General features: G+C 48.0%; 2 protein-coding genes, 1 long non-coding RNA gene and 1 pseudogene across 3 annotated transcripts; 1 reads left to right on the top strand and 3 right to left on the bottom strand.

Annotated features, from left to right (window-relative positions):
* Positions 1-29,256: 29,256 nt before the first annotated feature.
* Positions 29,257-40,031, bottom strand: LOC135900997 (uncharacterized). Its single transcript, XM_065430625.1, has 3 exons — positions 39,806-40,031; positions 30,358-30,641; positions 29,257-29,711 (listed from the first exon to the last, which is right to left on the bottom strand). The coding sequence occupies exons 1-3, from the start codon at positions 40,029-40,031 to the stop codon at positions 29,346-29,348; spliced, it is 876 nt and encodes a 291-aa protein (XP_065286697.1). The 3' UTR covers positions 29,257-29,345.
* A 1,673-nt stretch (positions 40,032-41,704) lies between these two features.
* On the bottom strand, positions 41,705-47,367 carry LOC135900996 (uncharacterized). Its single transcript, XM_065430624.2, has 2 exons — positions 46,848-47,367; positions 41,705-42,770 (listed from the first exon to the last, which is right to left on the bottom strand). The coding sequence occupies exons 1-2, from the start codon at positions 47,245-47,247 to the stop codon at positions 41,830-41,832; spliced, it is 1,341 nt and encodes a 446-aa protein (XP_065286696.1). The 5' UTR covers positions 47,248-47,367; the 3' UTR covers positions 41,705-41,829.
* Positions 47,368-66,948: 19,581 nt separating this feature from the next.
* Positions 66,949-137,948, top strand: LOC135900939 (uncharacterized). The gene is made up of 2 exons (XR_011512079.1): positions 66,949-67,387; positions 131,349-137,948. It is a non-coding gene; the product is annotated as an uncharacterized lncRNA (long non-coding RNA).
* Positions 130,174-131,243, bottom strand: LOC139055992 (piggyBac transposable element-derived protein 3-like; annotated as a pseudogene).
* Positions 137,949-144,179: the final 6,231 nt, after the last annotated feature.

Raw genomic sequence — 144,179 nt, 5'->3', positions numbered from 1 at the left:
CCAGCTGCTCGCGTTGCGGCGGAGAGCATGATACCACCGACTGTGAGGCGTCCTCATTTAAATATCCCAACTGTACTGGCTCTCACGAAGCGACTTCGAAGGAATGCCCGAAGATGAAACAAGAGGTTCGTATTCTTCGAAAAATGGCAAGAGACCAAGCTTCACGTAAAGAGGCTGCTCAATCTGTTCGCCAAAGTGACCAACGCTCGCGACAGAAGCATCACAAAACCATTTCAGAACTACCTAACGTGGCACAGGTACCACGACCACCTCTGCCTATGGGTGCATCGAGGATGGTAACGGCGTCTACTGATAATTCAAAGTCGACGAGAGCACGCGGCAATCATTCAGCTCCACCGGCTGATACTGACACGGAATGGCCTTTGCTGCCCTCTAGGCCCACGGCCATGCCAGCGGGCCCTAGTGGTCCTCCGTGCCATAAAGCCAAGAATTATAGGGCCGATGAAACCGGTGACACTACGGGCAAGCAAGGAGATGAGCACAATGAGAAGGAGAGTGTACAAAAAATGCTGAAGCAACTGGTAGAGTCAATGCGCATGATTCTCAGTGGTTTCGAGAATCGGGCCGCTAAAAGTGCCCTACAAGTGCTCGCCGGGCTGCAGCCGCTTATCGCAGCTCTTTATATACTATGAAGCTTTTGTTCGGTGCTTGTGCTGTTCACGCAGGGGAGGCCCACAGACCAGCTTCGTCTTAGCGCCTTTATTTTTAAGTTCACTTGAATTGGTGACTACAGACTTGATACGAAACCTGATAGTGGCTTCATGGATGACATTTGTGAATATTTATTATGAAAGTGTTGAACTTGCTTTCACCTTTGCGCATCCCTCTTGCTATACCATCATCATCCTCATCACACCTTTATGTCCCCGTTCCCCCTCCCCCTGTGCAGTGTAGCAGGCTAGAGTGCCTTAGTTTAGGCCGACCTCTCTGCCTTCTTTCAATTTGTAATAAGGCGATTTATTAAGAGGCACTGGGCACAGTCTGGTAGCGCTGGCAGTCGACAAACGCTGATCACGCGCACAGCCGCAACAAGAGCGCCTTCTTCGTCTTCCTCTTCACCACAATTGCCCCCGGGAGAGAAGAGGAGCCATCCTGGCGACTTACGGCGTAGGTAGGATGAGGGGGTCATAGTACGGCTTAAGTCGGTTGACATGAACCGTGTCACACCCGCGATGCCTATGGTCGGGTGAAGGTGTCACAGGTTCTACAACATAGGTGACAGCGGAGGTACGGTCTATGACGCGGTAGGGGCCATCATAGCGTGCAAGGAGTTTGGTCGAAAGGCCAGGGCTGTGAGGCGGGACCCACAACCAAACAAGGGAACCAGTCGGAAAAACTGGTGTAAGCGCGTCACTGTCATGCCGCAGCTTTTGACGACCTTGAGCAGCGGTCGTAAGGGCTCGCGCGAGCTGCCTACAGTCCTCGGCGTATTTGGCTGCTTCAGACACAGGCGTGCATTCGGAAGCGTCGGGTCGGTATGGGAGCATTGTGTCCATAGTACACGAGGGCTCTCGTCCATACAGCAGAAAAAAAGGCGAAAAGCCAGTGGTAGCTTGTGTGGCCGTATTATAGGCATACGTGACGAACGGCAAAACAGTGTCCCAGTTACTGTGATCCGAGGCGACGTACATAGTCAACATGTCACCGAGTGTGCGGTTGAACCTCTCTGTCAAGCCGTTCGTTTGCGGGTGGTAGGCTGTAGACTTGCGGTGAACGATGCTGCATGCAGCGAGAAGGGCTTGGATGACTTCGGACAAGAAGACACGGCCCCTGTCGCTGAGCAGTTCGCGTGGTGCGCCATGTCGAAGAACGAAGTTCCGCAAGATGAAGAACGCAACTTCGCGCGCAGAGGCTGCCGGGAGTGCGGCAGTCTCGGCGTAGCGCGTCAAGTGGTCGACACCTACAATTATCCATCGGTTACCCGAGGAACTGCAGGGAAGTGGCCCGTACAGGTCTATGCCGACGCGATCGAAGGGCCGAGCCGGGCAGGGCAGCGGCTGTAGCTCACCAGGTGGGCGCTGTGGAATTTTCCGCCGTTGGCACGCCGTGCAAGCGCGTACGTACTGGCGCACGAAGTGATACATGCCGTGCCAGTAGAAACGCTGCCTTAGGCGAGTATACGTTTTCAGAACACCGGCGTGACCATTATGAGGAGCAGCATGAAAATAAGCGCATATGTCAGAACGCATGTGTCGTGGTATCACCAGGAGCCATTTGCGACCATCAGGCAAATAATTTCTGCGGTAAAGAACGTTGTCGCGGACAGTAAAGTGAGCGGCTTGGCGACGAAGTGTTCGAGAAGAGGGTGTGGCGGATGGGTCGTGGAGGAAATTCAGCATAGTTGAAAGCAGGGGATCCTTACGCTGCTCGTCCGGCATATCAGCGACGTTGAAGGCTGACATGGATGCGAAGAGCGGAGACAATGAAGCCACATCACAAGGTAGCGGCGATCGAGAAAGCGCATCGGCGTCAGAGTGCTTTCTGCCCGATCGGTAGACAACGCGGATATCATATTCTTGTAAGCGGAGTGCCCATCGCCCTAGGCGACCTGACGGATCCTTCAACGAGGACAGCCAGCAAAGTGAATGGTGGTCGGTGACAATGTCAAAAGGGCGACCATATAGGTATGGACGACATTTGACGAGTGCCCAAATAATGGCCAAGCACTCCTTTTCTGTTACTGAGTAGTTGGCTTCTGCCTTCTTTAAGGTGCGGCTCGCATACGCGACGACGTACTCGTCATAGCCGTCTTTCCGTTGTGCGAGGATTGCACCAAGTCCGATACCGCTGGCGTCCGTATGTACCTCTGTAGGCGCTGTGGGATCGTAGTGTCGAAGAATCGGTGGCGAAGTAAGTAGGCGACGTAGTTGCTGGAAGGCTTCGTCACAGGAAGTTGACCACGCGGAGATGCCGTTAGTAGCGGTAAGCAAATTGGTCAGTGGTGCGATGATAGTCGCGAAATTGCGCACAAAACGCCGAAAGTAAGAGCAGAGCCCTATAAAGCTGCGGAGTGCCTTAAGAGTAGTGGGCGTCGGAAACTCTGCGACCGCGCGAAGCTTCGCTGGGTCAGGAAGCACGCCGTCCTTCGATACAACGTGACCCAATATTGTCAACTTGCGAGCAGCAAAACGGCACTTTTTGATGTTAAGTTGGAGACCAGCAGAGGTGAGGCAGGTGAGTATCTCACGCAAGCGAACGAGGTGCGTCGGGAAATCTGGCGAAAACACCACGATGTCATCAAGGTAGCACAGACATGTTTTCCACTTGAAGTTGCGAAGGATGGTGTCCATCATGCGCTCGAAAGTAGCGGGCGCGTTGCAGAGCCCGATTGGCATTACGGTAAATTCGTACAAGCCATCGGGCGTGATGAAAGCTGTCTTCTCACAGTCATCATCTGCCATGGGCACTTGCCAATAGCCGGAGCGAAGATCCAAAGATGAGAAGTACTCCGCGCCTTGCAAGGAGTCGAGGGCGTCATCAATCCGAGGCAGCGGATAGACATCTTTACGAGTGATCTTATTGAGTCGACGGTAATCCACACAGAAGCGTATTGACCCGTCCTTCTTGCGTACTAATACTACAGGAGACGCCCAAGGACTGTGGGAAGGGCGAATGACGCCACGGTGCAGCATGTCGTCGACCTGCTCGTTAATGATCTTTCGCTCGGCTGCCGATACGCGGTATGGTCGTTGGCGTAAAGGAGGATGGGAACCAGTGTGTACGCTGTGAGTGACGGTTGCCGTACGTCCCAGAGATAGTTGGTCACAGTCAAACGACGAGCGAAAATTCTGAAGAAGCGCGAAGACTTGCTGGCGATATGGAGGCGGCAGATCGGCGTCTACGACAGATTCAAGAACGTCTGACGACGATGACGACAACGATGATGATGATGATGCGCATGGCACGGGAGAAGTGAGGGCGTCGAGTTCATAACAGGCCGTGTCGTCGGTAACATCGAGAATGTGAAGCGGGTCAAGGGGCTGAACACGACCGAGTGATTCGCCGCGCAGTAACGTCACATGGTAGTGAGACGGGTTACACACAAGCATTGAGGATAATCCAGACGCAGTGGTGAGGACGGCAAATGGGAGAGGTAGGGCCTTGCGACGGAGAAAAATCGGCGACGGTGTAAAAAGCACTGTAGCGTCTGGCGCGGTAGAGCAAGAGACGGGCACAAGCGCACACATGTCGGGTGGTATGTCCGTATCGGACACAATAGTGAGCTTGAAGGCTTTCTGTTCAGAAGGGTCAGGCAGTGGGGCATCGGCAAGCGGGAAAAGCGCTACTTCGGCCCGGGCACAGTCTATGATGGCACGATGATGAGACAAGAAGTCCCAGCCGAGGATAATGTCATGTGAACATGATGACAACACGAGAAATTCAACAACATAGACAATGCCGTCGATGACCACCCTGGCAGTACATTGAGCGAGCGGGGCTATATGCTGCGCAGTCGTGGTGCTTAGAAGCATACCAGACAACGGCGTTGTGACCTTATGGAGGCTGCGACAAAGCTTTGCGTCGATAACAGAAACTGCAGCCCCAGTATCAATAAGCGCAATTGCGGCGGTTCCTTCGACCAAAATGTCCAATAAATTGCGTGGCGACTGTGCAGGCCTTGTAGAAGTCGCGAAGCTTGCAGTTCGTGCCTGCGGAACTGCAGCAACTAGTTTCCCTCGCTAGGTGACTGGCGGCGACGTAAGGGGGAAAGAGAGCGACGACGCGGTGATGGCGAACGATGGGTGCCGACAGGGCGTCGAGGAGGCGGCGAAAACTCGTGGTCGGGAAGCGCCGCATGCCCGGTGGTGTCATGGGAATAGGCATATCCAGGCGGTGCGATAGTAGCGTTACCAGGTGGCATGCGACGATGGCAGAAGCGCGCAACGTGGCCGGCGACACCGCAAGCGAAGCATATGGGTCGGTTGTCGCGTGTGCGCCAAGGGGTCTGAACGGGGCGTCGAGATGGAACGGGAGGCGACGCGCGAGGAGGTGCAGCTTGAAGTCGCATTGGCGCCGGAAACGAGAACGTCGGCGGCGCAGGTCGCGCGGCGACTTCGGCATAGGTCAGAGGTGCAGCCACGGGAGGGCAGGGGTGGGCGAAAGGTAAAGACCCAGCAAGTGCCTCGCGAATGGCCCGCCTAATGGGAGCAGCCAGAGATGTGTCAGGCTGGGGAGGTCCATCATTGAGAGGCAGCATGGACAATTGGCGTGCCACCTCCTCACGAATGAAATCCTTAATCTCAAGAGAGAGCGATGCTGCTGGCGTGGTGTTTGAGCGAAGCGTGAGGCCCGAGAGAGAGTCGCCAGGTGCGAGAGCGCTGCGCGCAAGGACCCTTTGTCGACGCAGCTCATCGAAGCTCTGGCAAAGAGTGACGACAGCTGCCACAGAAGTAGGGTTCCGCGCCAGGAGCATTTGAAATGCGTCGTCCTCGATGCCCTTGAGGATGTGCTTCACCTTGTCCTCTTCAGTCATGGTGGAATCGACGCGGGCGCAAATATCGACGACATCCTCTATGTAACTTGTATAAGTCTCGCCGGGCTGTTGAGCGCGCTGGCGGAGGCGTTGTTCTGCACGGAGTTTTCGCAAGGCTGGGCGACCGAAGACTTCCGCGAAGGCAGTTTTGAAAGCGGACCAGGTTTGCAGTTCCCGTTCGTGATTGTGGAACCAGAGGTTCGCAACGTCAGCAAGATAGAAGATGACGCTACGGAGCTTCGTCGGGTCATCCCACTTGTTGTGTTCACTGACGCGCTCGTAGGTAGAGAGCCAGTCTTCTACGTCAGTCTCACCTGATCCGCTAAAAACAGGAGGGTCCCGCTGCCGTTGCATGGCGCCGCACATGACAGGAGCGGCAGATGCGCCGAGTGGATTGTTGGGAGCGTCGGTCATAGTACACTCTAAGCCGAAAACGGGGAAAAGGGGACTAACGGCAGTCGTTGGACCTTTGGATCAACGGTTAATCCATCGTGCGTGCCGTGTGCAGAGGCAAAGTGTCGTGCGCAAATTTGTGGGACTAAATGTTCTTCCTTGCAAGGTAACGGTCGACGGTGGGCATCAACGGCACAATTTAGTCCTCTGACTTTAGTCCCTTTAGAGAGGGGGGCTCCGTGTCCTCCCTCTCCTCCCTGCATGGACGGGGTGGCAGCGGGTCATAAAACACTGTCGCTCTGCTGTCATCCCGCCCACACGAAGGTCAACAGGCTTTCGCCATTGGCTAACATTTTGGCGGGAATCGGGCCCTGCTTGCGTGCACTCTGGGTAAGCGCGCGCAAGTCGGGTCCCGGGGAGACCACATCGGGGCGTCTGAAGGTGCGTACGTTTTCCTCTCTGCCGGCGGCGGCCCCCTTTGTCCGCCGCCGGCCGATGGCTACTTCGGCTCGTCGGGGTCCCGGCGGGCGCGCGCGCACTCTTCCGTCGTCTCGATGTCCTGAGGCAGCGTCTGCCGATCATGCCCCCGCCTGTTCGTCTGTCATTTCTTTCTCGGCTTTTGTTCTCGATTGCCGCAAGGCGTTCATGCGCCGTCTGGGCCGGCAGCCGGATACAAGAGGCCGAGACGAGGCATACGGTCGGTTTCTGAGGGAGCTCGCGCGTCCCTTTTCGCCTATAGGCATTCCAGGAGGAAGGCGACGGCCCGTGTTCTGCTCGGGCTACGTGACCCTTTGAAGAAAAAGCCAACCTATTCGAACGCACTAGGCCGGAGTCACAAACAAGAAAAAAAAACTGCAACATGTGCTGTGAACAAAGAGTACCGAGCGCCGTTGAGTCCCCTGCCCGGACCCATATGGGTGACAACACCCGATAGAAAACAAAATAAATAAATAAAATGACACGTGCAAACGATTTGCCTGCTTCGCATGGAGGGTTTGTCGAGAACAACGAGAGGGAGAGTGCGGCACCGTCGTAGACATCGCAAATTGGCAGTGCGTGTCGTCTGCTAGGAAAGTGTCGTCTGTTAGGAAAACAAGTTGTGGGGCTCGCGCGACGGCCGCGCGCCGCATTTGGTACGAAATTGCTGTTCTGTCAACAGGCTTTGACGCTGAAATGTCGCACTCACGTACGGTCTCCTCCCAAGAGAATGCACCGCAACGCAACACGGCAGCCCGTTTTAAAGAAGACGAAAGGAGCCTGCCGACGACACTCCTGAACGGCTACAAGCATATTGTGGAATGCAAGAAAACTTACGTCGCGTCGTTGACCAAGAAGAATCAGACATGGAAAGAAATAGCAAAACATTTGAATGCCAACCACGGGATTACGCGGCGCGATCACCTGCAACTGAAAAAATGCTGGACCAACCTGAAGCAAAAGCGGAAAGAGGAAGCTGCGGAAGAAAAGGGAAAGCGCCACAAAACTGGTAAGCGCACATGTTCTGCATGACTGACTTATTTGGGCTACTTTTTATTATGTGTAGTCGCAGGAGATGAGAAAATACGCTCGCAAGCAATCTTTCCGCGACTGCGGAATGCGCACCAGTACCAGCGCGGGTGCTTCGCGATGAGCAGAGTCACCTTTCCTACTGCGCGGCTCACTGTTGACTGAGGAATGCGGACCGGACCTCCTGTGACTGTTTGAAACGTGCCAGCGCCGTAAAACATCACAGCCATCAGCAACTGCAGCATAGGAGGCACACAGTCGGTCCTCTATTGTCCCAATTGCAGCTTACCCGGATAGGCAACGTAGCGAGAAGTCGCACGGCGTTCTTCGTGAATCTGTAGCGACCGAGGAATTGTTCGTCGTCGTACAGCTCCATCGAATTCCCTCGGTCACGTAGGGTGGGTCGCGGAATTTTCGGCAAGGGCTGCGCCTCTGAAAATGCTGTATCCATGGTGTAGCAAGCAAACTCGAAAACAGCTAACCTCCGCGCGACGTCCGTTCGGGAGGCTGCCATGTTGGAACAACACACGAAGTCAGTTTCAAGCTAGCCCGGGAGCAGACTCCAAACTTGAGCGGACTTCAACGCAGCCAAGTCGTTCCCAAGTCGTCCGCAAGATCAAGCACGATTTATGACGCGCGGCAAAGCTGTCTTGAGACTGCCAGAAGTCAAGTTCGAGCCAAGTTAGATCGCTGCATTCGGAGGTTGTAGAGTGCTTCTAACTTACATTTGACTGTGACTGCTCCTGACTTAATTTCATTTTCATGATTTTACTCTGGCTATGACACGTTTCATCTGCTGTATACTTTGGAGTTGTTTTATTTTGTTTGAACTGCTGCATATTTTCAGTCAATTTTTTTATCTTCTGTATCTATATGTCATTACTGTATACCAAGGACTTGGCATTTGTATGCTAGTATTCCTTTTTTTTGTTTTGTTAATTGTGGCTCAAGATGATGGTGGCAATATGTAATAAAAAATAAACATGGGTTACTTGAGTTCGATCATTGTTTTTGCTTGAAAAGCTATGGCAACCTGGAATCATTGGAAAAGTGATTTCGGACTAACTGGGAAGGACTAAAAGTTGCTCCTGCAGTTACTCCCTGTGGACTAACCTTAACAGACTAACTGTTGGTCCTCTAGGGACTAACTGGGAAGGACTAAAAGTTGCTCCTGCAGTTACTCCCTGTGGACTAACCTTAACAGACTAACTGTTGGTCCTCTAGGGACTAACTGGGAGGGACTAAAAGTTGCTCCTGCAGTTACTCCTGTAGACTAACTTTAACAGACTAACCGTTGATCCTCTAGGTACTAACTGGGAGGGTCTAAAAGTTGCCCTCACTTTTAGTCTGCAGTAGTTGCTCCCCCAGTTAGGCCGCTGCATTTGCTCCCGCAGTTAGTCCAAAATTGGTTCAAAATCTGTGGCAGGTCATTTAGTCCCCCAAGAGACTAACAGCCATACCCGTTTTAGTCCTTTTTGGCTTAGAGTGTAGCGGCTGGAGCAGATGTTAAAGTTCGGCTGCGAAGTTCCAGGGCGAGGTCGGGGAGTGGAGCACCTTCCACCAAATGTAATAAGGCGATTTATTAAGAGGCACTGGGCACAGTCTGGTAGCGCTGGCAGTCTACAAACGCTGATCACGCGCACAGCCGCAACAAGAGCGCCTTCTTCGTCTTCCTCTTCACCACAAATTAAATTATCTCTCTCTCGACGCTCTTCAAGGATCAGGACGCCTTCGGCACCCACATCATCGGTTTCCGGAAGGTACTTTCCACGCAGGACGCCATGCTGCAGATCAAGCAAGAGGTCGTGAACGCTCCGAGCCCGCACGTGCGCGCCCTGCTCGGGCTAGACCTCAAGAGCGCCTTCGCCACTGTGAAGCACATGGCCATACTGGACAAGATCAGCCGACTCTATCTCGGGGCGAGGTTCCACCGATATGTCCGCAGCTTCCTGAGTGGGCGCGAGGCGGCGGTCAAGCTCGATGGGGCCCCGCCACGAACGGTCCCAATGGGTGATGCCGGAACGCCGCAGGGCTCCGTACTCTCCCCCATGCTTTTCAACCTCATCATGATCGGCCTGCTGGGGCGTCTCGACGCGATAGAGGGCATGAATCACACGATCTACGCAGATAAAGTGACGCTGTGGACCATGGAGAACACGAGCGTCGGCGAAATGAAAGACCGGCTGCAGCGGGCCGTCCGGGTGATGGAGCGGCAAATCGAATACACGGGACTCGTCTGCTCACCCGACTAGTGGGAGATCCTCCTCCACAGACCGCGCAAGAAACGACCTCCCCCCCCGCAGGGTGTGCTAGATGCTCGTCATTTGGGCGTCCGCGTCACGACCAGGGAGGGGACCCGAATACCGACGGTGTCCAAGTTGCGAGTGCTCGGCCTGTGGCTGGAAGAGAACGGTGCCAACCGCGAGCTGGTTGCCGGACTGCAGAAGAAAGGGGCCGCCGCCACACAACTCGTGGCGGGTCGGGAACAAGAGGAAAAGAATGAAGCAATACAACGTTACGAGGCTGATACAGGCGTACGCGCTGAGCCACATAGCGTACGTCGCCGCGTACGCCGACTGGAACAGGAGCGAAACCAACAAGCTGAACGTGGCGATCCGCAGGGCGTTCAAGACCGCCATGGGAGAACCCCATGGGAGAACCCACAGGCTCCTCGAGCTGGGCGTACACAACCGGCTCGAGGAGATCGCCGAGGCGCAGAGAATCGAGCAGCAGGAGAGGCTGTCGAGCACTAGAACAGGAAGACGAATGCTAGAACTGCTCGGGATTCGATATCACGAGACCTGGAGACTGAAGAAAACACTGCTACCGGAAGTCAAGGACGCCATACAGACGGAAAACATGCCGAAGAACATCCACTTGGTGCATGACGTGCAAAGATGTAAACGCAGGGCGGTAACAACCCTCGAGGAGCACGGAAGACGAGTAGGCGTACCCTTCGCCGATGCAGCCAGGTACCCGCGGCCAGCAGGTGACTGTGATGGCGACGAGGGACGACGACCATCACCCCCACTGCAACGGAATGTGCGAGACGAACCGGAGTTACCAACGCCAACACCACCAATACTACTACGACAAAAACGGCAGCAGCAACAGCGGCAAGATCGAGCCGGCCTGCAGACGGCGGCGGCGCCCGCCTTCTCCATAGCAGTCGTAGATACGAAGGGAAGGATCCGAGTTACGGCATCAGCGAGGCTGCCGTCGGCCGCAGCAGCAGAGGAGATGGCCATAGCCCTCGCGGTACTCCATGGAGGTGCGGAGGATAGCCCGATCATTAGCGACTCCAAATCAGCGATTCGGAACTACACCAAAGGTTGGGTGTCCGCGAATGTGGCGTGCATGCTCAACGCCAGGGCCGGGGACTTCGGGTCCGGCACAATTACAAACAAGTTCCTTAAGTGGTTCCCCGCACTCTTCGGGGAGCTTGGCACTAAGAACAACAGCCGCGACAACAACGACAGCATCAATGCTAAAGGCCGAAGACACACTGACACCCCGTCCAACCCTAACGAGCACGCCCACCTCGTCACGAGGCAGCTTATCCGCCGCGACGTGTCCACCCAGAGGGCAGCCGCTGCCGTTGTTGTGCGGGACCCTGCGACGGCGGCGGCCACCCCGTTCGGCGCCGCCGCAGTCGTTACCAACACAACCCAAATCGCGGCGGACGGAGCTGGGAACCACGGGGGCGCCAACCGCGATGTCGAGGAGTTTACGGCACGTACCGAGAGGTGCTTGGTCACTACAGCAAGGAACGAAGGAAATATCCAAAACCTCACGGGTGGCTGGACAGGTCCCAGGCGGTCGACCTGAGACTGTTGCAGACGGGCGCTTTCAGCAACCCCTACCCCCTGCATCGCCGTTGGCCCGTGCTGCACCCGTCACCCGGCTGCCCATGGTGCAAGCACGAACGGGCTGATATGGCCCATGTGCTTTGGGAATGCCAACGCGATGAGGAAGAAAGACCAAAAGGAAGGGGGAAGACAACAGCAGGACCCTCTGAAGCGGGGCGCGTCGCTGAGAGATGGCAAGCTGCCCTCCTCAGCGAGGCACCCGAAGACCAGGAGTGGCCGTCCAGCGGGCCAGGGCCATTGTCGAGAAACTTGGAATATTTTCCTCGGGCGATGAATCCCTGGCAGCCTAGCCCCGGGCACCAACAGCAATAACCGTTGGACAAATAAAGTTATTCCTATCCTATCCTCGTAGAAAAATAATGGCGCCGCATCGGGCAATTTAAATCAAGGGTTAGAATTGTGCCGTTTGCTACACACGTGTTTTTTTTAGAGTTCGGTTTAGCCAAAAAAAAAGGAACAGCCTTTATAATGGCGAATTGGCCAAGGAGCCGGCGACAGAGAGCTTGTTCCTAGGATTGCTGGAGGGCGAATCAATCTTTCAGGCGCGGGAATCACGATCAGTTCATGGCTCTTTCTGGATAACGCTTTAAGTGTTTTACAGAAGCAGGCTGCAGCACCTTTTATTGTTCTTTGTACATCAATATCTTTGCGTGCTATCCTCACAAGGTTTTCCTTGGAGCAGCTCCTCTAGTCGTATCCCGGTTTTTACGTCAGCCGACTGCACTTTGGAGCCCATTTTGTTATTCTAGCAAACCGACGGTTATCATTTCTCTCTACGCATTAGATGACCCAGGTCCAATCCTTCCTCTCCATGCCGTCTACAGTACCAGTTATACATGTCCGCTCTGTAGTCCATGCCATCGTCTTTCTATACAACACAAGCTGGACTCGAACCATGCAAGCAAAGGTTAACCTTGTTGACCGACGCTCATTGCGTCGTTAAAAGATAAAACAAAGATCCCATGAACCTGGCATAACAGCTCAACAGTGCACAAAGGCCCGCGAGTACCCGATGGCAACAGGCTTGAATTCCCGTCTGTTTACACGCTGGGCCGTAATTGTCTATAGTGCGCGCGATTGATCTGAACTCTATCGTATTTTTCACTACCCCATCACCTCCCCACGTATAAGGTAGCAAACTCAACAGTGTACTTACCCTTTCTTCTCCCTCTCCTTATTTATTGCTGTCCGGGTCGGGAACGTGCTGCCACAATCCGAGAGAACGCTTCATCTGTCGAGAAGATTTATGCCTATGTGCTCTTTGAGCAAAATAGCATCCAGATTATAAGAGAGTTCGCTTAGAATGCCGTATTTAGGGTGTCGTACCTATTTCTGCGTTGTTGCTCGACCAAAACAGCACTGTGGCTGCGTGGTCTCGGGCTATATGCACTACTTTGCTCCCTTGATGCATTTCCGGTTCTTTGTCGCTATATTTAGGTGTTCATTAGATACTGCGCACGCGTGTATAAACAACGCTCTCTGTTCAAGTAAAAATGTAAGTTTGTAATTATTACTAATTTTGTTTGTGCGGCTCTAATTCGGGTCGCCTACAGATACGCTAGTCGCTGTATTTTTCAAGTTCCTGAACTTAGGACAATTGTAAAATGTATAGGACAGCAACCCAAGTAGCTCTCTTGACTGTACTATGTTTCAGACATTAGATTGCTTTATCGTTCCAAAACAGGGGCCCTATAATGTAACAGTATTCCAAAATGTTTTAATTCCAATCTCCTGACGTCGAATTTGCGTAACCGCCGACGCAAGCATCAGGCGGTCACCCGCAAGGTTGTATGAACAGACCAATTAAACGCTCTCCTCGCTCATAGGAGGTCACTTCTGTTTGCTTCAAGAACGAATAACATTGCCTATGCTGAGCGGCTTGTCTTGTCTAATTCGCTGAGAAGAGGTGAGGAGCACGCTTAAGTGGAGAGGGATCTGATGGGGCGTAGCCACTGCACTGAAAATATATAACCGGACGAATAAGGAGGTGCCGGCGTCTGCGATTGGTCCGCTTTCCCTTATTTAACTCGCGGTGGCTGTTCGAAAATCACGGTGGCATGCGGTGGAAGGTTAAGAATGCCGCTAAAATGGATCCTCAGCAAAGAAGAGTTGGCAGAACGAGGTCGTAAACGTGCCGAAAGTGCTCGAAAACGTTACTCGGCCACGCAAAAAAGGTTTCTTATACGCAAATAAACCCATGCTTTCCGGTAAGTGCGAGTAGCCAGTGCCTGGGCAATTCGTGGTAGCCATCTTTTATTCCTTTCGGAACGGGGCAGCCTGCGGCTATTCAGATGAAAACTCAGTTTTGTTCGGCACATTAATGCATCTTTAACGCGTACACGTCGCTTTGACGTGGTGACTATGTGGAACTATTTTGCTTTTGTTCAGTTAAATCATGCATAATCAGTGTGCACACGTCATATCAGGTGGGAGCTATCGCAGTTTTTGCGACGTCCCGTGACAGCCAGGCGAAGTGGGGGTGGTCCAAAAAAGTTTTCAACCAATCGCGTAGGGCTGGTTGCAGAATTGGAATAGAAAAGTTTGGAATAGTTTTACGTTATAGCGCCCCAGTTTACTTACGTCAACAACACAAATGTTTATGAAACTTCCTGAAAAGCGTGACGCAAATAGTGGCTCTGTCAAAAGCACGTCGAAAGCTGCGAAGCTACTCCGGCTATACATTGGTCACGATAACATACGCTAACGAACCAAAGTACCGTCCCTCGGGCACTATAATATCAAGCCATTTCATTCTGTTTCTATTTCATTCCTGACACTAGTCATCCACGATTGGGCAAAACTTTTTAGGGCCACACTCACTTCGCCTGTCTGTCATGCGGCGTCATGAAAACCGCGAGCTGATATGGCATGCACATGCTAATTATGTATGATTAGGCGGAGCGAAAAGTTTCTTTTTATGCCTTTTTCGCTATAAGTCCTTGCTCCAATATTGGTCAGACTACAGGGCACTATACACCAAAAGGCAGATACAGGGCACTATACACTTGATTGTAATCTTCTGGCGCTGAGACAGAGTTGCCTGTGCGCTTTTCAACGTCAGCGGTCCGTGAGGTCCGCGGCGCGCCACGAGCGCCTGTAGCGTCCGGCAGCGTCAAAGCTGGTAGCATCCGGTGCACCGTGGATGGCTGTTTGACCGAAACGAGACTTACAATGAGGTTCCGTCTGTGACAAGAAACTATTGCGTCCATGTGGACTAGTGCACAGTATGGCGTGGTGCGGTGTGGTGTGGTGGGGTGTGCCATAGTGGAGTGTGCCGTTTGGAACATGCGCTACACCGATTTTAAGATTGTCGCTAGTATAATCTGCAACCAGTCTGCTTTATCGGTAGCCATTTCATGCTAACATCTACTCTCGATTACGGGAGCCGCAGCATTTCTTTTTTTTTTTACAGCGTAAGCTATTATGGGCTCCTTCCAATCGCCGCTTCGGTTGCCAGTGGTGCCCGTAGCCGCAGCCGTTAGTATCCGGTGTTCGTAGCAGCTATCACCAGGAATGAGAAGAAAAAGAAAGTTACCGCCCTTCCATTACTGTGATGCTTGTGTTCACTCGCTTAACGCTTGTGTTAAAATGTGTATAAGTTTATTACAACCTTATTTATTTAATACTTGGCTTCGTGCTTCCTGACGACGATGTCGGCACGTCGATGACGAGCCTCTTTTTCGAGCGAGTTAACGCACGATGCGCGGTCGACCTATCGGAGCTCCGGTAGTGTTCTGATGCGATAAACACTCATTCCTCTCACGTTACCTAGACACACTACCTCTCTTGGCGGAGAGAATGACGTCAGTAGTGCGGCAGTACGGCAGGATTCTCCGTTCGACGGGTCTATCGCTCGTTTTCTTTCTTAAAGAGCAATCCCTGCAACTGCGTAGCTCGGAGAACAGCTGGTTCAAACGCGACCGCATTATGGAGCCCGTGTCGGGGTCCGGGGTCTTTCCAGCAAGATGATTTTCGAACCACTTATACCAAGGCACTCCATGTGACGCAAGAAATTTACTGAACTAATTGAATTGCTCAAGCTAAAATATGCGTTAACACGACTTGCACACAACTTACAGACACGATAGCTCTCGGATTGTAATTTGACTATATAAGAAAACATAATTCTCTAACGCGAAAACTCCAAGACACTCCTTCACACACACAAACCGGCCGCGACATCCACCACTTTGCGCGCGCCGGCGCGTTGGGGGCTACGGAATGGCGGGCCCAGTTCCTTGCAATACCTCCAGCTGGCGCTCGCCTCTGCCGCCATAGGGGGTCAGAAAATTTGGTTGTGGAAATTCAGTGTTTTTTTTTTCTTTCTTAACATGGGTAGGACATTAGGCAGTATAATAGCAAGAGCTTAGAGGCGCAACTCACCGCCCCGTTCCAAACGGGACGCTCATAACATCCATCCATCCATCGGCTAGGGCGTGCAATTGACATGCCTGCTCGTTGAAAAGGGTGAAGCCGCATTACATCATCATCGTAGCCCACGCAGTGTTGCGAGGTTTGGCTATATGTAGCCAAATTGGGCTACATAAAAGAAAATTTGGCGTTGACTTGGGCGAGCTGGCTATGTGGCTATATTTCGGCTACTGAAAATCTGTGACTTGGCTTTGCTTGGCCTATAAGGGGCGCCCTAATCCATGAACTGGAGGTGGCTCTCATCGAGTAGAAATAATGTCGAAGGCTGTATTTTAGCTAGGCACCACGTCTAGGGCGGCGAGAAGCGCGCCTCTCGTAGTTGCGGGTGACTTCAACGCACCCAATACGGAATGGGGGTACAGTTACAAAAGTGCAAAAGGGACGAACTTGGCCTTCAACGCTGCAGAGCACGGCTTAATACTCGTCACAGACCCAAGGCTCCCCACCAGATCTGGTAATTCGGTCACTCGAGATACGACTCCCGATCTCACCTTCCTCCGACGTATCGAGGGCACGTGGGACAACCTCCAGGAGGGACTAGGCAGTGACCATTGCATACTTGAAATTCTGTTGCGTGTCAAACCCAGACCACCCGCGAGATATGAGTATGCGGACTGGGACCTTTTTTCGAAAAATCAGAAATGAAACAGTCCCGCCAGACGAAACGTATGCAGATCTGCTAGATAATCTGAACATGGCAGTTAAAGGAGCAACCAAAGAAATCATTACAGATGTTGAAGTTCCTAAAATGGACTCGAGACTTGCTCACCCTCTGGAGGCCAAACACGCCCTCTCAGCCAGGTGGAAGGCCCAAAAGCTTAATCGTAGACTCAGATCAAAAATCGCGCTTCTTAACAAGGAGATTGAAACCTATACGGGCCAGGTCGACCGGCAGCAATGGGATGAGACGTGTACCGAAACGGATGGGCGTATGCAAAGAGGTAGCAAATGGAGCTTACTGAATCGAATCATCTCCTCAACGATAAACAATCTAAGGACATCCTTAGCCTTGAAACGGGAAGGCTCATTAAGAAGCAAACCGCAATCGGTCTCACCGACAGGGAATCAGCCAACAACTTAGCACGTACTTATCTCCCCCTCGCCAAAGACGCAGATCGCCCGGTAGAGCGTGTGAATTATATGGGATTCTCGGCACCTGATCTAGACGAACCTTTCACCGTGTCAGAGATCAGACACGTTCTCTTCAATCTAAATGGCAGATCAGCCCCGGGACCTGATGGAATAACGAACAAACTCCTCAGGTACCTAGACGATAGGGTAATCGAGATAGTCACGGCCAAAATAAATGAGGTATGGAAAAGTGGACAGGTCCCTATAGACTGGCGTACCGCAAAAGTGGTACTCATAGCCAAACCAGGAAAACCTCCACATATAAATAATCTGCAGCCTATTTCCCTTACATCATGAATCGCCAAGGTTGCGGAGCACGCGATACATAACAGGATAACTGAACATATTGAAAACAAGGAGCTCTTTACACACAACCTAATCGGCTTTAGACAGGCGTTGTCCACACACACTATGCTTTTGCTTAAGAAAGCAATCTTTCACAACCCTACTCGCGACGTGAGAGGGATCCTCGCACTAGACCTGTCCAAGGTCTTTGACAGGGTCGCGCATAAACACATCCTGACGGAGATTTCGTCTCTCAACGTGGGCCAGCGGTTTCATGATTACACCAGATCTTTCCTCGTGGATCGCAAGGCACACCTCCGAATAGGCATGGTCACGGGAGGACCCTACAAACTAGGCACCTGCGGCACCCCACAGGGCTCGGTCCTCTCCCCACTCTTATTTAATATGGCCATGCACAAACTCTCCACTCGCCTCGCTGCAATCCCGAACGTGGGTCATGCCATTTATGCGGACGATATTACGATCTGGGCGCCGGGCAGATCGCTAGCCATGCTCGAACACTCGTTACAAAGCGCGTTGGAGGCTACCGAAGATTTTCTTTCAAACACGGGCCTTGAACTCTCCCCCGCTGAATCATAGCTACTGTTATACCGCCAGTCCAGACAGGGGGTCAGAAATCTTGCGCCTCTGGAAACTCTGCCGATCGAAATTCGAGCTAAAAATGGGCATCCCATACCGAGGAAAGATTCGGTCAAGGTACTAGGTCTCCTCATTGATGCCAAGGGCTGTAACTCGACGGCCCTCAACAGGCTGACTGGAGAGGCTGTTAATGTCCAAAGACTTGTCAACCCGCGTCTCAAATCAAAGAGGCGGTCTTAAAGAGCATAATTTACTGAGAGCTTATCAGGCATTCTTCCTGAGTCATGTCATCTACGTCGCGCCGTACCTTAATTGGGGTAAAGTGGAAAAGGCCAACCTCGACTCCCTAATCAGAACCGGCCTCAAGCGCGTTCTCGGCCTTCCGCAGTCCACAACACTGAGAAGCTGCTAGAGCTAGGGCTCCATAACACCATCGGTGAGCTAATAGAAGCTCACACAGCGGCTCAGATAATGAGACTTTCATCCACTAAGCCAGGGATTAAGATTTTAGAAGCAGGAGGAATCCAACCCAGACATGAACCGGCGACCAAACTTAGCTTGACCCGGGGAACCAGAGCTCGCATCATGGTTGACCCCGTCCCGCGAAAAATCCACCCAGTGCATAACCAGGGTAGAAGATTCGCGAGAACCAAGTCCATCCTTAAAAAGATCAATCAGCAGAAACTAGATGCCCTCTTTGTCGATGCTGCCAGATATGACAGTGGGGATAAGTTCGCTCTCTCGGCGGTAGACGCGGGGGGCAACATGGTCAATGCAGCCTCTGTTTATACTAAGTTTGCCCATGTGGCGGAGGAAGCGGCGATCGCTCTGGCTTTTCACAGCTCAAAAGTTCCCGCTATCGTCTTCTCGGACTCGCGCACAGCGGTTAGATCCTTCTCGTCCGCCCTCATATCTGAACAGGCGTACAGTATTGTGATTAAAGCACTTCAAAGGACTAGGGAGAGTACCGAAGGAGGATACCAAATCTCGTGGTTTCCAGCCCATCTAGATAGCTCAATTAGCCCGCTTGGATGTAATCCTAACGAGCAGGCCCACCGGAGAGCGCGCGATTTCACGCGCCGCGCTTTCGCGGGTAGCCAGGCTTGGAACGAGGTCAACATCCACAGAGATTAATTATGTACATTCCACGAAATTGTTGCCCATTATCGACTAGGCAGGAGGACATTTCCACCCCCTCATCCCAAAGTGAACAAACCTCAGGCTACCACACTAAGACTCCTGCAAGCCCGTTCGTATCCCACTCCTCGGTCCCTTAACAAGATAGACCCTGAACACTCACAGTCGTGCCCCAAATGTGGTCATAACTCATGCTCCTTTGACCACATGCTCTGGCTGTGCCCAGCCCTTAACGCCTCTGCAGCCATCACGAAAGAACAATTGCAGGAATCTCTCAAGAGCAGCAATCTCCACATTCAATCCAGGCTGTCCAGAGGGCCCACGACATTGCGGTGGGACTTGATCTCCCGGTTCCATCGTGGGTGGAGCCACCCACTTGATCTTCGGGAGCCTGTTTCGGCTCCCTGAGGTCTCAGTCCCTCAGGACTCAAATAAAGTTCTTGTCATGTCATGTGTTTTAGCTGGTTGAATTGGCAGCGCGGCTGTGTATATGTGCGTGCGCGAAATGCCCCCCCCCCCTCCTCTTCTTGCGCCGTTCTCTGAGCTTTTATCTTTGATGCACTTAAATTAACACCGCGCATTAACGTGCGAACATATGCGCCAGCAGCATCGTCTCATCTTCGTCTTATCGCGACACCTGATTACCGGGCATCTGGATGAACCTGGGAGTGGAGAATGTTTCCCATACACTGTGCTAACATGGCTATTCTCAGAAACAGAGAGCAATAAAATAGAGTCGGGCGATCGTGCAGATTAATTTTTAGACCCACTCTTCTGCTTTGCCTCTCCGGGTCAATGAGCATGCATTGCAATTGGTCCTCTGAGTTACTAAGCAAGGCTATATCATCAGCGAATCGCAAGTTACTGAGGTATTCTCCATTAACTCTTATCCCCAATTCTTCCCAATCCAGGTCTCTGAATACCTCCTGTAAACACGCTGTGAATAGCATTGGAGAGATCGTATCTCCCTGCCAGACGCCTTTCTTTATTTGGGATTTTGTTGCTTTCTTTATGGAGAACCACGGTGGCTGTGGAGCCACGCTATAGATATCTTTCAGTATTTTTACATGCTCGTCTACACCCTGATTCCGTAATGCCGCCATGACTGCTGACGTTTCGACAGAATCAAACGCTTTCTCGTAATCAATGAAAGCTATATATAAGGGTTGGCTATATTCCGTTCATTTCTCTATCACCTGATTGATAGTGTGAATATGGTCTACTGTTGAGTAGCCTTTACGGAATCCTGCCTGGTCCTTTGCTTGACAGACGTCTAAGGTGTTCCTGATTCTATTTGCGATTACCTTAGTAAATAGTTTGTAGGCAACTGACAGTAAGCTGATCGGTCTATAATTTTTCAAGTCTTTGGCGTCCCCTTTCTTATGAATTAGGATTATGTTAGCGTTCTTCCAAGATTCCGGTACGCTCGAGGTCATGGGGCATTGCGTATACAGGGTGGCCAGTTTTTCTAGAAAAATGTGCCCACCATCCTTCAACAAATCTGCTGTTACTTGATCCTCCCCAGCTGCCTTCCCCCTTTGCATAGCTCCCAAGGCGTTCCTTACTTCTTCCGGCGTTACTTGTGGGATTTCAAATTCCTCTAGACCATTCTCACTGACATTATCGTCGTGGGTGCAACTGGTACTGCATCAATTTCTATAGAACTCCTCTGCCACTTGAACTATCTCATCCATATTAGTAATGATATTGCCGGCTTTGTCTCTTAACGCATACATCTGATTCTTGCCAATTCCTAGTTTCTTCTTCGCTGCTTTTTGGATTCCTCCGTTCCTGAGAGCATGTTCAATTCTATCCATATTATACTTCCTTATGTCAGCTGTCTTACGCTTGTTGATTAACTTCGGAAGTTCTGCCAGTTCTATTTTAGCAGTAGGGTTTGAGGCTTTCATCATCATCATCATCAGCCTGGTTACGCCCACTGCAGGGCAAAGGCCTCTCCCATATTTCTCCAACAATCGCGGTCGTGTACCGGGGTACCGGGTTTCATACATTGGCGTTTCTTGTATGAAAGCCTCAAACCCTACAACTAGAATAGAACTGGCAGAACTTTCGAAGTATGGGAGAGGCCTTTGTCCTGCAGTGGGCGTAACCTGGCTGATGATGATGATGATGATGATGATGATGAGCGATCGTGGCGTCGGCATAGAAGAAAGCAGCACTATCCGGGTGCAAGACACGCTTCAGTGTGTTCATGGCCAAGGCTTCTGGTCGAAGTATCGCGCCCTGTTTCTTATGGTAGCCTCACTGCCGTTTTCCTTTTCTTGCAAGCTGAATTTTGACGCGATAGCGTTAAGGGCCCAGTGTCGCAGAAAATCCGGTGTCGGCACCGTTGTCCGTATGAGAAAAATTATCCCCAACCACGCGGGCCCTTCGGCTGGCGCATAGGCGTTGCTGAACTGATTGAATTTTTCAAAGTAAAATGCTGCAGAAAAGTCGTAGAGTCCGACTTACACACAGCATACAGACATGATAGCAACGGATCGTAATTTCAATATTCGAGAACACATAAGTCTGGTACGCAGAAGCTCAAACACAAACCCCTTTTCCAGCTGCCGTTTGATGTCTGTCTTAATGGGAGCGGCACGCCCAGCCCTGTTCCTTGCAGCACCATCCAGATGGCACTCGCGGCAGTGACGGCACCAGCCGTGCGGGGGGCTCGCCAGAAGTTCGCTGCCAGCTATTGCAGGTAAACATTACGGTTACGTAAGCTGCAATCACCGGGAAGCGTTAGAAGCAGTCGGGGATCTTTGAATGCTATCGCGTGGACTGAGAACCAATTTCATGGTGCCTATTTTTTTTAATGCAATAGAAAGCTTAGCGGTCAGATTGACTAATCATGTACTGGTAACGCGAAAAACGTCGCGGAACATTTTTATCAGAATTTTTCCATCTGCAATGAGAATTTGCTCGTTCACTGGAAGCATTCAGAAAACGGCGATAGGTGAGCGCGATAGCGATTATACGCCGGCATTATCGCGAGGCAGACGACAAGTGCGGCCGTAACTATGCGAAGCTATTATTTTGTCTATCAAGTCGACGTTCCTGCAATTCATGTTCTCGAAAGTGTTATAGTATTTCTGCGATAATAGCTACGTGTTTTTGTTGTTTCCTGTCCAACTGCTTTGGTATTTAACCAGTCAAAACGAAACCAATTGGATGAAAGACGAAACGATACTTTTAAACGTGATACGCAGTTCAGCGTGTTGCCGTAGTCATGCGTGCGCTTTTCATTTCCGAAACATGGAATGAAGACACTTTCTTTGCCAATTTAATATTACTATCCCTACTTCAATCGCGAACAGTGTGCTGGATTCTGTCACTATAAGTCACGGTCATTTCATTTCCATCAGCGTCTCGCAACACATTCGTGCTAACATGGGAGATTCGTTTCGATAGGCTCACCCTCTCCAGCGATATGCTGGAACTTGAGTTTCCAGGGCCAACCAAAAAAGTGTTTTGTGTGCAAGCATGGTGCCGCTATTGCGGATGTCAAGGGTCGGCTGTCACGGCTTCACGGACTTTTCGTTACGACGGGTTGTGCAAAAGGGAATTACCGCAGTCGAATGCGAAAATGTGTATACAAATGAAAATGGCTGTATGGCTACAGATTTGTTTTGCTCTTTCTTGTGTTTGGCTACATTTGGGCTACCATTTCTCTATCTTTGGACTGCGCCGCCTTGTCCGACCTGGCAACACTGGGCCCACGCAAGATGCCGTGTTTCTATCACAAAGCTCGCCTTCGTGCACAGCGTTCGCGGCCAGGGTTTCCCGGTAAACATTACGGTTACATAAGCTCCAGTCACCGGGAATCGCCCCCGTCGTAGTTTCTTAGTGGCTGTGGTATTGGGCTGATATGCACGAGATCGCGGGTTCAAAAGCAGCCGTGTACTTAGATTTAGATGCACGTTAAAGATATTTCCGGCGTCCCCCACTACGGCCCACCTCATAATCAGAAAGTAGTTTTGCCCGTAATAGTCTATTTTTTTGTTCCGGGAAGCGTGAGAAGCAGACAGGAGGGAGGAGGATATAACTTTATTGTGTCCTGAGGAACCCCTCCCCACCCACTCTTGGTTTAGTGGCCGGCAGGGGTCACGGGCCGCACCCACGTTGGGACGGGAAGCCCGTGAGCCTCCGCCCTTTCGTGAGCCTTCTGGACGGCCCGGAGCTGGGTCTGGTGGTCGTCACTTTGCAGGGCGTCCACCCAGTCTTCTTCTTTAGTGAACACGGTGCCGCTTAACGCGGAGCATTGCCAGAGCATATGCGCTAGCGAGCAGTACGATTCGGACATTGCGGCTCTACTTCTGCTGAATAACGGCTCAGTCTGCCTCTCGAGGGGAACGACCCTGTCTGAAGCATTCTGAATATCGATGACTGTGGTCTAGTGAGTTTAGTGTGGGGGAGTGGGAAGGTCCTCCTCGACAGCTGATAGTGTGTTGTTATTTCGTTGAAGGTGAGCAGCGGGTCTCGGTGCTCCCCTCCCTCCCCGCCGCTTCGCTCGCCACGATCGCCGCGGTGCGTGAGTCCTCGCGCGCGTCCGTGCGCCAGCTCGTTGGCGTTGGGAAATTCGGGGTGCACGTCGGCCCCCATGTGGGCTGGAAACCATTTGACGATGTGCTGATCCACGGCTCCCTCGCTGCTGAGGAAGGCCGCCGCTTTCCGGGATATCGAGCCCGAGGCGAATGCTCTTGCCGCCTATCGCGAATCTGTGTAGACGTAAGGACGTTCGGGGTCTCTCATTGCCATGGCTATTGCCACCTGTTCGGCCACTTCGGACGTTACCCCTTGACCGATGCTGCGTTAATTATCGGGACATCCCAGCGTATCGAGACGGCCGCGTACCGGTCGCTGCGCCCGTAATGGGCCGCGTCTACAAATGCCGCCAGTCCCAGCCAGTTGGCGGTCGATTTCAGCAGTGCTCGGGCCCTCGCCTTTCGGCGCCCCTCTTTGAATTGCGGGTAGACGTTTCTTGGAAGCGGTTCTACCTTGAAAGCGCCCCTGACCGCCGCGCTGAACGCAATCTTGCGTGCGTTCCACAACAGACAGGGATCCTTGAATGCTATCGGAAGGGAAGGGGGGGGAGGGGGGGGGAGGGGGGGAGGGGGGGGGGCTTAAGTGTCCTGCAATTTATTTGCAGCGGTGTATCGCCGGCGCAAGCTTCGCTTCTAAACCATGAAATTCTCCGTACCTCAGTAAGGAAGTCTTCATTGGTGTGAGGACACTTTATCTCAGTATGAAGGCTTCCTTGCTGAGGGACCCTCGGTAAAGGCTTCCTTAGTGCTTCCTCAGCGTAAGGTTGCTCCGCAGGTACTTTCAAGCGTCCTTACGCTATTCCTGGCCCTGAACAACGCTTCGCCTCACTGCTGGCGCACGTGATGCTTGCTTGCGCTTGCGCGCTGTCGCCCGTCTGCGGAGAATCACACGTTCGGTGACAGTGGCGTCTCGCAATGCCGGCGTGCTAGTGTTGCTAGAATATATAAAGTATTGCGCTCAACTGCTGTGTGGTTTCTCGCGCTGAGTAAACAAAACTGGAAGAATGCGTCCACGCATCTCTATATTAGCAATTAAATTTAACGATTATGTGACCATCCTACTTTCATGTTAGTGAATAAATGCGTTTGTGTAAGCTTATAAGAGATGCTCCCGAACCTAGACGTATGGCAACCATTCCTTACGCGAAGACGGGCGAAGGGAGCTTTCAGAGTACGCTCGCTTCCTCCATCGGACCTTCGTTCTAAGGAGCCCTCACGTAAGGTTAGGATGCGGTCTAAGGAAAGGAACGTTTTATTGTTTGGCCCACAGGCTTGCGCGACACATGCATCACCGCCACAGCGCAAGCTGGAGGAGCGGCTCCATAGGAGCTCCAATTTCCGCATCACGCACTACAGGGTCTTCGCGGCGAAGTCGCTTCGCGTCGTCTTCACGAGCACGACCTGAGCAGTCCGCCCGGCGTCGAAGGGGAGCTGCAGATTGCCTTGCTCTCTGCACAGCGGTTTGCTGAGCCCGATGTTGCTTGGTTGCAGTCGCAGCACGTAGCTGTATGATTCGCTTCTTAAGTAGTGGTTCGTACCTTGCGATGAGGATCCATAAAATGTGCCGAAGAGCAAGGACATGTATCCAGGCTACGTGACGCACATGACATCCCTTTACCCATGGTACGGTACGTTGCTGATGCTGCTGATGATGATGATAATTATGATGGTTTATTGGCATCCCCTTCGAAACGGGGTGGTGACAAATTGTCACTTAGCGTGCTTGAGTTAACCAGGTCCAGCTACGTGCGGCATGCAACTGCAATGTGCAGCTGCTACATGTCGGGACACCTGGGGGAATATAACGGAACTGCATCGAAAAGCTTGTACGTAACGACGCTACACAGGGCTCATGTCGCATCGCGTGTGAAATGACATGATACCATGCTGTGATGACGAGGACGATTTATTGGCATTCCCTTTGAAACGGGACCGTAGTCACCTAGCCTGCTTGAATCATTCAGGTATGCCATACATGTGATGATGATGATGATGAAGTCCTTGATGAGTTTGGCGCTTACCCACTCGCGGGGATTGGCCAAGAGTCGGGCAGACTTTGCTTTTTCCTTATATCAATGTTTGTACATCCCATAATCTTCTTTTTCTTCCTCAACACTTCTTTACCTACCTTGTACCGCTACCTATGCGAGTGCTACATGGCGTTCCACCAGGTGCAATAATATGCAACTGCTATGCAAACGATGCTAGCCGGCGTGCATCTCACATCGCAAGGCAAGTGACACGATACGATGCTAATGATGATGATTATGATGATGATCGAAACGGCTGTTGTAATGAGCCCATAACAGCTTACGCTGTAAAAGGCGGTACCATACCGGTGAATGAACTACTGAGCGAACTCCTCTAAACCAAGAAATGAAATCTGTACAGACTGTTCCGCGGAGTTTGCACAGTACACATACCCATGTACTATTCTTTTTGTACATTTATGTTGTGTTGCTCTAATAAAGTTGTTAGTTGAGCGCTTGTCATCTCGCTTTGTATCTCCCTCCGCATGCGTCCCTTTTTGTGCTGCTTTCACCATTCCCACCCTATAGATATGTGCGTCAACCGAGGATCACCGAATGGGGATTATTTAGGGGGAAACGAGAGAAAGCTGCCATAGGGAAAACCACAAACATAGAGAAATGGACGGAGGTCATCGCGCGTCACGTTGAAGAGGCAACCAAGACGATTGAAGGGGACGATGCCCCGGAAATAATGGATAACAAACTGCTTCACATGTGGGAGGCAAAACGCGGTATGGAGCGCAGACTAAAGAAGCAAAAATTGAACCGTAATCTTAGAAGGCGGATTGCTAGACATAACAAAGAAATTGAAAATTACGTGATCAAATTATGCGAACAGAATTGGTGCAGCAGATGCGACGAGATGGAGAGGGGCATGAGCCTTTCCAAAACGTGGGGTCTGCTGAGACACCTATTAGATCCGACCAATTCGAAAGCCCTATCGGGAATTAGATTATCAAAAGCCAGGCACGCGTATGAGGGTACAGACGCGGAATTTATGGACAAACTGATCACCATGTACATTGGCGATAAGCATAGCACCCCCCTCCCGGAATACGACGGAGCTCCCAATGAGGAGCTCGACGCACCCATCACGGAGGCGGAGGTCAGGGCAGTAATATTGGGAATAAAAACCAAATCAGCCCCGGGCCCTGACGGGATAACAAACAAAATTCTAAGAAATCTGGACGATGCCTCCATCAGCGCTCTGACGGAGTACGTGCAAGAAATTTGGACTAAAGGCCACTTGCCACGCCAATGGAAGATGGCAAACGTGATCCTAATTCCAAAGCCGGGCAAACCCCCTAAACTAGAAAATCTAAGACCCATTTCCCTAACCTCATGCATGGGGAAATTGATGGAGCGTGTAGTCCAGGCCAGACTGACGCGCTTTATGGAGCAGAACGACCTGTGGCTGCACGAGATCACCGGCTTCATACTGGGCTTGTGCACGCAGGACGTGATGCTCCGACTCAAACATTAGATAATTGACACACGTTCTAGAGACGCCAAGGTAATCCTCGGCCTGGACTTAACAAAGGCTTTTGATAATGTTAAACACGAAGCGATACTCCGCGGTCTCCAAGAAATCGGGGTAGGCGCGCGAACATTCGACTATGTAAAGGACTTTCTGTCGGACAGAACTGCCTGCATGAAGTTCCAAGATATTGAATCTCCAACACTGAAATTAGGAAGCAGCGGCACGCCGCAGGACTCAGTTCTTTCCCCGTTCCTCTTCAACGTGGCGATGAGGGGCCTCCCCGAAGCTCTGAGAAACATACAGGGGCTAAATTTCAGTATTTATGCGGATGACATCACCCTCTGGACCAATCAGGGGAGCGATGCGAGCATCGAGGAGCGCCTGCAGGCGGCTGCGGACACTGTCGTGCACTATGCTGCCGGTAGGGGTCTGTCGTGCTCACCGCAAAAATCGGAGTTATTCGTCTACAACCCAAAGTCGCTCCGGTGCAAGCGTAGCTGGGAATTTGGCATTAAAATAGAAGGGAAACCAGTCCCAAAGGTTAACCAAATCAGAATCCTAGGACTTTTCATACAGGAAAACGGATATAATGATGGGACAATCAAAAATCTAGAGGGCTTTGCCACGCAAGCACTTGGCATATTTAGAAGGGTCGCGCTGAAAGGACGAGGCCTGAAGGAAAGAAGCTTGCTTAAACTGACTCAAGCATACGTAATAAGCCGCGTGTGCTATGCCACGCCTTTCTTAAACATCAGGTCAGAGGAGAGGAGGAAACTCGACTCGCTCATTCGACGGTGCATAAAGAGGGCCTTAGGCTTACCAATTACCACCTCCACAGAAAAGCTCCTCTCTATGGGAGTGCACAATACCTGGGACGAAATAGCGGAGGCTGTCAGAATTTCGCAGCTTGAAAGATTAAGCCGAACGACCAAACGACCACGGGCAGAGCTATCCTTGATATGATAGGCCTGCAAACAGACAGGGGACTACGAGGAAAGACAAACATCCCGCTGGACTGCCGAGAAAATATAATCATTCCGCCCCTCCCTCGTAACATGCATCCCATATTCCACACGGAGAGGAGGGAAAAAAGAGCAGAAGCACTAATCAAACGCTTTGATTCAATGAACAGCAAGTCGGTTGCGTACGTGGACGCGGCAAGTGGCAAGTCGGGGGCGGCGGTCGCCTCGGTGGTCGACGGCCGAGGTGCCCCCGTATCGGCCGCCACCATTAGAAGCCGCAACTCGGAAACGGCTGAAGAAGTTGCGATAGCGCTCGCTTGCGTGGGAACGGAAGCAAATTTCATAATTAGCGATAGCAAAACGGCCATCTGGAATTTTGGAAAGGGCAGGATCTCGCCGGAAGCGGCAACGGTTCTGGCCAGTAGACGGCTGAACAGAAAAATTTGCCTAATTTGGACCCCTGCACACACGTCCGTTCCTGGCAACGAGGCGGCCCACGAGTTAGCCCGAGCTCTGTACTTCCGGGTGGCTGTGGAACCGCCCGACTGCCGGAACATGGACGAGCGTCTGCAAAATTATACGGAGATTGTCGAAAAATATCGGTTAAGCAGGAGACTGGTGCCACCACCGGATAAAAGTCTAAACAATAGAGAGGCAGTCGCATGGCGGCGCCTGCAAGCTGGGAACTTCGTAAACCCGGTCTGGGCATACCATGTTATGCATGATAGAGAAACCGCTGAGTGCAAACACTGTGGGGCGAGAGGGACCCTCGATCACATAATCTGGGAATGCGCTAGCTCACCAGGGGCTAAAGCAAACATAAATTGTAGAGAGGCCTGGGAAGCCCTGCTGCGGAGCGAGGACCCTACTCCACAGCAACACGCCATCCGCCTGGCGGAAGAAGCCGCGAAGAGTCAAGACCTCTTTGCTTGCTTCTAATCGCGGAGGTTCCGGCCCCCGTCCCCAAGGCCTGTGTGCCGGGGACGGGGAGTAGGGGCCTCCTTATCCGGCGGTACAATAAAGTTGCTATCATCATCATCATCATCATCATAAAGGAGCGTAAATATAGCGCCCTTCTTTTAAGATACATATGTCAGACCGCAGCTCCGGGAACGCTTCCTTTTTTCTTAATGTGTTGATTACGGATGCAACTTCGCGTTGACGCCGTACTGCGGTTCACCCGCAAAGAAATACAAGCACTTTGTGGTGCCTACGGCCACAAAGGAATTTTCGAGATGCAACTGATTGCAAAATGCAAGAGCAGCTGCTAGCCAATGGTGACGTAGCGAAGGCTATCTAGCCAATGCGAAAAGAGCACTTAAGCACGAGATGCTTTGCAATTTCGGCCCCACGTCCTTGGTAGCGATGTAAGTACAGAACGTCGTCGCTTCGAGGTGAATAGCGTCGTATATTTTGCACCTTCGTTACACGCGACGCAACCATAACAGAAGGCAATCTACACATTTGCGCGTACAAATCACACGGGCGGCTGTTCGTGGCCGCCAGCAGCTACTGCGTCGGCCATTCGTTTCGCCGCCGCAGTCTCGCGGGACAGGTTCCACGCAACCGAGTCGTTCGAGGCGGCCACAGCACCTCCCGCGGAGCCCGTGGCGAGCCTCTCGAGCTGTCGCAGTAGGGCGGACACGTTCTGGGCGAGGTCGGCGCCGAGCGGCTCGCGCCACAGGCGCCACGTGACCAGGGCCAGCAGCGCCGAGACCAGCCACAGAACGGCGCCCGCCACCAGCAGGCCGCGCGCCAACGGCGGGAAACGACGCGTCGCCGTCAAGGTCGCCTCCGAGAGGGGTGCGCTCAGAGACGCAGCGCTGGGTCCGACTGAGGCAGCCTGCGACTCGATAAATCATATTTTTTATATGTGGTGTTTCAAAGCGTACAGCTTTCCTTGCTTTTTCCTGGAAGTTTGGTGCTCGCCGTATCCTCACGGGAGATATTTGTTGGTCTTTACTGTATATACTATTTTGGTTGTATTTGGGGCGTACAGGGTGTACCAGTTAGCTTTAGCAAGAGGTTAAAAATATGCAAATGCCAGAACAAAGGTAGCTGGCCAGAACAAAAGTAATGTTCTTTGCCGTCATTTGGAGATACTCAGATTATTTTTTTTATTCCGCGTAATTACTTAATTAGTCATTAAATTTGAGGCGCTGCACAAACGGCAGTGCCTCACAAACAAATTTTAAGTTACTGCTGTACAAACCTTGTACCTACAGTGTTACCATAAGGTCATTCGTTAAAAAGCTGAAATGTTCACTAATCAATCACTACGGAGAAGCCTATAGAAATAATGACCGCTTCTTTAGTAATTTGTTAACAACATGCAGTTAGATAGTAAGTATATATCCGTGAGTATATAACTTCGGGAATTTACACGTTCGCCGTAACGGCCGTTCGAACGCAGATAAGGCGTTCACAATGAACTGGCGCAATGCTGCGAATGGCCCAGCCAATCTTGCGGAAGTTTCTCGCATGTTTACCCGATGAGAACGGAGCTCCGTCACCAGAGGTAGGCTGCCTCGCGCGAGCGGGGTCGGCGTCCGCTGTTCCTCGTCCGAAGCCGGCGACAGCCGCGTGGGCGACGGCAGGGAGCGCGTGGCGGCCAGCACCGAAGGCGCGGCCGAGATGAGCCGAGGACCCGGACGGGACGGCGCCGCCTTCTCCTCGGGAGTGTACGACGACGAAGGCGGCAGAGCCGAGTCGGACTCGTGGTCCCTGAGGCTGCTCCAGACGGCCTGCTCCCCGAACGTCTCCGTCGAAGGGTCTGCCGAGAATCGGGAAATGGTTTATGACGCCAATCTATATATTTATGCAGATCCAACAGTCATTTTTAGAGTCTCTGGGAAGCTAAGCTTTGGTTAATTAGACATTAACATATGTTAGACACTATGAAACTATTCACCTTCTGCAACGAGTTTTTGCAGCATGGCCATTATATATCTTCCCGGCAAATCATAAAGACGAGGAAGAACTGGAACCACGCGACCGTGGATTACACCGTCTCCGGGATCGGCCCATTTTTCACAGTGCCATCTCGGGAAGCAGCCCAGTTTATTGTACCACTGCACATATCTCCAAGAGAGACCCACTTAAGTATGGACAAGTAGGTCGCAGATCAGACGCACCGCACCACGGGGAGGAAGAGAAATAAGTATTTGCCAACAATAAAAAGATGAAGAGCTTGAAGGGGTCCATTTGCTGCAAGCTACAGCGCGCGATGTTGGCTCCCTTCCTGCTTCGTCGATTCATCCTGCGTCCGCGGTCATCTCGGTAACTGCTCAGTGAGCGCGGACTTGTCTTCCTGTCCGAAGTTGTTGGAGTTATTCTTAAAGAGTGCCACGTTATTCATCGTACAACTACGGCGTACAATCCTCAAACCAATAGCCTTACGGAACGCTTCAACCGTACGCTCAGCGACATGCTTGCCAAGTACGTTGCCTCCGACCACACAAATTGGAAGGTCATTTTGCCCTTCGTAGCCTATGCTTACTACACCGCTACTCAGAGCACCACCGGCTTTTAACCTTTCTCTTAGTGTACAGTCGGCACCCGTCGCACACCAACGACGCAATTCTACCATACCGGCCGGATACACCAGAATGTGCGCCCATATCTGCCACGGCAAGACACGCTCAAGAGTGCCGCGACCTTGCTCACGCGTTTACCTCCAATGACCAAGAGCACCGAGCACTCGCGGTGACACCACCTCTGCGCCCACCTTCTTTCCTGGAGCGCTTGTGTGGTTCTCGATTCCTTCCGCTGAACCTGGTCTGCAGCGGTGGCGTAGAGGAAGAACACCCGCCTCGCGTGCAAGAGGTCCGTCGTTCGAATCCCGGTGCCGGCAATTTTCCACCGGATTAAAAAAAATCCGAGTGTTGATAAAATTGTATAAACAGGCCTGGAGTGTGGCCTGATCCCGGTGACCAGAACCGGTAACGCATTCCCTCACCAGAGCAGGATTGGCCACCCTGGTGCAGTACTTGGCCGCAACCTCCTATATGAATACAAGAATCAAACCCCGGCCCCTCAGTCTCCAGCAGCCGCGTAGCAACTGACCACGGCGGCGGTCAGTTCTGTGACGCAGCAGAGGGTGCTAAGAATGCCTGGCTCCGGACAGGCCGCCATTGGAATCTGAACCTGGCAACGCTTAACATTAGAACGCCATCTACTGAGGCAAGTCTAGCAGTGTAATTGGAGGAATTAGAGGGCAGTAAATGGGATATAAAAGTGCTCAGTTGAGGTAGGACAAAAGAAGCATATACAGTGCTAAAAAGCGGGCACGTCCTGTGCTACCGAGGGTTAGCGGAGAGACGAGAACTAGGAGTCGGATTCCTGATTAATAAGGAAATAGCTGGTAACATACAGGAATTCTATAGCATTAACGAGAGGGCGGCAGGTCTTGTTGTGAAACTTAATAAAAGGTACAAATTGAAGGTAGTACAAGTCTACGCCCCTACATCCAGTCATGATGACCAGCAAGTCGAAATCTTTTATGAAGACGTGGAATCGGCGATGGGTAAAGTCAAAACAAAATACACTATACTGATGGGCGACTTCAATGCCAAGGTAGGCACGAAGCAGGCTGGAGACAAGTCAGTTGGGGAATATGGCATAGGCTCTAGGAATAGCAGAGGAGAGTTATTAGTAGTTATTAGTAGTCGTAGTGGCTGAGGATCTCTATAGAGATTTATACAGTACCAGTAACACCCACGACGATAATGTGAGTGAGAATGGTCTAGAGGAATTTGAAATCCCACAAGTGACGCAGGAAGAAGTAAGGAACGCCTTGGGAGCTATGCAAAGGGGGAAGGCAGCTGGGGAGGATCAGGTAACAGCAGATTTGTTGAAGGATGGTGGGAACAGTGCCCTAGAAAGATTGGCCGCCCTATATACACAATGCCTCATGACCTCGAACGTACCGGAATCTTGGAAGAACGCTAACATAATCCTAATCCATAAGAAAGGGGACGCCAAAGACTTGAAAAATTATAGACCGATCAGCTTACTGTCCGTTGCCTACAAAGTATTTACTAAGGTAATCGCAAATAGAATCAGGAATACCTTAGACTTCTGTCAACCAAAGGACCAGGCAGGATTCCGTAAAGGCTACTCAACAATAGACCATATTCACACTATCAATCAGGTGATAGAGAAATGTGCGGAATATAAGCAACCCTTATATATAGCCTTCATTGATTACGAAAAAGCGTTTGATTCAGTCGAAACCTCAGCAGTCATGAAGGCATTATGGAATCAGGGTGTAGATGAGCCATATGTAAAGATACTGGAAGATATCTATAGCAGCTCCACAGCCACCGTAGTCCTCCACAAAGAAAGCAACAAAATCCCAATAAAGAAAGGCGTCAGACAGGGAGATACGATCTCGCCAATGCTATTCACAGCATGTTTACAGGAGGTATTCAGAGACCTGGAGTGGGAAGAATTGGGGATAAAAGTTGATGGAGAATACCTTAGCAACTTGCGATTCGCTGATCATATTGCCTTGCTTATTAACTCAGGAGACCAATTGCAATGCATGCTCACTGACCTGGATAGGCAAAGCAGAAGGGTGGGTCTGATAATTAATCTGCAGAAAACTAAAGTAATGTTTAACAGTCTCGGAAGAAAACAGCAGTTTACGATGGGTAGTGAGGCACTGGAAATGGTGGAAGTGGTAAGGGAATACATGTACTTAGGGCAGGTAGTGACCACGGATCCGCATCATGAGACTAAAATATCCAGAAGAATAAGAATGGGCTGGGGTGCGTCTGGCAGGCATTCTCAAATCAAGAACAGCAGGTTGCCACTATCCCTCAAGAGGAAAGTGTATAACAGCTGTGTGTTACCAGTACTCACGTATGGGGCAGAAACCTGGATGCTTACGATATGGGTTCTGCTGAAATTGAGGACGACACAACGAGCTATGGAAAGAAGAATGATAGGTGTAACGTTAAGGGATAAGAAAAGAGCAGATTGGGTGAAGGAACAAACGCGAGTAAATGACATCTTAGTTCAAATCAAGAAAAAGAAATGGGCATGGGCCGGACACGTAATGAGGATCGAGGGAAGATAACCGATGGTCATTAACCCTTTGAGGGTCGATTTTTTTCGCCACATGCGACCACTCAGGGTCGATTTTTTTATTGCACATTTAAATTCTTCAGAGGGAGCTATTTCGAAAAAAATTACTGTAATTTTTCTAGGGTGACCGTTAAGTGAGAAAAAAATGTTTGGCGTTGGCATATATGGACTGTTTATTCAAGAAAAACAATAAAAATGGCAAATAAAGTTATAAGATTTTCAAAAAATAGGCGCATTGTTATACACAATGTGCACACGAGAAAAATACACAAGAAGAATGCGCACGCGAAAATTTTTTGCAAGTCTCAAATGTTCCTTTTGCACTAATACTTCTTCAGCGTGTGGTATTTCTTGAAGCATGGCTCCACGCAGAGCGGTTTGTTGCACTCAGCGCGCATGTACCTTGTATGGTATGAAGGACTTTATTTAGGTCCTGAGGGATCAGTCTGTCCTCGCGATGTTTTTGCTGCCGAGTGGTGTTGGCGCAGACATGGCACCTCCTCTGGGTACTGCTTCCCTGAGCAGACGTGGGAGGCAACTTCGGAATAAAGGGCCAAAAAAGGAAACGCATGCACGGCGGCATCCTTCGTATGCGGACCCCTGTGAGCAACAACCGAGCGGGTAACAGGCGGTCACCCTTTGAGTGACAAGAACGAAATAGCCATCAGTTTTGCGAGCAAAAGAAGCCGAAACCGCGTGCGGAACAAAACCGAAACTAACCGCCGCGCGCCCGCGAGCGCGCCAATGCGCGAGCGGTAGCAGACGCGCCGGAGCAAGAAAAAAGTATAGAACGAAAACTGAAAGAGAGAGACGCGAGAAAAAAATTTCATGTATTCCCACATAGTAGCACCACATGCCAGGCAAGAAAAAGTTAGGAAATTAGCGCGCGTTTTAAACGTACAGACGGTGCCGTAAATATACGGCGTCGACCATTTTCGGATCTGTTCGCGGAGCCGTATATTTACGGAATCGACCCTCAATGGGTTAAGGGTTACGGACTAGATTCCAAGGGAAGGGAAGCGTAGCAGGGGGCGGCAGAAAGTTAGGTGGGCGGATGACATTAAGGTGTTTTGCAGGGAGAACATGGCCACAATTAGTACATGACAGGGGTAGTTGGAGAAGTATGGGAGAGGCCTTTGCCCTGCAGTGGGCGTAACTAGGCTGATGATGATGATGATGATTCCTTCCTCTCTACGCCATTCTTATTATCCGTCTCTCAAGGCCGACTGACCGAATTGACAACAAAAGCCCGTTGATAACGCGGCCGAAGCGCCGTTCTGACCACGCACGAAATGCGAAAAGCGATGTAATAGGCATAGCATGTTTCAAAATCCCGGCTTTGCCCGCACCGCATCGGCAGAGTGCGCGCGCAGTTATATTTCGCGCCAGAAACCTGCTTCGGACCAAAGCCAAATTAAAGTGACGGTTTAGTTTTCGTGATAGTGTATACGCGCTGCCAAAACAGGTTCATGGCATAAAATAAAAGCTAAATAAAGAGACCGGGAAGCGAACCACATGTTGTTAAAAGGCACAACAGATGCGTTCTATACAGCAAATAACCACTTCTAAATGAGCCTAATTGGCAATCCGGACCACTGCACAAAAAAGATACAGCAGATTTCAGTGTGCCCTTACTATCTATAAATTTGTAAGCTCCGTTGAACACCAGCTGCTGCCTAGAGGAGGTGTTCGAATAGGTCTCCCCCTGCAACTACGCAGTACTCAGTCTGCTTTATCACATCTCCAGTAGCTTTCTTGATAGCCGATGCTCTAATTCTACGGCAGACATCCGTTATCCTTGTCTTGACCTAACCTGACGTCCATCGATGATCTAAGCACGATCTTTCACATAACCCAAAAGAAAGAAATCGAATGGAGAGAGTTCAGGTGACCTAGCCGGCCAATTTACAGGCCCGTGCCTTCCAACCTATCGCGCATGAAAAGGCGCATCCAGCCATTTTCGTGCTCGGCTGCTGCTGTGTGCTGCTTCTCCATCTTGCTGATACCACAGAACTGGAAGACGTGACAGGAGAACTTCGCTATGGAACTCACCCACCACTTCTTCGAGAATTTCGTCCACGTAACGCTGTCCCCAGTCAGTGCGTGATCGAAGAAGACGGGAGTGATTTTAGCACCGGCGTAAATTCCGCACTCCACATTGAACGACCACTGGTACTTTTGCCGAATGTGCTTTACCCATTGTGCATTGTAGTCACTCAAATAGTGTGCATTATACAAATTTACCTGGGCCTTTCTGTGAAAAATTGGCTTCATCTGTGCACAAGATGTTGCTCAAAAAGTCCGGTGACTCATCGGCTTTTGTGAGGACCCATGCAATTCAAGAAATCTAGACGATTCTACAGGCCCCTATCTTCCAAGCATTGGTGCTGGTTAAGGTGGTACGAGTGAAAGGCTATCGTTTAGAATCCTCCAAACCGATGACTTGGAAATCGGTACCTGGGCGGCCATGTCCCGCACGCTAGCATGAGGGTTTGAGGCCATATATGCTACAACGTAGGCTAGGACTCAACGATGGAAAATCCTACACTTTTAGAAAAGGTACACCCTTTGGGGTGTACCTTGTCTGCCACACAATAATCGTCATCTGCCTTGCTTGCGTTTCCTTTCTTGAAAACGCCGCGCCCGCTACTATCCTTTTGGGAATGCTATGTCATGCTCGTAACGTACATGCCGTTCGTTACTGGGAAGTACCGGGCTCGCAGCGTTAAAGAAAGGAAATGCGGACAAGACAGATGACGTTTATTGTTGTGTGGCGAGGTACGACCCAAAGGGTGTAATTTTGTTTTAGAGTGTGCGCCGCTATTTCGTGAAGCTGCCGGTTTGTCTCAGGCTTTCATCACTTCTGATCATAGTCGACGTGCTTGGTCCACCGCCACACTTCCATGACTGTTGTATAATTGCGGCCTTCCTCTTGTTGTCATTTGTAGCTCCCAAGGCAAGGATCGTTTTTACTTTCTGCTCATTCGAGAAAGACTTGGTGACTGGGACGAAACAAAATGCACCTTTGAACATTCGCGCTGACGTTGTCAATTCGCTTTTTGTAGATAGGTTTCCTGACAAAAAAAAAAAGATTTATCCGTGCACTTATCTACGCTAAGACAACAGCTGTCACAGCTGGTTTCCAACAAACACCACACGTGACGTTTACTTCGGCCGAGGCGCGGCAAATAAGACACTAGCTCGATCGCGATGTTTTACAGAGAAGCCGTATATGGCTAGCCGATTCGTCCGTCCATCTGTCTGTCGCCTGTAGACCGAAAAGTCCTCCTTCGCAACCTCAAGCGAATGCACAAAAAAAAGCGAAAAACGGACGCGCGATTAGCTGCGCCAGCAGTGGCGTCGTTGCTCTCCGTCACAGCCGAGCGGGTGCACAGCAATTTCTCTCCAGTTCCGAAATGGGTAAGCCATGCGGCAAACGTACTCCTGAGGAGCAAGCAGCTTTCGATCAGCAACACCCCGACCAGAACCGGGAACGAGCTCGTCTACGCCGTCCCAATACTGCAGCCCGGGCAAAGAACAAGCTCGTGCAGCCGAGCGCAAGCAGCAACTACGTACCGAGGATCCGGCAGCCTACCAAGCCGTCGTTTAATGAACGTCGGGATTATTCCAGTGATAAACACCGGGGTCGGCACTGGTTAACCATTCCTACGGAGTGCTTGGGTGGTGATTTTTTTTCTTTATTTCTTTTATTTCATTCTCCCTAACTCAAAAGTAGCCTGCTCGAGGGTGCTGCTTCATGATGCGTGTGGGAGCGCAGTCACGGGGTGTTCGCCATATTTTGCAGAGTTTCTTTGTCGGTCGGAAAAAATTAGTAGGCCATTTGTACATCGCTGAAAATACCGCAGTTAGATGTCGCTTGGCTGTGCCTACAGATGTCTCATTGACACTTTGATAATTCCTATAGTACGTCTCGAGTTATATAGCTAATTACAAATACGTAATTAAATCTCAGTAGCGAAATAATTACTGGCAGCTATTCCACTGTACCGGAAACAATATGCACTAGGTTTTCTCGAGTAACGCAGCGCATCTTTTTTTTAAATCTTGGTGTATGATAGTTAATTGGGGCACACTGTATATATTTATGACCTCTGCATGCAAATCACGATGCTTCTGCCACTAATAAATGTTGTAAATTATTAGAAGTTTTCCTTAATGAGCCGTTAGCTTTGCTTCATGGAAAGAGAGGCGATAGAGTCATATATCAATCGCATGCATTTCACACGCCGTTGACAAAAGATTCTGGCGGAGGGATCATTGAAGTCTACAGGCGTTTCTTTTTTCAAGGTAAAAAAAAACACGCAAGGCATTTTGAAGCAAGAACGTACAGCCCCATATTTTTTCTCTAGGCATAAGCTATCTATACCTTTAGAAATAATTGTTAATTGGCTACCTCCTTCTCTTGAAAAATATAATAAACTTTGTCTTGCGTATATATTTAAATATATTGTATATGTGCATGGTGTTAACAGTGGAAATTTAAAACAATGTTGAAGTGAGAAAATACGGATGAGGCAGCCACCGCTGGTACTTCTAATGCGCTTGTTCTCCTATTATCAGGATTCGCAGAAATAAAGCAAAGTATGAATTACAATCCCTGCACATCCGCGCCAACAATGATGCCGTAAGCTATTAGCTACAATAAAATCTTAATTGAAAAGTTCAGGGCAAGTCAAAAGAAACCTAAAGGGTGACAAAACTCTGGCAATGACACGTTCGGTGGGGGGAGGGGGGGGTGGAGGCGGAGGGTTCGGCATTGCCGGCAGGCTTCGTATCGTCGGCGTAGGCTTCCGCATTGCCGTGGGGAACTCAGACCACCTCCCTGGAAAACTCCGGAGAGGGCTCGGATCCCGTAGTGCACCCCCTCCCCCCCTCGCCGCCGTAGTCGGCGCCTATGGATGGATGGATACCGCAAAGTACGTGAATTATCCTGAGAATGCTAATCGCATTAAAACTCTTCGCTCTACATGTGGCACAATTACTTGTGGGATGTACCTCATTGCCCAATTGATACCTTCGCACGTGGGTATAGCTGGAAATGAGGAGGAAGTGATTGTCTCACTTCAACTTGTGCTCACAATGGGAGTGACTGCCCAGAAATTCCTTGTATGACTGACAACGCCCATGTGTTAATCCGCCGGTATCTCCAGCAGCTCCCAGACCACCGTGTTGCAAACGGCTCGTTCCCTCCCCATGTTCGTGCTCGTTGCTTGCCTCGTGGTGCTAGAGCACTGCCGGTGAAATTGAGAGTTGGCTCTGTGTTGGTGTCCGAACGCTTGTATCGTAAAGGACGTGTACACAATACGTCGTGTACGCCCTGTGGCTCCTGTGAGACACTTGAACATCTTATATTAAAGTGTCCCGTATTCGTCACACAACGTGCATTCCTAATTAAGGAATATGAACTGATCGGACTGAAGTGTCCTACCCTTGACGATTGCCTCTTTCCGAGAGGGAGCGCTGCTCAACGTGAATAGGCCCGTAGAGCCTTTCATACAGAAAACTGATTTGGCCTCCCGTTTATAGACATTCTTTTCCGTATTCCTGCTTTCTTTTGTCCGTGTCCCAGTCATTTATTTCCTATTTTCTTTCCTATCTTCTTCTCAATTCACTCCTTCCTCCAGAAAGAGTATGCAGGCGTTGTGCCCCTCTCGGTGGCAGTTGTCAGCTCGCTCCCTGACTCTTTCCTGTGTGTCCTCGTATGCTTCCATAACTACTACTACTACTACTACTACTACTACTACTACTACTACTACTACTACTAATAATAATAATAATAATAATAATAATAATAATAATAATAATAATAATGCATGTCGCACTTACAAAGCCGGTACAACGGAGTCTCGAGAGCCTCGTCCTGGGAAGACTGTTGGATCCACTCAGCGGCCGTGTCCGTCGCCGGCGCCAAGTTTCCGTGGGGAACAACGAGCTGGCTCATGCCAGCGTCACTCGCATCCTCCGTCGCCGCGCTGATCACGTTACCCATCACGGTACTCCAGACAGCTGGACGCTTGCGAGCGAACAGGGTCCGGTTATTATTCTTCTTCATCGTCGCAGGTACGTCGGAACCTTTTCACGCGACACAGTCACTCAGGACAGCAACCAGAATGCCACGCGAACGCCGATAGAATTCAAGTGACAATAATATTACTCGAGAAGAATCGCGCGCTGAACAAAGAATTACCAGATGCATTAATTTTTTTTATCGTTTTCTACGTTTAGATAATTCCTGAAACCTTTCCTGTCACGTTATTCTCTTTTTTCGCTCGTCCGATATGTTTCTAGTTGCTTGTACTATTATTCCTTACTGTTGCATCAATTAATGTGGATTTTCTTTTAATCGTTTATGTTACGTACTAGTATATCGTATTTTTGTTTCAGAGTTGCTCAAGCTATACGTTTGTTCAATAAAATTATCTTCTTCGGATACTTGTGTAGCTTTCGCTCAGGCTCGCATCGAGAGCACCACCGCAATCTTCGATACAACAAAATTATTTGATTTGAAGGATGACCGCAAAAATGAATAGCGAGAACGCGACTGGACATACAAAAGTGGAGCTCGAAGAGGTGGACGGTGGTTCAAACAGAATGCGTAATTCTTTATCATCTTTCGATAGAGGAAAGAAGCGTTGCTTTCTCTCTCTTTGATATGAGCGCTTCATTCTGTCCCAGCTTGGTTAAGGCTTTAATATTGCACGTGATGCTCTATAATATTCGTCCCACATTTAAAATATGACTTGACAGCCATGTATGTCGTTGGCCCAATGTGCTCACGCTGTGAAACTATATAATCTGATAAAAGACTCTCTCACTATTGCCCCACTAGAAAAAAAAAAACTGCAGGGAAATTCCTGTCAGATCCGAAGTAGTCCGTTTTCCTACATTATTTTGCATTTCTTTTTTTTTACTTTTGTATTGAACTAGCCGGTTCTTGGCCGATCCCCCACAGTAGGTATGTGCCACTGACATCTACGTTCTACATCTACATCCACGTTGCGGACTGATGTAATGTGAAGTTTCAATTGTTTGAGGGTTGTGCAAGCCTTAACAGATGGATCAAAGTGCGCAAGGCAAGCAGTAGTGCGCGAGTTGTGAGCGTGTTTGCGGCAAAATCGTCAAGAGGATAACGCCAATGACAATGATGGCATTACGACTGATTCGATGCACTCTGGCGAAAAGCAGTGGCGCCGCATGTGCGGCGCTAGGTGTCACAAGTAAACACCTCGGGAATGCAGGCCGATCCTGAAGGCGGTGCAGTGCGACACAGCGTTCCGAAGCGCTAGGCTGCCAGGAGGGAAGGATAGGGAAAACGTTTATGAGCCACTTGTCGCTATGCCATGCGTGGCGCATCAGGTCGTAATAAAATTACGTGCATGGCCGATTGCTACAATCGGCTTTCTGTTTTAAGGCTTAGTTTTCTTTAATAAACCAACTCTGTGTACAGTTAGGCGTCACGTCGCCATGAAGTTCCGAAGCATCACCATTGGCTTGATTTTTGCGAACAACGCTCCCCCCCCCCCCCCCCTAGTGTACTAGAAAAATTGTCGCCTCGACACTGGAGTTTCTTTTGAACTCTACAGTTCAAGATTCCGGGTGCGCAATAAAACATGGAGGCATGGGTGCCCTTTGCTTCAGCGCAGATGCACCAGCAAAAAAAGAATTACAGGTATGTAAACTAAACAAAAAAAAACTGAAATAAAGCAAAAAAGCCGAATGCTCTAGTGAAGTTCTCGATCGCTTTTTTTTTACAATTGCTGGCGCGGGCCAATGAATTCACTGCCTAAAAAGAAATCTTACACCCGCGAACACGGTATCTGAAGCCGTATGAGCACCTTCCTGCAGATATGTCAGGCACCGAAGCGCTCGATGTACAGCCGCCAGGCCAGGGACTGGCGCATGAAATCACCGTAAGCGAGCACGCGGTCGTCGTAGGAGAGCGTCGCCTCCGGCGATATCTCGCAGTCTTCCACGTAGCTGTGCACGCTGACGAGCCGCGGGTCCACGACGCGCGCGCTCGCAGGCTTCAGCAGGCTGAATCCTCCGCGCGCGCCCAGCTGCACCACGTCCGCGACCTTGACGAGCGCGCGCGACGTCATGCCAGGGGGATCGGCGTGCGAGCTCCTCAACACCTTCAACTGGCTGGTCATGGTCGACTCGTTCCCCAGGGACACAGGACGGGGACCAACGAAGGAGTACCTCAGGAAGGTCATGGCTCCGACGCCTTGGTTGCGCTGAATGAACCCTTTCAAAGTGGCGTCTCGCCGAGGAACAACAAAGTCCCGGGGGGTCACCGCGAGTGCGTACTCGATAGGAGACGGCACGAGATCGTAGACGCAGCTCGTCACGGCTTCGTCGTCTTGCTGCTCCGCGTCCAGATGCACGAGCAGCCTGCCCTTGGCGTTCGTGGTCTCCCTGTACTCTCGCTGCAGCGCGGTAAGGTAGTTGAGGCCCGCGCCGGGACTTTTAAGGTAAAAAATGTAGCGAGTGACGCCAACCGCTTCGTAAAAGGCAAGGAACTCGGCCAGCATCCTGGGATTCGGGCCCGCGACGTCCTCGTCTCCGACGGTGACGCACAGTGCGATGGTGCCGAATCGCTTCGCGACTCGTTCCACTTGGCGAGGCACGATCCAGCGGCTGTCATCTGTGCCCATGTATACCAGAGACACCAGATGGGGCAACGAACCATTTCTGGGAGTGGGGCAGGTGACAAGCAGGGGTTCGAAACCGCCTCGGTGTCCGATGGGAGACCACGACGCGCGCACCGGATCGCCCGTTTGTGGCGGGTCTCCTGCAATCAACGAGATAGTGTCCGGAAAAAGGGTTGTGAAAGCATGCCGTCCACTCCGTTAGGCCTAAACACCTATCTGCTGAACTGTAAGTGCAGATGAAAATGTGAATACTGGCACATGATGTAAACGACAGAAGGGAATAATTATTCAGCAATATTGTACTGCACAACAGATTCCAGCTTCACTAGCTGCCGTGAGAAAACTCCTGTCCCACGAGGGTGCACAAAAGCAATTAGAATTGCCACTGCGGAGCTTGCTCCAGGGTCGGTGGTCCCGCCGAGGCTGGCGAAGTGCCTATAACTATTATAACACGATCTAAGTGATCCTGTTCAACCATACCGAGGCGGCTATATGCACGACTCGCGTCTCTCGTGCTTTCTATATCGCACATCGCATCTTTACCGGTAGTAAAGTCGAAATCATACAATCGAAGGCACAGCAGTTGAAACCACTGCGTTATAGCTAACAGGTTCTAAACGTAAAAAAAAAAAATGAATGTTTGAGAGGCCTATTGAACCTCACCTCATCATCCTCTCCGGTTCGAATAAACTGCAGCGTTGCTAGTGCCAGTAGTAGCACACACGCAAACCTAGTCAGTGACAGGTCAGTAATGCGGAACAGGCTCGTGCCACAAAGGCAAGTTATAACGCCATACACTCCGTACACTTAGTGCTCACGCAAAATAGTTTATTTACACGTGACCCATGCACGAAAAGGAGGAGGTGTCCCAATATCTCAGCAACGACGAACATGCCGCTGTTCACGCACAAAGCGCCAAGATCGACAAGTGTGGGAAAGAGGACGGTGGCTCGCAGCATAAGTACCCGCATAGAACTCACACATAGGGTCTCTCACCAGGCTATATCACAAATTTTGATTATACATTGGGAGTCTTAATGGGCCACCTATAGCGGCGTTCTGCTGCAACAATTTTAGAAACTGTTCATTACTGGAAGAGGCAGGAGAAATTGAAATTTCGCGTCACCCTGCTACAAGGTGGCGAGCTTCACTTCCCGCATAGTGTAATAATATATGGGGTTTTACGTGCCAAAACCACTTTCTGATTATGAGGCATGCCGTAGTGGGGGACTCCGGAAATTTTGACCACCTGGGGTTCTTTAACGTGCACCTAAATCTAAGTACACGGGTGTTTTCGCATTTCGCCCCCATCGAAATACGGCCGCCGTGGCCGGGATTCAATTCCGCGACCTCGTGCTCAGCAGCCTAACACCATAGCCACTGAGCAACCATGGCGGGTCCAGCATAGTGTAATTTGCCTATATCAGCGTTCGCAAGCGGCATTTCTTCCCTGCCTTCTCCCACGGCAAGGTCAACGCAATCTTGGGGACTATCCTGACTTTCAGGCTCGCTTACCGCGCGTGTCGGGGGTTCTAGTGTTATGTGCATGCAAAAAGACTACGCGGCCACCCTGCTCCCGGCTGTCGAACTAATCATCAACACCAAACAATAAACAATACGTTAGAGCTTGTGCGACATCATTTCGACAAAGTTCATGCAGCAGAAATAGTGCACGCTCTGCCATCACATACATTCTGCGCGCCTATTTCATGCGGTAAGTATACCATTGCGAGCCTCGCGAACTGTTAAAATGCAATCGTTCGACACGTGCTAGTAACGCCGAGATTAGTAAAGCTTTTTTAGATAAAAATCGCTGTGTGTGTTATTTTCGCCCGCCAAACGCTGGTCGGAAATTCGAGGCATACATCAATGGTTGTTTAAACGACGAGTACGATTAAAACTTCTTCTATGATTAGCAAACGCTATCTGCGTCACGAATCACTTCAGTAAGCACGCGTGCTCGATAGGTAAACTTGCCATTTTATTGCCGGGTCAAAGACCGAGTCTTTTCTGCTCTCAGTATCACGTCAGAAAGAAAATAAGTCCGACATAAACCATCTCAGGATAACTGTGAACGTTAATGCGATTAGCTTTTAAGCTATGTGGCAAAACAACGCAATTGCCGCTTTAGAAATGCAACATGTAGTGAGCTCCTCCATCACGCTTTCCTCTGGACTAATACCCCTACATCCACGCGCCACCGCCGACCAGGTTAAGTACCGCCAACCTACCCTCCTCCTCCACGCTCCTCTCCCACTCACCCCCTCAGCTTCCGGCGTCAAGCGGAACTTACGTAGCTTCAGCTTCCTGTTCCGAGCGGAAGTGACGCTATGTTTTTTAGCTTTGTTTACTTTCGCGTCTACGGAGAGGCTTTAATTGCACCAGCTGCGGTTGAAACTGTTAATGCGATTCCATCCAAGAACCACCGCCTATTGTAATCGGCGATCTGGTCGTGTTCGCTGCTTCGCGTCAACCTGCGACGGGTTGTGCCACGAGAGGCAACGTACAGTGGAATGTAGTGCCTGGGTGCTTGGAGACCGCTCCCGTTTTTCGTGCATTTGGAAAACAGCAACCGCAAACTACTACTTCAGCGGAATACAACAGCTTGTCACCTTTTAATTTTTCTTGTTTTGAAGCATACATCCCCTCCAGCCAGCACGTATGGAGGGACTTTAGTGAAGGGTTCGCGACGCCAGTTTGTACGGCAGACGCATAGAGTTTATGCTGTTGATTCTGAGGTTGAACTTGTCTCGTACGGCAGATCGAAGGTAACGAACGTCCCAAGTGCGTGCACTGCGTGAAGAACTGCAATGACGTGAAGCTATGAAATATAACAAGTTCAAATTAGCGTGGAGGGCAGGAAGTTCACTAAACTGCGGCACATATCCAGGAGCCCAAGTTGGCATCAAGGATGTTCACTGGCCACTCGCACATACCCAATGACAAAAGTTAGCGTGAAAGAGGTACATTGAAGAGCGGCACACACCTAGTAACTAAAGTTGGCGAGAAGGAGGTTGCGGGCGGCGATGCTGCGGGAACAGGGCTTGAGACCAACCCTCGGACGAACTTGGGTCGCTGAGCATGTTGCAATGTGTACAAAGATGTCGCTCTTCAACGAACTTCTTTCAGGCGGAGATGGCTCACTAAAGATGCGCGACTAGGTAGGTACCACTGTTCGAAGAAACTCTCCAAAGCCGACTTGAAGTACTGCGTATATGCCATCCAGTCTGCGCCGCTTTTGAATGAACGTTTCTGGCGCCAACAAGGCATGTGCGATTTGGAATGTACCGCTATACAATGACGAAGAAAATCTCTTGAATTTCTTCGATGCCTAGCAGACTCGAACCCACGTCACAAGGATTTCTCATGGACAGCAACCCGACGCTTTAGCAGGCCGCGCCACAAACGCACCGGGTATGTGCTGCTTTTCGATGAACGCCTTTCACGCCAACACTTCAGTCAGGTGCACCATGAATGCACTGGGTATGTGTCGCTCTTCAATTAACGTTTCGCCAACTTGGGTCACTGAGTATTTGCCACGGAGTGTTCAGTTAAGCTTTAGAGCAATTCTCAGCTTTCGCAAGCTTCTTGTCTCGAAGGCCGCTCGCGGACTTCTCAGCAGTGCCACTAAACGCCACATGTCCAGAACGAAGCGCGAGAGAGAAGCCCGTTTGACTCATGACTCGTTTCTCAGAGTTCGCACGCACCGGCCCGCCATGCATTTCGGAGGCCACGCACAGGCTTCGCTGCGGCGGTGCTAGATGGCACCCAGTGTTCTTGAGCGAGCACGAAAGAGGAGCGCCGCTGCCAATACGCGCCTTATACAAGACTCGTTTCGACGGTGGCAATACGTTGTGTCGCTATAATGATTCAATGCCAACGCATTACTGTGGACAGTCATAGCGAGATGGATTGTGCCGTAGTTATTTTTAGCGATCTGCACCAATCATAGTGCAGCCGTTGCGGCCGAGAATCAAACCCTCAACATAGCCCTTTGGCAAAACAGCGCCATAGCCACTGAGCTTGAATGAAAAATCGTTCTAAATACATTCCGTCTTCACTTCATCTTTATTTGAGTGAAACATTCACTCCAACATGGAAAACCGACTAGCCCTTATACAAGGTTAATTTTAACCAACGTGTCATAGGCTGGCCGAACGCGTGTCAGGGAAGCAATATTTTACCTATATAGCGAGCCCACGCCTGTCTTCGCTTACCGATGGGGCTGAAAGTGAAGCGGCACTCGAAGGGCGGGAAGTGGCGCCTCTTCTCCTCCCCGTTGGCCACCACCAAGAAACGAATGACGGGCGGCGCCACGCGGAGGTCGGTGTAGACGCCCAGCACGTACGCCAGGTACTCGTTCCGCCCCGCCGTGTGCTCTTGCATGAACTCTCGCTTCAAAGTGCCGCCCATGTCTGACAGCCAGTACGGCGGCGGCCCTCCCTGAGGTGGCTGCAACTCGCCGGGTGCCACGGAGACTCCGCTGGACCAAATGGCTGCCGAGGCGACCAGCAGCAAGACTCCCAGGATCGCCGGATGCAGGAGGAAGTACATCTCGGTCTCCCAGGGTTGGACATGGCTGCTGTCGTAGCTGCTGTACGCTCGCAAAGGAATCATTACCGTCAATACTGGTCAGTTAGTTGTGATGGTCGCCCACCACCGACAGCCACGATGATAGCGCTTCTTCTTCTTCGTTGGTCATGGTTTTCGCTGATCATTAGAGCCGATCGAACACTACTTGCTGGAATGCCGGCGTTTCACCTCCCTGAGAAAAATGACATCAGAAATTACAGTGCGACAGCTTGGCCTGCCATTGAACACTCCTGTACTGCTGTCTTTCGGAGCGTCTGTGCTTGGGCACTCGCACAAGAATGTGTGCATCGCCTTAGAAAAATTCTCTATTGAATCAAACCGATTTCATTGTTGACCGTATTATTCTTCTAATTCCTCCTTTATTGCGCCATTTATATTACGTATCTTTTTCTCTTGATTGAATTGCAGTCTACTGAACCGTTTTAAATTTTCCTCGCTTCAATTTATGCAACAAAATTATAGATTTTTAAATTTACTACCTGAACACATAAGCAGAGTATGCCCGACTCTTGGCCAATGCCCGTGATTGGGTGTGCGCCAAACTCACCAAGGGCATCATCATCATCATCATCATCATCATCATCAGGACCACTGAGGAACTCTCAATGGTAGAAGAGTGTAGACAGAAGAGTGTAGTAAGAAAGGCGGGAAGATTAATCAAGGCAGGGCCGCGTCGGCTACCCTACATTGGATAAGGGGAAACATGGGGAAATAAAATAAAGAAAAACAAAGAAACAAAGAGAGAGAGAGAGAAAAGTGATCACTCTCGCAGATGAATGTTCACTATCACAGTAAATATTCACGGTGTAATTTCGGCCAGTTTGCATATAATTGCGTATATTACGTATATTATGGTCCCGTACATAGGTCTACGCTAACTTGGTGCATCTTTTTCGTTCCAAGCTTCATTTCGGCATTTTTTTTTGTTGTTACCCTACATGAACTAAAAGGAATCAAACCACTTTATTTTAACGAAAGCGGCAGCCCAGATACCATCAACACAAAATCAATCTGGAGTCTTCAAAGAAGATCTCATCCTCAAAAATCATGGCCAAGGAAAAAGGAGGCCAAAGAAAACTTAAGGGGCGTCGGTGCGCAGACGCGTCTGGTTCGCTCAGTGAAACCAGGTTCGCTCAGCAGATAATTCCTTTGCCGAAATTGAATGTGGCGAACCAGCGAGCGAAGTCGTTGAGCCGCATCCGTTCTTGACATACGTATGCCACGTGCAGATCTTGTTGAGCCGAAGAAATAGCGTCATCTGCGTTGTCTCTACCAACAATTTTGTGACTAATCGGCAGCCATTACAATAGAATGGGTCCGTTCTCGAGCGTGAAGGAGAGAGCGTTCTATTTATTTTGAAGACCAACTGCTCGTCTCAACACATGACGCAGGGCTGTGATTGTACCATCGAACGCCATCTCTATGTGACTTTTTTTATGTTACAAGTTAGCATGAACTTGCGACTCTTCAAAGTGCCGTCGATTACTTGCTCCAACATTTGCCTAATCCTTGGGCCATTGCGATTCAGAAACAGCTGAAAGGAAATGTTTTATAGGCCAATACTAGTTTTATTAGTATATCCGGTCTACTTCATAATGATATAGATCAGTACTGGTTATCAGTTTCATTGACTTGCGAGCGCCTAAAACCGGATCCGAAAGGGTGGGTCTACTAAAAAAAATGTGTACCGATCCCGAACGCAATGTACTGTAAACAAATCAATTTATAGACTGACGCGGAGTAAGCATAGGATTGTGTCATGCAGCCGTCCTGAGTGTTTTTATGGGCTGAAGCTAAAGGAATATCTGAGACAGGCCGTGCGTCCTCGTGCAGACTACCGATTTAGCTTCCTAATATCGCGAAACAAACCCTGTGTGCCCTAAGACGGAGACAGAGATCACGATGCCGAAGTGTTCGCCCTAGAAAAAATTGCAATACAGAAATTTCATTGGTTTCACATTACTGAATTATAAAACAATAGACCTGATACACTGGTAAAACTGGTAGCCTTTACTGGTCCATTGCGTTATAAGATAGATCTGATACATCAATGATACCGGTATTGGTCTATGAAACAATAGACCTAATACAATGGTAGCATGTATTGGCCTAGCTATTAGCTTGCAAGTGTATTGGTGTAATACGAACACTGGGTACCAAAGCGGGTTGTTGTACAATGGTGCAATAGTTATGCGCATGACACCAAAATAATTGCATGAAAGCTTGCAAGCAGCCTGCCAGTGGCGACCCCTTTCAGGAAGCAATAATTGTCGCCCACAAACAAAGCGTTGCTGTAGCTACGAACTCCGCTTCATCGAAAAGCCCTGGGAAGTAGTCTGGGCAGTATCTAAAATACATGTATCTTAAATACTATCTTAGATACTCTTTGGGCATCTTTATCGGTATCATGATACGTCTGCAAAGTCGTGTATTAGTATATGTATTTACGATACATGAAAGAACGTACCGTGTATCCTAAGGTACAAAATACTGCTGTTGCAACATCACCGTGCGGAACTATAAACGTTCGCTAAACTCCGCTTCTCAAGCTGGGGGCGTATACTGCGACGATCACTTTCGCTGACAGTGTCACCTCGGCCATAGTATCGCCGTCAGGAGCGCGCTGTTTGGCTGCTTGAGCAAAATCGGATGAGGTAGTGTTCAACCAGCCAATCAGCTCATCCGACTTTACTCAACCAGCCACTCACTGCGCGCCTGACGGCCACGGCATGGTCAAGGCGATAGTGTCGCCGAAGTGGATCGTCGCATAATACGTCCCCTGATACTGCCGCCACTGAGCCACCTGAATAAAACTAGCAGCAGCGGCATTCTTTTGCCTTTCCGCCAGAGCCCTCCAGCGAGGGCAGGTGACGCTGTCCGCGAGTCCTTATTGGTGGAGCAGAGTCACATGGTGCCACTCACAGCGTCTCGACAAAAACAAGCGCGCGAACGTCTGCGCGCAGCCGACCTATTCTTGATTTCTTCTTTTCAGTTGCGTCGCTGCCATAGCACTTGCTCCTAGTCACCGTACTGTGCCGCGTGCGACAATGCGTGCCACGTCTTTCGCGAAAATTCTGATGCCGCTATAGCATCGTTATGAAGTTTCTCTTGGGCGGTGCTTTGCTACGAAGTCAGAAGAATTCAAGAATGGGATTGCCTTGCTTCTAGTGGTTTTCACACATCAGCGATTTATCAGCGATTTGAAGCATCTCGTAGATGTAAGTTTGACTGTTGTGAACAAAAGCGTGGAACACGCTGCTTCCGGGAGAGTTGTGCATAAGGCGACTATTTTTGTGCGCGTGATTGTTGTTCGCAAGCACCAAAAGCAAATTTTGGACCATACGTTGCGTGCGTAAAAGCTAATACGTTTACGGAAGAGGTAAAACTTTACAGTGGTATTTACGCTATCGGGTAGAGGCTTCTTATTTATGTTCTTGTATTTAGATGGCGACCGGCAAGCTGGTCGGCAAGCATAGCAGCAGATCCCATCCATTACAAAAGCGACTAGCAAGAGCCTCTGACAGCGCAGCGTGTAAAGAGGTTTCACGTTAAACAGCTAAAGTAACCCTCAATAAATTGTTTGCGAATGAAAATATTATACATTGAGAAAGAAACACAGACATTTAGAGATACTAACAGGCGTTTCGTTCAAATAAAACAAAGTTGATTGTAGCTGAGAAATTTCCACGGAAACATGTTTGTGCATGCGCGTTTGTTGTTACATTATATAGATGTATAATACGAAATCTCCGAATTTATCGCAGTATCTTAATGTACAAATGGAAAGTATCGTATCGGATGCAATAATTGTGGTAGTATCTTGTATATGTATGTCAAATACTTGTTGCCCGAGTACCTTGCATCGTGTCATGATACAAATGCAAAGTATTATTACCCAGCCCAGGGGAGGGGGCGTGATCGATGGTCATTTACTCACGATGCGTCCGCCTTCCACACTAACGGTAGGAGCACACTCAATAAACTCTGTTAATTACGCGCTCTTGCAGATACTGCTGGCTCTGACGTCATCGCTCGAACAGAAACCTGGCTTAACACTGCTGTAAGCGGCGGTGAGATATTTCATGACTCATCTCGTTTCGCAATGTACCGTCGTAATTTCTTTGGACGTCAAGGAAGAGGCGTTCTACTAGCTATGTATAACTCATTAAAATCAGGTCAAGTTACCGTGGAGAATGACTTTGAAACTGTCTGGGCATGCATTGTATTCGGACACCTGAAAACAGTACACGGCGTTTGTTACTGTCCTCTCAATAACCCTCCTAACTTTCTTTCTAAATTACACGATGTATTCAGTTCTATTCTAAAACGGCATGCCTGGTAACCGACAGTGTTCGCAGGTGATTTAAGTTTTTCGAAGATATTATGGTCGTATGATCCGCCCGCTTTGTCACTGTATTTATCGCGAAGAATTCCTTGACTTCTGTGTTACTTTTTCTTTTTCGCAAATTGTGCTTCCACCTACTCTCCTTGCTAATGTCACTGCGAATATGCTTGGCGTTATTCTTACAACTCGAGCTGATATTATTTCTGGCTTATCTCACCTGCCTGGATTAAGTGGCCATTTGGCTCTTTCATTTGATCTTAGCATTCCTATTTAATTTTGGTACAACACTGCCAAGCTGGTTTTATCATGAAAGGCACTGCAAATCATGCATTTAGCATATTGAAATACTTTATATTTGTATAGCGGATTCGTAGGTTGCGCGTCGAGCAGTATCGCCAGCATACACGTTGCGCTGGCCCCGTGGGATGTATTCAGGGAAACGTTTCAGTCACCAATGCTGCACAAGCCTAGGAATAGCAGAAAACACTTTCCAGTGACACTTGAGCTTTTCAAAGTGTGTATATTTGCATGCATATAACTGGTATACTGGTAACGTAACAACAACAACGACGTAACAAATATACAACAACGTAACATATACAATGTAACGGGACATGTTTGATACATGCCAGAGGCATTCAGAAGGGATCGAAAAACTGTACTGGATTTCCATTTCAATTCATTTCAGTCGCTTGATAATTTTGGCTGGGTGAGCCTTGTGCTTGCAACCATTCCCTTTTTTGCCTTAAATCGACCGCTCATCTTTTTTGCGCATGCCTCTTACTGGTTTCCCTATTACAAACACTCGCATTACGCAATATGTGCCAACCAAATACAGAGGATCGTGGAAAAGGCGCACCGCACGTCACAGCCAGCTGCGCTAATAATATACCACGCGCAGCGACATGCCAGCGACTACTTGACGCGTAAATCAGTTAACCACTGTTCCGACTGCGTACAGTCAGTGTCTTTGTACAATAAATAAGCACGTTGTGATGCGTTGTGATGCGGCGGCTACGCCGGCTGTCTTCTTGCCTATAGAAAGATGCGGCGACCGGCTTCGCTTTTGGAGAGCCAACTCCACTCCTGAAATCTAAGTATACAACTTCCTTGTTCTGCACGAGTCTGTGTGGAGTGTAGGTGAAGAAAAACAGCCCAACTAACTCTATCATTCCAGGTTTAAACAGCGTAAAAAGATGGCGACAACAAGGAACGCATACGTACAGGACCAGCGCTGTGCTGTGTGTCTGTATTCCTTTCTGTCGCCGCCTTTTCGCGCTGTTTAAACTTGAAATACTCCTAGACGACGTCTACGACGTGTTTCCAGCTAGCAAAATCACTTCCGCCAGATTAAACCAGAAGAAGAACAGCCTTTAAGATAAGCACTTAAAACCTAGAAGGCGCCATTCTATAAAGAGTCGGCGTGTATAATGTAAGGAAACGGTGACAATTCACCAAGTATATCCTCTGCCTCCATTGTTGTTCTCGCTTTATGTCAATGGCATAAAATACGACTGGAAAGCAGTTTGACTTATCATACATGCGTAACGTATACAAATGGTGCCACAGAAGGTTCCCGGAGTGATGCATGCGGACAACATAGTGCTACTAGCAATGCAACGCAAGAGATTTACAGACACTCGCGAATATGTCTGGCAACGCAGGGACGCGGACCTTAAGTTTAGGCTTTAAGTTTAGCAAAGAGAAATTGTGAATTAGAATCTTAAATGAAGATATGAGCAATTACGGGGTGTCAACATAACAGCAAGCCATACCGATAGTCATGCAATATAAATAGCTCGGCGTATACATAAACAAAGGAAGGACCTTCTCAAGCATCCATCAATATCACGTGAAAATAAAGGGCAAGCGGAATGCAGCAATAATGAAACATAGAGCACTTTGGGACCCCAATAAATATGAGGTTGTGCGGAGAATATGGAGAGGAGTAATGGTGCCAGCGATAACGTTCGCAATTGCTATTCCGTGTTTGAAAACGGGTATCTTGCCAGGGCTGGATGTTAACCAAAGATGGGCAGGCCGGTTGGCTTTGGGGGCCCACGGCAAAACCCCAAATGAGGCAGTGCGGGGGGACATGGGCTGGGCCTCGTTTTAAGTCAGAGAAGCGCAGATCAAAGATTAGTTTTGAAGAAAGACTCGGGAACATGGGTCAAAATGAATAGGCGGCTAAAGTGCACATTTATCTGCACCTGAAAAGCATGGACACAGAGTGCAGGAAGAGGTCAAGAAAGTTGGCAACCAGGTACAGGGCAATTCCAAGTGAACATAGACAACCAGGGGGAATCAGGAAGAAAGTGAGAGAAACAGAAACAGCGCATCAGATGCAAAGAACGGAAACGAAAATGGCCATGGAGATTTACAAGAATTTGAAAAAAGATATTAGAGAGGCAAATTTGTGCGATAACGCTTGCTATTTGAGGCTCGAGCTTGTTGCTTAAGGACAAAAAAAAACATACCACAGGAAATATTCGAAATTAGATGAGGCCTGTGTATGCTGCAGAAGAAGTGCCGAGACCACTGAGCACATCCTAACAAAATGCGAAGGGATTCCCCCAGCGAGGCCAGTACGCAACGTACACCTTCCAGAAGCGCTTCGATTTAAAATGGACGGAAGCATCAACCGGTCAGCGGTCGAGATAAGCAAAAGACGTTTCGGGTATTGGTTGAAAAAAGGCAGGAAAAAAGGCAGGAGAAAAGAGATTGATACAACCGGATCATGAACCGGCATAGGTAGCGGTACAAAGTAGATTGAGAATTTTTTTGGGGGGGAAAAAGAGAATAAGAATACGTATACAGAAATGCAAGGATGAATACCATGTATAGCACGCCTGATTGAATCAAGCAGGCTAGGGGACTATTTGTCAACACCCCATTCCAAAAGGGATGCCAATAAATTATCACCAATAAAGCATCATCGTCATCATCATTAAAGTGAAGTGGGCCGCATCAAGGTCGTGCCGTTGGAAACTGCTGGCGATACTACTCGGCAGGGTCATTCATACAACTTCACGCGCTGGTATTTGCGATCATACCGATGAAATAGTATTCTTAGTTGCGTACGACGTGTATTTAAGTCCTAAGAACAAATTCATTTCTCTTTTTATGCCGTTAATGTACGTGCACTGCAGCCGCAGTGTCGGCTTTCGTTCTACTACGTCACTGTAATTTCCCTTGGAGAACAAATATTTTGTGTGCGCTTCATGTAGCATATGTGTCTCTCATTTCCTTTTTTTTTTGTGTGTGTGTGTGTGTGTGCATATAGTTTTTCATCAGTAGGTCTTGCTAAACGTCAACAGAAAATAAAAACTGTAAACTTGCTGTTTTCCGTTTTTAACGAATGAAACATACCTGCCCCATATCAGCGCCCGGTTCTCAGATTTACATGAAGTATAATACTTAAAAAACGAACTGCTGCGCAATATTCCATTCATGTTTGCGCGTTCCTCGCGTAACAGAATGTGGAATAATTGGCACAGGGTCTTTCAATGCGGTCGGCCCTCGGGTACCGAGAAGTGTTTCATTTAAGTTTTTCATATACTAATCTTTGACCCGTAAGCCGTGTTCAGTTTTTGCCAGTCCATGTTTTGTTTTGTTTTGTTTTTTTTAAGCAGGCACGGTAGCCTAATTATGGGTTATGGCATTGCGCTGCTAAACATTCGAGCTCGCGGATTCAATCCAGGCCACTGAATTCAATGGGAGTGAAATGGAAAGACAGTCGCGTACCTATATTTCTGTGCACGTTAAAGAACCCCAGGTGTTGTAAACTAAACCGGGTGCCGAATAATCACATGGCCATTTTGCCCCGTAAAACCGCAAAACTTGTTCACGTAAAAAAAAAAGTTACCTGCGTCCTCCGGCATTTTTCCAGGGGTGTAAGCAAAATAAAATTACTCTCGAGTCTGATTTCCCAGAAGAACAGATTATGCTTATGTTATATTTCATATCAGCCTGTAATGATGCTCCCAATTGTACGCCCGCTCAATTGAGCAGCTTGTATATTATAAACGGCTACTTTCTGTTATTCTGTGCACTATTTCATATAGTCATTAATGAAGCAATCAAAGGAACGACATGCCTCACGTACACGCCGAGATATATATATGGACATGCTTTGTTCGTTGAAGGAGATAAGTGTGCTACCTCATGCACTCAGTTTTAATTAGATGCAAACATGGTGACACTCTCCAAGGAAATTAGAAATTCCTTGTCCGAATCGAGCTAGCAGTCGAGATTTACAGGCTGCCCCAAAATATGGCGTTTATACGGAATGACAGCTAGGAACTTGCTAAGCAGAAATTATCAACCCCCTTGCGTTAATTCGCTCGGGAACTGGTGCGCCTCTGCGCAACAGCCGCGATTCGCCAACAGCAGAGTCATTCGGAACAGTCCTCCCTTGCATCGGTCACTCGCCCTCGAAACTACAAAGTGCTGTTATGCGTTACATTCGAACCGGGACGACAATTCGACCATTCTTAACAGCGAATTCTGTAATCTAATACGATCTGAATAGCCAATGCCATTCGATGGGACTTGTATGTTTCTACTTCATTTCACTTGCTGGCGCGTTGAAGGAGATCGCCAGACCACCCATGCATATTACATTGGCCTCTATTTCCCAGTTTCATCGATTCAGTTTTAGCACATCCTTTCTCTAAAACTGTTGTTCATGTTATCGTCCAATCGTTTCCGTGATTCCTTCTTTCCGAAGACCCATTGGGCTACCTGGGGCTGCTTTCATATACAGATGAAATCGACGAGAGTGGCGATATGGGCCTGTTAGTCGGCCGTCATGGAAAGGTATCCGGATAGCGCAATAAAACAAGGACACAAGAAGAAACGAAGACGAATACAATTAGCGCTAACTATAAACAACGAAAATTTACTTCCGGGATCGGTCGTACATATACACACCCAAACAACCATGTGCACAGCGATATCAACCATGAAGATACACCTACATGACGGCATGACAACAATCTAAAACTGGTACACCAGGAAAACACAAGAAAACACAAGCTCGCATGCCATGCGCAAATAATCTAACTCTCTCGCGGACAGTGATTGCGGCGGTTTGCTGGTGCATTGGTCAGCGGCCAAGAGAATTTGCACATTTTCTGTTGTTAATCTTACACACTCAGGCTTATCCCTATATACAATAGTAGTATTTTCTAGAAGTGGGGGCGACATGGCCGACATGGACACGTTTTGCAATGAAAAGCAAGGAAACCGCCGCCTTATACACTCTGACGCTTATTTCTGTGCTCTCTTAAGCGTCATTGATGCATCTTCCAGTCTGGCCATGCGCATTTACAATGTGACAGCGGAATGCGATAAACCCCTACGGCGCATCCGACGAACTGATCTTTGTGACTTTTATCACACACCAGCTTTTTTGTCCTCATTGGGTTAGTGGTTTTGCACAAGGTACTTCACGTATTTGAAGTATAAACCACATGCAAGCGATGTCTTGCGCAACAGCGACAAGCGACGTGATGGAGATGGCTGTCGCGTTCGCTCGTCGCCCAGATGTCAAACTCCCAGCGAGCGACCGCTTCGCAAGACATCTCTCCAGTGTTGCCGGCATTAGGGGATCGAGTTAGCGCCAAAACCTGGCGTGGCACTTGCTATGATTATTTAAGTTGATTTGTTTGGCTGTACAAAGCAACATAAAGTATTTCTGAAGGTCTTGCAATAAGTTTATTTTGTTTACATATCAAAATTTGGTAGTTTGCTCGTTCCGTTTATATACTTTGAAGCGCGCTAGTGCGCAAACCGGTAGTACGTCACTAATGTACATCCCGTTCCGGCTGCCTACTCATATTTGGCTAGTCGCTCATAGCACTTCCGAGCGACGAGCGACGAATTCTATTTGCAGAACCGAGCGATCGCGCGACAGGACCGAGCGATCTGTTCAATCGATGGTCCGATCCGTCGCTCGAAGCCGTCGCTCGTCGCTGTCGCGCACAAAATCGCGCTCATGGGGTTTAGCCTAAACTGCAAAAACAACCCGTACGTTAGCGCGACTTCATATCATTTTCAGGCTATGTGATATACCAGGCGTATGTAGGAATCATGGCGTTTTTCACTTGCCCACGGCCACTATAGCTCTGGCATCCTCACGGGGGCAATTTGTCGAATGTTCCTCTTTTAGCAACCTGTTAGCAACCCGCTTCGGGAACAGGCGACTTCCCTCCTTGAAACGCTGCTTTCTGCAGATGACGACAGGTGGCGACACAAGTTTATGCTTGCGCCGTCGTGGCATCAGCTCGCATCCACACAAGCACAGGCAAATTTGCAATTCTTTCTTAAAAACCAAGCAAGAAACTGCGCCAAGTGTTATCTGCAAAATTTGAGCAATAACAGTGCAACGGTGAGTGCAAAACCTTTTTTAGAACACGCGCAACGAAACATTCAGGACCCTCTATATAGGTAGCGAAATGGTGTATATACAGATTTGCCGTTGAAATATTACTATTTCAACAGCGTGCATGCGTAATCGGTCTCAGCGCCCACAGAGAAAATTTCACGCAGAAACGTCTCTGGGAGTTCTCTAAGTATACGTAAGCCTTGCGTCACTTGTTCATCTCCCCGCCACCCGGTGTCATTATCAAGCTTATGGAACGTGATCCGTCCAGTACAGACCTTTACCAACCCTTATCGGCCGTTATAAACCTTATGGGACTAAATCTTTATCGTCAATCAACCTTTATCTTCACCAGGACCAGGTGGCTTTACGTCGCCGCCCTATATTCCACCTTGGACATCATGCACGTGCTGAGATAGTGCTCAACTACTACAATGAGTCTTGGCACAACGGCGTCGCTCCTAAACAATGGAAATCGATCCACTTGGCCCCCATTCTGAAACCTGGAGAGTCTCTGCTTGCTCTATCATCATATCATCCGACGGCGCTTCCGAGCTGCATCGGCAAAGTGGTGGAAAGAATGATTCTTGCTCGCTTGGAACGGCAACTCGAGCGATTCAACATCTATCCGAACGCCATGGCGGGCTTTCATCGAGGTCGCTCGTCCATCGACAACACCATTAACATCGTTACCTGGGTCCAAGAACAAAAAAGTGCCAAGCGCCTATCAGTGGCACTTTTTCTAGATTTCAAAGGAGCATGTGACAACGTCCCCCATGAGGAAACGCTGAACTCACTTCAGGCTGTGGGAGTTTTGGCCGGATGTATCAATGGATTCGGGACTATTTTACTGAAAAGTGCTTTTTTTTTACAGACCGAAGTCGGCCCAGCTTCGGAACACTACCTCTGCCGTGGTGTGCCGCAGGGCGGATTGTTGAGCCCCATATTGTTCAGCGTCATCCTGGTAGGATTTCCAGACTACTTACCGCCGACAGTTCAGGTCTCAATATGCGCCGACAACATTTGCATCTGGGCCTCTGCGGTAACTCGCCCTCAGGTACGGGCCAGGCTTCAGCGGGCAGCAACCATGACGGCGTATTATCTCCGAGAACAAGACCTCATGGTGTGTACTGAAAAGTGTGCATTGGTTGGCTTTATGCGCAAACAAATGTCGTTGTATCCCGTTTCGAACAATGGTCAAGCATTGTCTAATGACACCCAGAAAGCTTCGTACGAAGCTTTCCGGGTGTCGTTATTGACCGCAACCTCTCGTGGAGCCCTCACTGTGTCTATCTCAGAAGGAGTTAGTTGCCATTGCTCAGGTATTCAAATTTCTCTGTGGGAAAGACTGGCAAAAAATTGACTTTGTCTCTTCACTGTTTTCATTGAATACCATAACAGATTTTTAACGCTAAACTTCAGATCTAAATTATCGCCTTCCTGTCCACAGATATTAACCAGACGTTGCATATCACTTTGCTTGTTAGGTAGCAACACGTTGTCGTCCGCATAAAACAAATCTGGAAGCTGCTGCTCTACTACTGTACCCGCTTGTTTGTATGAGAGATTAAACCCGATGTTACTAGATATTACTTTCCACTAGCGCCCCTTCCATCCTCACCATGCGGCTGGATGTTATAAGCGTTCCCTTTGGAACGGGGTGGTGGGCGGCGCCACCAAGCCCCTGCTATTATACTGCCCAATTACCTACCTAGGTTAAAAAAAAAGAAAAAGAAAAACCACTATGAACTCCCACAACCAAATTTTCTGACCCCATATTGCGAACTTTGCTTTTGTATGTCTCAGTTTTTTGTCGTTTCCCTACTTTTCTGCCACCAATCTTCCAATCGCCTCTTACTTATCTCTGCTGCGGGCATGTTTACTTTTTCCCTGCTCTCGCTGAACCCAAGGGCATCAAGGAGGCCAGTGGTGCCTAAATCGACCACTTGGCAGATGTCTTGACATTCTAATAAAACATGCTCCGTAGTTTCCCTAGCTTTACCGCAGCAAGCACATGCTTCTTCTTCCTTTTTATATGGCGCTTTATAGGTGCGTGCTCTAAGGCATCCCGATCTCACTTCGAAAAGTAATGAGCTTCCCTTTTGAGTTATCATAAATGCTTTCTTTCCTGATTTCGTTTTTTCCTCTTAAGTAGTTACTCATGGCAGGTTTCTTTTCCATTGCCACCACCCATGAGAATTATTTCAGCCTCTCTGACTTTCCGCTTGACACTCTTTGTTGCTTACCCTACAGGCCACTACTTGCTGGTAAGCTTTCTATAAAAAAAAATAGTTATTTTCCTCCACTGCAAATTCCACTCCGGCTAGATGGATGGGATGGATGTTATGAGCGTCCCCTTTGGAACGGGGTGGTGGGTTGCGCCACCAAGCTCTTGCTACTATACTGGTTAATATTCTACCTAGGTTAAACAATGAAAAATAGAAACAAAAAACACTATGAACTACCACGCCCAAATTTTCTGGTCCCGTATTGCGAACTGTGCTTTTGTACGTCTCCGTCTTTTCTCGTTTCCCTACTTTTCTTTCACCAATCCTCCAATCGCCTCTTACTAATGTCTATTGCGGACATGTTTGCTTTACCACTGCTCCCTCTGAACCCAAGGGCTTCAAGGAGGCCAGTGGTGCCTAAATCGACCGCTGGGTAGATGTCTTCACATTCTAATAAAACATGCTCCGTCGTTTCCTTTGCTTTACCGCAGCAAGCACATGCTTCTTCTTCCTTTTTATATCGCGCTTTATAGGTGCGTGCTCTAAGGCATCCCGATCTCGCTTCGAAAAGTAATGAGCTTCCCTTTGAGTTATCATAAATGGTTTCTTTCCTGATTTCGTTTTTTCCTCTTAAGTAGTTACTCATGGCAGGTTTCTTTTCCGTTGCCGCCACCCATGAGATTAATTCAGCCTCTCTGACTTTCCGCTTGACCTTCTTTGTTGCTGTGTTGCCCACCCTACAGGCCGCATACTTGCTGGTAAGCTTCCTAGTTTTTTTCCTCTACTGCGAATCAATGTTTTTCCTGTACAGATACCTGAACACTCTCCTAGCCCATTTACTTTCTTCCATATTCCTCAGCCGTTCTTCATACTCAATTTTACTGCGAGCTTCCCTCCCTTCAAAACTAGTCCAGCCCATATCACCCTGAACAGCTTCATTTGTAGTCTTCCCGCGAGCACCCAATGCGAGGCGACCCACTGACCTTCGGTTCCCATCGAGTCCTGATTGTACCCCTGATTTATAGCAAACAACCGCATTTCCAAAAGTATGCCCTGGAACCATTACAGCTTTCCACATACCTCGGAGCACCTCGTACCTATTGTATCCCCATAGCGCTCTGCGCTTCATTATGGTTGCATTTCTCTTCCCCTTTACTGTTATGGTTTTTTCCTGTGTTTCCATATATCCATTGCCTTCGTTTATCCATATACCAAGGTATTTATATATTCTGTTACCCGATGTATTTATTGGCCCTGTATCTACACTGCCTGTTCACTGTTTTCATTGAATACTATAACACCTGATTTTCTAACACTAAATTTCAAACCTAAATTGTTGCCTTCCTGTCCACAGATATTACAGATATTAGCCAGACGTTGCGAATCACTTTGCTTGGTAGCTAACAACACAATGTCATCGGCATAAAACAAACCTGAAAGCTGCTGCTCTATTACTGTACCCACCTGTTTGTATGAGTGATTAAAGCCGATATTACATCCTTCTAGCGCCCTCTCCATCCTCACCATGTACATCATAAACAGCAGCGGGGATAAAGGGCACCCCTGCCTCAGTCCCTTGTTGATATGAACTTTCTCCTCTCTCCTCATCCCTTCCCATTCAACGCAAACGGTATTTTCTAGGTAAATCTCTCTCAAAAGCTGTATACAATCGTTACCTAAGCCTTCCCCTTCCAGGATATCCCACAAAATGTTGCGGTCCACGTTGTCGTAGGCTCCTGTAATGTCTAAAAAGGCCACATACAATGGTCTGCTTTCTGCTTTTGATATTTCGATACACTGAGTAAGAACAAACAAGTTGTCATCCAAACGCCTACCTATTCTGAAGCCATTCTGAAGCTCTCCCAAAATGCCATTATTCTCTGTCCATGTTTGAAGCTTTAATTTGATTGCCTGCATTGCTAGCCTGTATATTACCGATGTAATGGTCAACGGTCTATACGAGTGAATTTTGTCTTTCTCCCCCTTTCCTTTATAAATCAAATTCATTCTACTTTGTCGCCAACTGTCTGGTATTCGTCTATCTTTTAATGTTCTTTCCACTGTTTTCACCAGAGCTTCCTTACTTTTTGGTCCTAGTTCATTTATCAGCCTAATGGGAACCTCGTCTAGCCCTGTGGCTGTACGCTTAGGAATTTTCTCTTGCGCTTTCTTCCAGGTAAAATTTGTTAGCACCAGCTGCTTTTCCCCTTGGGTCTCTTTCATGCTCTTTTTTTCAACAAGTATAACCTCGTCATTGCCTTGGAAAGGTTCGGCTGTTGCTTTTCGGATGTAATTTATTGCCGCTTCTCCTTCGAGTCTGTTTTCATCTTCGTCTGGGATATGTTGTTGTATTGTTGTTAACTTCCTGCCTAATAATTTTATGTGGTTCCAAAATATTCTAGGTGCGGCCTTCTGTTTCTCACGTATTTCTGACAACCAACGTTCACTTTCACCTTTTAATTTTGCTTGCACCAGTATTTGAACCATAGACTTTTTCTCCCGGTATATTTCCCATTTACTAGTTACTTCACCCTGTGGCAACTGCGCCTTCTTTGCCTGCCTGTGCTCTCGAGATCCTTTCTGTCGTTCGGCGATCGCTTCTCGTATCTCCTTGTTCCACCAGCTTTTCGGTTTCTTTTTTCCTTTCCAACGAACATGTTGGTTCTCTTTCCGTATTTCTGTCTTTATTACACTTATAAGCTCACCATATTCCCACTCTTTACTTGGCAATTTGCCAAGTTCTTCCTCAACTCTAGTGACTGTATTTGCTATTTGTTCAGCGTTCAAATTTGGACTGGCCATTTTGCTCTCCTTGCTCTCTTTCCCAACTACATATCCCATTTTCAATATGATGCGTTTATAGTCACTCCCTATGCTGTTAAACCCTTCCTCATCGATGACCATTTCTCTCAACTTATCATGAATTCCTTCTGTCATCAGGCAGTAATCAATGGTTGATTGCCGCTTTCCCACTTCCCACGTGATCTGTCCGTCACACTTAGGCCCTGTATTCACGATCACGAGGTTATTTTGCTCACAAAGGACCAGCACTGACTTCCCGTTATTGTCGGTATAGCCATCTAAAGCCTGTATGTGGGCATTCATGTCACCTAATGGGACAATTTCAGCACCACTCCCGAAACCCTTAATATCAGCGCTTATGCATTCCACTAACTCTTTATTCTTCTCTGTGCAATTTTTTCCGGTCCACAAATACGTAACGCCCAGCCAAGTTTCTTTCCCACTCATTGTACCTGATAACCAAAGATTCTCTTGACATTGTGAATTTACTCTTTTCCATTTGGCTTCCTGATGGATGAGCGTTCCGACTCCCCCTCCCTTTCTTTCCGACTTAGTTCTGTTGCACCCTTCCCAAACATAATTGTCAATAACTGGTGGCTCTTCTGAGTCTCTAAGGTGCGTTTCTGTAACCGCATACACCCCTATTTGTTCTCTGTGTAACTGCTCCTCAATCTCTGCCCACTTTTCCTTCCTTCTGCCGCCCTGCATGTTTATGTAACCTATTGCATGGCGAGTTCTTTTTCTTGTTTTCCTCCTTTTTCTATTTTCGACGGCGATGCTCTTCTGATGTTCCCCTAGGGGACCTTCTTCATTACTATCTACTGTGACCTCCTGAGCGCCCGCGGGCCCCCTAAAATAAGCAACAGCGCGACCACCAAGTCGCCAGCCCACTTCTCGTGCTAACCTGTAATTGAAGTGGATCCCGTCTCGTTTAAAACCACCGCAACTTCTCACTTTCCTGTTTACTTCGACAACCTCGAAGCCTTTCTCTCGGCTCATTTTCCATATTGCCTCATTAGCAGCCACTACGGCTCTTTGTACGTGACTGTCACGCACAGGCACCTCCGGCACCGTGCACACCACGATCTGCACCTGAGGGGATAGCTCACGCAAGTCGTCCACCCCCTTCGCCAAGCGCTGGGCTAGTCCTGGCCCTTTCCTGTTTAGCACGTGCCCAGCGCCTCTGCATAGAGAAAGAAATTCAACAAGAGGGGACACTCTTCAAAAAAATGGCTGTGGCTTAGGTAAGGTTAAGCCCAGGATGCGAAGCATACTAGCTTTTATTTTAGTTGTTGAACCACTGTTTAGCCTGGTGAACTGCTGTTGCTTGGCTATATTTGGTTCGGCTAGACGAAGAAACAACTCATGCATTACTTCTTCGCCTTCAAGAGTGGAACGCGACAGCGTTCCCGTCGACCCGCCAAGGGGTGTAAGACAATGGGCTACAGGGCAGCGACTACGCGCCCCGCATTGGACGCGGTGAGCGTCGAGCAAAGCAGCGTTCGGCGCGGCAACGAAATGTGCGCCTGAGCAAGAGACGCACGCCTTAGAAACAGCGCGTTTCTAAGGCAACACCGCATTCACTAGAGGCGCTTTTGTACCGCTTTGAAGCGTTGTACTCGTGGCTCAGTGGTAGCGTCTCCGTCAAACACTCCGGAGACCCTGGTTCGATTCCCACCCAGACCGTCTTGCAAGAGTTGAGCCAAAGCCACTTCTCCTCTGTCGTGACGTCACGGTGTCACGTGATTTCATGGTCACCGCCGCGCCTGAGGAGCTGGGTTGAGCCCTCGTAATATGCTTCGCATAAAACTGGCAACAGGAAACACGTCATGCCTAGTTTCAACAACATCCGTTAGTTGACGCGAGCATCAGAAAAAAGGAATGTGAAATAAACTTCCAGACAACGTTTTATTTTTTTTATTCCTTCGCACTAAAAGTGAAAACGTTTTGCGCGTAAATTAACTTATACTTTGCAACTTTTTGTTGCGTTGCATAGCAACAAGCTAGCGGCACGCCAGACGCGCGTGCATACGCAGACAAGCCGCAGGAGTGCGTGAGGCCGGTCGCACGTGCGAAGCTCGCGTGCTCGGTGACCCGCCTGTTTTGGATATAGCCCATTTTTTGGGGCTCCCGGCCTTCTCTATGCTTCGCTAGCGTATCGACTGCATTTCGACACGGCGTCACTGCCAGACTACGGCAAGGTGAGAAATTGTGTTTGACAGTGTGCGGTGCATTTTAAGCACATTTAGGCTTAGTTCGAGTGGCGCAGTTAGCGAAAAACAGCTCCGCCGTCCTGGCGCAGTTAATTTGAGTTAATGCCTCGTCCTGGGAGATGTTTGCGACGCTTTCTATGAGCCCCAACATTGCTCTAACTTATTTCGGTAGTTTTTGGGCACGCTTGCTGCGCCCGGCTTATTGACGCAGAAAGCGAAAACCGGCTCGGCCATGTGACGCATTTGCGCGTGTAACATGCGTGTACTACGTCGTAGCGCCTAAGATAGAAAAGTTTTCGCGCATTCTGTGGCCCCCAACATTATTGTAGCTAACGTCGTTATATTTGGGGTAGTTTAGAAGCACGGTTGCCGCGCCCGGCTAATTGACGCAGTTACCGAAAAGCAGCTCGGCTGTGCCGCAGTTAGTTTCGCGTGTACTGAATCTCACTGGTAGAAGTTCGTGACGCATTCTTTGACCCGAAAAAGTATTTTAATTTATTTGGGAACATTTTGGGATATCTTGAGGCTTGCTCGCCGTGCCTGAAGTTGTGAAGCTGTTAGCAAAAAAGCAAGCCGGCCATAGTGAGTTAGTTTTGCGTGTACTGAATTTTAGTGGGACAAGTTTGTGACGCATCTTATATATACCTTATTTCGGTGCTCACGCTTCTCGAAAACGCGACGAGCGATTGCCGAGAGTGATAAGATGGGAGCGTTGCATGCGCCGGCCGGACGCGTAAAAGATAACACGGAGGAGCTCAAGAACATGACATTTTTGTATTCTGAGCGACTGAAAACAGGCTTTGCACCCACGAGTCTGACTTGAGTGCAATTAGAAGGCATTCTGCGAGCGTGTAACATGGTCTGGCTAAGCCTGTGTTGTAGCCACCTTTGTGTAGTACTTGGCGTACCATCGTGTCGACTGAGGCCAAGTTGTTTTGGAAACGCGCAGTCACCCGTGTATTTGTGCACTTAAAGTGCAGGAAATAAGGCCCGGGAAAGGAGGGGTGCTTGAAAATCGGATGTTCAGACTTTATGGCATTGTTTGGGAGGAGTCTTTGCTGCGAAATGTACGTAAAAGTGAATTTATCTGTAATGCCGCTCATTCACCCCTTACGCACGTTTCGCATCTACACGCAATACTCCTGTTAGGTCAATATACCGAAATGATACATGCTTGTAATTTACTTTCTTTCAGCTGATGGCATCCGGTGGAGCATCGTACGGCAACTACTGCTGCTTACCTGGTGCCACAACTTTTAGATGAATGCAGAAGAAGCCCGGAACGAGCATTTATGTAGAGCAAAATAAACATTTCATCATTTCAGAAGACGTCTTTCGTTTTCTTTATGAAATTGCACCTGACAGATACGGCGCAGTCTTGTAAAGGTCATTCGCAATCATTTCTACTTAATAATGAAACGATTCCACGCCAAGGCCACGCGAGGTTCAGCAGAAGCGAAAAAAAAAAAAAATGCCGCGCCGAGCAGCGGAGCCGGCGCGGCGTGTACCAACTGATGTTCAAAACGCGCGCGCCCAAAACCGAAACCAGAAGTCAACATCCGCTTGGTGTGCTACAGTCAATTTGGCTGCTGGGAGTGTCCGCTCTTGTTGAAATTTTTCTCTATGGCCTCAGCGGGAGAGCGCCCTCTGGCCCATTGGGCTCACTCGCGCAGCAACCAATGCAGAAAGCAAAAGCATAGCCTTCGAGATTTGCTAGCCAAAGGTGTATGACGAATTTCTGGCTTGTTATTAGCCAAAGCATAACCTTCGAGACCGGCAATTTAAATAAAAACGGTGCCATTTTATATTTCTCCAAAAACTGAAACAATATTTTATGACGTGCAGGGAAAAACGCAAGTCTGTTAGCCTCTTGCAAAGTCTAGGAGGTAGCGCGACCGACCATTTCCATAACTTCATTTCCTTTGTGTTTCTCTCCACCTTTCTGTGCAGCACGCCATGCGTTAGTGCACGTTGTTTGTGCGCCTGTAATGAACCGCCTTTTTCAATGTTTTGCCCCCCGCGAAAGCTTGACTTGCTCTCCTCTATTCGCGTTTTTCGGTACGTTGTGTTCGCGAAGGGAAACTGCGTGTGCAAGCTCTGGACTGAACAAGAGGTGTGCTAGCCCTCAGTGAGTATCCCGGCAGAGCGACAACCGCAGTCAGTGGTATCGAGAACTCATCCGCCTGCACAGGTATTGTCTTGGATTGCTTTTCTTTTCTTGTTGCAAGTGCTGGCAATATCCGTAATGTTATTGTGACTATCTGTAGTGTTTTCGGCAGCGTAGGACCATGTTCTATTTTGTGTGTGTGCAGATTTTAAAGATTCTTCATATTGCTGAAAGAAATTTCGCGATCCACGTGGAAACACAGTACAGAGCAGCGATATGGGATAGATAAAGAGAGGAATAAACCGGCTGGCCATGAAGCGATGAGGTATATTGCGACAACTACGGAAAATACATTTGTCAGCGTAAATTATAATAAAAAAAATCGCAGTCTGTGAACGTGATTCCAGAAGCGAAAGTTGACACCGCTACAGGCAGAACTTTCTAGGACCAAGCACCCAAAAAATACGAATAAAGCAGAGACGACACTACAGCGCTGTAGTGTCATCACTGCTTCTGTCGCTATTCACGTGTGCGCGACATTTTTCGTTCATCAGCTGCTTATGCTTGTAAACGACAAAGATGACATGTAAAAATTGTATGTCTAAATAGAGCCAAGAACATGCTGTTGTAGTGACAGTGCTGACCTATCATTTGAGGTGCTGCTAGACGAAGTTACAAATGGCAAGCTTTATTTATTTAGGACAGCAACATTAAACACACTGACAATTAAAGCACAATGCACACAAAGTCAGGTTGCCATGAGTATTAAAAGCACTGTGGCAGTCAGTAATAGTCAAATGATAAGCATAATAGTATTTATTTGCTCATAACATAACTGTGGGCAGTGTGCAAAGCTGTGCAGGAAGGGAAAAACCTTTATGCAAGTGTGTCTCTCGGCCTGCCATGCACAGTAAGAGATAATAATGCATGCAAAAACGAATGCACCCACACACTGTGACACATGGCATAGATAAAGTGGCCTTGCTACAGGCTTGACAGGGCACAGCAATACACTAGGTGCGGGAGCTCAAGCACGGTGTTGGAAAGTAGTCGGACACCTGTTACACAAATTCCAGTAGGCGTCTGGCCTTGGCGACTGCATTGGCAGTATGCATCAGAAATGACAAGTCAGGGGTAAAGGCGACGCTGAAGATAGGCATTGATGTTGTGCATTTAAAAGGGATGTCGGAAAGAGTATACGTGGCAGTTTCTCGAGTGTAATCATGACTGTCCCGCATGATGACACACTTTGACAGATTCAGGATGAGGCAGTTGAGGTCAGACCATCACTCACTGGCAAGCTGATGAATCTGGGGGGTACTACAGCAGGGATTGTAAGAAGTCTAAGTAAGAAGAGTGATGTCATCACCATGCTGAACTGTGAGAATGTAGTTGGACAGACATAGGTGATTTGTATAAAGGGAGAACGAGGTTGGACCAAGTACAGAGCTCTGTGGGGCACCAGCTGTAACCATGAAGCCATTAGAGCGAGATCCATGGAAGAGGATCCGCTGAGCCGGAGCAGTAAATAATCGACCCATCTATAGAAGGAGGGGTTCACAAAAGGCTGTTTTTGTGATTTTATGCAAGAGTACGACGTGGTCAAGTGTATTGAATGCATCACTAAAATTAAGTTGGGTCATATCTATGGCTATACCACAGTCCGGGGTGCCAGTGCAGTCTCACAGTACTATTTTTTTCTGGAACCATACTGTGTGAGAGCGAGGAGGTGGTTTCTTTTATAGAACTTGAGCAACTCACTACAGTAAAAGCTCGTTAATTCGAACCGCAAGGGCAAGCCGCTTCAGTTCGAATTAACGAAAGTTCGAACTAACGAAAGTGAAGGAAAGCAACAGTACTCTGTGATTTGGAAGCAGTAGGGCATGTCAGAAATTTGGCGTGTCAGAAAAAGATGGCGTGTGCCGCGGGCACACGCCATCTTGAAGTCGAAGCTCTGGGTCCGACTGTGCCACACTACCGATGTCCACCGAAACGAACGTTAGCCGAGGCTTAACACCATCACAATGAATCGCGATGGCCGATACCTCCTAAGCTGAAAACAGACGTGCACAACCGATGAAGACTGCCGAGACAAAGACGCTGAACATGTGAAGGTGGCGAAGGCCCTGATTCGTTGGTTCTTGATTGCAAGCGCAGCTGCGACGTACTTGATTCGCTGTGTTACGATGGCGCTTGCCGTGCCATCTCCGCACAACATTAGCAGCTGTACAAGATTTGCAAAGCCTCCGAGATTCGCAACGGGCATGAAGTCTCGGAGGTTACGTAGAACGGAGAGGCGGCAGCTGCCGCTGCCTTCTGGCTGACCCCGCGTCGGTTAGATTTTTTTCCGATTTTGCCTTCTCTCGCCGTTCTCTCCGTTTCGGAGGCAATACAGCCTTGTGTGTAGGCAGTAGGCGCGTTTCTCTGGCCGTGTGCCAGGCGAGCGTAGTTCGAATTATCCGTGAGGGAACCTTCTCGCGTTCGAATTAACGGACTTTTTTATACATACACTTCTGTGGAGCTTGGCCGGACCAAATCGTACAGTTCGAATTATCCATAAATTCGAATTATTGAAGTTCGAATTAACGAGCTTTCACTGTATTTGCTCATATGTTTGGCAAAGCATTGAAGTGACAGCCACGAGGTGCTACTTGGCCGTGACTTAAGGGGGCTTTCTCTACCCTTGTGAAGAGGGATGATGAAAACGTGCATCCATTTGTCAATAGGGAGGGGGGGGGGGACAAATAGGATAATGTAACAATTCTGTTCCATGTCTTCTCTTTTCTGCGCTTCACTAGTGGTGCGAGAGAGGCTCTACAGTGTTTACCACCAATGCTGACCAGTTTTAATAGAGTAATATAATAGAGCTAAAGAAATAATTAGATTATACAGGCCGAAGGGAAGGAAACATGACTGCATGGTATAGTTATATCGCGCCGTTTTGTTCTCGCTTGAATTGTGTTGGAAAATCATTTATAAAATTATGTTTGCTGCTGCGTTGCATAAAAGAGAAAATTCACTTTGAAATATAGGTTTCTACTGCACTAAGAGTATCTTTCTGGCACCTCATCATGTGTGTGAAGAGAGCGCATCAGTGAAGCTGTGGGGTTTTTGCAAAGTGTGCAGCGGCATCATTTGGATTTTGAATAGCGTTTGTGATCCTTTCCTTTCTATCGCCGCTCTTTTGAACATCACATCAACGTGCCACTCAGACCACTTCGTAGCCCTTGATGAGATGCCATGCACAGCTACTGGCAAACTTCTGGCTCCATTCACCAGTACATGCGGTGGCTCACTCGCTTGCTCGGAGTTGGAAATGGTATCCTCAACATGATTCTGTAGAAGTGACCACCAGCTGCCTTTTGTTAATATGCAGGCCAGACTTCCCTTTTGCAGAAAGTCAATTCTGTGATCATCGTTGCGTCTAAATGTAGAATGCTGTTATGCGCTTGTGGGATAAGAAAACGGAAAATGCACATTTTGTCTCAAACAGACATAGTGGAAATTATTTTGTGTCGTTCCTAGTGAGGCGGCATCCCATATAGCATCATGCCGTACCTGCCGCGTGTTTCTGTTTAGTCAAAGGTGCAGACACACGATAGATGCGCCATGTTTTCCTAACTCGCATACGCTGTGAGAGAAAACTCTGGGGACTGTGCCTAGGGATTACAGTCGGGACATCTTTTCGCTCATTTGACCCTAGCTGAGCTGCACTATGCAACCGTGGATAAATACTCCAGAATGAGCTCTCCCTCTGTTCATCATTCATGGCGTAGCAGTCGCAGTATCACATTCGTGATTGGCAGGTCCATAGATCTAATGCATGTTTGAATGGCCTTTTCTTTTTTCTAAAAAAAATCTGCGATATGATATCCCTTTCACTTGTGCAGTAGTTATTTACCTCTGCTTCACCACCAGGCCTGACACGGATTCCTGCCAAGGGGAGCGCAGGTACTCGGTGTGGGGTTGGCGGCTTAGGTAGATGCTGCTTTAGAAGCTGCAGACCAGGGAATAATGACACGCTGTTACTGCAGATTTGTTATTTTGTGCGCTTACCATTACAAACTCTTGTCGGCTGCTGTGATCCTGTTTCAACGGAACTTAAGCGACGGTTATCGAGAATCATGTGCGTTGCCATTGGCCAGGGAAGAGCGGAGCAAAGCGTGTACTCCTCTATAGTACCGAAGCGCAGTCATGTTTCTTTCATGCATCTAGCACATGCGCATAAGTGTTGGACGAAGGAAGTGCAGCTTTTGCATGTCTGCACCATTGACAAAGCGAAAATATGCATACCTGCCACCACAGTAATGTGACAAGAACAAGCAGTAGTAGCCACGCATCTGTCAGCCTGGAGAAAAAGACATAGTTCAACTTATTTCTTTGCAGCAGTGTAACAAGTTTCTGAAACTTGGATAAAGTGCACTAGAACTAAATTTTGTAACACTTTGTGCATGACAAGCTGCTATTTTTTATTTCACGTCATTTTTACGGACTTTGTTGCCTGCCAAAGTCAGGCACTGCCTTTGAAGCATTTTGTCATTTTGGCAGAAAAGTATTTGTAGAAAAGCATAAAGATTATTATTAGTATGATTATAACTACACTTTTATTGTTAAAAAGGTACTTTGGCACTTATCAGCTTCATTGCCAACATCCTCAGTGACTGTTTGGCATACTGGTGGCCTCTGCATTTCTGGCAAACGCAGTGATAAATTTCCATTTTCTAGAGTAGGACTACTTGGTGGGCCGGTCGCTTCTTGCTGTAACTTTATTGCTTCACGTCCAGTAGGTTTGCTATTTGTTGATGAAGAATTTGCACAGCAAATCTGCAATAAAGTACTTCTGGTGTATAAAATTTCTGAATAGACGGTGAACTGCAAATACGGTTTTTCTCTGGGCTTTCCTTGTACAAATTATGCAGATGCAGTTGCAAATTGCTTAAACATCTAAACACTGAATCGAATTGCATTGCTGGCTAAGCTGTAAGCGATTTTGTAGCGATGCCTTTTCCCGATGCTAATACCTTTTGGCACTTTTTGCATCCTTGAGTTGTCAAGAGATGTTATGTCCCGGGTGGAGTGTTGAATGCAGCCACTGTAGCTTTGTGGTAGGCTTATGCAGTCAAATCTCGATCATATGGTCATGCCTGATACGAATTTTTTCAAAGTCCCGACCCAAGTACATTAGCTTACAACATGCTAAATTTCGGATGTTGCAAACTGCTTGTCATACCGCGGTGGTTTTTATGAAGAACCGAACCGTCACCTGATCTCCGGCGGCTTGTGTGAGCTTGTATAATTAAAGAATGTGTGTTCGCTTTTCACTCTTTATAATGTAGGCTTCACCAAAATACAGTGTGCAATCTTCGCCACATAACAGCACTGTATTGTGACAAAGCTCACTTTAGCACTTATACTCTTGCCGAATTTTCAGGCGTGCTTCTTTTCATTACATTGATCTCCTGATTTCTTCAAGTCCTTTGGTGATACAATTTTTAGGTGACGCAGAATTTTTTGCTATGTACCAGAAAGTACACATAATCGAGAATATACTATATACTGGATCAAAACAGAAAAGGTTATATAATTAAGGTGCTGCAACTTCATAGGAACTACGCTGTTCGTATGCTCAGGACAACATCATGGGTTCAAGTGCTGGCTGCGGTAGTTACATTTCGATGGGGATTGAGATGTTGGTGCAGGTTAAGGTAACCCTGGTAGGAAATTCGAAGCTTCAACATTTATTGTAGCACAGATGTAGGCTGGTGGTGGGAGCCTGCATCGTAAATTATTAGGGTGATTTTCTTGGTGTTAGATATGTTACATGTACAAAATCATACTACCAGCGGCATTCGGTACTGCTTGTTTGCATTTTGGTATCAAAACACTGCTGCAATGTTTTAAATAGGAACTCGCCAGAACATTTATCGAAAGATATCCTTTCTTGTTGTGGTACATCTCGGCTTAGTCACCACCGGGGCTCTTAATTGGCACGTGGGTGCAGTCAGTGCATGCACTGGTACCGGGAAGCTTGCCAATCCTGTAGAGTTATTGCATTACACTACCCACTTAAGAAGCAGCACACAATTTCATGAGCACAGAAAACAGGCTTTTGATCACGGTAGGCACGCGCTTGATGACCCACGACACCGTCAGCTGTGAAACAGTCACGAGGTCTCCAGTCACAATTTGAAAGGTGCCGGCTCCATATAGAGAGAGAGAAAGAGAAATTTATTTCATTCCGGCCCCTTGTCCGGGGCTACTGGGCGTTAGGGTGGTGGTGAGAGGCTGCCGGAAATGGGGGCAAAGCTGCAACGTTGGTGGCGTCAACTCTTGATCTTTCCTGTAGGCAGCTGTTCGAGTGGCCTTGTCGGCGGCTTGTTTTTTTGGGCAGGTGGGGTCTCGGGAGCTGTGCGCGCCTTCACAATTTAAGCATTTCATGTCGCAGTCGTGGGGTGTGTGTTTAGGGTCAGTTCCCGGGGTGAATTGGGTGCCGCATCCTTCACATGCAATGTAGTCTTGTGCTGTGGGGCAGACGTCTGTTTCGATGTCCTATGATGTGGCATAATGCGCACTGTACCGCGTTGGGCCTGTAGGGAGCCACTGATGTGACTACCCGTCCCACTAGTGCGACGCTCGAGAGCTTTGGGCCTCTTACTGTGATCAGGACGTATTCGCTCTTGCCGAGGCGCCGTGTTCTGAGAAGTTTGGCATCCCTGAAGGCGATGTACGCGCTAATCTTGTCTGGGATTTCTATTCGTAGTCCTCGAACTACTCCGCGAGCGTTTCCGGCCTCGCTGGGCCAGGTCGAGTGAATCGACAGGCGATCTTTCGGGTAGAGTTGCATCCGACTCCACAGCGGTCTTGCATACATCCATGGCCAGTTCCATTGGTGCACTAGTGAACAGCGATTTTACGTCAAGAGACAACAATGTCTTTTTTATCCATCGCTGGCTTTGCAAGCTGTGGCTTGGTGTTAGGTGCCGTGGCGAACAACTGTGTGCAAAGCGAGAATTTTCTGCAGCGTTGATTCTCGCTTCGTGGAAGCGATTATGAAGTTCTGGGTGCGTCTGATGTGGATGTCTAGGTCCTTAGTTTCTGATGCAGTCAGTCCGGCGACCGTGACTATATCGTTTGTGAGGTGGAATGCCGATGCGGTAGCTAGGTTGATGCGGTTTCTGAGACGGAGGACAAAGTTCTGTGTTTCTTGTGTGCGTCTGATTGAAGTGACCACCGTGAATGCAGTTCCGGATTCTTTGGTGTCGCCCACAGGCTCGTCTGTGTTCATCCTGTGCACGGACTGGCCGGGCCTACCAAGCCGTGGTGTCGTTTGACTTAGCTGCTATTTCGAACGCAGTGATCAGCAATGTGGCCTCGTTGGTTAGAGTATGGTGCAGGTAGCCGTAGTACTCACTCAGATGATGCTTAACTTCCGATGAAAATGCACGGAGCTGGGGAGCCGGCGTCTCGAGGCCAGCCTGTGCTCGCGGTGCCTCGGGGTCCCCCGGCTGGGGGCTGCGGTTCTAGGCGAAGTACGTGCCGTGGAGCAGCGGTTAGGCATGTCTGACCTTGACAAGCGCGCGTGGTGTTCCCGGCTCCATAGAGGTGCATTGTGATGAGCGGGTGCAGAAGCAGCGCAGTGAAACCACGTCCATCAGTGTACTCCCGCAGAGGCAGCATAGCGAGCAGCTACTGCACGCCAACTTTTTGTGTAATGAAAGTGGAACAAAAACTCGTACAGATGCATGGTATTTATGCAATTCCTGAGCATTCGCTGCATCGGTGATGCATATGCAAAGGCTTTCATACTCTAAGGCTGCCCCGATGGGTAGCCCCGTAGCATTTTTATCGGCTCTGTGCTGAAGCCACCCATTGACACAAGCAAAGTCGGATGTGTGCGAGACCGTATAAAATATCCACTGGTTGATTTGGTTTCTCTGTGCATGCAGAGCTAGCATTCTGTCTGTTAGGTCTATTGCTCCCACTTGGTCATTGTAGTTTGTTTTATTGCAGTGGGGTGGTGGGCATCAACGTGGTTCTTTTCTTTTTTGCACCATCTTTTGCAGGCGTGCTCCAGATAGGCTTCAGAGGCAGTTGAAAGCATGAGAATAGGCTTTTTGCCAAAATATGTTGTGCATGCCACCTTATTATCACATCTCATTGATACCTCAGGTATGCCCCTAGATTGCTTCACAAAACCCTTGTCATTCATCAAGTGCATTTCCTTTAGAACACTAGTCTTCATCAGCGTGCCAGTAGAAAGGATGTTTTTCTTCATTAGTTCATCCATCAAAGAGCTGGATGGAAACCAGCGGTCAATGTACAGCGTTCAACACTGGAACAGTCTCCACTAGCATTTCAACTGAGTTGCCAGACACACCAAGGCTGTAGTCGGGAAAGGTGCCATAGCACTTGTAGTGCTTGAAATCATAAATCACTCCGTCCTTGCTGGCTAGAACGAAGTTATTCAGCCCCACTGGATGTGGTTCAGTTGGAGCGTACTGCTTCACAGGGCAGCGGCCAAAAAATTATTTCCTTGGCATAAAAGCAGTTAGGTCTTTTGAGGGACAAGCAACCCTCCAGCACTAATCAGCAAAGGGGGCAACCTCTGGTAGCCTTTCAGATCTTTGTCATTGTCAGTGGATGTCACCTTCAGTTTGGCAGCATAGGTTGCATCCAATCTGGAAGAAGTGATCTCTTAGCATTGTATCCTCTACTGCACTCACAGCCATTTCCTTATTCCAGAAAAACGTAGTTCTTGGATAGCCTATTATTGCCATGCACATCGAAGAGTAAAAAATGGTTTTACTTCCTATTTCGTACAATTCCCTGCTCCTTGTGGATTCGGTGGTTTGTTTTTTTTAGCCATCTTTTTTCAAGAATATCATCTTTCACATACTCCTGGTGAGTGATAAAAAACTGCGTCTCTTAAAAAAAAAAAGAACAAAGCCAGTTTCTAGATCTGGCTCAGCATTCTGTAGCTGAACTCGCTGTTCTTCACACAACGTGTCGCTGTGAAGTCTGAGCAGTTTGTTCTTTGCTGTCACTGTTTGATGACGTGCCAATATACTCCTCGGTATAGTAGTCATATGTATCATTAGCTTCTCCTTCACTTTCTGAGTCAGGTATGTCGGTATTATCACAATCACTCCTCAGCCTTTCTAATGGAGAGGCCTGAAATAAACAAATTTGTTTCAATTTCTAGGCTGTGTATGTTTACTAAAACCATTTTATTATGCAGACCCAATCAAGAACTGACAGGACTGAGACCTCCTGTCCCAATCAACTCCATCTGCACAGCATCTTGCAGCCTCATAGGCACGTGCCTCATTTTTTCTGCCACAAAAGAGGCAACGTACTCATGTTCGATAGACTTCTCGAGAATCCAACTGAGGCTTCGAAATTGATCACCCTATTTTTCTTTCCTGGTTTCTTTCTTTCGGCAACTGCAGCTCTGACGCTTCCCCACGCAACTCATCAAAACTTGATGTCTATGTTGGGTCAGACGTGCAGCGCTCATCATCTACCAAGAGGTCACCTTTGCAATATATCTCAATATATCTGCAGCACTGTTTTGTTGCTGTGGTCGTTTTTGCACACACACTGCAATTCAGGAATAAGCAGTGATTTCAAATTTCCAATGTTGTGCAGGATACAACATTTCATACCTCAGGTAGGTCTACCAAGCACTGCTTTCATATTAAAAAGCTAAGTTGTTGTGTGGTTTTTAAACGTTCCAGGCATAAGACACTAAAAATGTTTGTCCATCTGTTTTTGATTTCTGTGAATAATGTTCTAGTGCATATTTAGTTTGTTTACATGCACATTCATTTTAGGCACATAACTTTAAAAGTAATGTTGGCATGGGGTCGCAGAAACGTATCACAAAGGCTTTCCTGATAATCTTGCGGCAATTAAAAGTGACCTCTTTTTTGAGCAGTGCGTGTGGTGTATAACTTCCTATCATGAACAAACGGCCTTCCTGTGATTGTGTCCTTTAAAGGGCCTGACAACCAATTTTCATGGTACCGATTTTTCAACCCTTTATCAGGCACGAAAAATCTACTGATGGTTTGTGTGCTGCCTTTTTACAAATAAATAGTACCACATGTAGGAACCACAAAAAAATTTATTATTGCTTTCAAAAGAATATTGTTGGGGAAAATGGGCGGGCAACACCTGTCCCACTAATAACTTGGCGCCATGAGCTAAAGGTGGGACACACGTTGTCCCTCTGTAAACCTTGGCGGTCATCCTTTCTGTCTATGAACATTATCCCTGCTTATGAAAAGGCTCAAAACATGTAATGCAAAGAGGAATTTGGTACACACAAGCTTTGTGCGTTTTTCCTGTGACGTCGAGCACCATTGGCACCTTTCGTGTGTAGTGGTGGTGCATGGGTAGTGCCCTTGCCTATTGGACAACATCTTTTGGCACCCATGTCATAATTGAGCAGCTGTTGCTTCTTCTCTTTGATACACTAGGCTGTGCCAACCCTTGCGAAAGCTCCTCCCACTAATGAATTGCCTTTCCAGCATGACCCGAAAGAACTGGTGTGCGATACTGTTTCTGTAGCGATGCTGGGTGTAAGCATTGACAATCACCGCATCAAGGATGAAATAAAAAAGGTGACTTCACGACCTCTTTGAGTGCCTGTCTAGTGGATACGCATTTCTTTTTTGATTGAAGCGATCCACCCCTCCCATCCAGAGGTTGTAGTCGCGCACTGCTGCGTGGCAATTGATGGATTTCTTATGCCCTTTTGGTGTAGTCCTGTCGACTTGAACATCTTCACAAAGGTCATGATAGTTCGACATTATGTGTCTTGCCACTGGTAGGTGGTAAGATTCTTTTTTCTCCTCCAGGTGAATTCACCATGGTCGAGCTTGTTGTTTACTTTCATTTCCGCTGGTAGGTCCTTTCGATTTGTGCCATATGTACCGGGAGTCAAAATGTCTTCGTCACGGAGCTGTTGCAGCAAGGTGGTGGAACTGAAGAAGTCGAAAAACAGTTGATTTCCAGGAGTTACGATTCCTTCTGAGAATGACAAGACATGTTCTCCAAGTGATCTGTTGTTTGGTTGCTCCTGGTGTTTACTCTGGTAAATTTCAAACTTGCATAGGTAACCTGTGGACGAGTCCGTAATGCCCCACACCAGGTAACTGCATTTTATTTTCGGTTTCATAGGCACAATTGTTTCATAGATGACCTTCCCTTGAATCAAATCCTACTTTCGTTGACTGCAAGACGAGATGAAGGCATGTACTCATTACGAAAGTTTTCATTCATCTTGATGAGCGGGCGAACTTTGAAGCAGTGGTCATGCTCTTTTGAACCTTTCTTTGGCATCTGCATGTTGTCATACAAGGGTAATTTTTTTGTAATTTGCTGAAATCTTTTGTGCATCCTGACCACAACGATTTCTTTCACATAGAATAGGCTATCAGAACTCTATACAGGTGCAACTCGTGCATAGGATTGTCACTCTTGAGTACCAGCATGCCAAAATACGCCTTTAGTTTCTCAGCAGTGAGCGGTATCCAGCCCCATGTTACTTCCTGGGTGGCATGAAAATTTGTATGATCAACTATGTGATTCACTCCTTCATCGGTGAAGAAAAGCTTGAAGGCATTCAGTGCCGTGCTCATCAATGATAGCTTCGCAGAAAAAGTCGGCTCAGTGTCTGTTGGTGTAACATCTGCTGGTGTCAACTCCCACTCACCTTCCATGTCAGAAGCATCTGCAGCAGCTGGCGAGCCTGCAGTTGAGCTGCAACGCCTTTTCTTCTGCTTGTCAGTATACACTCTTCGCATTTTTTTTTCTTACATTTTACAGTAGGAACTGCCAGCTCAACTTCATCACTTTTGCTGTCATTTTTGCTTTGAAGATCACAAGGCAGCTCTTCACAAGATTCTTCTTCACTGTCATCTTCACTGGCACTTTCAAGGTCGGCAAGGCTGAAATAAAGATCAAGGGCCTCTTCTGGAGCCAAAAGCTTTGGCGCCCTTTGACCACTTGGCCATATTTACCTTTAGCTCATACGCAAACTAGGCAAAAGTGGCGCCCTGCCTTTTGTTCAGACTTCGAAATCTCTGCCTGAATACCTCTGCTGACAAATGAAACCGCTTCAATAGGCTCTCTTTCATCTGATCATAGTCATCAGAACTATCCGCAGGCAACCTCGCAAGCACATCTGCTGCCTTGCAGGGCAACAAACTAAGCAAGCGCCGTGCCCAAGTGCTGCGAACAAATTTTGACTTTTTGCAGGTTCTCTCAAAATTTACAAAATAGAGGTCAGGTCTTGCCCGACCTTGAAGGGCTGCATAAGTTTAGATAGATCATAAAGGTCATGTCTACCTGCTCCCTCTGATTCCGGAACCACACCTGTCTTTCTCAACTCGACTTCAAGTCGAAGTTTCACTATCTGAAGCTCTTGTTAGCTTCTGCTCGTCCGCCTTGCACCTTAGGATCTCGTTCCACATTTCTACGATTTCCTCTTTTGCAAGATCCATGCTCTCAATCGCTTCAATGATACTTGCTTTCGTCATTTGAAGCTGAACTTCAACGCCTAGCTCTCCTCGCATCGGGATATGAGCTGAGTTCTAAGCAACCGTTTCAGATCCATCGCGGAACACTTGTGTTACAATGCCTCGGCCTCTACCCAGAAGTACCAAAACACACGCTTCTGCAGCAGGTCCCTACCAGTGACTAGGATTACACCTCTATCCAGTCAGCCTGGTGACTCAAAAGAGCAAAGCCAACATGCACCAGCTCTAAACTGTCCGTCACTGTGATCTTGGTGTGCTGTCGTACGTCATACTTCAGGCTCGATCCCGCCGCTCGCTATCCAGTTGTTGCGTGTGCCGAGGTATGCGTGGCCGGCAGGAGGTCTCGACCCCACTTCACACAGAGTCAGAGATGAGGAGAGCTTTCTTGTCGAAGAATTCTTTATACAATGTTTACAAGTTGGCGTGGTTATCAGGAGAGAGCAACATAGCAGGTGAAAGCTGCTTAAATAACACCTCCCCATCCCCAGATTCCCCAGACAGTCCCTAAGGACGAACAAGGTCGAGAGAGAGGGAGAGTCCGGGCAGCCTCCGTGGTCCCAACGCCGCTTTCAGTGGCCGGTGCCTCTGGGCACCGTGCTGCATCGTCAGGCCAATCTGGTGGTCGGTCGGAATGGTGCGCTGGGCAAGTTGAATGGCCCAGCATAAGACAAAGGGAACCAACTGCAAGGCACGGGGTCGAAACATAGTCCGCCTTGGGTGGTCGGTAAAAGGGTTGCCACTGGGCGCCGCCGCACAAATGAGGGGGGGGGGGGGGTGGCGGCATTGCTGCCGGCACGAGGAGGGGCCGAATAGCAGTCCGTGAGCCGGCGGCCACTTCCGTCATAGACGCCGTGCACGTAGTCATTGTGTGCCTGAAGCGGGCACTATGCAGGAATGAATGCTGCCTCCACGGTCGACACACCACAGCACTGGCCTCTTGTCGGGCAAATCCCAGGGCACAAACATAACAAGGCCCCATGGTTACATGTGGATAATAATTGTGCAGCATGCCCTGTTGATTTATTTCAGTGTTTTGGTGATATATAGGAGCACAAATTATCAATGAGAATAGGAAAATCGGAGGGAAATGTCCTTGAAAATGTCTGGGTATGAAAATCAAATCTCAAGAGGGCTTGCTAGGCCTAACCCCCAACCACTACGTTCGGCATATTGGCAGGTAGCTGAAAAAGATTGCTCACTCTCACATCAAACCTGTCTAAAATTGATTTAACGCTTTCGGGACCGCCCAAAAGAAGGCAATTCTGATAGATGCTTGAAAATATTTTTTATTCAATGAAATTTTTGCTCTGTCTTGTTGAAACATGCGTCAAAATGAAGCTAAGTGATAGGACTTTTATTGTAGAAAAATTGAAATGATTAAACAGTATACATAATAGAAAAAAATCTCAAAATAAAAATTTTCTCTTCAAGTAAAAAAAAAAAAAAGTAACAAATTTTTGCATGTGAAAGTAAGAAGCAGCACTAAAAAAGTTCCAGCATATACAGAATGTGCTACAATACTTCTATGATAACTTTGAGGCGAAAAAACTTTGCAGGCTTATGTACATTTTTTTTGTGTGTGTGATTTCTCACACTACTGCTCACCACTCACTTCTGTGCACGCTCTCTGCTCCACTCAAAGAAGCAGTTCTGCGAAGCATTGAAGCACAAATGTGCGTTGCAGTCACTGCAGAAAACAGTAGTCTTCACCTCATCTTTTGTTTGTTGAGAGCAGAGCTTACAATTTTTACGTCTCTTCACTTTTTGGGGCTTGTGTAGTCGAGGCTTTGCAGGTGGTGGTGGAGGAGCACGAGTTTGCTTGGCTCCTTCAAGATCAAGAAGCTGTTGCACCGGTTCCTCCCTGAAAGCTAAATGGTCAAAGGAAGCATTTCTGGCCAGCTAAGGGACTTCTGGATGTAATTTGCGATACTCTTGGAATAGTATAAAAGTATTCACACATGCAATGTCGATGCAGTGAAAGAAGGGTCTTCCACCAGCAGACGCTACGCATCGGTACATTGTAGTAGCCAATCATCTGGTCTGATTTATCCACTCCAAGCATTCCAGAATTGTAATCGTGAATTAGCAAAGGCTTTGGGATAGAAATTTGGGTCCAGGTACTTCCACTTCTTTGTCTTTTTGCGGTGACTGTCTCATTGGCTGTGTGCATCGTGCTCATCATGTTTACTGCATGTTGGTCTTTCCATTGTAGATAAAGAATTTCTTGGTCGCGCAACCATCTAATTTCAACTCGATGAGCTTTCTTTCCCAGCGTTTCAATTCTTTCAATCTTTCAATTCAGCAGGGAATCCCCAGCGGTCTTTTCGCCTAGTCCCGCAAGCCAATGTTTTCCGATCGAGGAGGTGACTGAACGGGTGTGTGGAGGTGTAAAAGTTATCCATAAATACATTGTAGCCCTGATCAAAGTATTCTGCACACAGCTGGCAAACTACATAGAGAGCCAACCCGTGGAGCCCCGGATGCTCGCGCTTGCCTGTGTATACAGCAAACTGCACTGTATACCCAGTGCCCAGGTCTGCAAGGACCCACAGCTTGTAGCCCCACTTGGTTACTTTATCCTTGATATACTGCCGTATTCCTGATCTCCCTTTTGGCTTTACCATGTGCTCATCCACAGAGAGGTCTCGATGAGAGACCTCTCGGCTGAAAGAGCTCTGCCGACACTTTGTTCATGTGCTGCAGAAGCCACCACACGAAGTGAAGCTTTCATTTTGACAGCTGGGTTACATAGTTGAAGTCAGCGACGTAGCATTGCAAGCAGTGCTATGAAGCGACGCTGCAGCATAATTTGTGCTGGCAGCAGACCACTATAGAAGCTTCCCACATTCCAGTACAGCTTGATTCATGCTGTTTTCAAGATGCCGATGTAGATTATGAGGCCAATAAACTATCATTTCATTTATAGTGACCTCTTCCCAAGACCCATCGGGACGGGCATGAGTGGGCTTCTCCAAGATCTTCATGTAAGCATATTTACTGGTGTTTTCGCAAATAGTTTGGATTACTTCAGCCGAGAAAAAAAGGAAAAAAGTCCAGGATGGACCGGAATCTCTTTGTGGTGCATCGGAGTGCCACACCCACATCTTCGGTCAGATGCACACCAGGTTCTCGCCTGGGAGAAAACTGAATACGCTTCTGCCGCGGGGGCAGGACGTCGTTCCCGTAGGTTGTGAAAACCCTACCAAACACAGAAAATAACAAGAACATATAGTGATTCCGCGTAAATACTCAAGAGCAAGCAGAAAGTGAAACTATATACACACTCACCTTTGGACACTAGTTGACGGTCCAGGTGATCGCAATACTGAATCACTCTCTGAACTGAAATCAGAGCTTGAGAACTCATCTTGGGACTCTTCGCTGCCCGTTGTATCAGAAAAATCTGCAGTCGAAGCAGCTGAATCACGTGACTGACACTTCTTTCTTCTTGCGGCCTGACGAATAAGTGCATGGTGGGAGCCTATGTGCATATCACATTCTTGGATTTCAATAGAAGCAATACTGGCATCAATAGTCCTCTTCGAAAGACTTTCTCGACTTCAGCGATGCCATCCACCGCACTCCTTTTAAGGAGCATGCTTTCTATGCTCTTAGATGCCTTGGTGCACACTCGTATTTATCGCTAAGCTAATTAACCGTCAGCTTCCAATGGAACGATATCTTGTAGCAGCCTTGCTCAAATGTCCAAATGCTGAAAGACATGCTTCGTTATGGTTTATGTTCACTTATTTCAGCATTAGCCCTGTAGTTTGTTAGATTATGGTTTAACAGTAATGAGTAGTTCCGAAAAACATACAAGACAATTGTAGCAGTGAGGGTGCTGTTCTAATATATATTTGCACAAGTGTCCAAAGGGGTATTTGTGAATACATTGTCCGACTGGTTCATTAGATATGGTTCCTTCCTCTGCATAAAATACTTTTGATTAGTAATAACATGACAAACAAACCACAAGGCAGTCAAAAGCGATCCTTTCATTTGGTCTTCATATTTCCATTCTCTCCAATGCACCAACAATTTGAGGAAATTATGTTATGACAAACAGCCACACAAGTAACTCTTTTGTGCACTGCCTCTTGGATATTAAGTTTTCCATAGAAAGGAGCCAACATGGAAGCACGAAGCTTATGCATCATGTTGGTTTACCAATCATAGTGATCGCTTTGTTGAGCTGTGCAGTTGACCTCGTGCTGGGGTTCCTACATATACCTAGTACTGTAGATGTTAAATATGTGAGAATGATACCTGTGGCTAATGGGGTTATGCTCATGCTGGGTATGTTTCGAAATTCTCCAGACGGGTCCTCATGCTGGATATATGTTTCGCACTTCTCCAGGGAGGTCCTTTGTAGTAACCCGATGGGGTGGCCGGACGTGAGGCCTACGGAGCGAGGTCTAATGACAGGGTTGCAGAGTGCCATAGAGAGTATAACTTGCTTTCTTGAGGACCAACAACTCCATGCTCTATTTAACCAGCAGAGAGGAGGGGGTACACTGCGCCAATAGACTTGACTGAATGTCATACAACATTGAGCGCATGGTGGCACTAGTGGTTAGACATTTTGAAAGAGAAACTGAGGATATATGACGTCACCCTTAAAAGAAAATAAGAAAACACTTAAGAAAAGCATGAGCAGTTAAAAAGCAACATCTTACACAAGACATTGCAGCGAACATATGCAGTTACCGTAGAATACCATGCCAAGCCCGCCCCCTTCCCTCCCACCAAGCGCGCATGTAAAGGGATGCGCGAGATCGCCCGGCCGGGTGAGTGGGATCAGTGCACGGGATGGCTGTGCATGACGCCTGCTCATAGCTGGTAGCACCGTGGTAGCAGACCAAGCCTGGCAGATTGAGCTCTGCCGTGTGGACGTTCATTTCTTGCAAAGCAAGCTCGTTGCATCCGTCCAAAAGAGTCCCATCCGCGAGCTCAGGATGTCTGCGGTGCATCAAGCGAACATTCCATTGAAAGATGTGCGGCCGTTGTTCCATGGGTGTGCTAGCCATGCTGGATCAGGGCATCATGCATTGTCAGTGCCACCACACACATGTGACGCACCAACTTCAGGAGGGTAAGCAGCATCGACGCGAGCATCGTGTTCACGAGGTCATGTGCATCGGGTGTTGTCGCGCTGTGGTGCTGTACAGGGCCATTCTCTGTGGCAGGCTGCGATGCTGTGCTGCCGGTCAGGGCATCCCGGAAGGAATGTCCCGGCTGCATCGGACGCACGCTGCCCGGTGGTGGTGAAAGGCTGCTGGCTGGGCACCGGAGCGGCACTCCTCCTCGTGAGACCCAGGGCCTGTCGGCGCGTAATGCACGGCTTGGATCTCGCGAGTATGCTCGCCACTTACCCCCCGCTCTAGCTGCCAGTTGGGGCAGCATGGCTCCATCGATGCATGCAGACCCCTGCAATTGATGCAGCAGGCCCGCTTTGATGTGCAGGCGCTCGTTGTGTGCGACCCTGCACACTGCAACGGCCGGGGAAACTGGGGGCATACTGTTCGGTGCTGCCGAAAGAGGTACACCTCCTCTGGTACGTCGCTGCCAGCGAAGCGGAGAGTAGCGACGTCGCTGGTCCTCGTGAGCACGAGCACACGGGACTCGAGCCCCTCAATGATGGCAGGTCTATCGATGGCTGGGTCCAGGTTGAAGAACGTGCCCGTGCATGAGTCGACGATGAGCTCCTTGGCCTTGACTCGAACGTCGGAGATCACCCGGACCACGAGCAGCGCCGAAAAATCCGTGCCGGGCAACGCGTCCACGGCCGCGACGTTCTGCCAAAGGTTGGGTCGTACCCGATGAGTGCCTGGTACCCCGGCAAGGAAGGCGGCAGTCGCATCACGCTATGCTGTGAGGAAGTGTGCCTTCTTCGCCAAGGGCCTGTGCAGGACGGTCTCTCGTCCCTCCACGGTTGGTCCGGTGGCTTTAGCAGCAGCAGGGGCGCTTGACGGTACGCCAGTGTGGGGTTGGGGCTCCCTAGCGTGCGTAGCCCCATGCCCGACCGACTCCGCCGTTGTCCTCCGTGCACCGATGTTAGCGGCGGTGGCGGTCGTCATGACCTAGCGCGTGTTGTTGCGCTTGGCCTTCTTTTTCTTCTAGCCCGGCTGCTTCGCGCCGGGGGGAGGAGGGGCTGCGAGGCTGGAGGCGGGGCGTCGTCCCGCACATGCATAGTGTTGCTGCCGGCCGGAGCGTCGGTCGCTGCCGCATGGGCACTCTCATCGGCCTCGGCACGGGGGAGTTGGGGTGCGGGGCGTACGTGGAATCTCGGCCACCTCGCTCGAAACGCTGGGCTCTGCATCCCCGGGGTTGCTGGTGCCCTCTGCTCCCGGGTGAAATGGCTTGGAGCTGAGCTCGTGGCTTGGGTCAGCTGGCTGTCTTCGCTGCTGCTGTCGCCGAGTACGAGCACAAAGGCGTGCAGCTGCTGGAGCGGTGCGAGCTGGCGGTCTCGTTGCCCCCGGTGCTGCTGCCCCGTGATGAGGAGTCGCTCTCGGTGGCGACTCTGTTGGCCTCCGCGTCGTCGACATTGGGTTACCGGTAGAGCGGTGTTTCTGCAGGCACCCGACCTCAGGAACCTCGGGGATGGGCCAGCCTCGGCAGAGTAGTCCTCGCTGGTGTCTCGCATGTTTGAGCAGGAGCTTGAGCACAGGCGAATGCACTGAAGTAGGGATGCTTGGCACCAGCACTGAGTCATTGGAATCTGACATACTCAGGGCAGTGGAAGAAAGCCCTAGACGATGGGGCCTCCGGCTGTGACTGCTCCCTTTGGAGCCCTAAAAACGGCTAAGCTTGAGAGCACTGTCGTGGGAGCAGATCACGTGTGGCATGGTGGTTCGCTGTTATCCAGGAGAGCTCGGTCTGCAAACGTCCGAACTGGTCCGCGGCTCAGAGGGAACTCGCGTAGGCACCCCCACTCTTTTTACACAGCGGCCCACAGAGCATCCTGGGAGCCGCACTGGAGTGGCCACCGCGAAAGTGCCTTCTTTAAGGCACCCCACACATTTTCACAGATGTTGATGTCTGCACCTTGAGGAGGCCACCCCAACACCACAACTCCAAGCTGTTCCAGCAGGCACGTTACTGATTTCGCCATGTGTATGGCGCTGCGGTCCTGCTGAAAGTAGTAGAGGCCGTCGAGTGCATAAGGCACCATGATGCTCGCGATGACGTCGCAGTAAGCTTGAGCATTGAATCTGCTTTGCAGACAAACCAGCGGTCCAGGACCATCTTTAGACACTGCTCCTCACACAGTCACAGAGCAGCGGCTGCTGCTTGCAACGCGTTGGAGGTTCGAGGGCTCAAACCTGAATAAAGAAAATGGAGGATTTCTTTGATAATGATGTGTTTCATCACCAGAGATGGCGAAAATACCTAGGTAAGAACTCTGCACAAGAAATATGCACATAGGGGCCTTAATATCACTGCAGCACACAAAAGCTTAAGTATGCCGTATCCATGTGGGACTCCAGCAGTGAAAACTTTATTCCCTTGAATTGGTTCAGTATAACTGCGTCCGTTTCATTCTTCATAATTATAATCGATTCGATAGTGTTACCCCAATAAAAAAAGGTCATTGCGACTCGTATCACTCACCTCCCGTCGTAAGTGTTCTCATCTCTGTTATTTCATCAAATTTTTTACAGCCCTATGTTTATAACGACATTTTTATTCCCCTCTTGTTTATTTCTCTCTGCACTTATCATGCACAAAAAGTTGGCATTGCTTTTTACCGTACGAGAAACTGCCTTCAGTCATTCATTCTGGGTACTTTACAGGACTGGAACCACCTTCCTGGATTGCTCACTTCCATTGTTGATCGTTATCTTTTTCGCAGTTCCTTAACTAACATTCTATACCTAGGAATGTAACAAAGCTTGTAAACTATTTTCTATAGCTTTCTATAACTATAACTTTCTATATTCTATAACTAGAAGCGACTCATGCCTGTAATTGTCTTTTTTTTTCTAGCCACTCCCTCTGTAGCTTGCGTTCGGTTTCGAACACTTGTCTGATGGACACATGGTACTTCAACCTGGAAAGCTGCCTATACTTACCGAATCTTTCCTAGTAGTCTTTTTGGAACTTCCCCAGAAGTACATAGTCAAATCCAAGGTCTTCAAGAAAATAGTTTATTATCTTGACCAAGGCTTCCGTAGTGAGATGCAAGGCACTGTGGGTCTCCCGAGTGAGAATTCCGTTGTCAAACTTCAAGCTCTCCCAGAGGTCAAGCCACTGCATGATGGTTTGAAGGAACTCAACTTGTGGACACAGCTTTTCTGCAATGGGAGTTACAGGTCATCACGAAGCCGGCGTCCTTTGCTGGGCGACTTCACATTAACAATCTTCCACCAGGTTTCGACAACCTTTAAAAATTCCGCTGTTCCAGCTGCATGCTGCAGTGCATAGCGTTGACCGCATGTTTCTAGAGCAGCTATGGTTGATAAGTTGAACACTTTCAGTGCAAGCTTCACATTTTGCCTTTCCATATTAGATGGATTGAGGGCCTTTACTGACAGTGTTGGAGCAGCCTTGTTAAGGTGGTCTTCTTCTTTTAGGTGGAGATCACAGAGTGTCTTGAACGGAGCAGTGATAATTTTGGGGTTGGAGTTCAAATTCATAAGTGAAGGAAAAAACATGCAGGTTCCATGGTTCTTTTGGTTGATCCAGTTATTCCGAATACATTTCAACAAGTGAACAGGGTCAATAACGAAAAAAAGAGGATGAGTGGGATCTGATGGGTGAGGATAGGAGCTGCTGACTTTTGATGACAATCCGGAGACATTGTTTTGGGATTGATAAAGTTGTTATCTGTTAGGACTGCAATGATGCGAAGCCGAACCTTTCGAGCTCACTTATGATGTTGCGGAGCACAGTGTTCAGCTGTTGGGCATTGATTTGTTCTTCTGGCAAAATGTGAACGACACTTTTTTGTGATGACAGGAGGCTTTGAATCAAAGGCATGAGCTGTCGTTGCTGCATTTGAAGTGTTGCTGGTTGTGCCGACAATCGTGCCACCCTTATAATCAAGATATGCCTGTAGATGGATCTCATCCATCACGAGATCCACTGACTTCTCATGATCCTTCATTGCACTCGCGAGCTTCTTCGCATAAAGCAGGAAAGAAGCATCCTGCTGCTCAGCTGCTGGATTTACAACATATGCATTGCATACACGCCTGATCGTGGACTCATGCGGCAATGTGAGACCTCCGTAGTTACTCAAGTACCTGTAATCATGAGAGATGGTAAATAGAAGGCTGGAAAATACCGACAGCTCTGGAGAGTAGCGGGGTGACTTGCTTAAAAAGAGAACGACTTGTTCCTTTAAAAATGTCAAAGCATCTTGCCGCTCTTCGTCTCGCATTTCTTGATTTGTTGCATCTCCAAGAAGAGATAGCACGAGCTTCAATATGCCACCTGTCTTGTCTTCAGGTTTGTGGAAGGCAGGAATCTTATCAGAGCTCTCAACAGCATCCAACAGACCTCTCAAGCACCGAGCATCATTCACAGTTTTTGGGAATGATCTCCACGCCATCAAGTTTGGTGACCTCGACATCATGAAAATACAGCTTCAGAGAGAGGTCCTCGGTGACTTTAACTGACTTTTTGATTGCTGGGGCACCATCGACAGTCAGATTGAGGAAAAGAATAAATTCATGCTGAGAAACAACCCTCAAGAATTTGGAACCTTCATACATGGTATGCATTTCAACAGCGCCTGAAAGTTATCAATTTTGTTTCTGTCCTCTTCCGCCTGGTGTGTTTCAGTAGACAAGTTGATGGCATCTTGTAACGCAGCTGCCTCTCGGCACGTCCTCTTTTCATCTGGGGCCTCTCGAGCATTGTCTCGAGACGTGCTTGCATTTGGGGTAGAAAGATATGCCAGGCAGTTGGGAAGCATGCTTGGAACGGTATCAGGTCGTAACCATATGAGCTTCAGTGTCACTTCAATTACTTTGCCGGTCTTTGTATCGGTGTAACTTGTTCTATTTACCATGTCGGATGGTTTAAAGCCGCGCTCGCAGACCTGGGATAAGAAAAACAAAAGACAGTAAAAGCTCTAGAACCTGAAGTTTAAAAATCAGACAGGTGCATGACAGTACGAGAAATTGCTATAAATTTCGTGTTAACTGAATGTCAGCAATACTATTTCGTTACGACCTTACAGATTTACCTGGTCCAAAAGAGGCAGCACTACGGAATTATCTCGCAGCATGCTGCCCGCAGTGTTTTCAATGCAACTGAGGGAGGCGTAACAACAACAGCTAAAGGAATGTTTCCTTACCACCGACCGCTTTCCTGGAGTGAAGTCCGCACGGTGGATAGCTCTAATCCATTGAGCTCTTCTTGCTTGCTTCGAAGGGAAGGTGAAGACACGCACACACTCACCACCATCATAGTTTCCGCAGCACCGCAGTACAATGCTCCTTAACCTTTTTGTCTCCTTAACCTTTTTCTTGGCGGATGATTCCTTACCTGTCCCTCCACTGCTGCCCAATTATTTGCTTGTCAATATTCTAGTTCGCTTCCTCCACCTTGTGTCCACATTCCTTGTGTATAATAACTGAAAACCTTCCTAGCCCACCGCATTTCCCCCATTCTTCTCAATCGCTCCTCAAATGCTACCTTGCTACTAGCCTCTCTGCCCTCGAAAGACCATCCCAGATCACCCTGCACTCCAAGATTTGGTGTCTTGCCATGTGCTCCCAGAGCGAGTCTACCCACATCACGTTGCCTAGTTTCCAACTGTTGCCAGGTCTCTGCTCTCATACATAGAACTGCATTGGCAGAAGTCAGGCCTGGAACCATTACCCCCTTCCATATCCCTCATACTACCACGTACCTGTTGTAGTTCCACAGTACCCTACTCTTCATAATCGCTGCGCTTCTGTTACCTTTAGTCGTTAGATATTTTTCGTACTGTGTCAGGTACTCAATGCCATTATTTATCCACACCCAAAGGTACTTGTATTTATAGACTATCTCTAGCGTGGCCTTTTGTATCTTATGCTCACTACAAATGTTGTTATTAAAAATCATGACTGCTGATTTTTCTTTGCTGAACTTCAAGCCTAATCTGTCTCCTTCTGTACCACATATGTTCATCAATCCCTGCAGATCTTCTGCATTGTCAGCCATTAATATAATATCATCCACGTACATCAATCCGGGTAATGACTGTTCAATCAATTTTCCTTGTTTGAAAAATTATAGGTTGAAGCCGAGTCCGCTTTGCTGTATTTTGGCCTCTAAACCTTGTAGGTACAGCATAAACATCTGAGGTGACAATGGTCACCCCTGCCTAAGCCCCCGCCGAATCATTACAGGCTCCGAAACCTGCTTTTCCCATTGTATAATCACCCGGTTACATTTATAGATATCTTTTAAGAAATTGGTTACTCCATCTTGCACTCCTAAAGTTTCCAGAATGCCCCACAAGCCCTCTTGAGGTACACTGTCATAGGCTCCCTTGATATCCAAAAAAGCCAGCCATAGGGGTCTGTGTTCCTTTTCAGCTATTTCAATGCACTGTGCTAGCGAGAACAGATTGTCTTCTAGCCTCCTATGCTTCCGGAACCCATTTTTTAGCTCTCCAAGTACCCCCTTGTTCTCTACCCATGCCTGCAGTCTGTGCTTTATAATCTGCATAACCACTCTGTAAACCACTGACGTCACTGTTATAGGCCGGTAGTTATTTATGTCAGCTTTGTCCCCCTTTCCCTTATGTAATTCTTATGTAATCTCCATTCGTCAGGTACTTTACCATCCATTAGCATATTGATCACTACCTCCCTTAATGCTTTCTTAGATTTCGGGCCCAATTTCTTTATTAACATAATTGGAATACCATAGGGGCCTGCCAATGTGCTACTTGGTACCCTCTTCTCAGCCCTTTCCCACTCTCTTTGTCCAAGCGAAAGCAGTGGAGTGACCGGGCTATCCATCTCCGACATACTGCATGTACCATTTCTCTGTTCTGTAAATTTTTCCCTCATCATGGTTCCTATATGCTCCATTGCCTCCTCTCCTTCTAACCGAATACCTTGGGCTGTTAATATATACCTTGCTCTAGGCTTGTCCTATTACCCAAGGAGTTCAGATGTTGCCAGAATTTCCTAGTTGCCTGTACTCCTACAGTGCCAATGTTTGCTTGTTTGTGGCTCCTGCCCCGCATTGTCCATGCCTACACTGCTTCTTTCAGGGCTCTGAGTCCCCCTAAAAAAGCTGTTGCCTGGCGACCCATCTTGCCCCCTATCCTTTTGCAAGTGGCACCACTGTAGTGAATGCCATCCCACACAAAAGGCCCGAAGCCGGCTCCGTACACGTCCCTGTTGACCTCCATCACGCTGTACCCGAGTCGTCCGCTCAGACTCCTAATGACCCGATTGGCCTCAACCACCCCCCTTTCTACCTGGTAAGTCTGGCTTTGGACCTCTGGGATAGTGCATATGGTCACATGCACCCTCCCGGAGGCCCCTCTGAGCTTACTCAGCCCAGTTCAATATGCCTCTTAAGGTCCTGGCTTGTCCCTTTAAGCACGTCATTGAGCCCAGCATACATAATGGCCAAGCTGTCGCTCTCCGTGCTGTCCCTTACCGCTTCCCGCACCTTGGTCATTGCTTCCGCCATGCCCTTGCCCGCTTGCGCCTCCACCTGTACTCGCCCGTCCGCCTTCACTCTCGCCATCACGCCTTGCTCAGCCCTCCCCACGTTGGAGTCCCCTATCACCAGGACCCTTCTGCATGCGAACCGTTCGCCACCAGTCTGTGTCCGATGTCCCTCTCTTCGCGCCCGCTGGCGCCCCTGTGGCTGCAGCGTTGCCTCACTCGGGGCATGTTGCGCTGCTTCACTATAGCTACGCCGATTCACTAGCAGCGAGCTAACGACCGCTTGCTCTGGCTCCCTGCCTCCCACTTCACCTGTAGGGTCTACCCTACTTTCTGTGTTTTTGCCACCGCTTTGATGTCCTGACCCGACTTTCTCCGCTGCCTGCGTCTCAAGCGCGTCGAGCCGCCTTTCCAGTTTGGCTCTCCTTTCTTTCTCTTCAAGTTTGGCCACGGTCCTTACTAACTGCACGGCCTGGGCCACCTCCACCTTGATGAAATTGTTGACTTTCGCCTGCAGTGCTACCCGCTTCTCCTGCGCCTCCCTCAGGTCTGCCTTAAGCTCTTCGAACTTAGCCGCCCAATTCCCTTCCAGTTTTTGGACGGCTTCCCTGGCACCCTTGCACGACCTGCACGGGAAGCTAGACCCCTACGCGTCTGCTATATTCTAGAATTTAGTCTCGTCAAGGAAGCACCATCGCAGGCACTCGTCACATTGCACTTGCTCCCCTTCCCCCGCGGCCTTCACATTCTTTGATTTCATCGCTAGGCGTACGTCCCTAGGCCCAACGAGCAAGTTTGCCAAATCACTCAAGCAAAGCCGACCTCGACCGCTATCCCAAACAAAAATAAAAAATTATCGCTCCCTACCCCATGTAAGAATCCGAAGAGCTAGCTGCAAGAATTAGATAAGCCGATCAAATAGGTCCCTCCTACCACCCAGGCCTAACGGGGGAGCTGCCAGACCTAGACAAAGCCGGCACGTTTACTACTCTTACCAAGAATTCAAAATTTGTGCCCCTACTCCATGCAAAACACTTCAAAACACTCGCTAATAAAGATAAGAGAGTACTTAGCTACGAACAAAGTCGCTGAAGCCTTGAGCACAGGAGCGTCCGCGAGCTGCCTCTCTATCCGCCAAAAGCCGAAAAAGACTGTCCTCAATCACCGGAAGCACACCCTGTTGAAGCAGTTTTCCGTTGCCCCGGCAAGCACTGCGGGATGCACGACGCGCGCACGCACTGCCGACTGTAGAACCGCAGACGCTCTGGCCCGATAGCTGCGGTTGCAGTGGAGTTGATGAAGTTAGCTAGTGGAGATGTCGGCAATGAGAAAGGAAGCGCTGCTAGTTGCCCCAATCAATTAGCTTTCTTCAAGTTTGTCTCACAGTGAAGACGGCGTGCATGCTGATCGACCTCGTCGAAAAACAATGTGGTTAAGAGCGGCCGAAAGTGGACAGGTTCATTGAACGGGTCTTAAGGATTAATCACTAAATACATTAGTGTTTGCTTGCAACCAGGTATGTCAGAGCACGCAGTTTGACAAGGTTCAAGCGCTTACCTGGGATGCTCAGCACCTGCAAACAATAAAATGTGCGCGCACGTGTTGCGCACCAGGGGCAAAGTAGCGCTGCATGCAAGCACCCTGTATGAGGTGCAGTTTTGTTACAGTGAACTAGAATATTTTCCAGTGGCGCGACCGTGCCTCTCAGCCTGACGCACGCCATGTCCCCTGCAGCGGTGGCGCTGCCATCGGCCACTCTTGAACACTCGACTTGACTCTGCTGCGTGCGAAGCCCTCACACGAGACTGGAAAGCGTGCTTCGTTATGTATCTGCGCATTTAAGGTAGTTTTGTTTCGCGCTTGCTATTTATCTTTAATATTTGAAGATATTTGGCATGCGCGGATGTTTACTGAATTGAGTGTACAATGTCGATCCCGCCATAGCAAGCAATAACAGATGAAGGCTATTGAGCGCACTGTAAATGCTTTTTTTTTAGCTAAGTATTACAAACTGTCGCAGTTCCGGCATATTTCGAGACACTGAATTTCGCAAAGTAACAAATTCTTGGAACCATTTCTCATGGGTTATACACGATAAAAATATATAAATATATATACCGTTTTCATTATCAACCAAGACACAAATTCACAGAATATTAGATGTGTAAAACTAATGATTCCATGCTGATACGAGAATGCACATCAGTCAACACATGTTATACACCATAAAAGCGATTGACGCAAAAAACAGTAGAAAAACTGCTTTATACGGTTTTAATGCAGGTGTTTGTAATTTTCACTTAAATCAACTTGAAAGCTCCAATGCACGAAGCAAACAGTGTAAAAATATAGCTAATTCAATCTGCTTAGCTTGAGGTGCTGCGCTGCCTTTCACTTCGACAGCATGTTTGACTTGTTCAGTCCTTTGATAAAAAAATGAAGCCGCGTAGTAACATAAAAACTCACCATGAGAGGACTGATACTCTCAGCCTGTTCATTGCATCCCACATTTAAAAGAGCAGCACAATGGATCATGTGTAAGATGTCCATGACACTTTCAGAATGAACTTTGCGCGTACTAAAGCAGTTGGTAAAAATGTCCTCCAGCCTGGTGATGAAACGGAACAGTTCAACCGAGGGGTAGAGTAAGCCTCCTTCGTCAATATGCTTAACAAATTCTGCAGAATGCATGCGGCACCCTTGCTCTGCTGGCAAAGAGAGGCAATCGATAAATGCAGGACATTTGGTCAGTAGCATGCACTTTTTCGCCACGTACCCAGAGATGTGATAGATCAACCTTGAGTCACTTCTTTGGATGTTATAGTCATGTTGCATAGCTGCACTGCCACATGAAGCCGACGGTCCCTCTTTTTCGGTGAAAACCTTCACTTTCTCCTTCAGTTGCTGCTTTACAGTTTCCTCTTTGTCCCCCGGGTCAAGAAGAGAACTTAAGATGTCGCTCTCTGCATTTCCACCTGCAACGCTGTGTGCCAAGTTGTAATAAGAGAGGCAGTGAACAGTGATAACAAACTGTTGTGGTGTTGGATGGGAGTTGCGGCCAGATGAAAGCCTTACCAATCCAAAGAAGTTCTCCACTTTGACCTGGCTCAGTCGTGATGTCAACAGGTAGTTGTAGCCAACTTGGTCGTGCAAGTACTGAAGGAGCTCAAGAGTACTTGTTAGCGTGACTCTTAGGCCTTCAGCAGTAGATTCGGTCAGAATTTTTTTTTTATCAGCGTGGCCCTCCCAGGTGTCCAGGAAACCTAGGGTTTCCTTTATTAACTTCACACCATCAGAATTAGGCCTGAGGGCTTCAGCTGTATACCTGCCAGTCATCACAGCAATCAAAGACTTCATTCTTATGAAAAACTTCTCTGTAGCATCAAGTTTACCGCAGCTCTGCTCTAGCTGAGTGCGGTAAAGAAAAAAGGCTCGCAAAGGTCCATGCCCGAACAATTGGAAGGCATAACTTGCCCGCATTTTTTCGAAATTGTTGGGGCTGATGTGCACGGTAGTTAAGCAAGGCATTCCTTTCATTGTTACAGCATTTCTGTCTAGTTCGAAAGCTTTTCGAGCAAATTGCATTGAAACCGTTCCATCGGGGGTGTCAAAAGTTGTGACAAGAAGCCTGTTTCGAATATTTTTGACAAGATTTGGGAAATCTGAAAAAAAAAATAAGAAATGGCTGCTGTCAACAGGATGCGGTTTCTTGCGGACCACTTCTTTCAAGGAAGTTCGAATATTAAACATGCGCCACATTTTCCGGTTCCAGGCCGCTGCATCACATGCGACGTAGTCCACTAAGAGGCCAGCCCTTTCTGCAAGAACTTTGGACTCTATTACAGTTTTGGCCAGCAGGTCACCTTTCACGTTCTTGTTACTCCCGAAAACACCAAGAACTTGAGTCCAGCTGCCAACGAGTGGCACAAACATCACGACCATGATTGCATGGCAATGTCTTCTTTTTCGGGCGTGCATGGGCCAAGGTGAACAAAGCCTTCTATCTTCGCACCTGTTGTCACTGAAAAGTGTTCTGCTAGCTTCATTTCATCTATTATTATTCCACCGTGTCGGTGGAACACATTGAAGTGGGCAACCTTCTTTTTCAAAACATTCAGCATTTTTTAATTAAATCTGTAGCTGCTCCTGTACTGGGCAGTGTACTTACGCAGCGTTGTTTCACTTGGGAGTGTCAAGATGTTCTGCCTCCTCATATACTGGTAGTGGTTAGGGCTCCTCATATTAAGCAATATGCATTCAAGCATCCATTCCTTATCCTACTTCATGCCCCGTGGGCTTTTTCTCTTGAATGCTTCGAAGCATTGCCTTATAGCCAGCTGCTACTTTGGTGATAAGGAGCTTATTTTCCGAGAAAGTATTTCCTCAGCTGTTGCAGCACACTTAGTTTCCATTTCCTGAAGATCTACTGCGAGCTTGTCTAGGTTTGATAAAAGCAGTTTGTTTTTTCGGGAACACGCTTGAAGCTTTTTGGCAATGGTACCGTGGCATTGCGAACCAGTATTTTGACTGTTCGTTGACGCATTTTCAGGCGTGACTGCCGCTTAAAGAGTGCTTTCCTTAAGTGCTTGCAACTGACGCATGAAATACCATGTTTGGTTGCCTTGGCTTGGCAGCAATTACTATGTGCTGTTCTTGATTTGTACTCAGTTTGACTTTGCAATTTGACATTGCAGTGGTGGCGTAGAGGTAGAACACCCGCCTCGCATGCAAGAGGTCCGTGGTTCGAATCCCGGTGCCGGCAATTTTCCACCGGATTAAAAAAAAAGAAAAAAAATCCGCGTGTTGATAAAATTGCACAAACAGGCCTGGAGTGTGGCCTGATCCCGGTGACCAGAACCGGTAACGCACTCCCTCACCAGAGCAGGATTGGCCACCCTGGTGCAGTACGTGGCCACAACCTCCTATATGAACACAACAATCAAACCCCGGCCCTCAGTCCCCAGCAGCTGCGAAGCAACTGACCACGGCGGCGGTCAGACCTGCAACGCAGCAGAGGATGCTAAGGTACATGACCGGGGTTGTTGGAGAAATATGGGAGAGGCCTTTGCCCTGCAGTGGGCGTAACCAGGCTGATGGTGATGATGACTTTGCAAGCTAGCTGTTAGGCTGGTCATCAGGGAGTTTTCATCCCTTGACGCTGCACCTTTGCAAATATGAAAATCATGCACGTCTTGCATTGTTGCCACTGATGCTCCAGCTACCTGCTTGCCCACCAGGAACGTCTTTGCATGCAAGGCATCGGCACTGAAGGACACGGCCTTTTCCACGGTCACCTCACCTGACAGCGAGTCGAGAGCACATAATGTAAAACATACTCCATCTGCGTCTTGAAGTTCATGCTGCGTCCATCGCTTTCCTGGGACTTCCATTCTCCTCACTGCAGCGGCAGTTGCGGCCGCACATACTTCGTTGCTGGCCACAGGTTCGACAGGTTCATCTTCGATCACCTCTGTAACCTGCCTTCGTGCCTTTTTTCGTGGTGTGACATCGTCATCACTGCTCCTTTTTCTCTCATTCCTCTTGGGAGTGGGGAGCTTGCCCAAGTAAGCTGGCAGATTGGGTAATATTGTGCGGACTGCATCTGCGGTAAGCGTAGGCGCACCGTGTAGAATTCGAACTTCCTCACCATTTATGCGGTGCACGTAATCCCTAGCAGTGAAGCGTGGCTCAACATGTAGCTCATGTATTGCGCAGTCTGCGATTAGCGGCTTATCGCCTCGATGTAGGTTCCTCTCTCACGTGGATCTGCGCTCAGGATCAGCAGGCACCTTGAATAGTGACAACTTTCGCGCATTTTTTGTTCTTGCGTAGCCTGTGCTGCACTCTGGGGCGTAGCAGTGGTTGAGCCATTGCTTAGCACTCATTCTTGCAAGAAGTTAATACACTCCCATCAAAACACTCGTGCAATGCTACCACACTGAACGAAAAGCCAGCGCACAACTGAAGCGCCATCGTGCGTGCTCTGACCCGTCGCCGCCGGCCGCCTTCAAGAGTGGTCGACAACAATGCCGCTGCTTCAGGAGACACTCTCGTTGACGCGTGTAGTAAGACGCTGCCCCCTCCACTCGCTTCACTGGAAAATATTCTAGTTCACTGTAGTTTTGTCCCCGATGTTGGCCCTCCGCAGTGTGCCACTACCGCGGTGCAAAGCGCGCTGTTCTGGTTTCGGGGCAACCCCAGGGCAAGGTGGTCGAGGATGCTAACAGTAAACGTAAAGAGTGGACACTCCCATAGGCCCCTGCGGCCGACTTTGGCTCTCAGTGCACCTAGCAGAATCGGTGAAACGCACTAGCCTCGAAGATGGTTGTGCACGCCGCCGAAGCTCGGAGGCCCTAATTTAAGTTTCGTTTCTTGCATTTTTTTTTCTTTTTGTGACCCATACTGTTGCTTAAATCGAGTGATTTCATGCAGGCGCTTGTGCCGCTATTTATATGTTGTGACGACGAGCGCGCAAAGGTGTTTCACTCATCTTAGTTTCATTTAAATTCATATTTGCTGTTTCAAGCTATAACTTAGCGCAACAGTCATGCCAACTGTTGAGGAAGTAGAACTTTATCGATATTGTATGTCTAGTAACTCACGACAAAAGGTGTATCGTAAATAAATGTGCCGTGTTCCTTAAATATAGATCAACTTGCTGCACAGTCAAGAACACAAAAATAGCAGACAACAATTTATTGCAGCAAGATTGTAAGAGGCAGATACATAAAAGCGGGAGAAACAGCGCAATGCAAGTAATACGGGCGTCACAGGGCACACTTTTAAATGCGATCAAGCCCAATCCGATTAGAATTTCTCGGTCACGATTGGTTCTTTCGCACAAGCTGCACGATGGAGCCAATACCAGTCGAGAATTTCAATCCCAATCGGACTTGATCGCGATCAAAAGTGGTCGTGTGACACTGGTATAATGGAGAATAGTCGGAAATTAATGACGTGATGGCAATAACTTTGCACAAGCAAATCACATAGAAGACTTGTTGCAACTATCCAAATAATGCAAAAAAAACTGCACATACACGACAGCTATAAGTTTGCTCAAAATGGGATTGCTTTTGAAGGGAAAAAAATATTGCATTTTTCTTGTGCTTCTGTGAAGCAGGGTGAATTAGGGGAGCGAAATTATGTGAATGGTAGCGTGCCGAAATAAAATGGCTGCAAAAATAACTGAGCACGCACCAACATCCTCATCTCAAATGTGTAAGCCAGTGTGTCCGTCATTAAACAGCTGCAATTAAGCACTTTGTGTTGGGAGTCTTCACCTGCTGTCTTCGAAGCCTTGCAATCGTCTTCTGATACTTGGAATTTTGCCCTTGAGTATGCATGATGTCCTTTGGCTGTACAGTGTATTTTGAGGAAACGGTGGAGATTCCTGCAATACATAGAATAACAGACAAGAAGGTAAGCAATACTGCAAGCTTCAAAGCTATTGTATGTAGATGCTACATTCCTTCGTATAAGCAAGACTGGAGCCTGCAAAGCTTTATAGTGGAGATGCTGCGTTCCTTCATTTAAAGCGTACTTTTTTTGGTTTAGGAAGCACTGTTATAAATGCTAAGAAACAAGGAACTTTTTACGGTAACGACTCCATACACAAATAAAACATGAAAACACATATCTTCAGCCCAATGCAGAACAGCTAACGCTTGAGCGCATATATAGCCTGCTACAGAGGTTGAGAGAGAGCACATTATTGCAATACTGCAAATATTGCACGTGTACAATTTTAGAATTAGCTACATTTCTTTTGCAAAAGTGGAGCTCCATACTTTTTCAGCAGTTGCTGCACTTAACATAAAGTTCTCTGCCCCGAACAGCATGTGTTCATAGGCCGCATTTCTTAACGAACCATTTTATTTCATTTTCTAACTTCGTCATTGTATCGAACGTGCCTCGCAGCTCGGACACTGCCGCATCGCTGTTATCGCTAGCATCACCGCTCATTGCTGCGCATAAAAAAAGAATACGAAATGAAAGTCAGCATAGCAAATGGGCAGCAGCTGTTCATGGCTGCTAGGCCGCCGTCACTCGTTCATGCGGCTAACAGTAACATAACAAAATGCGAAGAGAATAAGTCGTTAACAATGCGCAAAAGAACTTGCTGCGGCCTTACTATAAAACCGCGACGAAGCAGACGCTGGCAGAAAGACCCAACAACGATGCTCAGGTGCATTTTACAGAAAGAGACTGACTAGGCTTCGCATATGTTGAGTCGTGCCCAGTGGTCGTGCCTCCTGTCAAGCTGCTAGCCGCAGCCACAGCCGCATTTTACTCGATGTGCTCTGCCACTAGCGGAATCGGTGAAGCTCCATAGCTCGGCCGTGAAACGGCTCGAGTGTCTGCTCTTGTCGTTTACTATATTGCTCTATGGAACAGCTGGTCCGACGGCAGCGCGCAGTGTGTCTCACCAATGTTGGGGAGCTGCCATGTGGCGCATGCGACTGGCTGAGGAGGCTGACAGGCCCCGTGCGCGCGCGTTTCAGCCTGCGTTTGTCAGAGTGCGTGCAAGTGTTAATGCTCTAATATTGAAGTTACTATCTTAATTTCCCGAAAGCTTGTAGGGTTATTTGACATTGTCGCAATGCGTGCTGCACTTTTAAATCAATAACGTATATTTTGCTCAACGCAATGATCGCAGTCCGCGTTTTTGTTGGAGCAGCTGACAATTCAATTTGCAAGTTCCGTTTAGATGAGTTGCTATCTGTCGTCACTGTACGCTGCGCCCCGTTTTCAATTCTCATGTGAAGGCAGTGTGTTGGGAAGTGCCGTATACGATGTTCTCCTGCGTGTATATAAGCGCTTTCGCGTAATGCAGTGAGCTGTACCATCATTGTTGTGTAGACTCAAATGAAAATGAAATATTGCGGGTTTCACATACGGACTCCGTGAATAGAGGAGTTCTTAAAGCACCAACACAAAGGCTGCTTGTTTCTTATGAACCATGCTGCGCCTTTCATGCATTTGGGGCGTTCAATGTAATCATGCTCCTTAATAAAATGTTCATGACAGAAGACGCTGACCCTGTTCTTGAAACAACCAATATGGGGTCAACTTGCAAACCAAGAGAAAGGAAATTCATCGATGTAGGATACGCATATCCCTGTGGGATTCTTCATTTTTGTGTTGGCAGTGTTAGTCTGGTTCTGCCGCCTTCTATTGGCACATCAGTTGCTAACTCCAGTAACTCGTACTTTACTATATTTTACTTTCTGTTTCTTCCTTTTCGTTTGTATTTTCTGCCTACTGCTCCTCCTTTCGGAAGTGCTCCATAAGCTTCAGTTGTCACGGAACACCGTTCTTTGAAAGTGAAGTGTGAAGAAGCAGGAAAATGTCTCGGCACATTATCTCTAGCTATAGAGAAGCTCTTCGGGTCATGCTGGCTAAAACAACTCCGCTGTGCACTGCTGTCCATGTTTTTGTCACGCACACTGGGTCGAAGTGCTTCTCACACACGTACAGTAGTACAGTTGCAGGACTCGGTCTTCATGCTAAATGGCATCCCGCTATGCTTGCAGTTGACGCTTCTCTTTAGGGACACTGAACATCAGTACCTTGTCTTCACACCAGTCATATCGATTCTTGTAGTTTGTACCGAAACACTTTTTGCCTATAGTCCGGTTCGGACCGTTTCCGCCAGGCAACGTACATCGCCACTCAAACGGCAAATATCTCTTCCCTCTCTTGCGATTCTGCTTATTCGTCCTTTTCCATTATTTCCATTAATAAGCATCTACCGAAAACGAGAATGACTGATTGCTCAACGGTAAAGCAAACATTGCAAAAAAAGAAAAGAGAGAGAACTTATCATCTGCCCGCACCGCTTTTCTGCTACTGCTTCCATGCTTTGTCAAACGCCGCCTGCTAAAACAAGCGACCCGACTGCAATGTTGGAAATTTGCTTCTTTTGGGTAGAAGGACACTCCCAAATGTGAATGCAAGGAAGTTGATAGGTTTCAATGGTTGACACAAGTGCAAAATCTTTTGCTCGACACGTGCCTCGTGTTTGACACTTCACAGTTAGTACACAAAATTTTTGTAGCTTGGTGGCATAGCAAAGTATAGCATCTAAAATGATATGTTAAACCATACCTGCATTAATGGGTTCATTCATACTACTTAGACCCACACAAGACGCTTGAGGGCTGTTGCTGCCACAGGTACCATACCCACAAATGGTGCTACGACTTCTTTCATTCGTTTGTGGGTCAGCGGTGTCAGCAACAGCACTCAAACAGCTGTCTGGTCTAGATGGTATGAGATTCTCCAAGTGTGCATGGATGCCTGGGTCGTCATTTTCATCGGCATACATCCCATGCAGCATAGATGCTGCAGCATGCGTGTCACCATCTGCGTAAGAGAGATACATTGCTGTTCAACATTATGTGGCACAGAAGCATCACAGAAGCATTAGTTTCATTGGACTTTTACAAGACTGCTGAAACGTAAAACATTCACACATTCTCACAATAGTATGAACGTTCAAACATGGCTAAATGCAGATGCTCATTCATAAACTACTGCTAAGCTTCGACTAAGGCTGGCACAAGTAGATTGCATGCTTTACATGGGATTTGTTGACACGACAGCTGAAATACTGGTATTAAAGGCAGGTGAAATAAAAGCGCTGTTTCTTCTGTCTATCTTGTCCACCTCACGCTATACCTACAGTCCTATTCTGCTGATAACAGGAATCTAGGCTTGTGATCATCCTGTGTATTTGCACTCATTATGACAACAGTTCGGCTCAAGTGACAGCATGACTGAAGCCACATAATTGTTCATTGCTCTGTTGCGAGCTGTTCTTAGCCCTGTAATGTGCAAACAAAGTATCACAATGAATAAGCGTGTAGCAACTTGATCTTTATTTCGGGCCATAGCGAGTACATTTGTACTAAAAACAGGAAAATGTTATTCCAGTTAAAACGCCACTACTTAGGTTGAACTATCTACACCTGACATTTTTCTGCTTCCTATCAATACCGGAACTATGGACTTCACGTTTGTTTCCAGCTCTTACTTGAGCATTCCGAGGCTTAAAGTTAAGCATAGCATATATGACAACTCAGGCAAATCGGAAAAACACAACACCAAATGCGTGCTTAGATCGTTACCGAAGCCACAGAATAGGCTCGCATAGCCTTGGCCTTTCGTTCTGCTGCAGCTGAAGTACGCACCGACTGGGCTGCAGCAGGCTGTGTGTGCACTGCACTCAGTTCATCACTTCCTGCGGCGCTTTGAGAGGCTTTTTGCTGCCTGCTCTGGCGGTCCACAGCACACGGCTTGTAGCCCCACTCTCTGGCCAAGTCGGAGATGTACTGGAGTAGCTGATCAAATTCAACAACTACTTCTTCCACACCCGACCTACGCCGAAGCACACACTTTCAGGATCGAAGGTCCAGGGCAAAGCAATGGCTTTGAAGTAACGTACATAGAATATGCCCGCTTGCCACGGTTCTTATTGTCCTTGTGGTGGAACTGGAGGAGGTCGAACCTCTCTCTAACGCGGCGAGCTGTACGAAGCTTGCCTGTTTTTTCCTGCACAATTTTTGCGACTTGCCATCTCATTGGGTCGCACACAGGCTGAACCTCGTTGACGACTTGAAGTAAGATCAAGTCGTCTGTCCGGGTAAAACGCACATGAAAAACGGGCAAATACAAATACATGCGCATTTCGTGGTGGACACCATTTCGCAGTGTGAGCTGTGTCTTGGCTTGAAATGTCTTGGTTCGCGAAACTTGGTGCGCACCTGACCCACGTGACACTACTTACTGTCTCGTATGCCGCATGGAAAATGTTTACGTACGGTAAAGTGCGCGCATGCGCAGTCTTCGGCCGGTACGGTGTTTCCGCGCTTTCATTGTGGTAACTTGGCGCTGCTAAAAATCTCTATTATCATCTGTTATGGCATCTCAGGAACTTCGATGATCATAATGAATGAAAGACTCGGTTTTATTTCTTTCAACGCGTTTTATGCTCAGCTATAACTAATTACCCTTTCAAATTTTCTGCCTTTCAGCCTCCTTACATGTGCTGCGGTGCCAACGTGAAACACCACCATTAGTGAGACGCGTTTCTCCCTAGCGGCGCCCGCGTCGTCGGATCACCTGTTCTTCACGCTGGGGGGAGGAGGCGGCACATGGAGAAGGGGTGCCGAGGCAGGAGGCCGGGTGCCGCCCTGTGCATGCACCGGGCTCGCGCTGGTCAGCGCGTGCTCCGTGATCCTATGGTGGCTATAGCGGGAGATGTTGGCATCGGAGCACCCGAGAGGCAGCATTTTTTCAGGACGATGTGGCGGCACTGCTGTCGGCTCAGTGATGCCTCCCGTACGCTGGCTAAGGTCTGCTGCGGTTATTTGGATCCGCTGTGAAGTGATTTCTCACTCCGCGGCTTCTTGGGGCGCCATACGCATATCGGAAAATCATTTTAAAGGCTCGGCGACTTAATCACTGCAGCTGGCCCAACGTACTAAATTTTGGTAATTTTATTGCCATGCTTTAGCTTTGCACTCAGTGCAACACTTATAAAACTCATATTTGCACCGAACAGAGGAAGCTTCCGCAGTAGGCGGTCGTTTGTGGTTTGCCAGTGCCGCTTTTGCATTTTAAGCTACTATTATGGGGGGCCGTATGCAGTTCTGTCTGACGTGACTTTATTTGTGACTTAGCTACAGGCGCTTGTCCTAATCGTCTACTGGATACTGCGCGCCTCAGCACTGGAAACGGGCTGCTGCGAGTGAACCAGGATTATTTCAAGTTTATTTAACTTTGCAATGAAAGGTAGAACTGTAGGCACCAATTGTTGAAACTGAGCATAATGAGAGCGCAAAGGGAAATTCGGTTTCCAATATTAGAATCCTGCAAAGAACGAAGTTAGTGTATGTAGTACCGCTTAAATAATGCCAAGAATGCCTTAGAAAAAAATATATTTATTGATAATAAAATAATACACACGACTCTATATGCATGGTTGTTAGCTCTCAAACAAACAATATGACACGAAATGGAGCGCAAATCTAATATATAATGGCCAGAGACGGTGAACAAGGTGCAGTGCAAACAATAATAATTTGTTGAGTGGGAAGTTCTGTTCAGATATGCAGACATTTCTGGGCATACAATGTGATGCGAACAATTCCTGTTTTACATGCATATATAAACGCTTTATGTTGGTCTTGCTGATATAAACTTTGCAGTTACGCAGTTATGTTGTGCGCCTCAGCTTGAGGTACTTCATTTTTTTCTCGCTTCCCTTGCTTCGATGCATTCTGTCCTGCGACAAGGACGTGCAACCTCGTGATGACAAAAAACCGTATCCCTTGGTTGGTAGTTTCTACGCTATGTTGCACACAGCCAACCATATCCAGCTTATTTATTGACAGGCAGGAAATAAGGTCCATGATGCTGTCAGTCTCCAACTTGTTAAAGCTGAAACAATGCGTGAAGGCATCTTCCATCACAGCAACCAAGTCTTTTAGTGCCCGAGATGGGTAAAGTAGGCCAGCTCTATCCATGTGGTTCGTAAGGCATGACTCTTCCGGAAGCAAGTGCGAGTCTTTTGCTTGAAGCAACAGCTAGAGAACACTCTTCGCACTTTGTTCTCATTAGCATTTTCCTGGTCACATACCCACTAACGTAGTAGGTTATGCGACAGTCGCTATTTGATCCCACCATTTCACGATGATCTGGCACCGCATCACAATGCTTTACCATCTCGTGAACTTCACATCACATTCAGGTGGCCCACATCCAGATCATCCAGCTTACTCTGCATACCGATCAAATTTTTGCAGTGGCGTGGGTCAAGAAGGCTACTCAGAACTCCTTGTGACAAGCAAACAAAAGCGGGGCAGGCGAAGCTAACTTACGACGCACGCTTAGACCCGGAGAGATAGCTCAAACACAACCTCGCGCTAGGCATCTCGGAGACGACGAGTGTGCCACCTGTCGTTGTCATGAAAAAATGCCGCACCTCCATACGTGGCACAGCCCAGCCGAAGCTGACACTTCCCCCTCTAGCCACCATAGCCCTGCGTTGTCGGATCACCTGATCTTCGCGCCGGGGGGAGGAGGCGGCACGCGGAGAAGGGGTGCCAAGGCAGGAGGCGGGGTGCTGCCCTGCGCATGCGCTGGGCTCATGCTGGTCAGCGCGTGCACCATGATGCGGCGAGGAGACGGTGTGCGGGGCTGGTATGAGGGAGAAGGCGGAGGAGGGCCGTCCCGCGCATGCGTGCAGTTGCTGCCAGCCGGCACATGCGCTGTGGCGCTGCTGGCAGCAGCATTGGTCGCCGCCGCGTGAGCGATCTCATCTGCCATGGCTGCTCAATGAAAACGCACAGGTGCGGCCTGCCGTATGCGGTGGAAATGGCGTAGCCATGGCCTCCGAGATCCACCACCGCGGTGCGTGTTTCTCTCCGGCCATGCCAATCGGCCGGAGAGAGCGTTAAGTCGGAAAAGGGGCATGGTAGCGTCTCTCCCCGCACCATGGCGCTCGTCACAATCAAGTATTCCATCGCAGCTTGGCACAGATGACAAAACGCAAGTTTCCTCAGCTTGCGCTCAAACCGCAGTCGAGCTGCCAGCTTTAAAATGCCACGGGCAAGATGATTATGAATTTTGCGATCGTTAAAGGGAAACTGAAACGGTTTTCAATTTCCATGAATTGCTGGGATTGGAAGAACAGACGTATTAATTTACAGCTCTGAAATTTTTTCTTTGTTTTGTTAATATAAGGGGCAGAAATCGCTTTCTAAATCCCTACCGCGGACACGCCCTCGTCGCTTCCCGGAGCGCCGGGTGAGGAGGTAGCCGAAGGAGAAAACCGGCGAGAGTGACGTCATACCCGGCGACTGCACTGCCGGACCGGCGTGCTGGCATGTACTGGCATGTTTCTTTCCATTCTGCGCTTTACTAAACGACGCTGCAAGAGATCTGCCGTCGCTCATGTTTGTTTTCTTTTGCAAAAAATGCTTCCTTCTGTGCTGTGTGAGTGCCTACAGCCAAGGGCACCCAACATGCCCTCGTTCTGTGCAGCATTCGGCTGTGCGAACACAGGCGGGTGAGCCAATATGGTGTTTCACATGTTCCCGAAGTACAAGAAACTTGCAACACAGTGGGTCCGTGCCGTTAGGAGAGAGAATTTCTTGCCAACGAAATCAACTGTGCTGTGTTCAGACCATTTCCGCGACAGTGATTATCATCGGAGCTTGACAATGATGCGGCCAATCGGTATTGCAATTAAATCGGCGCGACTGAAGCCCGGCGTTGTTCCATTTATAATATTCTCCCACAAGAGAAACACCTCGCCACTTCCAAGAGAGGCCTTTGCCAAGAAGAGAAAGGGTGAGGTAAAGGTTTTAATGTGCATACAGGCAATCTTTTAAACAGATGATCACCTGAGTGTCGAACAAACAGTCTTAGAGCATCCGATGACGAAGCAAGGTGGAGGCACAGCCAGGAAAATGCACATGCATGCAAAGTGCTTGCCGTTTTCATCCTGTTTTACCACTCCGCTTTGTCACGGAACACTGTACTACGGCTGTTTGTACGGCGCTGTTTTTATACGGTGAAATAACTGGTGGGGGTACGCTTGCGCATTCAGTGATATTTGCTATTCGTCCTACCCCGCGGTGCCCGCAGGTTTAGCTGTTCAGCATTCGTGTTCAAATCGCACAACATGAGGCGTTACGGTAATATTTTCATGCTCGCGTTAGAGTAGTTGAACTCGGCGTGTAAAAGCTTTGTTCCATAGATTCCGCACTCACAGCTTGCTATACCAGCAGGGAAATGCCGCAAAAACGAGCATCGGCACAGCCGCACCCGTGGCAAGGCGAACGGGCTCAAAAAATGAAGTAACGTTGTGAGGTATTGAACTTGTCAACGTTCGACGTGGTCTAGCCCAATACAGGCATGGCTGCTGGACAAAAAATGTTTTCTTGCCTTTAATTAGCTATGCATCACGTATGGCAAAATTATTATTTTAAGTAAATGTACTTTACTCATTACTTTCTTATTACTCTCACTGATTTGAATTACATTACCAATTACCGCTTTCAAAAAAGTAATGGTATTACTTTACGATTGCTTCCAAAATGCTTTTATGCATACAAGAAGCAAAAAGCAAAGTATAAAGGGATGCAACCTTTCTTCAAGGTAACATACACTTGCCAACATTTCATGCCCTCTCCCCCATGTTCTCCACGACACCTCATGACACTACCAACGTTCTGGCGCCGTACACAGCTTACTGGTGCATATCTAACGCAAATAATAAATTACTTTAGCCATGAAAAACAGACGCCAAATAATTCACATTACTAAATCACTTGGCAACTAATCCATCACATAAATTACTGAAAAAGTATTTCAATTATTGTAAGTAATCCAACTGTTGTCATGTTTGCTGATATGCATGATATGCTGAAATTCATGACATCCATGCCTTGCACTCTTTCAGGTTCTAGCAGAGCACCTTGAGAACCGAGCCCCTGATAAACCTGTTCCACTACCATTACCAATAGAAGAATTTGAAGCAGCCAAACGCGGCACTTATGTTCGCGATTGTGTATCAACATGCAAAAAAAAACCATGGAACTTTGGACAAGCAGCGACAAGGTGCTTGACATTGCAAAATTGCACCCGTGTTTACAATCTAATGAGATGTTAGTGCTTTGGCATTCTTTCAGCAGCAAGTTCCCAGTGACACCTTAGCGCGTTTTTTCTCCCGTCATTGGAACATGGAGCAACATGAAAAGACATATGTACCAGCTAAGATTTCCAACGCGCGAGAAGGTGCACACATTTCTCTCGCTGTTGGCACACTCAACCTCGTCGCTGCCCCCGTTGCCGCCATTGTTTTCTGTATCGGCTGTCGGTTCGAACATATCTGGCGAAAATACAAGCTCTCTGAGAGAGCGAGCGAACGTTCCATAATGCTTACAACTCGGCTGTGAAGCCAGAACAGAACAGCGTGCTACGCTCTGAAACAGCGGCGCTGACCGGCGATCCCCGTGAATGATGTCACAGCGGTCCCAACCAATCACGGGCAACAGCGGCGTTCGCGTGATGCCCTCAGGCGTGGGTGCGCATTTTCTTGCAAAAAACAGCTGTTTGCGTTTGTTTCCGCCCTATTTAAATGAGATATTCGGGTTCAGTGGACTCAAAACTGTAGAATGCCGCAGGGAACTCATTTTTTTCTTAAAGTGTTTCAGCTTCCCTTTAACATAATAATGTGAGCCCCACGTCCACAAAATAAGCAGCGACTGCCCAAAGATTGTGCAAAGCCTCCAGATACCGCAGCAACTCATCTTCGAGCCAAAGCGGGCGTTCATCAGTGGCACAGAAGAAATGCATTTTGTCAGCACCTCTTTGGTGAATGTGAGCAGTTCTATTCGATACGTTGTGAATTGAAAACCACTTCTGCATGACTTTCATAAAAAAGATGGTTGCTCCACAATTTCTGAACGCTTCTGCTCGGGCATTGTTTGCCGGGTACTCCTTCAAATATGATAGTGCAGTGATTACTTGAGTAGCAGATATTTCTATTGCCCTGCCTACATGCATTTTTTCAAAATTTGACGGCTCCATGTGCTTCTGTGTCAAGAAACGAACAGGCTTGATGACTTCATTCTTTTGCATCTCGTAGAGATCCTTGACAAAGTTTCCTGTAATTGGGGAACTTCCATCTGTCATGGCGCCCTCCAGAAAGAGGTTTCTGACATTTTTTTATGGTATGACACTGATCAGAGGCCAAAGACGGCTTTCTATCTGTAGAGCATGGATGAGGTACGACAGGCTTCAAAGATCCGTTTCCCAAGTGGTGCATCATCGACACATTGGTTTTGTGATTGTCACGTACGATACGCAGGGCTTCTAGGCCACACTTCTCGACTTCTGTGAGGACCTGCACTGTCATTTGATGAAGCAGCTTCCCACTCAAACGATTCGTGAAAAAGAAACCGCATGGTATTCTATATAATGTTGACAAGCCTGTTGCCATGAAGCACAGTACTTTGTAAGAACAACACTGGTGGTGTCACTCCCTATTTCACTCTCTTCTTTTGCTGTTTGATGGCCAAAAAAACAGTCCATCTTTCGGTCATATACGTACTTAGAGCTAACGGCCATTTCGTCAAGCATGAAGGAGCAGAGTCGTGCTTCGTCCCTGAAGTATCTTGCTTCCTCCTTCAGGCACTCTTTCGTCAAGGGAGTGACTCCACTCTCACTGTTTGATTTTCCAACGTAGCGGAGGAGGGTATTTTTTTAAAGCAGCTTAAGCAAGCCTCGGTTTCTGATGTAGCGGTATGCTTTGGGCGACAGATAATACAATCTTATTTTGTTATAGCGCAACCTTGACACGGACAACAGAAGGCACATCTGACACACACAGCGTTTTGTGTCACACAAATACTACCACCATTTACATGAGAACGGCTTGTCGACTAACCGTTTGGCATGCAAAGACTACCACCTTCACTAGACAGTCTTGACGAGTAACCGTTTATGGAGCAAAGACTACTATCTACACTAGCACAATGTGTAAGTTCCCTGTAAAACGGAACACACTATGTGAGCGCGGCAACAACATCAACACTCCGCTTTGCTAGTAAACACAACACCTAAATTGTGAAATATTTCGAACATACCTTGCATTCAGTCCTTGCTCGAGAAGCAGCTAAAGATGAAAGGCTGCAGGACACGCTGCGAATAAACTTTTTCTGAATGCACACGTGCAAAACTGGGAGAACCGCCAGCGGATATATGCCGCAAATAGGCAGGACAATGCATAAGTGCCTACTGCTGCCTGGTGAGGCGTGGAGGAATTGACAAACTTACAACATTTGGCTGGGGCATGCGCCGATTGGCACAGCCGGAGAGAAACATGCGTAGGGGTAAATCTCGGAGGCCATGGCATAGCTCGCCTAGTGTTCCGGGCAACCGCAGCGGCACCACCGATAGGGGAGAGCAGCCGGAGATACAGTGGAACCCCGTTCATACATTTTTCACCGGACCGGGGAAAAATACGCAACAGTGAGGAAAGCTCCGAAAATGAATGAAAAAAGTGCAGCTTCAACTATAGACAATTTATTTCCACAGAGTGTGCTTTGGACTTAAAAAAAGTCCGGGATGGTGGCTTGCCGTTTCTTTCGCTCGCTAGAAATCGCCATATGTTTCTCAATAGCCTGGAAGGCCGCATTGCTGTCAGCGTTGCTGTGAGGTGCGACGTACCTGCGGAGGAGGTCCAGAGCCGTGACCGGTTCTCCAAAGCTAGGATTTGGCAACTCCCCGGCATCATGCGGCTTGTGCGCCTCGTCGTCATCGCAGTCCGCGGCTTCACTCACGACCGAGTTCTCAACGATCTCGGCGATGCTCTGAACACTCTGACATCATGACGGCAGCATCCACGGCGAGGTAGTCGTCATATGCGACTCCCATGGCACCCAGTGCATTCATTGCATCAGCTAGCTCTTCTTCACAAGAGGCAGTTTGCAACTCTTCAGCTTCCGTGGCAGCTTCCATCTCGCCGTCCATGCAAAAGCCACACCGTGCGAAGCAGTGCTGCGCAGTTGCACACTAGGTCTCCTCGATTTGGCTGCACTTCTTGCACTAGTTCAGAAAAGTGCCGTACCAGTGCAGCGCCAGTTCTTGAAGTGTGAGTGTAGCGCGACACTAGCGCTTTCAGTGCAGCGGTCAAATCGAGGACAAAAGTGCAGAAACGTACAGGCCTTCGTCTGCTGCGGCTGTGACTTTTCTTTTGTTGGTGTGTGCCGCGAGCGTGTGCGTTCAAACGTGTGCGCGATTATTACTAGTTGTAAGAACACGGATACGCTGTGTATTTGTTTGAAATGGCGTCTTTGTTGGCAACGGCTATGGAACTCGTTGACTCCGACAGTGACGAGGAATTCGAGACAGCTCTTTCCGTTGCATTGTGCAAAGTGGCACGGGTCGACCGTCACCGAATCAACGGGTACTTTGAGAAGGTGACAACTGAATACTTGGACTTTGAATTCAAAATGCTGTTTCGGCTGTCGCGTGAGACTTTTGACAGTCTGTGCACGTGGTTCAAGTTGTCGCCATTCTACCCGAAAAGTGTCTCCGGCCGTCTGCAGATCACAGCAGAAAAGACTTGCCTCATAACTTTGAGCTACCTTGGTGCACAAACAAGCATGTACTCGGTGGCAGATAGATTCGATGTTTCTGAATCATCAGTTGTGCTGTGCATGCAGAGTGTGCTCAATTTTCTGCAGGCGATCAGCGCTGAAGTGATATGCTGGCCTAGCGCTGCCGACATGGCCCGCAGCAAAATGGCCTTCCTGACAAAAAGCGGCGGGAAAGGCCCCCGCAACACCGTGGGATGCATTGATGGCAGCCACATCGAGATTCTGAAGCCGGACGACTCCACTGCATCATACATAAACAGGAAGAAGTGGGCGTCTATAATCCTCCAAGCAGTTTGCAACGACCAAAACAGATTTTTGGATGTCTTTATTGGCTTCCCTGGTTCTGCGCATGACGCCCGGGTGTTGAGAGAAAGCACTTTCCTTGAAGAGGCTGCAGCCAAGTGCGGTGACTTTTATATACTTGGAGATTCAGCATACCCCTTGCTGCCTTGGCTTATGACGCCATACAAAGACAACGGCTCCAGCTTTCCAACTTGGAAGAAAAAATTCAACAAGTTTCATAGTCAGCGAAGGGTGGCCATTGAGAACTGCTTTGGCCTATTGAAGCAACGCTTCAGAAGGCTGTATCTTGTTGATGCCAAGACAATTATGCAGGGTTGTCTCATTGTTATGGGAGCATGTGTACTTCACAACATGTGCAATTCTGAAAGAGATTTTATTGCAGAACTTGCAGACCTGCCCCCTCACGACGATGTTGGCAATGATAATGAGCCAAGCGAATGCGACACATCCACATCGCAATGTGAAAGCCGAAGGCGACACATTGCCCAACATCAATGCTGAAGTGCACATGGGAATAACATGAAAACAAACTGCCGGTGTAGGCGTACTTATTTATTGCCCTCAGCAGCACGTACAAGACGTTCAAGTAGTTGCATTTTTTCGTCGTGCTGCTTCTGTTTCGCAGCGATCGCTTCCTGCAAAACACTGATCAGGCTGCCAATCGACGAGCCCCTGTGGCGGCCACCACCACGACCTCTCCTGGGTTCAACTTCACTTCTGCGGGGTGCTTGTAGCTCCTCGGCTGGTGCCTCCTCAGCTGGGTCATCAGCAGGCCCATTTTCCGGCAGGATGTTTTCTCCATTCCTGTTACTTCCATGAATAAAGTTTCATTAATGTCAGCAAGTGTCAAATTGTTTTGTACATGTTCTGGGTACCTTCAACTCACACCAATGCTGTAAGCAGAAGCAGTGGGTAAAGTGCAAGTATTCTTACAGCTGAATACATCTTCATTGCAAAGAGGATTCAATTGCACATGGAGAAACAGACAAGGTCACATTAGTGACCTCATCCTATGATAATAAATGATCCGTGTATGCCGTACTAATGGAAGTAGTGTTTTACCACAAAAACGTGGATGCACACAGCAAGTTTAGGGTCTGCTAACAATTCTGTACAAATAATAAATTGTCCTTGCATGCCATACTAATGGGAGCAGTGTCTTAAGTAAAAAATATGCACGCACACAATATGCAAGTTTAAAGCTGGCTAAGAGTATGTGTGAATGCACATAAAGTGGAATTAAAATATTCTGTCGGCAAAATTTGCATGCATGATCAAGTGACGTTTTAAAATTGTTTTGAGGATAAGATAAAGATGATGCTAAATGCAAACTTGCGCAACAATCCTCCCCGGGGTGAGCAACGCAACGGGGGTGATGTGGTGCTCCCACTCCAACACTTGGGAAAGCTCTCTGTTAAGAAACCGCATTCGAAAAAATTATGCTAGGTCGGGACATTAGTAAAACAATGATGTGAAAGCGTCTGCTGCCCATACCCTTCGTACTCGCAGGCTGCACGGGAATGGCCGGATGAACCATTCTTTATTTTTGTTTTTTTTATACGCTCGTTCCATTGATTTCCATTTGTTTTCCACTTGCAGAGGCGTCATATGACATCGGAACTCCTGATTAATCTCATGGGCCAGTTTCTCCCACATGGCCTTTTTGGTCCTGTGGAAAAAATTCATGTATTAGTACCTGGAAATTAGTTCGAACTTCGGCATTATTCAGACAGCATGACCAAGCGCGGTTCCCACACCTTTCTGAATCATATATGGTACAACGTTTCAAACGACGGACCAATGTGGTTTCGCGTAAACTTAATGTCGTGGCAGCGGTAAGCTCGTAAAAATTAATACAAACGACTGTGACCTGTGGGAAAATCCCGGCCTCTAGTGCACTTGGCAGCAGCCTAACCCGCAAAGCGCCCTTAACAAGATGCTGCGTACACATCCTGAAGAAAACTGGGGTCCGTGCTGCGTTACTAATAACAAGCGCCACTGCAGCTGCGTTGTGATGTTCTATCGTGCATACACATCAATTACCGAAGCGTGCACAAAATTAGTAGCGCTTCTCTAGTTGCCATTTTACATGTTGGTAGCAATGGAGGCGACTTACCTGAAGCCGCCCTTTTTGCCAATTGCCTCCTTGAATTCCTTATACTATTTTGTGATAAGGAACTTTGATTTGTTGGTGTTCCACACCACGCGTTCACTGTCTGCGGACAGTGGCGGCGGTGTGGCTGTCGGCGGCAGTGTGGCCATAGATGGTGTGGCTATCGAAGGCATGGCCTGACTGGCGACATCAAAGCCAGCCGCTGCCGCAAGCAGAGGTGAGACTGGCGTTGCCTCACGTCCAATGGTGATGTGAAGGCCGTCTAAGCAAAAAGAAAAGTTGTAGCGAATCATCACAAACGTTGCGATCGCCAACGTGTTAAAATAACAGCACTCACCTTCTGTCTCATACAGAAGGTGAGTGCTGTACTGCGTCGTACAGCACTCACCTCCGTCGTACTGCACGTGACAGCCATTTTCTGTCACGGCAAACACTGCCGTTTCTATGCCGTCTACCAATACGCGCATGGCCACGGAGCCGTACGCGTCGTCTGCCATCAAGCGCCTTGCACTACGTGCACGAGAAAAGAACTCACGCGGCGTCTAGTGCCGAAGTGTACATAAACTCGTGCAGCACGACGTCAAATCGAGTGCCGAAGTGCAGGTGGTGCTAGCTGCACTGGCAAATCGAGTGCTAGAGTGCAGCACCCCCTGAACTAGTGCAGAAAGTGTAGCCAAATCGAAATATTGTCAAGCACCAAAATGGTCGCAGGCTGCTGTCCGCGATCAATATGCGCGAGCCAACGCTTGACAATGCACTTTCTGTAAGAATGCTTCAAGTTTTTTATGACGCCAGCATCCAATGGCTGCAAATGGCTTGTCGTATTTGGTGGTAAAAACACGCTTTACGTTCCGAAGAAATGGCGGGTCTCTCAAGTGGGCAGCACAATTGTCCAGAACTAGGATGACACTCCTGCACTGGGCACCCATCTTATTGTCAAAGTACTGAAGAAATCCTTCGAACAAAGAACATGTCATCCATGCACGACTGTTTTTTCGGTAGTGACATGGCAGCAGGCGAGTGTTCTTCAAGCACCGTGGGTTTCGATATTTGCCAATTACCCATGGCTTGAGCTTGTCTGAGCCATCCATGTTGCAGCAAAGGAGCACAGTTAGTCGTTCTTTGCTACATTTGCCTCCGTGGCATGCTTCGCTCTTCAGGCATTTTAATGACTTATATGGCTGCACCCAAAAGAAGAGGCCCGTTTCGTCGGCATTGTAAATGTCGTGAGGCTCATACCCTTAATTATTCCAGATAGGGTGGCCTTCCAATCATCCACTGCTTCCATGTTGACACTCGCTGCTTCTCTGCTTACCATCTTATAAGTAATGCCGTGCCTCTTCTGGAAGTGGTTGATCCAGCCATTGGACGCCGCAAAGTCGGTGATGCCCAGTTTGTCGGCTATGTCCATCGCCTTCTCGCGCAAAATGCTGCCGTCAAAGTTGACACCGGCAGTGCGAGCTTGCTTGAACCAGGTAAGAAGAGCCATGTCGAGGTTTCGATACTTGGCGACATGAGCCTGCTTTGCTTTCGGGCCGAAGAGCACGGCATTCTCTTCTATCGGCACGCTTCGAGACGATGCTGTTAAGCGTCGAGGGTGGGCGACCGAGGCTCTTGGCAATGTCAACTCTCTTCCGCGCTGGCTGCCTGTCGACTGCGTTTAATGCGTCCAGCTTTTCCTCAAGGGAAAGCACCTCCTGCTTGCGCGACGCCATCTAAGCACAAGTTCGACGTTCACGAGGCTTAATGCAGAATCATGATAGCACGATAGAAGAGGAGTCGACCCGTCCAACAACCATGCGGTGACCGTAATCACATTGATGATAGTGAGAGCATTTTTCACAAATGGCCACCTAGTGGCAGCCTCTCGAACTGGCGTGCGGCTTCTTGCAGCCAGTTCCATAGCCAAGCCCGGCTAAGCCTGGCCAGAACTCGTCAAAAGCCAAAATGGCGCTTGGAGCGCGTTGCCTACTTTAACCCATGCGGGTTCGGGGTGCTAAGTTGCGGCGTATCATGCGAGAACGTTTTCACAACTACTACGTAACAGCGGGGTTCCTTATACATTGGATTTTATGGAAGCTATGCCAGGACCAGATGAAAACGACGTAGCAGCCGGGAAAATGCAGCAGTGAGGAACGTAACAGCGGGGTTCTACTGTACAGTCAATGACTGATTTTTCAGACCCTCTAGGGAACGTAAAAATGTCCGAAAATTCAGGCAGGCCGAAAAAATGAATGCACGCAAAAAACGCACTTTCTTTCTTTTTTTCTCGAATCTAGAGGTAAAGGGCGAAGTACCAGGCTTCCAAAACCCTGCCAAAGCGTCAGTGAAGTGGCTATAAAAAGAGGCGTTCAAAAACTCTGTATGTAGCCGACTGCCGGTTTAATATGTACATGTGCATCGTCGGGCAGCCGGTGTTATTGCTGCAGTGGCTTGAAGAACTTGTTGATTGTTGTTTGGACGGCGTTCCGGTTGCATGCGATCATATTCGCCTCGATCTGAGCAAGGTTGATGTCAGCACTGTACACCGATGAAAGAGTCAATAGTGCTCGTGTCAACTCGGCGCTTGTAGGCGGCGCAGGCATTGGCTCCTCATTTTCAACATTGGAGTCTTCTGAATCCCCCACAACCTGACGGACTATTTCCTCGTCAGTCAGTTCTGCGCAGAAGTCGACCTCGTTGTCAGCGTCAGCAAACTGTTCAAAAGTTATTACCGTGGGTATGGAAACCCCAGCAGAGCGGACCCGATGCCGAACTCCTTGCTCACGTCAGCCTGCAATCGGCTGCTCACGACTTGCTTAATAACAGCGGCTTTCTTCTCCATCATTAACTGACAATACTGCTTTCCGCGCTTCGATGCCATCGACGAGGACGACGAAGACGGAGTGGGGGCCATCGAAGGCAAGTGAAATCCTCAAGTTGCGAACAGTGGAGTTCGCTGACGAGCGTCAAGGCACCTAGGCTTACCGTCGTAGAACACACTTGAACCAGCTTGAACTGTGCAAACAAACGAAATGGCGCCGCTCCGGAAACTCCGCCGGAGGCGGAAGTGCGGCGATAACATAGCCAGCGTGGCCAGACCAAATCGGTGTGTGATGGCTAGATTCGGCTAGTTGCGGTTCAAAGCGGTGATATGCTTCAGCTGCAAGTCGATTTCCTTCGCAAGGGCACTGCGCGAGCAGCCAAAGGACCTTCCGTCGCGTCAAAAAGTCTGGAAAATTGGATGGCGGGGGGTTCGAGCATCCGAAGCTTCAGATGTCCTTATACATTGATTCTATGGGGCTCGTGGCGGTAGCGTGAAGACGTCCGAAATATCAGGCATGTCCGAAAATTCAGTCGTTGACTGTATTTGCGGCGGATCGCGACGTGACAGCGCAGCTCGAATGCTCTTGCCGCTATTTAAAGGGCGGTAATAAAGTTCTTATGGCGTTAATCATATTAGTAAGTGTGACTATCGAATGTGCCAGGTTGGTGATGTTTCCACCAAAATAAGCACTTGTTAAGTACTCGTTTATAACTAAAGTGATTGCTTGGGCTAGTTCAGGTTGTCTGCGTCTCTTTGTTTCCTGCTTTGTTGCCTTTGCGCTGTACACTCTCGAAGATGTTCGTTTATGCAACAGTTATTTCTGCAATGGCACAGCCGCTTGTTGACAAGTGCGTTTGTATTTACTGAAGCATTGTGTTTTTCACTTTAGAAAAAAGAAAGACTTTGAGAGCAACGGGGAAGTTATAACTGCTTTAGTATTTGTGTAGGAAAAAATACTCTTGTGTTGTCGTAATCACAGGTGCAGTACTTTCCTGGTGAGAGGCTTTTGCAGCAGGCGTACAAGTCGCTCAACTGACAGGTTAATATTGTGGTGCACTGCATACAAGCGCAACGCATATGCCTGTCGGAATGAACAGTCGACGTGCCGCGCTCAAGGTGACGAAAGGAAAAAAGACTCTTGTTTATTGTGCTGGCTGATAATATACACTCGGGGGGCGGAGGGGGGGGACGTCACATAGTAAATGTAGCTTGGCGCACGCAGTTGTCACCCAGCTATCTGTCGTGGTGCCACACACCGCGCACATCCCTCTTTTTCAAGCACAAGAACATTCGCACATACATGGTGGGGAATATATGTTATTCTAGAAAACAAAAAACACCAAACCACTACTCATCAAAGCCCGGTCGGATGGGTTTCTTCACCACTCTACCAAACTGTGTTACAGTGGGAGTGGGGTCACTATTGGCCATAGCGAGAGTTGGAGGCACCGCTGAATCTGTTGCAGTCACGCCATCTTGGCTATGAGCCAATTGTGCCACGCTCGGCTGCTCTGCGTTTTCTGGAAATTCGTAAGTTTCCATGTGTGCCCGTTCTTTTGGGAGACGGTTAAGCTTTCTCCTGTTTTGGCGGAGGTCAATGCCATCATCTGTTCGCACTACATATGACCGTGGTTTCGGTGCTTATGCGAGGACTGCGGCCTTGGATTGCATGTATGTCACCCAGATCAGGTCACCTGCTTCTAGCTTGGGAAGCCGTCTGGCACGATGGCGTCGGTTCTGAAGTGTAAGTGTTCTGAAGTGCTGAAGTGTAAACAGAACAGTTTGCCAGCGCCTCCTCGTTCCTGAGCTATCATTGAATGGCGCTGGTCACCGCATTCGCCAACTCCCTTCCAAAATTGAGGAAGGTGGGAGAGAAACCAGTCGAGCAATTCTTGGCTGTTCAGATTGCGAATGCGAGCTCACTCAAGTGGTCTACCCAATCCTTTTGACTTTCAGCAAAGGCTGCCGATATTGGATGACGGTTCTATTGAGTCTCTCTCTCAAATTGGACTGGGGATCGTAGGGCGAAGTGGTGCAGTGATTATTTCCCAGGGAACTGCATGTAGCACCAAACACTCGAGGGGTAAAATAGGGCGTGTTGTCTGTAATCTGTCTTTTCGGGAAGCCGAAGCAACAAAAAACTTTCTGTAACCTCTGCAGCACCGCTTGCGCTGTCACTTTGCATATCGGAAATAACTCCACTCACTTCCAAAAATGATAGACTACTATCAGATGTGCGAACCTCTGCTTACTGCTGGGGAAAGGCCTCATAATATCACAGGTGGCCACTTGCCACGGACGCTCACTATCACTTGGTTTCATTCACCCAAGCGGCTTGCCACCCCTTGATTTCACCGTTCGACAGAAGGGGCAGGAATGCCAATAGCGAAAAATGTCACCACCTTATGCCAGTCCAGGTCACAGTTTGGCTTAGTTCTGCAAAAATTTTGAAGCCACTCAAATGACCAGCCGGGTTTGTCTTGAGAGGATCTCAACAGTCTGCTTCTCAGACTTTTGGGGTAACCACCTTAAATCGCTCCACAGACTCGTTGGTGGCTATGTATTTATGCAGGAGCCCATCATGATCCAGCAAATTTGAATCTGCGAGGGAACCAGCGACACACACTTGTTCTGGCCCCCCTGCACCTGCCGCACTACCAGCAGCGTCTCGGTGCTCCATCTCCCTGAGACCATCACTCAATCCTTGACAAAACAGATCAGTTTGCTTGGCCTTCAGTAGCTCTTGCGTGCTGAAAACGATTCCAATTCTCCCAAAGGGAAATCTGGTTTCGTCCCCACTGAGAACTGCAGCCGTCGGGGTCATGGGTTCACTTTCGAGAAGCTCCCCCGCTTGGCTGAGTTGTGGCGCACTGCTTGGCTGGAAAGTGGAGTAGCAGGTTTGCCCACTTGTGGACTCGCCTTTTCGCTCGTTGCACCCATACGCTTGCTAGCACAAAGGCACTAGCAGAGGCTCTCACACCTGGAGGAAAGTTCATGGTAGACAATGGGGCACAAGATGGGTGCGTCAGCTACCACGTTGGTGCTCCTGTTTCAATGCTGCAAGAGAAAAGTCACAATGCTGCTAGCCCACCATGCTAGCTGGCCCGCAGGCTCATGGAGCCACATCAGCCAACTGAGCACACTGGTTCGTCTGCACTACGAATTTCGTCTCATCAAGATAGACATCGAATTTATCTAGTGCAAACACGGTAGCGAGGCATTTCTTGGTTACGAAATAATTCCTCTCTGCTGGCATCACGGAGCGGCTGGCGAAGGCCAACGGCTGCAACATGCCATTGTATTTCTGTTGGAGGACTCCGTCTAAATCCGGATTGCTCACTTTAATCTAGACAACAAACGGTCAGGTCGGGGAGTCTGAGCGGCGCTATCTCCACAATGACACTAGACAGATGGAAAAAGGCCTGCTGCTGTTTAGGTCCTCGCTGCCACTCAGCCGACTTACCCAAGAGCTTGCTCAGGGTGCCTGCATTCAGGCACAAGACGAGATGAACGACTGGTAAAGGTTGGCCATTCCCAAAAAGCAGCAAAGGCCATGTACGTCCTTGGGTGCAGGGAAATCGATGATTCCTTAAGTTTCGCCCTGTCTAGCTCAGTGGAGCCTCTGCCCAGTGTAAACCCCAGTAACTCAGCCTGGTTTTGCACTAGTTGGGCTTTCGCAGGATTCAAAGTCATCCTGGCGGCCCACACCCTCTTCCGCACTTCGGCAACATGGGCCTAGTGTTCTTCAAAGGTTCGTGGATAAATCATGATGTCGTCGAGGTAGCCCATGCAGTATGACCACTTTGCTTCCCCGAGGACGCAGTCCATGAGTCTTTGAAATGTCGCAGGACCATTGCAAAGACCAAAGGGCATACACATCAGATTTGACAGCCAGAATTTCATTCTACAATAACAATACATGCTGCGTCATCGCGTTGTTAATACTAAACACCGACTTCTTTTTTTGCTTCTTTTGTTTGCATCGTATCTTTTGAGAAGACACATTTGCTTCGAGTCGTCTCTGTAGTAGTTGTTGATTTTGACAAAAGTTGTGGCAATGATGCACGTTGTTGCGATGCATCAACAACGCTCATCATTTCCTTTCCTTGGCTTGGATTTTTGTTTTGTATCGCATTTTTCGCACTAACCGTGCAGGCGTGATGGTGGTTGATGAAACATGTCTGCTGTTGCCGTTGCTGCTGAAACTGTTATGGTGCAACATTTTCACATTGCTGGTCACTCGCTGATGGTACTAGACACGATTCTGAAATCGCAGCAGATGTTGATGTCAAATCAAGTCTCAACTGTTTTTTTTTTTGCGTGTGTGTCAAGTGTCATCGTATAGCTGTTTGGGATTGATTGATCACTGATTCACATATTCAGTGATGAAACTTGTCCTTTTGTTATAGTTGCACCATGGAAAGGATATTGTTGCTCCTGCTACTTGCTTTCATTTATGTCATCGGAGTAGCCATTGTTTTCATTTCTTTTGCCACGTGCGTCGTTTCTGCATTAAAAAAAAACAAACAAAAATATCAAATTGTGGCTTCTTAGCGCAAGATTGATGTTCTTCGTCACTGTATTCCTCAGCGGTTGTTTCTTGTGGTTCTGTTGTGTTCATTCTATAGAATGAAATTATGATGCATTGCACATCATTGGTTTGACTGCCGATTTCAATATAAATATTCTTCATCACTTACTCCGCCAAGCTGCTAGCCGCCGACACAAGAATGTGTACCATTGCATTGGACATGGGGATATATGAAGAGGTTGTGATGTGCACAAAAGTTTCCGCACTGAAGAATTTATCCGGGAAAGCCCTTTGTTTCCCCTTTGATGCTCTTCTAGGGGGCAGCCATCTTTTGCAGGGACTACAGGAACTGGTGAAAAGAAGGAAAGAACTGTAGTAATGCTCAACCTCTTTTTATACTCACATATTTTACACAATTTAAAGCGAATTGTTTTTAGGCCCTTATAGAGCCACGGTGCATCTACCATTTGCAACCCACTGTCCATTCCATTCATAATTTGAGAAACCATCACCATATGTCATGGCGCTCTTTGGCCATACCTGGCCCTTGCGCCAATAAAAACCACATATTAATTAATTAACTTGCTGCCAATATTCACTTACAATGGCTTTGTCGTCAGCTGCCCCATCATCAAACTGGCAGCCTAGCATGAGTGACGAGGGTTCAGATTAGATGCGCTTGCTTTAAACATGTGTGCCAGAGGGAATGATTCTGGCCTATAGGTGGTGTCCACACCATCCCGCAGCAACGGCTCCTTCATAGCAATGGAAACCAATCTCGAAGACTATGCTTTTGCACCTTTCGCTCTTGCTGCTTGCATAGTGTTGAAAGCAGTATCATGGTTGCCATGTTTTTAACACCACTCTTACCACGCTGACAGAGTGCCTCCATGTGTTTCAGAGACATTCATGGCCACTGGCTGAGAAGTTGGGCTAAACACGCATGCGCAAAAGGGGCATGGCACAAAAAGCAGGTACCCATGCCTGGACTGCTGCTGTGTTTGGTGGCCGTGTTGGATTCAGTGAAAAATCGAAAAAGCAAGACCTAAATGAGGCTTGAGCTCTAGTTGTGGGCATTTTTGGTATGGGACCACTTTTGGGAAGCTAGAGAAGTGAACTTAGACATATGTGGCCTACAATTATGTTTGCTTTCTGGTTAATTATTTTCTGTTCAGTGCCATGCTCAGCTTTTCTTCTGCCTCGTCCATGGGCTTGGAAAGGAGGCAACATATTTCCAATCTTGGAGGGGATGTCCCCATTGCTTTGTTTCCATCCCATGAGCCATACAGCTTGCTTGGCTCTTATTTCAAACATTGCATACCTGGCAGTTGCCCTGAACCCTGCACAGGCTACATGTTTAAACAACTGGAGTTTGATTTTGAAAACATATTTAGAGCTGCTAGCCTTTGCATTTGCAAAGCACTACACTGAAAGCCATAACTTCTAAAATTGCTTGAAGAATCAATATGTTCACTGTTGATTTAAAGTTCCCATACTTTGTTCCATAGAAGTGCTGTGAACAGGAACTCTGCTATATGCTATTTTCTTTTTGTGTATAATACACACCCCCTGCGTTTCGCAATATCTGAAGAAAAAAATTTGTATATAAGACACACCTGTGTATAAGAAGCACTTATACAGGGTGAGGCAAAAAGATGTTAACATTAAATTGGTGTTGACTCACGTGACATTACAAAGCAAGGATTTGCTTAAAGGGTTTCAATTTGACACCCGTCCGGCTTAGTGCACTTGTGGAGTCTGTCCATTGTTGATTGTAAGGGCCATTTGGGCAGAGATAGTAGCGATGACCTGAGTGATACAGTGCATTAGGTCGTCCAAGTTGCTAGATTTGCGGGCACAGACACAATCCTTGACCATGCCCCACAACCAAAAATCACATGGCTTCAGGTCAGGTCAGGGGTCAGGGGTCAGGTCAGGGTGTCATCTTGTTCCCAGTCTTATTCAAATAAGCATCAGAACACTTGCACGATGATGATGATTTATTGCCATCCCACATGAAACGAGGCGGTGACAGCCTAGCTGGCTTGAGTTAATCAGGTATGCTATATTTTTTCTCCTTCCTCAAAACGTCTTCATCTACCTTGCATCGCTATCTATGCCAGTAACAGATCCGTTCATGTCAATCTCTTCCCGGCCTTTTTTCCACCAATACTCTAGTCTGTTGCTTATCTCAGCTGCTGACCAGTTGATGCTCCCATCCACTCTAAGTACCAGCGCTTCTGGAAGGTGGACCTTACCTACGACTCTCATTGGGTGAATTCCTTCGGATAACCATGTCAAGAGCCTGATCAATACTCCCTTGTGCTGAAGCTGGCAAACTAAGTCATAACAATGCTGCATGAAGAAATACAAACACGGGTGTACTGTAAAAAAAAAAAGAGGTGGTAGACAGCAGACTAGCTTAATTTCTACATACCATACTCTTATACACAGTCCTGTTTGTAATTTGAGGCAAGTTTCGTCAACAGAGGTAGCATTTTGGAAATGGTGCTGTTACTGAACAAGAGCATTCATGAATTGAGGTAACACTGTACAATGTTTAAATGACTGCATATTGAGGATTTTTTATGAAAATGAACAAAGCACAAGGAAACAGGTGTTGGGTTTTTAGTTATCCAGGCTGAAATCACAAGAAACAGTGCATGGGAGGATGTAATATACGCTCTACATGATGTCCTCTGCAGAGCTCATTTCCCTAAAACAAAGGCGCAATGTTCTTGTAAGGCCTTCAACAAGCCTAACTTGGGTAGAAAATGGTAGCAAGTAGCAACATTAATTCGCTTATAAAGCATGGCCACATGACCCAAATCAGTAGCAACATATCAAACTATAATCCTGTTAACTATAAGTTGCCATACCTTTCCTTTGGCCCTCCTCTTGCCCTTCTCCAATGACACTACAAGCTTTCTGAGCCTTTTTGACATGTGTACTCTCATGTCTTCTTCGGTTTCTGCATGGCATTTAACAAAGTATTGCAAAGCTGACACTGCTGGCAGGCAGTAATATTAGGCGAGAGACATTAAAGGGTCATAATGACAAATCTGGCCAGCATAATATTTCCTCTGGCATTACTCTCATTTCATCTTTTCATAAGTGCAAAGCATTTGAAAGTGCGGCTCCCACGTCCACTGCATGACAGTTGTCTGTTCAAGCAGTGGACAGGTATCATAAGGCTTATGTCATTACATCCCACTAAATATGGAATCCATGAACCCTAAGCCCAAAATTAAGTGTCGAAACAAAAATTATGCTGGTAACAGACAAAAACGCACGTTTGCGCTGACGGCTCCTGCGAAGCGGAGTCCGCATTGAGCACCCAAGGCAGCCCGGGGTGCAGTGGGTGCAGCCTGAGGCATGCTGCACCCACTCCCCATTTTTTAGCGCCGGCCCTTTCAGGTACGTTGCAGACAGCCTGAGACTGTAATCAAAGCTATACCCTAGAGGTACATCTCGGACGGACCTGTGTGCAGCCGCGCTGAAACCCCTAATCCACGTTACGAGATGCCGTTGGCCGTTTGCTAAACTACTGCACAATGAGTGGGACAAAGCACATGCTGACGATTAAATCATTCGAAAGGCGCGTCATATAAACTTAAAGTATGCTTAATTAGGAATGACTGGTACTTACGAGCCATGTGCAGCACTCTGGTTTTATAGTAGCCTCCCAGCGTGGTGTCATCCCCATTCCACCACATGTCGTAGCAGACAGTGGGATCGAAATCCGCAATATTTTCAGAATGAAAGTTTTGCACTGCTGTGTGATTGAGAACCGGAGTGGTCATGTCTACTTCATACTCCATTGATACGAGCATCTCGACCAAGGAGGATGTGTAGAATTTGCTTGATCTTGACGAACACAAAGTAACATAGTCGTATCTGTCAAGATGACAGCTATGTACGCTATGGATATGGATTCACATGCGACTTCGACAGGACCATAGCAGAACCAAAATAAGAAAATAAGAATAATGCTGTAAAACAGCAGCAGGCTCAAAGTTGTGCGGAAGCTTAATGATAACACTTTTCATAACTTCATTAGGCGTAAGCATTCATAAAGTGACCTCGTAACTCATATGAGAGTAACTGTAACTGCGTTACAACAACATGGGTTATATTTAAGCAAGAAATCAACATCACATGAATTAGATACTCCAAAAGGGTCTGTTATATCTAGAGCATTGGGACCGATATCCTGCAAAAAGTAAGACATATATAGGGTCAACAGCGCACGGTCAGTGCTGATATCAGAAAAATAAAACATTTGCTTTTAATGTTGCAATAATGCAGCACAGATATCGCTAACACAGGAGCTGATCAATCACATATATAAGCGTGCATGTGCGTCTACAGAAAGGCTGTATTCGAGACAATATGTAGCAATTTCTGCCGCAAACCATTAAAAGAATGCTGATCCCAATGACGCTACATATATGATGATCCAAGCTTGTGCATATTCAGATCATGCACAATGACACCGCTGAAACAAGGAAATCTGAAACAGCCTGATTGTGTTCAGAAACAGGCAATCGTGCATGCAATTTAACCCCTTTACCGTTTACTTATAGTTACAAATTTCTCGCCACAACTGCTTATTTTTTTTATTGTTGAATTGCAAATGTCTTGTAATAAATGATTAAAAAATTCGAGCCAGTTACAAAGGTAAAATACCAGAATGAATTTATTGGTTGTTCCTAACAGAAAATCAGCTGCCTGCTGGTTACCAAGTTACAAATCGGACGTCTACTGTCCAAGTTTCACACAGGAAGGTTTGGAATGGTGTGACAGATCTGAAAACATGGAATTACACGCAGGGGCTTGTTACACTTGCTGCACCAAAGTCATGTTTCCTTCCTTCTTGCCCTTGTCTCGCTTTTTGCAACAAATGAAACAATTTCTTGTTGGTGTTGGCTTGTTTTCGCTTGGCGGAACGTAGTCTGGAAAGTGCTGCTCCTTAAGGCGTATGGCATCGAGCACATCAGATGGCCGTCCGCGCTTTGCTTTCTTGGAGGGGTCCAGGTACTTGCTCAGTATTGCGTCTATTACGGCAAGACAGTAGTCAAGGTGAGTCTTCAAAGAGTTAAATGTAGCCTCATCCACCATGTCGCAAAAAATCTTCTTATAATACATTTTCTGCCATTTCCGCGGGACAGCGTAGTTGGCCAGCATCTCATCAGACTTATCCACACCTCCCATTGTGTGGTTGTAGCCTCGCACAATACTTGGTTTTCTGACGTTTCGCTCTTTTGAGTCGGCGAACGTTTACATGCTTGCACTGTGCACTTTGTGCAAGGCTGTCACAACCTTCTTATCGTGCCATTGGAGGGCGACACATTTACATCGCTGGTAAGCCTGGACCTCTCCTTTCTTCAGCTTCATGGTTCGAAATTCGGGAGGCATGTCCTTTCTGTTTCCTTTGACGGTGCCGTATGCGTCTGTGTGATTCTGAAGGAGGAGATCCATGAGCTCTGGAGAAGTGTAAAAGCAGTCTAGGGTCACACAAAACCCCTTGCCAAGCAAGGGCTCCAGTAGCTTCATTACAACTTTGGTTACCATTGGCGAGTCCGGTTCAATGTTTGCTGGCGTACCAAGATTGGTGCCTTTTCCAGTGTAGGTGATGACATACCACTTGATCCTGATGATGCCTTACAAAGCATGAAAAATTTCAAGCCAAATCTTGCTCTTTTCAGTGGAATAAACTGCACCCATCCCAGCCTGCCTTTGTAGAGCATGAGGCTTTCGTCAGTGGTTACGTCCCTCTCAGGTATGTACGCTGAGCGGTAGTTGTTCAACATCTGAACAAAAAATGCCTATATCTTGTGCAGCTTCGGCTGTGGATGCCCACTGAGGTCGGTGACAGAGGCATTATCAACGAAGTGAAGCATCCGCATTAGCAGTTGGAACCGATTACTGCTCATCACTTCTCCGAAGATAGGCATGAAGAGGAGCTTGTTTTTTGACCAGTACATAGCTTGTTACGGCTTGTGAACAATTTCTTGCAAGAGTATCAGAGCAAGAAACAGCCAAATCTCCTCCTTTGTGACAGGCACCCATTTTTTGAGACGAGAGTGCTCAGTGGGGCACAAGCTTTTGATCTTCTCTGCGGTGTAGCGATTCGTTTCGACACTAGTTTGGTTACGACACTAGTTTTGGCAGTTTCTCATACTGCTTTTGATCGAGGAGCTCCAAGAGGAGATCGCCGCTTGTCAACCTCGACGCCTTATGTCCTGGACCAAAAATTTCAGTTAACGAATTTGACACAAGGAATGGTGAGACTGTTCGCACTGGTTTGCCTGGTTTTTCTGCGTACTACATGAAAATGAGGTAAGGTGTGGACTTGGCATCCGAAAAATTTAAAAACATCTTTGGTGCGCCCTCTTTTCTGAGGGCGATCGGGTATTGGAGGGAAGGAAGTAGCCATGTGCATTTTTTGGCAGCAGCGCCAGCCACCCACCATGGAGTCTAACAAGGGGACGCTGCAGGGCATGAAAAATAGGGCCTGCAAATGCCAGCTGTACGGTGCCACTATAACCAAATATGACATAACCTAGGTTGGCTACTCACACAAGGTTATCCCTTGCTGCCAGGAAGCTGGGAAGTAATAATGAAATGAGGAGGAGACAGGAAAGATGGAAAGTGAGAGAAACCTGAAGGTTGGAGGGAGAAAGAGACAGGAAAAGGCAACTACCGATTTCCCCCGGGTGGATCAGACCGGCACCGCCTTCTGCTTGAAGCTGAGGCCAAAGGGATGTGTTGCTGCCGCCGAGGGGTCGTAAAGGTCCAAACACCCGGCATTCGCTCAACCCCCGGGATCCCCTTTTCCTCGTACACGGCTAAGCCGCGCACGGTTACATGTGGGAGGGTCCAGCCCTCGTGTGCTTGGGTACGTGGTGTCGCAACACACCAAACGCCTGCTCACGCAGACGCCCCTGTGAGGGATGTGCTGGCCTACTACAGTGAAACCATAAAATGCCTGGAGCATCACCAAACAGAACTAGGCCGCTGGCTGCTAGGGGGCAGCATAGCCACTGCAAAGGCAGCAGTAAGCGGGGAAATGAGTTGGTCCTCGTACGAGGTGAAGAAGGCGAGGTGCAAATTACAATATGCCGGCAGACTCAAATTCATGGCGAACACAAGTTACCTACACCTAAAATACAAAAGCATCAAGACTGCTTGGATTCGGAAATAGACGTCCCTAGACACGAAATATGGCCAAAATTCAATACACCATGGCAGGCAGAGTGGCACAAGGCAGTCATCAAGGAAATCAATGATGCTTGACCCTGGAAAGCCTGCACACAGAAACACAAGTAAAAATATGAAATGACTTGTTTATTCTGCGATGCACATGAGTCGATTAATTAAAAAATACTACAAAAATATGTAAGCATTACGCAACTGCAGTCCGCATCATATTTGATACAATGGGCTTCTTGGTTAGTTGTTCCAGATGTTCATTGCTTGTGGTAGTCATAAAAACAATTTCTGTCTTTGTTCAGGCAAAGTGTCACCTCACATATGGAACAAATAACAGAACTGAGCGTGTTAATACTTGAACAGTTCCTGCATCGCCATCTCTTGTTGGTGACCAGAGGAAAGTGGCCAACACCATCTTTCCGTACTTCTTTGAGGTCGCCTTGTCACCACTTTTCTTTGGGACTGGTGAAGGGAGACTAGACGGTCGTGCTTTTCTTTTCTTGTCTTTCCACAGAGCATCAAAGAATCTGACAGCTCTGCAATGAATACTCGTAACTTCATCGCTTTTGTTTTTAGCTGGACACATTGGCGCCTATGGATGTTCCAAGCGTTCACCACACAGATAAACAAGCTGTGGTACAAGATATACATCTACCACCGCCTGGATCTGATATTGAATTTGTATAGAGCCACGTGATAATTGTGCTGGTCTATACCGCCCATGAAACTGTTGTACACCGCAACAATAGCTGGGCGCGGTACATCTATGTGGACTTTGGCCTTGCGGTCATATCTCTTTACCTTCTCAACAGGCTCCACGGACCTAAAGTTTGAAACTAATGTTACGGCTTTCCTGTCGAACCAGCGTACAACCTCAAGGCCTGCCCCGTTGTCGACACAGTGATCGTGGGAACCTTGCCCATCTGGCTTTAGGGCTTTCTCAGACTTGAGCGAACAATCCTTTAGCTGATTTTGGTGCAAAGTGCCGACATACTGGATACCACGGCCAGTAAGTTCTTCAACGAGGTCCAAAGAGCTCAAAAAATTATCTGCAGCCCCCTTGAAACCCTCGTCGGAAGGTAGTTTGCTGCACATATCCAGGACGGTGTCGCCACCTAGTCCAAATCTGTAGTTGGCATTGGTCTTGCCTTGGTACACATCAAACTGATACAGAATACCAGTTGCTCCAGTAGACCCCAAACCTTGAAGCACCATGGTACTGGTTTGTTGGGCATATATTGTTTTAGGCTACTTCTACCCGTAAAAGGCACCATCATTTCATCAACTGCATTGTATTCCTCTTGTTCAATGATTTCAAGGTTCTGCTGCAGGGCAACAATCCAAGGCCGCAGCTTCCAAACCTTGTCTTTTTTTTCTTCTTCGGGAACTGCGAGATTGTCAACAATGTCCAGGCATGCCATCAATTTCAAGAAGCGATTTCTTGACATTCTGTCAGCAACTGGTGAGTGCCTTGTGCCTAGTTCCCAGTAGCATCTTACATTTGGCATTTGGACGAGACCCATTTGCAAGTACATGCCAATGCACTGTACGAGGAATTGCACCGTCTATTGTGAAGCGCCTGCAATGTCGTCAGATTTCAGGAAGTAGCAAAATAATAAGGCTACGAAAGCCTTAACAGCTTGGCCATCCTTGATTTAAAAGTTCCTTGCCTTAGAATTTGTCTGCTAATTACTGATGATATGCTTTTCTTTTTTTGTCGTATATGCAGGAGAGAGCCGCCACTCCTTGAGTCGACAATTTCGGCTGGGCCACTCCAGTGTAAATGATATTACGATATCATCGAGCGATGCTCAAGAGACGAGCCGCCGCGAGAACGACAAAGAAGTTGTCCGGTGTCCTTGGCACGAGCAAGTGTCAGCCTGGCTCCAGTGTAAATAGCGTCTTTCGTCTGGGTCTTTCCACACGTAACATTCCTGTTGGAGGTTTCGACGATGACTGAACAAGCTCCTCACCCCAGCGTCGGCACGCGTTGTCCGCGTTGCGGATGGCGGTATTGTGCCTATCATCGGCATGTGTACGGCACGTGTCAGCATTGCCGGCCGCCACACTCCTGTCCTCTTCACTGCAATTGCTCATTGCCCCCACGACCTCATTCTCGGCCTCAGTTTTCTCTCCGCCCCATTCTGCTCTTATTGACTGCTCTTCCAGTACCCTTTGTCTTGAGTTGCTAATGCTCGCAGAACCTTCTGACGCACCTCACTGCTGCTTACACTCCACCAGCTTTCTTCGCCTGCCGCCAAAGTACCTAGCCCACATTGAACTGTTGTCTTTCCCACCAGTTCCTGATGGCGAGTACCTTGTCACTCCTCTGCCCGACATCCCAATACAGTATGGCGTCACCGTGCCTCACAGTACACTTACTATTACTGCGAACCACACTCGCATGCCTGTCTGCAACTTTGGATTGGCAAAGCAAATTCTGCCTCAAGGTATTTGCCTTGCCACCATTGATTGTCTCGGCAACCAATATGTGGCAGCGTTATCGACCGATGGTTCTCGCGTGCTTAGCATGACCCTTGCGCCAGCCTCGGGCGTTGATCCCAACATAAAGAAAATGTTTATGACAGACCTGTCCTCTATGCAGGATGAAGACCTTTGCAAAGTATTGTCATCCTACTGCGATATTTTCGACTTCGACGATCGCACTTTAGGCCAGACGCTCGCGGTCAAGCATCAGATTCTTACTGGCAATGCTGCGCCTATTCACCGACGACCGTATCGAGTTTCTGCGTTGGAACGCTGAGTAATTCAATATGAAGTCAACAAAATGCTCGATAAAAACATCATTGAGCCTTCATCGAGTCCGTGGGCATCACCTGTGGTGTCAGTTAAGAAGAACGGCACGTGACGCTTCTGTCTAGACTAGCATAATCTGAACAGCATTACAAAGAAGGACGTCCACCCGCTCCCACGTATAGACGACGCCCTTGACTGCCTGCACGGTTCCAGCTATTTCTCGTCTATTGATCTTTGTTTGGGATATTGGCAGATTGCTTTTGACGATATAGACAGAGAAATAACCGCGTTCACCACACCTGATGGCCTATACCAATTTAAAATAATGCCGTTTGGATTATGCAATGCCGCTGCCACCTTTGACCGTATGATGGACTCCTTGCTCCAAGGTTTCAAATGGTCAGCATGCCTCTGCTACTTCGACGACGTCATCGTCTTTTCGCCAACATTCGACACTCACCTTGAGCGTCTCACAACTATACTTGATGTATTTCAAAAGGCGAAGCTGCAACTTAACTCGTCCAAATGTCGTTTTGGCCACCGACAAATTACTTTTCTGGGCTATCTCGTTGATGCTTCCGGAGTACAGCCTGATCCCAACAAAACTCGCGCTGCCCGAGAGTTTCCAGTTCCGAAGACAGCCGCAGACATTCGAAGTTTTATAGGGCTGTGCTTGGACTTTCGTCGTTTTGTTCGAGATTTTGCAACAGTTGCTAGGCCCCTAACTAATCTTTTGAAGAAAGGCGTAGAATTCTCGTGGGGTACTGCAGAAGCCGCCCGCCGCCTTCTCTCGTCTCGCCACTCTTCTAACCTCACCACCCATTCTTGCCCACTTCGATACAGATGCTAGCGGTCATGGCGTAGGTGCCGTCTTAGCCCAGTGTCAGCGTGGCAGGGATTGCGTTATTGCTTATGCGAGCCGCCTCCTAGCACCATCGGAGTGCAACTATTCCATTACGGAATGCGAATGCCTTGCTCTTGTCTGGGCGGTTGCGAAGTTCCGTTCTTACCTTTACGGTCTCCTTTTTTCCATAGTCACTGACCATCATGCTATCTGCTGGCTCATCGCTAAAAGATTCTGCAGGCCGGCTTGGTCGATGGGCTTTGAGGCTACAGGAATTTTCATATTTCGTGGTTACAAGTCTGGTCGCCTGCACCAAGACGCTGACAGTTTGTCACGTTACCCTGTTGACGACTCTGACTCCTCCAATACTGCCAGTGCTTGCGTATTCTCTGTATCCCAGCTGCTTCATTTCGCCGATGAGCAACGCCGTGACGCCTACATCAGAGCACTCATCGACCGTTTTGAACACTCTCCAGCCGATGCTGCTCTACGCCTCTTCGTCCTCCGCGACAGTACTCTGTACCATCGTAACTTTCATCCAGACGGCTCTGACTTCCTGCTTGTAATACCTAAACGTCTCCGCACCACTGTTCTAGAAGACCTTCACGATGCACCAACGACAGGACACCTCGGCGTATCTCAAACCTATGACCCTGTACGTCACCGTTTTTTCTGGCCAGGTCTTGCCCGTTCCGTACGACGTTACGTCGCCGCTTGTGAACTTTGCCAACGGCGCAAGAAGCCTTCCCAGCTCCCCGCTGGTTACCTGCAGCCGCTCGACATCCCTGCCGAGCCCTTCCATCGTGTCGGCTTGGACCTTCTCGTACCATTTCCGGAATCCACATCAGGAAACAAGTGGGTTGCAGTCACGGCGGACTATGCGACCCGCTATGCCGTAACCTGTGGTCTTCCGGCCAGTTGCGCAACTGATGTTGCGGACTTCCTCCTATATGATATCATTTTGATCCATGGTGCTCCCCGTCAATTGCTTACGGACCGCGGCCGCACCTTTTTGGCCAAAGTCATTGACGACATAATGTGTGCCTGCTCAATACATCATAAATTTACCACCTCCAAACGAACGGCCTCACTGAGCGTTTGAACCGCACCCTTACAGACATGCTATCTAAATACGTTTCAGACGACCACCATGAGTGGGACCTGGCTCTACCTTACATTACCTTTGCATACAACTCTTCCCGTCTCGAAACTGCTGGCTTTTCCCCATTTTACCTCTTGTATTGCCGCAAACCGACGCTACCACTGGACGCTGTGCTTCCGCCCGCCACAGCTTCAACTAGCCATTACGCCTGTGATGCAATCGCCCATGCTGACCATGCTCGCCAACTTGCGCGTGCTCGTCTACAAGTGTCCCAAGACAAGCAGAAACAACGCTACGACCTCCGTAACCGTGATGTCCATTTTGTGCCTGGCGCCCTCGTGTTGCTTTGGTCACCATCGCGTAAAGTCAGCCTTTCTGAAAAACTGCTTTCCTGTTACTAGAGGCATAGCTAGGTCGTCTGGCACCCGGGGCCCATAGGTCTTCTGTCACCCCCCCCCCCGGGTGTAGCCGGCGGAAAGTGGGGTGTCTTCAGACATATATGACACCCCCCCCCCCCCTCCACAGACCCCTTGCACCCGGGGCCCACGGCCCCCCGGCCCCCCTATTGCTACGCCACTGCCTGTTACACAGGCCCATATCGCGTGATATGCAAAGTGACCGATGTCACCTATGAAATTGTTCTGGCCACGCCCACTACGCCCTCCGCTGTGACAACCAGTGACATTGTCCACGTTGCCCGACTCAAGCCCTACAACTCTCCGTGCACCTTGGATATATAACAGCACCGTGACAATGCTTTTGCCGCCGGGGGGGTAATATTACAATATCATCGAGCGATGCTCCAGAGACGAGCCGCCACGAGAATGAAGAAGTTGGCCAGTGCCCTTGGCATGAGTGAGTGTCAGCCTGGCTACCGGCTCCAGTGTAAAAGGGTGTAAATAGCATCTTTCGTCTTTGTCTTTCCACACGTAACAATATTATCCACCAAACGTGTGCGGTAATTTATGAAGAGTTGAAAAATGACTTCCTGAAAAGGCCATGCACCGAAGATGAGTGGAAAGATGTAATCGCAGGTTTCAATCAAAAAAGGAATTTTCGAAACTGCGTTGGAGCCATAGATGGGAAGCATGTACTAATTACAAAGCCAGCGAATTCTGGCACAGTGTACAGTAATTACAAGAACTTCAGCATTATACTGTTTGCCGTCGTTGATGTCAACTACAAGTTTTTGTACACGGATGTTGGTGCACCCGGCTCACAAGGAGATGCAGGTGTCTGGCAAACGACGCCGCTACAAACATGTCTATAAAAAATGACGGCTGGTCTCCCAGAACTTGTGAAGGTGGCAAGCTCGCCCGATGTGCTCCTGCCACCCGCTTTTAGCGCAGGTAACGCTTTCCCTATAGGAAGAAACTTGATGAAGCCCTATGGGGGCTGTTCCTTCACAGAAGAAAAAATAATCTTTAAAAACAGGTAATCTGTGCCTCAATACTGAAGTGGCACAATGTGAAACGTAAAGGTGATATCTAAAATGTGATAACTCCGGAATTGTCGCAATTATGAAATAATAGAAAGCTTTGAGATGACCCAGTGTAATTAATGCAGTTGCTGGGTTGGGGCAAGCAAACCAGTGCGGACACTTTACACATTGTAATATTTAGTGGTAGTTAAAGCGCGTTATCATCTTCTCCAGTGGTGTAACTGATATGAAACAACATAACGATTTGTGATTACATTGCAGGTTGTCCAGGGCTCAGCATGTTGTTGAGAATGCCTTTGGAGTACTTGCAAATCGGTTCAGATTTCTGCACACTGTAATCTACGCTGAGCTGAAAAGGGTGACAGCGATGGTAAATGCCGCATGTGTATTGCATAACTTTCTCGCTACTGATTTGCACTCTATTGACTTGAGTGCTGAGACATCTGCCAAATCACTGTTCTCTGCACAGCCCAGTTTCCGTGGAACAATTAATGCTGTTGGTTCTGCAGTGCGAGAGAGTTTATGTGCATATTTAAATGGCAGGGGTGCTGTGTCATGGCAGCAGCAATCAGCGCACTTGGATGCAAACGCATACAGAAGACCTTAAGTTTTTATAGAGACAGTGCAAGGCACACATGTATTATGCTGTATCATGCACTAAACTTGTTTTGTGAAATTAAATGTGCTGTCTATATTATAAGGGAGAAATCGTCTTGCACCCAGCCAAATAGTCGGCATTTTTAACTATGAGAATGATGAGTGAACTGCTAGAATGCAAAAAAAAAGTGTTTTATTCAAATTACAACTGAGTTTCTTTCTCAGCCTGAACAAGAATGAAAGTAAACAACTCTAATAAGTTCTCATTTGAGGTGATCTCATTCAAGCTTCCTCACTCGGTACTGTCCACATAATTTTCCGGTGTCTTCAGGATGGTGGTTTGGCATGCGATAATTTCAGCCTTTGGAATGAGGTGCATTTGCGCAGCAACTAACTTTCCGAAGTATTCAGCTGCATCTTCAGATTGTGCAGCTTTTGCTGGCTGGTCCATGCTGGTCGCTATCTTTTGTTGCACATTCTGCCTTTGTGTCCACATATCAGGTGATGACACAGCAGATCGTCGTCTCTTCCTGCCCACTATTGAACGAAAGCTTGCAGCAGATGCCTTGCTAGTCTGTAGGTCAACCACAGTACTGGTGTCATCGTCCAACGCTGCGGTCGCTGTATCCGTAGCATCTGGAGTCTCCTCATTGACTTGGGCTGTCTGCAGCAAAGAAAATAATGTATTAAGTCTTGTACTTCCACACTTTATCAGTTTCTTTTCAGACACCAACAAAAGGATCGTTTGGTATTAAAACCTGTATAGTAATAATCTGCAAGCAATAAGTTATTACTGCAGCGCACAAACAAAAATGCAAAATTTGAACTTAAGCGTAAAAACTATTTTCATATCTCATCTACACCTAACAGCATTTTGAGATACTTCAATATGCTTAACAAGATATCTTAATGGACACGTATTACGGTATGTTGCTATTGTAACATCTTACTGAAGCTAAGCGCACATTAAATAAGACGTATCTTCCAATATTTCATCTAGCAGAAATAGTTTATCACACAGACGAAAAAAGGAAATTTACCTCTGAGCTCTCCGGCATAGCTTGGCGAGTTTCACCACTCACCGAATGCCAGCAGGGCACATTCGCCGCATCCAGAAACTTCTGAACGGTACCGAAGCACCAATGGCCTCTATAAACATCGGAGCATGCCATTCCGCTCTTTGTCGTCTCCACCTTCTTTTTCTCCAAGCGTAGGTGCGCCTCTGGTTGTCAAAGAAACGTCGTAGGGCTTCTGTAAATGAAGACATTTATTAGTACCGCATAAAGATTTCGCCGTCTTGTTATGTCAGTCGCCTAGTCATCATATGACATGACATTGACTATCCCAGTGCATCTTTCTGATGGTGTGAATATCGTGCTTTAGAGTACAAGAAGGCCAACTTGTTCTTTTTCTCTGTTTTTTTTTTGCTCTCTTCCTTTTTCTGTTCCATATGTCTTGCACAAAAACCCATTATTCTTGTCGTAAATAAGTGTTTGCAGAAATATGTCCACCTGCTTCGTCTGTATAGACTGCAATAAGTACAAATAAAAATAAATAAATCACTGTCGTGGGAATGATGTCACACGTATAGACGTTTATTAATCCACAACGCCTTCTACTTTACACTACGCAGACATACATGTTATTCTTTGACGGCTACTTCCGTGAATATCTTCACTTTCGCCGCAATATTGCGTATGACTAGCGTCCGTGGCCAGAGATGTCGGCATCCGCTAGTAACAGCATTTGGGATCTGTGCCACGGGCGCTTGATCAAACCTTGCGTTTTTATTGAGCGACCGTGCCCCTGCTGCAACAACATGTTTGGCAATAAGCAAAGAAATCCTCTCGCTCCTAGACGCCGACCTGTCCAACGCTATGTACACGAAATCTATCTATGTTACAGCACCCAAATATATAAGTAGTTATGACTACTTACTGGTGTTATATGGCCCGTACACTGGCCACTCCAGGTCCATTTCGCTGGCGATGCGCTGCCAAATCGTCTCCTTGGCTCTCGTGTCCGCGTAATCAGTGAGCGTCATGTCCCACAACGCGGGGAACTGCTTCACCAGATGTAAAAAAAAAGTTCCCTCGTCGCTTAGGTTCATTTCAGATCCTCGTGTGCGAGTCGCGCGCGCAAGCAGACACGAATGATGTCGGCAGCAATGAAGCTGTTTCAGAAAGATCCCAAAGCCACGCTTGTTGCCAGACTGTAGAGCATGCTAGGCTAAATCCGCAACATTCGACCCCCAAAATCCAGATGCGAAAAATAGCTCGGCATTTTCCATTCGTGGGTGTCGCAGATGACGCGCGGATGGCACAAATCCGTGATGCATAGTCACGTGATGTGCCGTCCGTTGTGGAAACGACTGATTTAGTCCGTCGTGTGGATACACCATAATAATGTATGCACCATTGGTATTCTGCATTCAAAACCCCTTGCAAGATAGTGTTTCATGCAGAACAGGAATTTAAAACATACGGGCGTGGTTCTACGATGTCCCTCAAGAACAGCATTAGGTCGAAATGCTTCCATTTCGAAACAGGTTCTCCTGCTCCAGCTCCGCTCTTCTTTGCCAACTCTTTTATCTTTTTGGCAAATGTGTCGCGCAGATTCTGCCAGCGGCGCACAAACAGGTCGATGTTCTCTGAAAAAGTTCACAACCGCATATGATTTGAGTGCTGCAACTATCAATAAATTTCGCATTGTGCACACGGAATAAATCAAGTTCAAAGATATTGAGTACAAAATTTGGTGCAATTTAAAGAACAATGCGGAAATTGCGGCCACATGAAGCATGCTTTTTTGTCAGGTGTACACATAGGTAACACTATCGCGTACTAGCGCACTTACGAATGAGCGCGACCTTACGTAGAGATGTCAAAAACTTCGCGAACGGAGCATTCAGAAAGACTGCCCGGCTGCATACATGCATGCCATTCACACTAAGAAGAATCCCAGATATTGTTTATCCTGTTTCTTTCGTTTTGCACAATCGCGTCACATGCAGCTGGCTTCTTGTCAAAAACATTATGCGCGTGCAGCATTTAGCCGTCCCCAAGCAAAGGAGGCCGATAAATGCGTTCATCTCCAAACAAGCAGCCCGGATGCATGCAACTGTGTCACGCGCAACATCTTGCATGCTCACTGATCGAAATGTACATCTTTTTTCTCGCTCTTTCGTATACCGCGTACCGTGTTTTCTTCTTTTCGAGTTGGCGCGAGCTACCAGGAATAGGGGCAAGGTTCTGACTGGTCTTGAAGTCGCGGCACCTTCGTTGCGGGGCGCTTCTCTCTTCGCGACGATGTATTGAATTTTTTACAAGTGCTGCTCTGCGAGGGCACATGTAAGTGGCAAACGGAGGACTCGGGAAAACACCCGAGATTATACCTGATAGATGTGCATTGATGGCAGCGCACGAAGATATTACAAACACGAAACTCCCATATAATGATACATCCTTGCAATTAGAAAAGCCTTCACGGTAAAATGGCAACGCGAATGGGACCGTTGTGCGGACAACAAACTACATCTCACGAAACCCATAGTTGGCGAATGGAAGTCATGCTATCATCAGGAGCGGTTCATCGAAGTAGTTTTATGCCGACTACGCATTGGGCACACACACCTCACGCACAATTACTTACTTACGAAAGAAGACACACCAACATGCGAGAAATGTCAACAGCCACTAACAGTCATGCACATATTACTCACATGTACGCAGACTGAAACACACAGACGAACACTTTTGCACAAATTATATCAACTACACATACCTTTACACCCTGCTCTAATTTTAGGTGATGATCCGCTAGTCCCATTATGTGACGTTCGTAAATTCCTACACGACACTGGATTTTTACATAAAATATAGATTACTGACACAGCCTTTTCCTTCATAAACTTGATTTTAAAACACCTCGTGTTTGGCGCAGCATAGCGTCAGCCGCTTTTGCGCCATTAAACCCCATTTAACTAACTAACTATAATAACGCCGTGTCTAAGGTACGTCGCACATAGCTGCTGTGCTTCCGTTTCGCTAACTCCGCAGCTCACGCCTACCCATTTTGCACATATTTTTGCAGAAGGACATTTATTTAACTCTAAGCGGATCATTAAAAATGATTTCGGGAGGTCACGATATGAAAAGCCTGGAATGATCGACGATACCCCTCCAGGAGAGCAGGACTGGTCTCTACTACGGCCTCTACTGCTCCCCCGGGGAAATCAGTGATGTTGTATTGAAGGTACAGTGCCATAACGTGCGAGAAAGATTTAATCTGGCATGATTCACACAACACGAGCGCCGCAGGCGCGAGCAAAGTGGTTTGACGTACACCACGCAACGAAAAAACAGCTCCCGCGACTTCAACACCACCAGTGGAACCTTGCTGCATGAGGAAGCTAACGATTTGAATTAAACAAAGCGCGTGTTTTGCTTGCACTAGACAACATGGTACACGAATACAGTGAAAACAAACAAATGCGCCATGTAACGCAGTGCGCGAAGACACTGCGCTCAAAAATCACTCGGCTACATACCTTGCGACACGATGAGGCCTAGCGCTTGCACTATCATTTTCCAGGCGTTGAGCCGGGCGCCGTTCTTTCTATACACTTCGGTTCTCTGGTCCCACACAGCTGGTTCGCATTGAACCAGCGATATGAGGAGCTCGTTTGATATTGTTGGGTTCATCTCAGCCGGGTGCGCGCTGGACACAAAGTTCACTCACTCGATGTAAACCCTGCTATGGCCATAGGTGTTCTGTGCTATGGCCGTCTTCCAAATCCCAGGTGGCTACGTCGTGCCATCTGCGCTGTCATATGCTGTCGCTTTCCGACGTTCCGGACGTCGGATGAAGCTTTCCAATGCAGCAAAAGCAGCCGGATATGACGTTGTTCCGGCGCACCGCACGTCGGATTGGACGCGAAATTGGACCGTGTGTCTCCTGCTTTACTGAGCACAACGGGGCCATCCGATATCGTCGGCAAATGCATAGCACAAATGAAACCTGTCGACTACGAAGTGCGACTGCAGGTGAGCTTCGTCGCTGCTATACAGTGGGCGGCTCTTCTGTCCTCACTTCTGTGCAATAAATGATGAAGTGGCAGTTAGGATAATGGAGCTTGAAACAAGCTGGCATTGTTGCTCTTACGTTAGCCTGTGACAGCTCGGAAATGAACTGTTCCATTGAGGACAGAAGATTTCTAAATAAAATTAAAAATATACGGCTGACAGCCGTTCGATGCAGGCCGAAAAGAACAGCTATGCTGCCAAATGATATGCCAAGCTTCATCTTCATTAAAAATATCACCATCTTTTGTGGCACAGGGACATCAATGCTGCGTACAACCACAGACGAAAACAGGCATTAGCAGAGCAAAAACATTTGCGTTCACACCACATAGTTCTCTGAAGGCGTCCACTCTTCCACACAAGGAGTCATAACCAAGGAACACAACTGTGCTCCTCAGGGCCACATGCTGTAGAGCTTGTTGTAGCTTCTGCCTGCACACTTTTGTCTATGGTATTGACATGTGGCACTTGCGTCAAAGCAGTACGCTGGGTGACGACAGAAAGAAACAGATTGCATTGTCCCAGAGACTTTTTCTGTCTGAGTCGCCTAAGAAAAGAAATTAGGAAGGAACATGTTAAAATAAAGGCAGATGTACGCAGAATACATGCAAATACACGCGTCGTTCATGCACAAACCAAAGGACAGATGTGTCCAGACAAGTAAAACATTCTTTTGTACAGATGAGGCACATTAAATCAGGTAAGATACAGCAGCAGTATACCAATGAGTGACATACAATATCGCTGCGTAAACTCCGGAGCTGCGCCAAAGATTAAAATATTGTTAGCACAGTACAGTGCATATCAATTTGGAAGCAGCTTACCACGGAGACTAATCTGACATGTTATTGGTCAGTTCAGGTGTCTTGCGGTGAGCCTGCAAAGGATTCCTCGATGTCTGAATTTTCTAGTGGAACAGTTGATGACGGTGGTTTAGTGACTAGCAGAGACGATCTGTGCCGCTGAAGCCTTCAAGAAGAAAAATAAAAAAAGAAAAATAAAAGGAAACAAGCTACTGTGAAACTGTCCCATCTCACTAACGGCTGCGCTTCATACGTCCCGACTTCCTTATTTTAGCCACTTTGTCATTGACTCCTCTAAGAATCGTGAAAAAAAGTAGTTTACTCCAAGCTGTGCTGACGCTCACCGTTGGTACCTCTCGAGTTTCTTCTTGTGCAACACACAATCATCTTTTTTGTAGCACGAGGGAAATAACCTCGGCACGTACGCTAGGTGCTGAGCTATCGAGCTTTTTTCGTTCCCGACAAAGTGCACGCTGCAAATGCGCGTGATTCCACACCGGCTGCCATTGCTTGCCATTCGGGCTGGCAAAGAGAAATGAACTGTTCATGCACGAGTTAGAAGAAAGATTGTTCATGGGCAAAGTCCGAGGCGTTGTTTACCTTGCGCGCCGCACAGTCGTGATCCAATGTTGTCTTCTTTCAGTTTCGTACGATTTACATGGGAACCGGTAGAATTTTATAGGTGGTTGTTTTCCAACAGTGTTCCTACGGCTATTGTAGCAGCCATACATGCAGCAGTATGGAGAAGAGCTGGACTCTCGCGACTTTTTCATGTCCGTTTGTCCGTTTGGCTGCCATGCTGCTCTAACGTGACTGCACACCTGGGAGCAACTAGCAGCCAACCTAACTTTACTGCCACCTACGGCAGGTGGCGCTACCAGCGCGGCTAGAAACAAGTGCAATAGCCCCATAGCCTGGACAAACATTTTTATAATGTTTGCTGTGGTGAGATTCGTTTTGACTCGTGACCAATTCTGTTGTGACCGGAGTCAAGGAACAAATTGAGTAAACTGAGTCATCCTGCATATTTACTCTGATATTGCTTTTCATTCTAGAGTACAGCTTATAGACCCTGTACTAACCTTGTCAACAAACTATCACTGATGGCATGCTAAATTGACCATAAGTCCTGCTCACCGCACATGTCACACAAGTCATCTAAGAAGCTATCCAACACCTCAAGCATGCAACTCGGGCCTCCCTCATTCTTTTTCTTTTTTGATAAGCCAATGTCAAAGGACTGGGAATGCCTTTTGCCTGACAGTGTACTGCTATCCTGTAAACTTTAAGACCGATACCAAACAACTGGTGTAATGCAGACCAACTTATGTAATGTGTGCGTAGCCCTTAAACAAGTCGCTTTAGGTACTAATCAACAAATATGCCGGCTGTGTGAAGTCATACCCAACTTTTCAGTCAGGCACACATGAGAGAGGGTGTGCAAGTGAAGCACTAACTCAGAAACAGTGGCCAATTGGTAAATGTATTGGTAAACACACAGCACTAAACACAAGTAGCATAATTGATACACAATTACTACCATGGAATGTTAGAGGACTTCTGCATAACCTTGCCGATATTAGAGAACTCTTACACAAACATAATCCAAAGTTGCTGTGTGTTCAGGAGACGCATCTAAAACGTACACAAACGAACTTTCTTCGCCAGTACACCATCCGCAAAGACCGTGATAAGGCCAACGCCTCGGGCAGCCGTGTAGCAATCCTTGCAGACAAGTCTGTAATAGCTTGTCGCCACGTAGCCTTACAGACACCCCTCGAGGGAGTGTTAATTGGAGGGGTTCTTTTCAGTAAGCTGGTAACTGTCTGCACCATGTATATATATCCCCAAGCTATTGCCTCCAAAAAGCCAATTTCTATAACCTCATAAGTCAGCTCCCCGAACCCTACATACTTGTGGGCGATGTTAACG

The sequence above is a fragment of the Dermacentor albipictus genome, chromosome 2 (genome assembly GCF_038994185.2).
Source record: "Dermacentor albipictus isolate Rhodes 1998 colony chromosome 2, USDA_Dalb.pri_finalv2, whole genome shotgun sequence".
NCBI lineage: Eukaryota > Metazoa > Arthropoda > Arachnida > Ixodida > Ixodidae > Dermacentor > Dermacentor albipictus.
This window is presented reverse-complemented; position numbering and strand designations above follow the sequence as displayed.

What these genes read in the sequence shown, in the direction of transcription:
- LOC135900997 (XM_065430625.1), bottom strand. Translation starts at nt 40,031, where the DNA reads ATGAAGAAGAATAATAACCGGACCCTGTTCGCTCGCAAGCGTCCAGCT. An exon ending in GACTCCGTTGTACCGGCTTT is followed by an intron (nt 30,642 to 39,805) that starts GTAAGTGCGACA and finishes GATTCTCGGCAG; the next exon opens with ACCCTTCGACGGAGACGTTC. An exon ending in CGGAGCTCCGTTCTCATCGG is followed by an intron (nt 29,712 to 30,357) that starts GTAAACATGCGA and finishes ATCGAGTCGCAG; the next exon opens with GCTGCCTCAGTCGGACCCAG.
- LOC135900996 (XM_065430624.2), bottom strand. Translation starts at nt 47,247, where the DNA reads ATGATTCCTTTGCGAGCGTACAGCAGCTACGACAGCAGCCATGTCCAA. An exon ending in CTTCACTTTCAGCCCCATCG is followed by an intron (nt 42,771 to 46,847) that starts GTAAGCGAAGAC and finishes CGTTGATTGCAG; the next exon opens with GAGACCCGCCACAAACGGGC.